This window comes from Mauremys reevesii, linkage group 8 (genome assembly GCF_016161935.1).
Source record: "Mauremys reevesii isolate NIE-2019 linkage group 8, ASM1616193v1, whole genome shotgun sequence".
Lineage (NCBI taxonomy): Eukaryota > Metazoa > Chordata > Testudines > Geoemydidae > Mauremys > Mauremys reevesii.
In genome coordinates this window covers 39,795,288-39,922,500 of record NC_052630.1, presented here as the reverse complement: position 1 = coordinate 39,922,500, position 127,213 = coordinate 39,795,288, and the positions used below count along the sequence as shown (strand labels likewise).

At 50.9% G+C, this 127,213-nt stretch overlaps 2 protein-coding genes across 10 annotated transcripts; one reads left to right on the top strand and one right to left on the bottom strand.

Moving 5' to 3' along the window:
• Nucleotides 1-22,120: 22,120 nt before the first annotated feature.
• Nucleotides 22,121-70,197, top strand: PCDH12 (protocadherin 12). 4 transcript variants are annotated; one of them, XM_039483114.1, is made up of 5 exons: nucleotides 22,121-25,173; nucleotides 25,760-25,854; nucleotides 41,925-42,076; nucleotides 44,679-44,766; nucleotides 68,237-68,307. In XM_039483114.1, the coding sequence occupies exons 1-4, from the start codon at nucleotides 22,330-22,332 to the stop codon at nucleotides 44,717-44,719; spliced, it is 3,132 nt and encodes a 1,043-aa protein (XP_039339048.1). In that variant the 5' UTR covers nucleotides 22,121-22,329; the 3' UTR covers nucleotides 44,720-44,766; nucleotides 68,237-68,307. The 4 variants fall into 4 exon arrangements, with proteins under 4 accessions (XP_039339048.1, XP_039339046.1, XP_039339049.1 ...); XM_039483112.1 differs by lacking the exon at nucleotides 44,679-44,766 and having other exon boundaries at nucleotides 68,237-70,197; XM_039483115.1 differs by lacking the exons at nucleotides 44,679-44,766; nucleotides 68,237-68,307 and adding an exon at nucleotides 66,879-67,299.
• Nucleotides 70,198-72,214: 2,017 nt separating this feature from the next.
• On the bottom strand, nucleotides 72,215-103,741 carry DELE1 (DAP3 binding cell death enhancer 1). Of its 6 annotated transcripts, none has more exons than XM_039483116.1 (13): nucleotides 103,410-103,734; nucleotides 101,555-101,681; nucleotides 91,923-92,043; nucleotides 90,571-90,706; nucleotides 89,984-90,127; nucleotides 86,397-86,458; nucleotides 84,240-84,357; nucleotides 83,548-83,690; nucleotides 82,096-82,254; nucleotides 77,712-77,848; nucleotides 77,523-77,643; nucleotides 73,968-74,124; nucleotides 72,215-73,668 (listed from the first exon to the last, which is right to left on the bottom strand). In XM_039483116.1, exons 1-13 carry the CDS (start codon nucleotides 103,672-103,674, stop codon nucleotides 73,493-73,495), a joined length of 1,866 nt encoding a protein of 621 aa, XP_039339050.1. In that variant the 5' UTR covers nucleotides 103,675-103,734; the 3' UTR covers nucleotides 72,215-73,492. The 6 variants fall into 6 exon arrangements, 5 of the variants coding, with proteins under 5 accessions (XP_039339050.1, XP_039339051.1, XP_039339052.1 ...); XM_039483117.1 differs by lacking the exon at nucleotides 77,712-77,848 and adding an exon at nucleotides 81,375-81,485 and having other exon boundaries at nucleotides 77,523-77,615; nucleotides 103,410-103,733; XM_039483118.1 differs by lacking the exon at nucleotides 77,712-77,848 and having other exon boundaries at nucleotides 77,523-77,615; nucleotides 103,410-103,730.
• Between the last annotated feature and the right edge of the window lie 23,472 nt (nucleotides 103,742-127,213).

Here is a 127,213-nt window from a genome sequence, read left to right as displayed (position 1 = left end):
TTACATTCTCGTGTGACAGCTTTCAAAGCCAAGTTAGTCTTGTTTTCAAAACAAATTAAGGACAAAGTGTTCGCTCACTTTCCAATACTGAAATACTCGGAAGCGTCACCAGAGCAGAGAGAAAAGTACAGCAAAATTTTGAGTGACTTGCACAGAGAATTTTCTCATTGATTCTCTGACTTTGAGAAGATAGAGAAGACACTGGAGCTGGTGTCATGCCCACTATCATTTGACTACAAGAAAGCCCCACAAGAACTACAACTGGAGCTCATTGATATCCAGTATGATTCCACCTTGAAGGAAAAGTACAATTCAGAAAAAAAGGATGACTTTTATGCCTCGAGTGAAACAAAGTTCCCAAATATCCGCAAAGTGGCACAGAAAATCTTTGTTTTGTTCAGCTACACCTGTGTGTGCAAACAAACATTTTCCTTGCTGAATTACAACAAATCTCACTACAGATCCCAGTTAACTGACCAGCATCTCAGCTCCATATAATGGATTTCCACAATGAGAATGACACCGGACTTTGATGCCATTGTAAAAAAGGGTGACCAGCTGCATTGTTCACATTAATCAGAGAGGGCGTGGAAAGGGGTTAAGTTTGGTTTAATTATTGTAATCCATTGTTATGATGGCATATTTATAATAATAAGTAAGGTTTTGTGTTTATTTCCACTAAAATGTGTCTTTATTAAATAGATTTTATTTGAGTATCTCTTAATTGTTAATTTCATGAGCTTTCATGGCCCACCATACAATTTCCATACCTAGATGCAGCCCTCAGGCCAAAAAGTTTGCCCATCCCTGGTCTAGGGGGTCCCAGACCTCTGAGAGGGTGGGGCATCAAACATTTAGAGGGCTCTGGCCTACAATCAGGGTAGGGCAGCAATGTCAATAAGCCCCAGCCCTCAGGCAGGGCAGGACAGCAAAGTCAGGAGGCTCTGGCTTGTATTCAGGACAGAGCAATACTGCATCTGTATGCCCAGACCTTCAAACAGGGTGGGGCAGCAAACAGATGGGGGGTCCACGGGTGGTATAGCAGGGGTAGTGGGATGTGAGGCCACCTGACTGCACCGCGTCCAAGCCTAGGGCCCTAACAGTGGTGGAATACTCAATGGGGAAATGCAGCCACAATATGCTGGCCGGCCATCAGTCAGCAACACACAGAAACTATATTCGGCTGCCCTGGGCTACTTCCTACTCTCACATTCGGGGGGGAGGGTGTATTACCTGGGTCCTGGGGTCATCATTCATCTTGCCGGGGTAAACAGCGAAGGGCAGCCCCAGCAACTCCTCAATGTCTCCGGCGACCAGCAGCCCCTCCAGGTCTCAGGCGCTGTCAGGTCCGAACTCCAGCAGTGGGTGGGAGACATCCTTCCCCTCCTCCAGCTCACCTCCAACTGAGCTAGAGGTGCTGCCTTTTATACTTCCGGTTCCTGTCCCACAGAACAAAAATGGGAAACTTTTGTGCCTACTCCCCAAAAAGCCCCAGAACTCTAGTGTCACCCCTATGGCACCAGCACAGGGAACCCAGTGAGATAGGATTATAGACTAGAAGAGGGGAGGGGCCAGGGGAGAGAGGTGACAGGGAGTCTCTCTTTTGCCTTCTCTCTTCACTTTCTGTTCTTCTCTTCCAGGAACTGCAGTCACAGCAGAGAGGGATTTGCCTCATTATTAGGGATTCCGTGACTTCCTGCGACCTCTGTGACTTCTGCAGTGGCCAGTGTGGCTCCCCCCAAGGCCTCCCAAGCTGCTGGCCCTGGGGACCACTGAAGCAGCGGTCCCAGGGGCAGCAGGAGCAGCCACAGCTTGGTGACTCCCAGCAGCGGTCCTGGGGTGGCCAGAGAAGCGGCTGGCCCCCTGGTGGCAAACAGAGTGCAAGTGGTTCTTACCCCCCATACACACACATACACCTGGTATAGCAAGATATTTTTGCTTTAGATGTTTGGAATTCTGAACCACTTAAAGGAGGGGAAAGTGATCAGGAACAGTCAGCATGGATTCACCAAGGGCAAGTCATGCCTGACTAACCTAATTGCCTTCTATGATGAGATAACCGGCTCTGTGGATGAGGGGAAAGCAGTGGATGTGCTATTTCTGGACTTTAGCAAAGCCTTTGATACAGTCTCCCACAGTATTCTTGCCAGCAAGTTAAAGAAGTATGGGCTGGATGAATGGACGGTAAAGTGGATAGAAAACTGGCTAGATGGTCGGGCTCAACGGGTAGTGGTCAATGGTTCCATGTCTAGTTGGCAGCCGGTATCAAGTGGAGTGCCCCAAGGGTCAGTGCTGAGGCCGGTTTTGTTCAATATCTTCATTAACGATCTGGAGGATGGTGTGGACTGCACCCTTAGCAAGTTTGCAGATGACACTAAATTGGGAGGAGTGGTTGATACGCTGGAGGGTACGGATAGGATACAGAGGGACCTAGACAAATTAGAGGATTGGACCAAAAGAAATATGATGAGGTTCAACAAGGACAAGTGCAGAGTCCTGCACTTAGGACGGAAGAATCCCATGCACTGATACAGACTAGGGACCGAATGGCTGGGCAGCAGTTCTGCAGAAAAGGACCTAGGGGTTACGATGGACGAAAAGCTGAATATGAGTCAACAGTGTGCCCTTGTTGCCAAGAAGGCTAATGGCATTTTGGGTTGTATAAGTAGGGGATGTGATCGAGCAGATCGAGGGATGTGATCATTCCCCTCTATTCAGCACTGGTGAAGCCTCATTTGGAGTACTGTGTCCAGTTTTGGGCCCCACACTACAAGAAGGATGTGGATAAATTGGAGAGAGGGGGGATTTGATAGCTGCTTTCAACTACCTGAAAGGGGGTTCCAAAGAGGATGGATCTAGACTGTTCTCAGTGGTAGAAGATGACAGAACAAGGAGTAATGGTCTCAAGTTGCAGAGGGGGAGGTTTAGGTTGGACATTAGGAAAAACTTTTTCACTAGTAGGGTGGTGAAGAACTGGAATGGGTTACCTAGGGAGGTGGTGGAATCTCCTTCCTTAGAGGTTTTTAAGGTCAGGCTTGACAAAGCCCTGGCTGGGATGATTTAGTTGGGTTTGGTCCTGCTTTGAGCAGGGGGTTGGACTAGATGACCTCCTGAGGTCCCTTCCAACCCTGAGATTCTATGATTCTACTTTGCAGCAACCAAATTGCAGGATTGCAGATAAACCTCCGGAAGGGGTTTAAATTAGCCAAAATTATAACTTGTTTAATTGAATATAAAAAGAGTGATGATAGTGTCAGGACCCTTTGGGATGCTTAGAGTAGTGATTAATTTTAAGAATAAAGCCCTTATTAAAGAAAAATTAATAATCGTTTAAATGAGAAAATCCAGTAATGGCAGCTATAGGGTGATGCAGTGAAAGATTCCATAGGAACACAGAGGCCCATAGGAATTTATAGGAATGATGCAATCAGGAGACGGTATTGCATCACTCCTGTGGGGAATGACTCAGCAAAACTCCATAGAAATACATTGTAGCCCAGAGGAATATATGAGACTTTCAAACAAGCAGTGGTTAGGGTTCATCCAAAGGTCAGAGCAAGTAGTTAGGGTTGATCCAAAGGTCAGCTAAGAAAAAACCCATAGGAATACATAGGAGCCCATAGGAATGTATAGAGATGATGCAATCAGGAGGTGGGATTGCATCATTTCTGGGTGATGCGCAATAGAGGCATGGGGTTGCATTAGCAAGGTCCCATAGAGATACATTGTAGCCCCATAGAAGTTTATGGAGGTGTAGGAGCTACCTATCAAGGGCAGAGCTAAGAAAAGTTGGAAGCTGATTGGCTGAGCTTGGGAAAGCAAATAGTATACAAGACCAACAGCTGACAAGCAAAACCCTGTAGTGGGATCGGGGACCTTGAAGAGAGAAGAACCTGGAAGACACCTGCAAGGAAGAAGACACTTGTGCAGAAGAAGCCATCTGAGAAGCATCACAGCAGAGGCTGCTTTGGGTGGAGGCTTGTTAGGCTTTGGGAGTGGGGGGAGGGAGCGCAGCTGTCCCTCCAAACATCTGGAAGAGAGGCCATGCCCCCTCGCCATACATGCCCACATTTTGAATACAGCATGCAGGTGTGGTCGCCTCATCTCAAAGAAGATATATTGGAGCTGGAAAAGGTACAGAAAAGAGCAACAAAATTGATGAGGCGTGTAGTGTGGCTTGGCCGCGGTTCATCCCTCAGCGGGGCTGTGGGGTATCCCACCGCCTCGCTACAAGGTGTAAGGAACAGCTTCCCTATGAGGCGAGATAAATAAGACTGGGACTTTTCAGCTTGGAAAAGAAACAACTAAAGGGGATATACTATAAAATGATGGCTGGTGTGGATACAGTAAATAAAGTGTTATTTACTCCTCATGACACAAGAACTAGGGGTTACCAAATGAAATTAATAGGCAACAGGTTTAAAAGAAACAAAAGGATGTATTTCTTCACGCAATGCACAGTCAACGTGCGGAACTCTTTGCCAGAAGATGTTGTGAAGGCCAAGACTATAACAGGGTTCAAAAAAGAACTAGATAAATTCATGGAGGGTAGGTCCATCAATGGCTATTAGCCAGGATGGGCAGGGATGCAAAACCATGCTCTGAAATGTCCCTAGCCCCTGTCTGTCAGATGCCGGGAATGGGCGACAGGGGATGTATGATCGCTTGATGATTATCAGTTCTGTTCATTTCCTGTGAACCATCTATCATTGGCCACTGTCAGAAGACAGGATAGTGGGCTAGATGGATCATTGATCTGACCCAATATGGCCTCTCTTATGTTCTTAGAAAGTGTATGAGGGGCATTGAGGGTACAGATGGGAAATGTAGAAAGGAGGAGTTGAGGGGGATGGTCTTGGGGAATTTGAACTGCAGCAGGAATCACAGAGGTGAAAGGTTTGGGGTGCATAGAACTGGGTGGAGCTGGATGGGGAGAGTGAGTCTGGGGTTCCAGCTCACAGTAATGTCGAGAGTACCCCAAGTCTCACTGACAGCTGAACTCTTCCACCCAGTTTCTCTCCTGGCTTCAATGGGCAGGTGGGTGAGCTTGTACCCCAAATAACTGACACAGTCAAGCAAGGAGCAAAGAAATGCAGGGCCGGCTTTAGACCCCAGCGGTCCAAGCGCGCGCTTGGGGCGGCATGCCGCCGGGTGGGCGGCAGGCGGCTGTGGTGGACCTCCCGCAGGCATGCCTGCGGAGGGTCCGCTGGTCCCCGCAGCTCGGATGGACCTCCCGCAGACGTGCCTGCCGATACTCCCCCGAAGCCGCAGGACCAGTGGACCCTCCACAGGCACGTCTGCAGGAGGTCCACCAGAACCGCGGGACCGGCGACTGCCAGAGCGCCTCCCGTGGCGTGCCACCCTGCTTGGGGCGGCCCAATTCCTAGAGCTGCCCCTGAAGAAATGTTTGTTTCAATCTCTCTTTTCCTCACTCTCTCTCTCCCCTTCACTGATAATCAGCAACGGTAAGAGAAGAGGTTAAAATATCTGCTAGGGGGTGGCTAGATTTGGATGACAAATTTAAAACAATCACAGTGCCCTCTAGTGAGGCACTGACATGATGAGATTCTGACCTTTTATTGACACTTCATTAATAATATTTCCCTTAATGATGTTGCTATGCGTATTTCAATGGCTCCTACCCTGATAACTGCTGCCCCTTCTGGCTGGTTCATTGTGCTATTTGGAACCTGCACCTAAAATTACCCCATTCCAGGGAGCAACATTCAAAACTGCCCAAGGAAACCCCATTGAATTTCAAGTGCAACACAGGCAGGCAGGCAGGCAAGGAGACGGCACAGGAGTCTCTGAGCTCTTCTTTTGTCATAGGGAATGGAGTCTAGTGGGCTAAAACAAGGGGAGGCTGAGTTAAGAGTCCTAGGTTCTAACCTATGATGGTGTCACTTGATGGCAGAGGGGCATTGCTGGAACATGATGGCATATATCACGATGGTAGAGCTATTCAATCTATTCAAGGGACACCATCATAGGACCTAATCACCTCAGCCATGCCATCAGGGGTCGTTCACCTGCACATCTACCAACGTGATTATATATATATATATATATATATATATATATATATATATATATATATATATATATATATATATATATTAGTGCCAGCAATGCCCCTCTGCCATATACATTGGCCAAATCGGACAATCTCTACGCAAAAGAATAAATGGATACAAATCTGTCATCAGGAATCATAACATTCAAAAACCAGTGGGAGAACACTTCAACCTCTCTAACCACTCAGTGACAGACTTGAAGATGGCAATTTTGCAACAAAAAAACCCTTCAAAAACAGACTCCAAAGAGAGACCGCTGAACTTGAATTAATATGCAAATTAGATACAATTAACGTAGGTTTAAACAGAGACTGGGAATGGTTGGGTCATTACACTAATTGAATCTATTTCCCCATGTTAAGGTCACCTCACACCTTCTATGGGTCATCTCAATTATCACTTCAAAGGTTTTTTTTTCTCCTGCTGATGATAGCTCATCTCAGTTGATTGGCCTCTTACACTTGGCATGGCTACTTCTAGCTTTTCATGTTCGCTGTATGTATCTTCTTTCTGTGTGTTCCATTCTGTGCATCCAAAGAAGTGGTCTGTAGCCCATGAAAGCTTACGCTCAAATAAATTTGTTAGTCTCTAAGGTGCCACAAGTACTCCTGTTCTTATTCCTGTTTGGGGCAGGAGAGTTAGGCTTAGTGAGTTAAAGTAGCGGGGGCTGGAGTCAAAGAGAAAATACATCTCTTTTCAGCACAACGCACATTGAAGAAGCATATGGCTTCTCATTTCTTAGGTTCTGGTGCCATTGTGTGGCCATTTCATTTCACTTCTTATTGTTAAATGTTTTGGGTACTCTGCGCAGAAACATTATTTCCTTGGGAGAGTCTGAGGAGTGGAAGCTGCATTGATTTAATCTTCAAATATATATTGTGACAAAGCTCCAAGTCTGTATTGGTGGCTCCCGCACTTCCTTTCCCAGTATGGTGGCAAAGGTTACAGCTTATTGAGCTATTTTCATCACAGGCCAGTATGGGAGGTGGAATACCCATAGTCTCTATTGCTCCTTAGAGCTCCATAGGTACCGTTTGGTCTCCTGCCTGGAGCAACATCTGTTTTCCCTCTCAAAGGGATCTCTGTAGATCATGTAGGGAGGAAGTGGGGAACCCGGGGCTGCCCTCTACTCTGGGTTCCAGCCCAGGGACCCTAATGATAGCAGCTATTAGTGGCTTCCCTCCTCCACTGATGCTGCTTTGATTCCCTGGGCCACTTCCCCATGCTCCCCTTTTTCAAGCTTCACCCTTATCTCAGGGCTCAGTAATGCTTCCTTTCCTCCAGCTCCTTTTACCTGGGCTCCTCTCGAGAGAGGACTGGCAGGGAGAGCTTTTAAAACAGTGTAAGTGAGACCTTAATTGGTTCCAGCTGTCTTCATTAGCCTAACAGCCTTAACTGACCCTTTGTCAGTTAATTGAGGTCAGGTGTCGGCATTAGCCTAACAACCTTAACTGGTTAAATTGGCCTCAGGTGTCTTGATTGGCCTGGAGTCAGGGGTGGCTCTAAGCATTTTGCCACTCCAAGCATGACAGGCAGGCTGCCTTCAGCAGTTTGCCTGTAGGACATCCACTGAAGTTATAGGACCAGCAGACCCAAGCCCCTTGTTTGGCTATCCAGGGAACAGGGCCCTGTTCCTTCTGAGGCTGATCTACCTGCATTCCACTCTATTGAGGCCGGTCTGCTGGCTGGTTGCCCCCCTGGCTGCTGTTTCTGCTGTGGGGAGGACCCTGCTGGTGTGACCCTCAGAGGGGAGTGCAGGGCCTCACTTTTTCCATTGTTTTTGGAGCCCCCCTGGCTGGGTTGCTGCTGCCTTTGCTGCTGCTGGGGAGCTGTTACTGCTGCTGGAGCTGAGGACGGAGTAGAGGAGGCTTTGCTTTGTGGAGGGGGGTTTGTTACATCCCTGCTTCTGTAGTGGTAGGTGCCCTTGCTGTGGGGAGCTGGGGGAGTGGCCTGGAGCCCTCCCCCTAGTCCGTCCGCTCCTCTACTGCCACCACAACTGCCCCCTCCACCTGTCCACCTGCCTTCTGTCTCTGTTCTCTGCTCTCCAGCCTAGCAGTTTGCTCTGACCCTCTAACCATCCAGAGAACATAGCGGCAGCAAACAGGCATTTGTTTTTCAGACACCCGTGGGTGCTCGTTTCCCTTCCCTTCCTTTGGTCTTGTCCTCCCTCCTCTGCTGCATTTGGCCGGTGGGCCCTCCTTTCCTCTGCCTCGCCCACTGCCCTGTTTTTGCAGCTGCTTGCCCCCTCTCCCCTTGCTGCCTGCCCTGCCTGTCCCCCTTTTAGCCGCCCTGTTTGCTCTGGTTTGCCCTCTCTGGCTTTTTGTTCCTTGCTTAGTTTGTTTGCCCCACCCTTGTCCTGTGGTGCAAGCCTGGTTGCCAGCCCCACTCCCACCACCCCTTTTTTTTTCTGGTTTGGTTGTTTTTGAACCCACCCTGTTCTTTGCTCCGTGCCTGAGGCGCACCTGCTCTAGCCCTCCCCTGCATTCCGCCCCCTTGTTTCTTGCCCTCCCTCTGGGTCAGCCCTTATTGCCTGTGTGCCCACGTTCCGCTGTTGGCGTTTGAGATTCCCCCCTTCTCCCCTTTTTTCATTGGTTCCTTCACTGACGCACTCTCCTCCACAATGCCTTAGTTTTCCCTTCTTTTCCTTAGTGCAGCCAGGGGAGCCGGTTTCTTTTTCATCTTGTGCTGGAGTTGTATTCCTTGTTCCCCTTTGTTCCTTTCTGTTGGTGCCCCCCACCCCCGCCGCCCTGCTTTCAGCCTAACGGGTGGGGTGTGATAGCCGCTCTTCCCCTCCCTCCCCTGCCCTTCCCTTTCCTCCCATTCCTCTCTCCCCTTCCTTCCATTCCCCTGACCTAGTGGCTGTCCCCTTCCCTCCCTTTCTGAGGTGGGTGATTCAGGGGGTGGGACTTCCCTGGACGCCCCTGCAGTTCCCTTTCGGTCCCCCACCCCGTTCCCTCCCTTGCGATGGCCGCCTCAACTGCCGCCTTGACTGCCGCTGCCAGGCTGCCTGCCACTGCTACCATTGAGGCACTGGCAGGCACAGATAGGGGCTCTCGAGACTCCGCTGTTGCTGCCGCGACCTCGGCTGCCTCCACTTCTGAGACCTCCCTTGGCCGGTGGGAAAGGCCGGGGGACGAAGAAGGGCAAGGGCCCTGCCCGGAAGGTGACACCCCCCTGTTGCAGTGGTTCCTTCTCCTGCTGCGGCCCCATCAATGGCTGCAGCTCCCCCTTCTCCCTTGCCCGTTGTTCCCTCCACCAGCTCTGGGGGTGCTGCAACCCCTCTGCTCGCTGCCTCGCCATTTGCTCCAGCCATCTCCTGGAATACCTTTCCTGGTGGCCGGGGCCCCTTTCCCACTCTCACCAGGGAGCACGGGGTGCGTTGCCTCCTGGTGCCGGCCTCGCCCCACGTGGAAACCTACGTGCGGGCGTTGGCGCGGGTGGTGGGGTCCACGGCCGTGGTGGCGGCCTCTAAGATGTTTGGGAAAGTGGTGCTCTTCCTGGCATTGGAGGCCGCTGCCCAGGAGGCAGTGGAGAGGGGCTTGGCGGTGGGGGGCGTTCACGTCCCCCTCGAGCCTTTGGAGGACCTGGGCGTATGGGTGGTTCTCTCTTCTGTTCCTCCCTTCCTCCCCAATGCCACCCTTTTACCGTTCCTCTCCACCCTGGGGAGGCCCCTGTCCATCCTCAGCCCCCTTTCGTTGGGCTGTGAGGACCCCGCCCTCCGCCACGTTTTGTCATTCCGCCGGCAGGTGCAGGTTCAAGTGACCTGGGTCACTTTTTTTCCCCTTCTTGAATATAGGAACTATATTAGCTAATCTCCAGTCAAACGGTACAACCCCCGAGTTTAGAGATTTATTAAAAATCATCGCTAACGGGCTTGCAATTTCACTCGCCAATTCCCTTAATATTCTAGGATTAAGATTATCCAGGCCCCCTGATTTACTTCCGTTAAGCTGTTCAAGTTTGGCTTCTACCTCAGATACCGTAATGTCTACCCCCATATCTTCATTCCTGTCAGTCCCTCTACCACTATTCCTTAGCCCTTCATTAGCCTCATTAAAGACCGAGGCAAAATATTCGTTTAGATATTGTGCCATGCCAAGATTATCCCTAATCTCCACTCCGTTTAAAGTTTTAAGTGGTCCCACTTCTTCCTTCTTGGTTTTCTTCCTATTTATATGGCTAAAAAACCTTTTGCTATTGGTTTTAATCCCCTTCGCTAGGTCCATCTCCACCCAGCTCTTTGCCTTTCTCACTGCTTCCCTACACCCTCTGACCTCAATAAGGTAGGTTTCTTTGCTGATCCCTCCCATTTTCCAGTCCTTGTACGCTTTCTGTTTTTTCTTAATCACCCCTCTGAGACGCTTGCTCATCCAGCTCGGTCTAAAACTGCTACCTACGAACTGTTTTCCCTTTCTCGGGATACAGGCCTCTGACAGCTCCTGCAACTTCAACCTGAAGTAACCCCAGGCATCTTCCGCCTTTAGATCCCTAAATATGTTAGTCCAATCCACTTCCCTAACTAGTCACCTTAATTTAGTAAAGTTAGCCCTTTTGAAATCGTAAACCTTAGTCTCAGATGCAATTTTGTTTATCCTTCCATTTATTTTTAAACGAATTAGCTCATGATCACTCGAGCCAAGGTTGTCCCCTACAACTATTTCCTCAACAAGGTCCTCGTTACTCACCAAAATCAGATCTAAAATGGCATCCCCCCTCGTCGGTTCAGCAACTTGATGAAGGAATTCATCAGCTATCACGTCTAGGAAAAGCTGAGCCCTATTATTATTACTAGCATTTGTTTCCCAATCTATATCCAGGAAGTTAAAGTCTCCCATGATCATACAGTTCCTATTAGTATTTACCCAGGTAACTACAGGCCTGTTAGTTTAACATCTGTAGTATGCAAAGTCATGGAAAAAATTTTAAAGGAGAGAGTGGTTACGGACCTTGAGGCCGATGGCAACTGGGACAAATGACAGCATGGTTTTACGAAAGTAACAGATTTTTTAGACAAGGGAAATGCGGTGGATCTAATATAGCTTGATTTCAGTAAGGCGTTTGATACAGTACCGCATGAGGAATTACTGGTTAAATTGGAAAAGATGGGAATCGAAATGAAAATCCAGAGGTGGATAAGGAGCTGGTTAAAGGGGAGACTGCAGAGGGTCGTATTGAAGGGTGATCTGTCGGGTTGGAGGGGGGTTACCAGTGGAGTTCCTCAAGGTTCGGTTTTGGGTCCGATTTTATTTAATCTATTTATCGCTGACCTCAGAACCAAAAGTAGGAGTGTGCTGATAAAGTTTGCGGATGACACCAAGTTGGGAGGTATTGCCAATTCGGAAAAGGATTGGGATATCCTCCAGGGAGATTTGGATGACCTTGTAAACTGGAGTATTAGTAACAGGATGAAATTCAATAATGAGAAGTGTAAGGTTATGCATTTAGGGATGACTAACAAGAATTTTAGTTATAAGCTGGGGACGCACCAGTTGGAAGTAACGGAGGAGGAGAAGGACCTAGGAGTCCTGGTTGATCGTAGGATGACTATGAGTAGGCAATGTGATGTGGCCATTAAAAAAGCTAATGCGGTCTTGGGATGCATTAGGCGAGGTATTTCTAGTAGAGATAAGGAGGTGCTAGTCCCGTTATATAAGGCGTTGGTGAGACCTCATTTGGAGTATTGTGTGCAGTTTTGGTCTCCCATGTTTAAGAAGGATGAATTCAAACTGGAACGGGTACAAAGAAGGGCCACTAGAATGATCCGAGGAATGGAAAGCCTGTCGTATGGAAGGAGACTTGAGGAGCTCAGTTTGTTTTCCTTAACCAAAAGAAGGATAAGAGGAGATATGATTGCACTCTTTAAATATATCAGAGGGATAAATACCAGGGAAGGAGAGGAATTATTTCAGCTCAGTGCTAATGTGGACACGAGGACAAACGGATATAAATTGTCAGTCAGGAAATTTAGGCTCGAAATTAGACGAAGGTTTCTAACCATCAGAGGAGTGCTATTCTGGAACAGCCTACCGAGGGAAACAGTGGGGGCGAAGGACCTCCATGACTTTAAGATTAAGCTGGATAAGTTTATGGAGGGGATGGTATGATAGGATAACGGGTTTAGTCAATAGGTCAATAACGTGCCACACTGGTAATTAGTACAAAAGGGTCAATGTTGGGCTATTGTTAGCCTTTTCCAGAGGGTCTGGCTGGAGAGTCTTGCCCACATGCTCGGGGTTCAGCTGATTGCCATATTTGGGGTCGGGAAGGAATTTTCCTCCAGGGTAGATTGGCAGTGGCCCTGGAGGTTTTTCGCCTTCCTCTGAAGCATGGGGCAGGGGTCGCTTGCTGGTGGATTATCTGCTACTTGAAGTCTTTAAATCATGATTGGAGCATTCAACAGCAGAGTCAAGGGAGAGAATTAGTTCAGGAGTGGGTGGATCGGCTTATGTGGCCTGCATCTTGCAGGAGGTTAGACTAGATGATCATAATGGTCCCTTCTGATCTTGAATTCTATGAAGTTCCGCCGGCGACACGTGACTGGGAGGCTTTGGAGGGGTCCTTTCTGGTGCCCCATCGAGGGGCCCAGTACCGGGTTTATTATTCATCGGGGGTGGCCTGGTGCTTTCTCTGCCGGGTGGCGGGGCACATCCGGAAGGACTGCCCCCTGGCCCGGCTTGGAGGGGCATCTGGGACCCCCGATACCTGGGAGGGTGCTGGCTCTATCATCGCCGGCGACCCTGATCGCCCGGTCCCTGGGGTCACCCCTCCTCCATCCATGACCGTTGTCAACTCCGCTCGGGTCTTAGGGGAGGCCCCCCTGACGTGCCCAGATGAGCGTGCGGGCCCCGCCGCTGAGGCGGGTAGTAGACCGGGGCCCTCGGAGGAGAGGGTGGCAGGGCCGGTAGCAGGACTCCAGCAGGGCTTGCCTCAGGGGGAGTTTGTTCCTTTGTCTTCCCTTGCCCTCCCATCATTGCCCTCGCTCCCTGGCCCTGACCCAGCTGGCCAGCCCCCCTCTTCGGGGAGCTGGGAGCTTGTGTGGGGGAGACACTGCAAGTGGGGAGCATGGGCCCAGCACCCCTCCCTCATTGGCGAACGGGAAGGGACTCCCTGTAAAACTATGAAGGGGGTCGCTGGTGCTGGGTGTTCTGTTGACTCCCCTGCTGACATTCGTTGTTTGGAGTCGGCCGAGGTCGCTGCAGCTGCGGAGGTGGGTAGTACCATCTCCCCTATGGACTCCCTCCCTGAGGGGGTTCCAGACAGTGCCCCCATTGCCATCTGTGCCCCCTGTCAGCGCCGCAATGGCTACTGCCCCGGCTGCTGCCGAGGGGGAATCTAGCGGCAGGTGGGGACTTTGCCTCTATTTTTGCTGAGATCGAGGCCCTGGGCTTGACCCCAACCACCGAGGGAGTGGATGCCCCCTTGTTGGAGGGCCTCGGTCCGGGTGATTGCTATCTGGCACCCCCACTCCTCCCTTTCCCTCCATCTCAGGTGGTTGCCCCTGATTTGGCCTCTGCAATGCCCCAGGCCCTGACCACTTGCCTGGCCGCGACTGGTAATCTGGCTGACACCGCCATGCCCATTGTGGCGGTGGCCAACGCTGAGCGGCCGGGCTCTGAGCCCACGGGTGCCCTGCCCCATGAGATGGGACTGCAGTTTTCGCCTCCCCTCAACGCTGTAACTGAGAGTGCCTCGTTTAGTGAGGCACCTGAGGCTAGCGCTGTGGAGGCACTCCATTCTCTTGCTGTCCCTTCAACTACCTGCTATGACTTGGCCCATATTCCATCGAGCCACCTTACCACTCATTCCACCAGGGCTCAGGCTTCTTCTGCTGCCTTCCTGGCTCATGTTCCCATCCAGGAGATATGTTGCGCAGCTACCTGGTCTTCAGTCCACACCTTTGCCTCCCATTATGCACTGGTCCAACAGTCCAGAGATGATGCAGCCTTTGGCTCAGCAGTTTTGCATTCTGCAACATCTCACTCCGACCCCACCACCTAGGTAAGGCTTGGGAATCACCTAACTGGAATGGATATGAGCAAGCACTCGAAGAAGAAAAGACAGTTACTCACCTTTGTAACTGTTGTTCTTCGAGATGTGTTGCTCATATCCATTCCAAACCCGCCCTCCTTCCCCACTGATGAAGAAGCCGGCAAGAAGGAACTGAGGGGCGGATGGGTCGGCAGGGGTATATATCCAGCGCCATAGCGGCACCATTCCAGGGGGCGCCCAGCCGACCCACTGAGTGTTGCTAGGGTAAAAATCTTCCGATGAACGTGCACGCGGTGCACGCACACCTAACTGGAATGGATATGAGCAACACATCTCGAAGAACAACAGTTACAAAGGTGAGTAACCGTCTTTTACATAAGGTGTAACTGTTTCTTTTGTTCTTACAGAGTTTTCATGTACCCTTATCAAAGTGACAGTCTGATTAAACAGAGCCATTTTAAGGCTCAGTATTTTTAACATTGCTTCTTTTTGTTTTGTGCACCTCACCCCTGCTGTTGCTTCAGAGGGGCACTGTTAATTTTTTTTTATTCTTTCATTACAGCTCTTATCTGCTATTTTTACAAAAAAAACAACCAAAAAAAAAGAGACTCCAGAATCTCTCCCTATTCTCCTGATTTTGACTGCCCTATTGCATCCATTACTTGGTTTTTATTTAAAAACATTTTAAATTTTATAAAGAATCAAGTTACTCCTTAAGGGTTAAATGCTAAATCCCAAAGCCAAACAGTAATTACCTGTGTCTTGCAAAAAGGTTTATCAGCTTTGAAACTTTGAATTAAAGAGTCAAAAGAATTTTTAGTGGCATTAAAAACAAAAACAAAACCAATTTATCTTACACCTACAAAACAGGAGTTTTACAAACCAGATGTGCTGGTTTAGATTCTTAGAACTTTACATATTTTCACAGACAGATAGATACATACACATTTTCTTTTCCTTAACATTCCTTTACACTGCTTTGTTTTTACATAGCTGTATATATATTTGGATTATTTACAGGCATTCTTCTGGAAAAGGGCCCATTTTCCCTTCAGAATGGCTGCAAAGAAACCAAGAATTCTCTCTCTTTAACATGGTCCTTTTTAACATTTTCACAAAATTTAACTGCTTAATTCTCTCCTGCCTCTGTAGAGTTAACTTTTCACTCTCCTTAAATCATTTGTTTATCTCCCAAAATGACACCTTTATCACCTCAGATTTCACCATTTTAAGTATTGTTCCAGGGGTTCATGCCTGTACTTTTCTTACTCCTGACACTATGCCCTTAGGGCTTCCAACCTGTTTTTCAGGCCTTGGCTACACTGGCACTTTACAGCGCCGCAACTTTCTTGCTCAGGAGTGTGAAAAAACACACCCCTGAGCGCAGCAAGTTACAGCACTGTAAAGCACCAGTGTAAACACTGCCCCAGCGCTGGGATCATGGCTCCCAGCACTGTAAGCTAATCCCCACGGGGAGATGGAGTACCTGCAGTGCTGGGAGAGCTCTCTCCCAGCGCTGGCGCGGTGACTACACTTGCACTTCAAAGCGCTGCCGCGGGAGCGCTCCCGCAGCAGCGCTGTTCGGCTGCAAGTGTAGCCATACCTTCAGTTTCTTTATCTGTTGCTTGCCTGCTTTTCTGGGCCCAATCCTGCATTTTTTCCAATGAACCGTTTGTGAGTGATATAGATGCTCCTCAAAAGTATGGGAGAACACTATGACATCATCAAGGTAAATCAGTACTGCTGAGAAGTTTAAATACCCCAAGACATGCATCATCAGACTCTGGAAGGTAGCCAGGGCATTCTGTAGACCGAAAGGCATTCAATTACATTCAAACAGTCCCATAGCATTTATCCTCCTCTGCCATTTCCACCTGCCAATACCCTGAAGTAAGATCCAGTGTGGAGTAATATCTGGCTCCTCCTAGGGCATCCAGAACTTCTTCGATATGGGGCAGAGGAAATGCATCTTGAGTGGTTCAATACACACTCGCATAGAACCATCTTTCTTCCTTGCCCCTACCATTGTTGAAACATACCTTCAACTACCTGAAGCGGGGTTCCAAAGATGATGGAGCTAGGCTGTTCTCAGTGGTGGCAGATGACAGAACAAGGAGCAATGGTCTCACATTGCAGTGTGGGAGGTCTAGGCTGGACATTAGGAAAAACTATTTCACTAGGAGGATGGTGAAGCACTGGAATGGGTTACCTCAGGAGGTGGTGGAATCTCCATCCTTAGAGGTTTCTAAGGCCCAGCTTGACAAAGCTCTGGCTGGGATGATTTAGTTGGTGTTGGTCCTGCTTTGAGCAGGGGGTTGGAGTAGATGACCTCCTGAGGTCTCTTCCAACTCTAATCTTGTATGATTCTATGATTCTAAGGGCTTTGACTCAGTCTGATTGCTCCCACCTCTGCCATCCCCCACAAGTGTTTATGGACCTCCTGGTATTGTGCCAGAGGTATTGTCCTATAGGGTTGTCTCACAGAAATAGTATCAATCAGGAGTATCTCATGCTTGACTGTGGAAGTGCAGCCCAAGTAGAGATCATTTTTAGAGAATATGCCTGCATTCCACCTCAGCAATTCTTCCAGTATCTTCAGTTGAGCTGGGGTCCTGCACATCTACCTGACTCAGGTCCACTTCTGGCACAGCCACTTTGGTCTGTGCCACTTCTCTCAGTGCTTGTCCTGGAGAATATTTTAAGTAGCTGCTCACGCTAGCCATGCTGTAGACTACTGAAGCTGTAGCTAGATGCTGATTCCTCTTTATTACAGCTGTTGTTTGTCCTACATTCTGCAGATAAATATAAACCTTCCTGTGTTCAACATCTGTTATGCCTTCCTCCACCCTCAGGTCTTCTGGAAGTGAGTCTTAATATCAGGTTCTACCAGAATAGTGTATGGTCCCCATCCTGTACCCCGGGGGCCTTCACAGGTACACTTTTTCCTTCTCCAGCTCTTAACAAGATGGGCCGCTTGCCAGTGTATCTCCAGGATGGCCTCTCTTGGCCAGAGAGCACTTGCTTGTTGGCTGCATACGAGACTGGTGATTTCCCTTTCAGGTAGGCTGGGTATTCATTCCCCCACTGGTTAGCTAAATCTTGCCAACTGGAACAGATTACAGATTAAATTAGTTGAAACAGTCATAAAGAATAAAATTGTCAGACACATAGAAGAACATAAATTGTTGGGAAAAATTCAACATGGTTTCTGTTAAGGGAAATCATGTCTGACTAATCTATTAGAGTTCTTTGAAGGGGTCAACAAACATGTGGACAAGGGGGATCCAGTAGATATAGTGTACTTAGATTTCCAGAAAGCCTTTGACAAAGTCCCTCACCAAAGGCCCTTATGTAAATTAAGTTGTCGTGGGATAAAAGGGAAGATCCTTTCATGGATTGAGAACTGGTTAAAAGACAGGGAACAGAGGGTAGGAATAAATGGTAAATTCTCAGAATGGAAAGGGGTAACTAGTGGTGTTCCCCAAGGGTCAGTCCTAGGACCAATCCCATTCAACTTATTCATAAATGATCTGGAGAAAGGGGTAAAAAGTGAGGTGGCAAAGTTTGCAGATGATACTAAACTGCTCAAGATAGTTAAGACCAAAGCAGACTGTGAAGAACTTAAAAAAGATCTCACAAAACTAAGTGATTGAGCAACTTTTGTTAGTAAATGAAATTTAATGTGGATAAATGTAAAGTAATGCACATTGGGAAAAATAACCCCAACTATACATACAATATGATGGGGGCTAATTTAGCTACAACTAATCAGAAAAAAGATCTTGGAGTCATCGTGGATAGTTCTCTGAAGACGTCCATGCAGTATGCAGCAGCAGTCAAAAAAGCAAACAGGATGTTAGGAATCATTAAAAAGGGGATAAAGAATAAGATGGAGAATACCTTATTGCCCTTAAATAAATCCATGGTATGCCCACATCTTGAATACTGCATACAGATGTGGTCTCCTCATCTCAATAAAGATATACTGGCATTAGTAAAGGTTCAGAGAAGAGCAACTAAAATGCTTAGGGGTTTGGAACAGGTCCCATATGAGGAGAGATTAAAGAGACTAGGACTTTTCAGCTTGGAAAAGAGGAGACTAAGGTGGGATATGATAGAGGTACATAAAATCATGAGTGATGTGGAAAAAGTGAATAAGGAAAAGTAATTTACTTGTTCCCATAATATAAGAACTAGGGGCCACCAAATGAAGTTAACAGACAACAGGTTTAAAACAAATAAAAGGAAGTTCTTCACACTGTGCACAGTTAACTTGTGGAACTCCTTACCTGAGGAGGTTGTGAAGGCTAGGACCATAACAAGGTTTAAAAGAGAACTGGATAAATTCATGGAGGTTAAGTCCATTAATGGCTATTAGCCAGGATGGGTAAGGAATTGTGTCCCTAGCCTCTGTTTGTCAGAGGGTGGAGATGGATGGCAGGAGAGAGATCACTTGATCATTACCTGTTAGGTTTACTCCCTCTGGGGCACCTGGCATTGGCCACTGTCAGTAGACAGGATACTGGGCTGGATGGACCTTTGGTCTGTCCCATTTCAGCCATTCTTATGGTCTTATGCCCCTACCAACATGGGGACTCCCTGGCAGTACTTCGTCCCAGGCACCACAAGGGCAGGGACTCCCATGTAGATTCAGCCAAGAAAAGATAATTCTAACTTGATTGTTCCTTGATGGGACACTCCTTGGCCACTGGCTCCCTCTATTAGGATATCTACAGGCATGGGATGCAACTTGCCCAGAGCAGGGTGGTTTCTCAAGAAATCCTTTGTCATGGTTGTGACCTGAGATCATGAATCAATTAGAGCCTTGCACAGGATACCATTCACTTCCATAATTTCCTCGTTCAAGGGCCCCACCAGGCCAGGATGCCAGGTTGCAACTGGTAGAGTACACTGGGAAGTTGTGCATATTGATGCTACTGGAGGACTTCTCACCAGCTCTACGCCCTTCACCTGCCCCTTGGTGTCAGGCTTTAGCAGTTTAAAGAAGAGGGAACCTCGACTTCCCTGGCCCCATGATGTGTAACTCCGGGCTATGTGGCCTTCTTGTCCACAATGGTGGCATATGAAATGGCCTCTGGTGCCACAGACACTAACATCATGGGTACCATGGGTACTTCTCCATCTACAATGTTGGGGTGTCATCCTCTCTACTGCACCCTGCTGCAGCACTTGTGCCTCCAGTTGTCCCATTCTTTCATGGCTCTGTCTCTGGAGGACAGTCAGTTCTTGGACTAGCCCAGTTAGGCCCTTCACTGCCACTAGCATCACATGATCTGGGGTTCTGCTGAGTTGAGGCACCTTGGGAACAGCCTGCACAGCGTCCTCTGACAGGGCAGGCTCCATGCTGTTTATTCTCTGGGCTGGCATATCCATTGTACCCTCTACGTTCCTCTCCCGGGCCAGCTGACGAAGTTCTCCTTGCAGCTGTCGGAATGTCATGTAGCGAGGCTGCATAGGTGCCAGCCTGTCCCACACTTCTTGCTCCTGGATGCCTCACATGAACCGCTGTGTCAACTTATAGTCCTGATCAGGGAAAGGATGGCCCTCTCGGAGCTTCTCCTCTACTACCCACAGTAGGGCCTCTAACTTGATGGCATAGGATGAGGTTGTCTCCCTAGGGCATTGGTGTCTCTCATAAAAGTCTGCCCTCTCATAAAAGTCTCTCATAAAAGTGATAAATGGCATTCACTGTCTCTGCACTAAGCTCTTCATTAGCTCGGGCTGGCTCCTGGGACGGCAGGTTAAGGACTAATTTATGCCCCTCCTCCCAGCTATCTGATGAGGGTGGGGAACTTCAAAGGCTCAGGAATGCCAATGGCTGCTAGCAGGTACTGTATATCTTTTATCCAGTCCTCTACGTTTACCCTGCAATCAGCCCCACCACTGAACACAGGAACCCCACAGATTTCATGCTCTGCAGGGAGGTATGGCATTACCGTGTTCCTTCCCAAGATTCCCCATCCCCACCCCCCGATACCTTCACCCTGAGTAGCAGGAGTATCCTGGCTACAACACCCATTGGAGGTCTCTATTCTCACTGGCACCAAATCAGGGTCAGGCCAACCCTCCTGGGCTCCAAACTGTGAATCCATACTGTACAGGTTCTCTTCTGTGGCAGCTTCCCTGCTGTATGCAAAAAATTAAACTTCTTCTATCTGAGTCATGGCACCAATAACTAAAAAATGTAGCCCCCTCTCTTGTTCACTGGCCCAGTATGAGGTTATCCAAGATAGGGGAAGCCTGCCTTGTGACTTTTTACACAACTTTGGGAAACCGGGCCTTTGTGTGCTCTGTGTTGTGTGTCAGTGTGTGTTCACCTCAGACCAGACCCACTCAGAAAAACCTCCAGGAACAAGACTTTATTCTGTAAAGAACATAGAACAGGATTACAGTCAAGCACCCTTCCCTCCGCTTTCCTGCTATGTGCTCCCAGCTCAGTCAGTGCTGAGACCTCCTGCTGTAGGGGGCAGAAGGTATATCCTGGCAGGAACCAGGAAGTTCTCCCAACATGCTGCAGTTTGTAGTCCACAACTTGTAGTTCCCAGGGCTGCTGTTGAAGCACACTGGACCTTGGGCTACAGAAGAAAGGATTAGAGTTAAAAATGACCTTGACAAATTAGAGAATTGCTCTAAAATCAACATGATGAAATTCAGTAAAGATAAGCAGACTTCACTTAGGAAGGAAAAATCAAATGCACAACTACAAAATGGGGCCTAGATGGTAGAACTGCTGAAAAGGACCTGGGGGCTAAAGTGGATCACAGATTGAATATGAGCCAACAATGTGATGCACTTGCAAAAAAGGCTAATATGACTCTGGGGTGTATTAACAGGAGTGTCATATGTAAGAAACAGGAGGTAACTGTCCTGCTCTACTTGGCACTGGTCAAAGTCACCCAGTGAGTTTGTGAAACAGTTAGCAATAGAACCCAACTGTCCTGGTGCCCAGGTAGCATTTGAGATTATGTGCCAGCAGCAAAGGTGAGGGAAAGCAGGTTAATTATTAGTAGTATTACGTACCTGGGATGCCCATGAAACACTTTTAAAAGTATTTAAAGCCAGAGTTCCTGCTCTGAAGAGTTTGCAGTCGAAGTTAACATGACAACAGGAAGAGATAACTCAGGGTTAGATAATGGGGCAGTACTAGGCTGAAGCTGAGGATAAGAGGAGCAAAATCAGCATTCAGAAGTGAGTCTCGTGGGGTGGGGAAACAGTGGGACAGATGTAGTGATGGGCCAAGCATGAGAGAGGGCAGCAGTGGCAATGATGCCTAGGAAGGCTATAAGGGCAGAAGCAGAGGAGGGACAGGAAAGAGTGGGCATTTCAGTGGTGCAGACAGAGGAGTCAACGAGATAGAAACACTTGGGTTGTGCTAGGGAAACTGCTTGGCAGGGTGGGTTTAAGGGGCCAGGGCGAATATGGCAGCAATGGGGCATGGTGAGATGCCTGTCTCAGACTTTGTACACCACCCAGATTTTTCCATGTGTTCATGCCAAAGCATAAATTTTTAACAGTGGTGGGAATTAACTATTGGAACAACTTATCTAGTGACACAGCAATTCTCCATCATTTCCAGTCTTTAAGTCAAGGATGGATGCCTTTTTAAAAGATCTGCTTGTAGTTCATACAGAACTTATGGGCTTGATGCAGGAATTACTGGCTGAGGTTCTCTGGCCTGTGTTCTGCAAGAGGTCAGACAAGATTATCATAATTGTTGCATCTGGCCTTAAACTCTATGAATATCCAAACTTTTCCCAGAGCCACATAGCAGCTAACCCCACAAAGCTCACCACTCCTGGGAAGGCATTGTACTGGCACTCTTGTTCCTCCCTTTTCCTGTAGGTGGGGTTTCCCTAGGAAACAGCAGCTGTTCTGCTTCCCAGAGCTGGCAGGCAGCCGACTGGAGTCTGCATTGCCAGAGTCAGCCTGTACTTGCAAAGACTCTTCTCTTTTCCCCCCACACTGAGGTTTTTCAGCCTGGACAACAGCTGGATCTCCTACCTGTTCTTCTAGGCACTGGTGGAGAAGGTGGGGATTTTCTCTCAGTGTAGCTGGACTTGCCTGGGATTTCTGTTCCTCCTTCAGCTGGTAACATACACTGATGGTATCTGGAAATGGGACTGTCCTTGGGTGAATACAGAAATGATTTGCAGGTTCTTTAAGCTTGGTCTGGGTGTGCAAAGTTTTGAGGAAAAAGCCATCTGTCTTGGGGCTGAGCAACAGTGTGGTTGGCTTTCTCAGAAGCATGCTTTTATTGTCACACTTTCTGCTTCAATTCTTGGTGTTGTGCTGGCACTTTTTCCTTTGTATCGATTGCCAGGAGGTGTCCCCCTTTGCTATGCAATACAAAGTGTTAGAAGAAGTGCCAAGTGGAACGGTGATAGGGAAATTATCTGAGGATTTTGGCTGGGAAGAGAGAAGTGAACCAGTAGAGACCTTCCAGCAGCTGCATTTCCCCAAGGAGCTCCCTGTCCGCGTTGGGTCTGGAGATGGTTTGCTTAGCACATCAGGGCGGTTGGACAGAGAGCGGTTATGCAGGCACAATGATCCATGCTTGTTCTCTTTTGATGTTCTGGCTGCCATACACTTGGCTTTAATCCACGTGGAGATTCAGGTCTTGGACATCAATGATCATGCACCCCAATTTCCTAAACCTGAGCTGGAACTAGAAATATCAGAGAGTGCATCTTTACGAACACGGATCCCACTGGACAGAGCTCTTGACCCAGATGCTGGCTCCAATGCCCTCTGCTCTTACTCATTATCACCCAGTGACCACTTTGCTTTGGATGTAATTTCTGGATCTGATGGGACTAAACATGCAGAACTTGTAGTTGTTAAAGAAGTGGACAGAGAGCTCCACTCTTGTTTTGATCTAGTATTGACTGCCTTTGATCATGGAGAATCACCAAAATCAGGCACAACCTTACTTAGGGTAATTGTTTTAGACTCCAATGATAACAGCCCTATGTTTGCAGAGAGTTCTTTGACAGTGGAAATCTGGGAAGATGCTTTGCCTGGGACAATTCTTATAAACCTTACAGCCACTGACCCTGATCAAGGTCCCAATGGGGAGATAGAATACTCACTCAGTAAACATGCTTCACTGGAGGTGTTGAACATGTTCAGCATTGAAGCCAAGACAGGCAGTGTAGTTCTGAGACGCCCACTGGACTATGAAGAAAACCATACCTATGAAGTAGATGTGCAAGCCAGGGATCTTGGAGCCAACCCTATCCCAGCACACTGCAAGATCCTCATCAAGGTCCTGGATGTCAACGACAATGCCCCAGATGTGCACATCACTTGGGCTGCCCAGGTGCCAGTGCTATCTGAAGCTCTTCCTAAGGACAGCTTTGTTGCTCTGGTGACAGTAAGTGATCCCGATTCTGGAAACAATGGTCAGGTGCATTGTTATCTTAGTCAAGGACTTGAGCATTTCAAATTGAAAAGAACCAACAGATACACTTATATGCTGTTGACCAATGCCATTTTGGACAGGGAGAGGTGGGCAGAATATAACCTGATGTTAATGGTCCAGGACAATGGGAATCGCTCCTTAGCTGTGAGGAAACACCTCACTATATGCATCAGCGATGTCAATGACAACCCACCATTGTTTGAAAGAATTACATATGATGTCACCATTGCTGAGAACAATGTGCCTCCATCCTACCTGATTACTGTCAAGGCTCACGATGCTGACTTAGATTTTAATGGAAAGGTCAGTTATAGCATCCAGGATTTCTTTGTTTCAGACTTGGTCTCTATTGATTCAAAAACTGGTGAAATCTTTGCGCTCAGAGCTTTTGATTATGAACAAATGACAAGTCTGGAATTCCTGGTGACAGCAGAAGATGGGGGTCACCCCAAACTTGTGTCAAATGTTTCTGTTAGGGTTAGTCTGCTTGATAGGAATGATAATTCCCCTGTGATTGTGCAGCCAGTGCTGGTGGGAGGCAAAGCAAGGATCATTGTTCTAGTCAATGCACAGACCGGATGCCTGTGGCTATCTTTAGGGAACGACAGCCCCCAAGGTACAGCAATAACCACCATGACACCAACACTGAGTTCAAACGTTTCCCTGCTATTCACCATAGCTGCCAGGGATGCAGATTCTGGCATGAATGGGGCCCTCCAGTATGATATTCTGAGTGGGAATGATACCAGTTTGTTTCTCATTGATTCACTGTCAGGGCAGGTGTTTATCAACAGCAGCAATGCCAGCAGCCTCATTGGCAGTGAATGGGAAATGGAGGTGTTGGTAAGGGATCAAGGGAACTCACCGCTGCATGCAAAAGCCCTTGTGCAGTTAAGTTTCAGAAATCATCTTGACCAGCTGACAAACTCAGCCCAGGAGGCTCAGATGCTGAACCCATCCATGGTGACTGTTATCTGCCTAGCTGTGCTATTAGGCACTTTTCTTCTTATTTTGGCTTTAATCGTGTCTATATGCAAAAGAGAGAAGAAAGATAACATGGCCTACAACTGCAGGGAAGCAGAACATGCCCACAGACATCAGCAGCTCAAGAAGCCCCACAAACACATTCAGAAAACAGACATATATTTAGTCCCTGTACTCAGAAACAGGCAAGCTGTGCAGAGTGAGACTGAGCAAGTTCTGTCCTGTGAAGAAGCTTTGCTGAAGGAAAGTGCCTGGGATGACCCACTGCAGACTTCATTTCATTTAACCCCAACACTGTACAGGACCCTTAGAAATCAGAAAGGTCCAGCTGAACAGAAAGATGCCTTCAATCTCCCTGCAATACAGTGCAGACCCTTCCACCCACACAGGCTAAGAAATGCATCAAAAGAGAGCTCAAGCCTTCAAGATGCACAAACCCATTCCAAAAGCTTAGAGAACCCACAGCTGGAGCTTTTGGGAGATCAGAATTGTGACCTCTCACTGCCAACTATTCATCCCTCAGACATGACTCTGAAGAGACAGAGAATTGCTGAGCCAGATGTGAGGCCCAGGGAAGCCCATCCCCACCAGCACCTCCTGAGAAGCCTAGTGAGGCTGTCCATGGTGGCACTTGCAGAACAGGACCCCATGGGAGAACTTGCTATGGAGTCACCTCCTGTTCAGGTAGGCGCTGCCTCTCAGCTGTATTAGATTGAAGGGCCACATTATCCCTCACAGTCTCCTGTGAATCTCTGGGCATGTAGAGGGCACACTGAGGGAAGAATTTAACCTGTCCTATCTGGGTAAATGTTCCCAAGTTTCAACCTGGAGCCAGTCTCTCCCCACCCTGCACAGAGGGCAGGCCAATTTGGGAGAGTGCTGGGACATGTCAGGGGCTCAGTGGAGCAGTCACAGCACCAAAATCCCCTCCCCCTGACTGAGTTCAGCACTGCAGGGACAGGCCAGGAGGGCTGGGTCAGAGGGCGAGACGACTGTCACACAGAGAGGGTGTGATGCCAGTTTGTTTTCCCCAAGTGTAAGAGTGGTCAAATATAGTCTGTGCTGCGAAGGGAGTGAGAGGCAGCAGGCATTGGGGCTTTAGGCTGGGGGGGCTGCTTGCTCGCTCTTTGGTTTCAGTCTCCAAGTGGGAATGCCAAACCATCTGCAAGAGAAGGAAACACTATAAAGCGCCAGCACAGTGAGAACATCCTGACAGGAAGCATCCTGAGTGGTGACTGCATGCAATCAACAGACTCTTCCTGTCTTACAGCAAATCTCTCAGCTGCTGTCTCTGCTGCACCAAGGCCAGTTCCAGCCCAAACCAAATCACAGGGGAAACAAATACACAGCCAAGAATGGCAGCAGGTAAGATTCATACACAGCTAGTCCCCCTGCCTGCTTCTCCCCAGCCCCTGCCAGGAGAAGTCAGCTCCAAATGTCTCCAAAGAGAAGATCTTCATGCTAAGAGGGCTCCTTGGAGCCTCAGGGTGCCTGCTTGGCCACAGGCCTGTGTGCTGCCTCCCTGCTCTGTGTACCTGAATTTGGAGATGAGAGGGATGAGGGCGACAGGGCTGGACTCACTCTGACTTTGCCAGGGACCCAGGCCACAGCCCCATGCATGCTGGCTCATCCCTCGGGCCCTCCTCTCATGTGGTCCTGCCTGTAGCCTTGATTTGGGCACTAACACTGCTGCACTTCTTCCTTCTCCCCACATGAGCTGCTGTGGGTCAGCACCCATTGGCATGGCTAGGACTAAGACAGTGGCTGGATGGAAGAGAGAGAACATGGTCATTGGGGATACAGGAGAGCCCACTGAGAGGGAAGGAGGACCCAAAGGGGAACTGGGAGGAGACAACCCAAAGCCTGCAGTAGCAGCATCCACATCCAGGGAAGGGGCCTTGGTGAGAAGAGCAGCTGGCAGAGAGAAGTGAAAGGGGGGGCAGAGCAGGAAACTCTGGGCTAGTGGGGGAGAAAGAGAAACCCCAAAGGAGGAGATGAGGAGAACAGAGACTGAGAGGGATGGGGGAAAAGGGAGAGAGACCCTGAGAAGTATTTGGGAGGGGAAAAGAGACTATCAGAGGTATGCAGGAGAGGAGAGAATGTGGGAGGGATTGGGGGAGGGAGAGAGACTGAGAGAGAGATTGGGAGAGGGAGACTGTGAGGTGCCAGAGGGGATGAAGGATGTGGTCTCTGGGAGGGAGTTGGAGTGTGGGGTGCAGGCTCTGGGCTGGGGCAGGGGGGTTGGGGTGTGGGAGGGGGTGAGAAGTGTGGGCTCCAGCCGGGCGGTGCTTACCTCGGGCAGCTCCCGAAAGCAACTGGCACATCCCTTTAGCAGTGGCTCCTAGGCAGAGGGGGCTGGGGATCTCCGCACACTGCCCCTGCCCACAGTCACCACCCCCACAGGTCCCATAGGCCACAGTTCCTGGCCAATGGGAACTGCAGAGTTGGTGCTCAGGGCAGGGGCAGCACATTGAGACCCCCTGCCCCCCACACTCCCCGCTTGAGCCACAGGGATGTACAGGCTGCTTCCGGGAGTGGTGCAGAGCTAGGGCAGGCAGGGAGCCTGCCTTAGCCCCACTGCGCCACCAGACTTTTAGGGCCTAAAATCTCCTGGTTTGGCTTCAGTAGCCTCTGGACATAGACCTTGATTCTGGGAGACTCCCAGTAAAACCAGGAGGGTTGGCAACCCTAATATTGAGAGGGATGGGGGAAGGAGTGTGAGAATATAATCAAGTCACCTCTCAATCATCTTTTAGACAAACTAAGCCGATAGAGCTCTGTCAGTCTCTCACTGTCTGGCATTTTCTGTAGCCCTCGAATAATTTTTGTGGCTCTTTTCTGTAACCTCTCCAATTTTTCAACATTGTTTTTACAATGTGGCCACCATAATGGCAGACAGTCCAGTGCTGGTCCACCAGTGCTATATGCAGGCATCAAATCTTTGAGGGGACTGGGCGGGAGGGAGTCCTCTCTGCCATGTCTTCTAGGTCATCTGCCTTCACTTCTGCAGCCTCTTGGCCCATGCCTGCACACTGCCATCCCCACTTGCCTTTCTTTAGCAAGTTCTTCACCTTAAACCCAAACCCAGCTCTGCCTCACCACATCCGCTCCCCTTCCCTTGCCCACTTCCCCAGTGAATCCAGCTGTCTCTCCCATGCTCTTCCCCACCCCTTGAGCCCCTAACCTCCTTTCTATCAAATCCCACCTCTCCCACGAAGTCTGAAATCAAACACCCTTGGGTTAATCTATACTAGGGATCAACACTGCATTAGAACATAAGTGAGGAGTTGGTAGCATTGCCAGCAATGTAGGCAAGGTCAAGTGAGGTCAGCACTGTCACTTGTACCTAGGTACAACATCAAGGTGTGCCATGGCCTGTTGACATGATGCTGCGCGCGATTGCCCATCCTATGCTGCCTGCAAGGCAGGGGCCTGCCATGTCCTAGCACAGGGTCGTGTTCTAGTTAATACAAACCCAGAAAACAGTCGTGTGTGTGTGTGCGAGACCTCCAGAGTCTCCTATGTGTTTGTGGTATTTGTATCCTTGACTGTGGGCTCCCTAAGGCAGGGTCTGGACTGTGCCCTGTTCTGTTCCCAGCTCACTGTTGGCACTTAATAAATAATAACAATATTCTGGGTTTGTGTGACTGTACACAGGAGGGCAATCTCTTCAATGATTTCTCATCAAGCCTGAGACATGTTGCCACCTGCCCTGCCTCTGCCCCTAGGGTTGCCAACTTTCTACTCACACAAAACTGAACACCCTTGCCCCACCCCTCCCCCGCCCCTCCTCCAAAGACTCGCCCCTTCTCTAAACCTTCTCCAAGGTCCTGCCCCCGCTCACTCCACTCACCCCCTCCCTCTGTTGCTTGCTCTCCCCACCCTCACTCACTCGCTCATTTTCACCAGACTGGCTCAGGGGGTTGGGGGTGCGGGAGGGGGTGAGAGCTCTGGCTGGAGGTGCGGACTCTGAGGTGGGGCCATAAATGAAGAGTTCAGGGTGTGAGAGGGGGCTCCAGGCTGAGGCAGTGGGTTGGGATGCGGGAGAGTGTGAGGGCTCCGACTTGGGGTGTGGACTCTGGGGTGGGGGCAGGGATGAGGGGTTTGAGGTGAAAGAAAGGGCTCCAGACTGGGGGTGGAGCTGAGGGGTTCAGAGTATTGGGGTGGGGGAGGGGGGGCTCAGGCAGGGGCTTGGAGTGTGGGAGGGAGTATGGGCTCTGGGCTGTAGGGTGTGGGTTCTGGACTGGGCCAGAAATGAGGGGTTCAGGGTGCATGAGGAGGCTGGGGAAGGGGGTTGAGGTGTGGGGTGTGTGAGGGCTATGGCTGGGGATGAGGCTTGGGGTGCAGGAGGGGGCTCTGCTGGGACCAAGGGGTTTGGAAGGTGGGAGGATCAGGGCTGGGGCAAGGGGTTGGGGCATGTGGGGTGTAGGCTCTGGACAGTGCTTACCTCAAGCAGCTCCCAGAAGCAGTGGGATGTTCCCCCTCCAGCTCCTACGCAGAGCAGCCAGGTGGCTCTGCTCGCTGCCCTGTCTGCAGGTGCCGCCCCTGCAGCTCCCATTGGCTGAAGTTCCAGTGCTTGGTCTGGGGGCAGCGTGCGGAGTTCCAGTGCTTGGTCTGGGGGCTGCTCCTATGCATAGGAGCCAGAGGAGGGACATTCCATTGCTTCCGAGAGCTGTGTGGAGCCAAGGCAGGCAGGGAGCCTACCTTAGCTCTGCTGCGCTGTCGACAAGACTTTTAACGGTCCAGTCAGCAGTGCTGACTGGAGCCACCAGGGTCCTTTTTCGACCGGGTGTTCTGGTCCAAAACTGGACACCTGGCAATCCTACCTGCCTTAGGGTTGTCAATTTTCTACTCACACAAAACCGAACACCCATGCCCTGCCCCCTGCCCCACCTCTCCTCTGAGGCCCCATCCATGCCCTGCCCCTTCTCCAAGGCCCTGTCCACGATCACTCCATCCCTCGTCCCTCTGTCACTTGCTCTCCCCACCCTCACTCACTCACTCATTTTCACTGGGCTGGTTCAGGGGGCTGGGGTGCGGGAGGGGGTGAGGGTCTGGCTGGGGATGCAGGCTCTGGGGTAAGGTCAGAAATGAGGATTTCAGAGTGCGGGAGGGGGCTTCAGGCTGAGGCAGTGGGTTGGGATGCGAGAGGGGATGAGGGCTCTGGCTGAGGGTGTGATCTATAGAGTGGGGCCAGGTATCAGGAATTTGGGGTGTAGGAGGGTCCTCTGATCTGGGGTCGAGGGGTTTGGAGGGTAGGAGGTGGATCAGAGCTGGGGCAGGAGCATGGGGGTGGCTGAGGGTTGCAGGCTACAGGTGGCGCTTAACTCAAGCAGGTCCTGAAGCAGCAGCATGTCCCCTCTCCGGCTCCTATGTGGACGCACAACCAGGCAGCTCTGCACGCTGCCCTGTCTGCAGGCACTGCCCCTGAAGCTCCCATTGGCCTGGGTGCCCAGACAATTGGAGCTGCGGGGGCGGCGCTTGGGGCAGGGGTAGCGTGCATAGCCCCCTGGTTCAACTTATGTGTAGGAGCCAGAGCGGGGACATGCCGGCTGCTTCCCAGGAGCCACACAGTCCAGAGACTAGCAGGGAGCTTGCCAGCCCTGCTGCATGGCGCTGGCAACCAGACAGTCAACAGCCTGGTCAGAAGTGCTGACCGGAGCTGCCAGGATCCCTTTTCAACTGGATGTTCCGGTTGATAACCGGACACCTGGTAAACCTAACCTGCCCACCAGTGCACAGGGGACCTAGAGTCAGCCCCTTACTGCATACAATCCAACATACTGTGGCTCCAGGGTGTGCTGCGAGTGGCCAGACCACCACGCTGGCCCTTCCAGGTCCCCAGTATGAGCAGAGGGTACAGAGACAAGGGAGCTTCAAAGGAACACAAAGGAGCTGGGTCTGCAGACAAGGCTGGGAAGTACATGAGCAAAGAGCAGTGAAGGGAAGCTAGATCCTCGTCTGCCAGGGACAAGGGTGGTGGGTAAGGTGGAGGAAGGAGGGTGCCTGGCTGAGGAGTAGACAGAGGGAAGAGTAGGCTAGGCATGCCAGAAAAGCCTGGGTGGCGGGCAAGGAGGGGCAAGCAATCATTTTTAAAACTGAGAGGGCTAAGCCTTAAGTGGTGGGAAGCAAGGGGTGGGTGGGCTAGGGAGTGGAGAGGAGCTAATGGCAGGGGTTTGTTACAGGAGTGGGTGGGTGAGATTCTGTGTCCTGCATTGTGCAGGAGGTCAGACTAGATGATCATAATGGTCCCTTCTGACCTTGAAGTCTATGAGTCTATGTCTGCTGTACTGCCCAGGTAGGTTGGAGACTGTGGGGATCAGCTAACACAGTATCCCCAGCCCAGGTGACGTGACAGCCAGTGGTGGATTTAGAGTTAGTGGGACCCCCTGGCCCTGTGCTCAGCTTCATTTTTGCGGCCCCTCCTTGGGACCCAGCCAAGAAAAAGAACATTCTCTCTTATCTCCCTCCACCCCTGTTTTTTCATTCTTTTTTCTTCATCCTCCTCCTATAAGTAATCGCAAGTAAATGAAAATAAAGTGAGATACCTTGATTGTTCTTGTAGTATAACTTATTTTTCCACAGACCACTTGAAAATCGCAGAGAGTCTCAACAGACCACTTAATAATTTTTCCAAATATTATAAAAAATGTTGGGGTGCGGGGTCTGGCCAGGAGCTAGGGTGAGGGAGGGGGCTCAGGGTTGGGGCAGGAGGGTGGGGTGTGGAGCGCTTACCTGGGGCAGCTCCTGTTTGGCACGAGGGGTGCAGGTAGGAATGCAGGGGGCGGCAGGAGCTCACTTTTGGTGCTCAGGATGGGGGTGGGGATGTGAGGGGGTTCAGGAGTCAGGGCATGGGGTGGGGGCACTGGGTATGTGTAGGGGTGCAGGAGTCAGGGCAGGGGGCTGGGGGTGCGTGAGGGGGTGCAGGGGTCAGGGTGGGCAGGGGCGGGAGGTGTGTGAGGGGGTTGCAGGGGTTGGAGCAGAGGGCTAAGTGTGTGTGAGGGGTGCAGAGGGCAGTGTGTGGGGAGTGCAGGGGCTGGACAGGGGCTGGGTGTGCGTGATGGGGTGCAGGGGTCAGGGCAGGGGCTGGGTGTGGGGATGCAGGAGTCAGGGCAGGGGGCTGGGGGTGTGTGAGGGGGTGCAGGGGTCAAGGCAGGGGGCTGGGGATGTGTGAGGGGGTGAAGGGGTCAGGGTGGGCAGGGGGCTGGGGATGTGTGAGGGGGTGCAGGGGTCAGGGTAGGAAAAGGGCTGCAGGTGTATGAGGGGGGTGCAGGGGTCAGGGTGGGCAGAGGGTGTGGGTGTGGGTGTGGTCTGGGGTCATGGGAGTGGTCACGGCAGGGGGCAGAAGGGGGCATGCCCTAGTTCCAGCCCCTTCCCCAAGGCTCCGCCCCTGCCTCTTCTCCTCCTCCTCCCTGGAGCAGCGAGCATGCTGAGGGTCCGCTCTCCTCCCTCCCTCCTGCTGGCAAGCAGCTGATCCAGCTGATCGGCGGCGGGGGCGGGGGAAACGAAAGAGGCGGGGGAGGAGCTTGGCTGCCAGCAGAGCCTGCCCTGCTGCAGCAGGAGCTGGCAGCACTAAGCTTCTGCCCCCATGGGGGGGGAGGTGGAAAAGAGTGGGCCAGGCCAGGGCCCCTTTGGACCGTGGGCCTGGTGCCATGGTAAATCCAGTACTGGTCTGGGTGAGGAGGCTATGAAACTTGGAGAGGAGGGCAGTTTGTTACACAGGGGCTGCAGAGTCAGTCTGTGCTCCTGCTGCCTTTCCTGCACCTCAACAATACGCTGGAGAATATCAGTTTGATCTTCTAGTAGCCTCCGCATTGCATCCTGCCTCCTCTCATCATGCTGATGCCACCTATTATCTTGATCCCACCACATGTCCTCGCATTCATTTTGTGCTTTCCTGCACTCTGACATTGTCTGCGGCCATGCATTTGGCTGGCTCTTTCAGTGAGGGAGGACTGCATGAGCTCAGAGAACATTTCATCGCGAGTGCGTTTTTTTTGCCTTCTAATCTTCGCTAGTCTCTGGGACGGAGATGATACGGAGAGCGTTGAAACATTTGCAGCTGCAGGAGGAAAAAAAAAGGAGAGATGTCTTTAAAAAGACATATTTTAGAGAACAATGGGTAGACTCTTTCACATTGAACCAAGCTGTTAACATTACATAGCACATGTGCTTTCTTTACAAGGTCGCATTTTGCCTCTTATATTGAGGGCCTGCCGGTTTGGTGTGAGAGATCACACACGCAGGGCCAGCGGGCAACAAAATTCGGCTTGCAGGCAGCCATGGTAAGCCACAGTCTTTTGGCTTCGTTAACCTTCATTGGTTCTTCTTCGAGTGATTGCTCCTATGCATTCCATGTAGGTGTGCGCGCCGCGCGTGCACGGCTCTCCGGAACATTTTTACCCTAGCAACTCCGGCGGGCCGGCTGGGTGCCCCCTGGAGTGGCGCCGCTATGGCACCTGTTATATACCCCAGCCGGTCCGTCCGCTCCTCAGTTCCTTCTTACCGCCCGTGACGGCCAGTTGGAACAGTGGAGTGCTTCGTTACCTCCACAGCCCTAGCGTTTCTCCATTATTTTGCATAGTTCGTTAACTTAGTTTAGTTTAGTTGCTGGTTTAATTGATTAAGTTTAGTTAGTTGTAGTATTAGTAGGGAATTAGAGGGATTAACCCCTCTTCTTCCTCAACCGGTGCGGGCTTATGCCCAGGGCACCGGGATTCAAGCCCTGTGCGGCTTGCCAGCGGCATATGCCCATGGGTGACCTGCACGACTCCTGTCTGCGCTGCCTCGGGGAGTCTCACAGAACTGATAAGTGCCCGATTTGTGCAGCCTTCAAGCCCCAAACGAGGAAGGAGCGGGACTCTCGATTAAAGCAGCTCCTCATGGAGGCTTCGCTCCAGCCTCCCGCGCCGACCCCACCGGCGCCGAAGTCATCCTCGGCATGCAGCGCACCGGCGGCACCGAGCCGCCCCGGTACCGAGGCCTCTCGACACCCGGCACCGCTCCCTCTCCCCAACGAGGAGGCTCAAGACACCGAAGACGGCCTCGAAACATCCTCCGAGGCCGTTAGCCCAGCCACCTCCGATACAGACGGTTCAGGCTGTGGCAGTGCACAAACCGCCGACTCCGGCACCCCAGAGGCCATCAACTCCGGCACCACCCTGCTCCCAGCCGAGGTTGAGCTGCAGCTCCCGTCCACGCCTGAGGCGTTTGAGACGGCGAGAGAGCTTATCGAGCTCGCAGAGGCTCCGAGCCTCCGGCCCCCGGCACCGCCGGTGCAGGCTGTCCAGTCGGTGGGCAAGCCGGCAATGATACGGCCCCCAAGCCCCGACAGACGGCACTCCAAATCTCGGACCCGGTCCCGATCTCGGAGACTGTCACCACCACGCCGATCCCGATCCCAGCGCCGATCACCGTTGCGGCGCCGCTTCCCGTCCCAGCGCCGGTCGCAGTCCCGGTACCGTTCAGCATCCCGGTACCGGTCGCAATCCCGGCACCGTTCCCGCTCTCGATCGTGGTCAACGAGTCGCCGGCACCGCTCTCGATCACGGTCACCGAGTCACCGGCACCGCAGGAGATCTGGCTCCAGGGCCCATTCTCGGCACCGAGACTCCCGGAGCCGCTCCTGACGCCATCGGTCACCATCGCGGTCGAGCGCCCGACGCCGTTCGAGCTCCCGGCACCGTCGGTCGAGTTCCGGGCACCAGTCGAGCTCCCGGCACCGGTCGAGCTCCCAGCACCGCAGCGCACGCCGGTCCCGCTCTCCGATCCGGTACCGCGATGACCGGCACCGAGCCTCGGCACCGCTCAGAGTCCTGCCACCGGCATCGGAGGCACACTCGGGTGTCGCCTCAGCTCCGCCCTGGCCCTCTCATCAACCCTCGATCGCTTCTCCCGAGGGCAGTGGTGCTGACTTTGGAGCCGAGTCCCAAGGCCGGGAACATGGTCCCCATCAGTGGGGATTTTGGGTCCCCTGGGACTACCATGACCCTCGAGCGCTTCCCTTTCCCCCGAGGCCGGTGGGAGCACAGCGTCGGGAGCCAGAGGCCACAGTCAGCAGGCCGCCCCCATCACCGACGGGAGAGACCACATTGCCACAGGATCCGACTCAAAATCCAGGCTCCGTGGCGGCTGAGCACCCGTTGGAGGAGCAGGCTCCTGACGAGGTACTCCCAGGTCAGTCCTCGTCATCTTCTCCGGACGAGGCAGTGGCGGGGGCATCCACGACCGACCCCCCGCCTATTGATTTACGGGCACACCAGGACCTTCTCCGCCAAGTGGCGAAGGCCATTAACCTGCCCGTCGAGGAGGTCCCGGAGGACGAGGACCCAGTGACTAATGCCATTGGAGCGGAGGCCCCGATGCGGGTGGCCCTGCCCTTTATCCAGACAATTCAGCGTAATAGCACTACCATCTGGCAGTCGCCATCGTCGGTCCCCCCCACGGCACGTGGGGTGGAGAGGAAGTACTTGGTCCCGCCCAAGGGGTACGAGTATTTGTACATGCACCCAACTCCGGACTCTCTGGTGGTCCAGTCGGTAAACGACCGGGAGCGGCATGGACAGCCTGCGGCAGCGCCGAAATCTAAGGAGGCACGGCGCATGGACCTGTTGGGGCGCAAGGTCTATTCAGCGGGTGGTCTTCAGCTCTGAATCGCCAACCAGATGGCGCTGCTTTCCCGGTACACCTTTGACATCTTGGTGTCCCTGGGGACGTTTTCGGAGCTGACCCCACCAGCCTCACGCCAAGAGTTCTCGACACTCTTGGAAGAGGGCAGGAAAGCCTCCCGGTCCTTAATTCAGGCCGCCCTGGACTCCGCTGACTCAGAAGCCAGAACCGTGGCCTCCGGGGTGATTATGAGGCGCATTTCGTGGCTGCAGTCCTCCACCTTGCCGCCTGAGGTGCAGTACACCCTCCAGGACCTCCCTTTTGACACCCAGGGTCTCTTCTCAGACAAGACTGACTCTAGAATCCAGACCCTGAAGGATGGCCGGATTGCCATTCAGACTCTGGGCATGCACACGCCAGCTACCCAGAGAAGGTCATTCCGTCAGCAGCCCTACCGGCCCTTTACCCAGGCCAGGTCAAGGCCTTTTAACAGTCGACATACGGCGTTACACCGCCGCAAGCCGTCGGGGAGCAGGCGTAACCAGGCCCAGGGCCCTTCCAAGGCCCCTCAAGGTCCCAAACAGGCCTTTTGATGGGACGCCCGGGGACGGCCCATCAGTCTCACTCCAGGATCCTACCCCGTTATTTTCCAACCGTCTTTCCCACTTCCTCCAGGCGTGGTGCTCCATAACATCGGACAGCTGGGTCCTCAGTACCATCCAGCACGGTTACCGCCTTCAGTTTATTTCGCCCCCTCCCTCCCACCCACCTTCCCTGTCCCTCTTCAGGGACCCCTCTCACGAGCAAGTCCTCTTACAAGAGGTCCAGACTCTGTTGAGCGTGGGTGCCATAGAGGAGGTTCCGCACAGCAGGCGGGGCAGGGGATTTTATTCCAGATATTTTCTCATCCCCAAGGCGAAAGGAGGTCTTCGTCCCATCTTAGACCTCCGGGAGCTCAACAGACACCTGTGCAAGCTCAAGTTCCGTATGGTCACCCTGGGGACCATCATTCCTTCCCTGGATCCAGGAGACTGGTTTGCCGCCCTCAGCATGAAGGATGCATACTTTCATGTGGCAATTTACCCTCCCCACAGACGCTACCTGCGTTTCGTGGTCAACGGCGAACACTACCAGTTTGCAGTACTGCCCTTTGGCCTATCCACCGCACCAAGGGTTTTCACCAAGTGCATGGCGGTGGTTGCCGCTACCCTCCGTCGGCGTCGAATACATGTCTTCCCATACCTCGATGACTGGCTGATACGCGGGCCATCCCAAGAGCGGGTAGCGGATCAAGTGGCCGAAATACTGTCTCTGTTCCGGTCACTAGGCCTCCTTATCAATGCCGAGAAGTCCTGCCTGACTCCAACGCAAAGAGTGGAGTTCATAGGAGTGGTCCTCGACTCCAACTTAGCCAGGGCCTGCCTTCCTCGTCCTCGGCACCAGACCATAGTCTCGATCATACGGGACCTGCATGCCTTCCCCACAACGACGGTGCGGTCCTGCCTACGCCTACTGGGTCACATGGCAGCGTGCACGTTTGTGACCGCGCACGCGAGGCTGCGCCTTCGCCCATTCCAGATTTGGTTGGCAGCGGTGTACCGCCCCCATCGCAACCCCATAGACATGGTGGTGACGGTCGCAAAGCCCACTCTCCAGACGCTCAACTGGTGGCTAGACCCAGAGGTCGTATGCGCAGGGGTCCCGTTCCGCCCTCCTCGCCCGTCGGTCACCCTGACCACAGACGCCTCAGCGCTAGGATGGGGTGCTCACATGGCCGACCTTCACACGCAAGGTCTATGGTCGGCTCAGGAGCTCTCCCTCCACATCAACGTCTGGGAGCTGAGAGCGATCCGCTTGGCATGTCTCGCCTTTCGGCCCCACCTGCAGGACCTCTGCGTAGCGGTGTTCACAGACAATACGACAGCGATGTTCTATGTGAACAAGCAGGGCGGAGCCCGGTCCTCCCTACTCTGCAAAGAAGCGATGTTCCTGTGGGACTTTTGCGTGACCCACTCAATTCGCCTAGAAGCGTTTTTTCTGTCGGGAGTACAGAACACGCTGGCCGACCACCTCAGCAGGTCGTTCACCTCCCACGAGTGGTCCCTACGCCCAGATGTGGCCCACACAATTTCCGGAGGTGGGGGTTTCCCCAGATAGACCTGTTCGCCTCCAGGGAGAACAGGAAGTGCCACAGGTTCTGCTCGTACCAGGGTCGAGCTCCGGGATCCCTGTCAGATGCATTCCTCTTCACATGGACAGATCACCTCCTCTATGCATTCCCTCCGTTCCCGCTCTTACACCGGGTGCTACTCAAGCTTCGGAGGGACAGGGCCCGCGTAATACTCGTCGCTCCGGCCTGGCCGAGACAACACTGGTACACCCTGTTGCTCGAGCTCTCGATTCGGGATCCCATTCCCCTCCCGCTATGGCCGGACCTCATCACTCAGGACCTCGGCAGGCTTTGTCACCCGAACCTGTAGTCCCTGCATCTTACAGCTTGGTTCCTGAGTGGTTGACTCGCGCAGAGAGGGACTGTTCGGCGACAGTGCAGCGAGTCCTGCTCGAAAGTAGAAAGCCGTCAACGCGCTCTACCTATCTCGCGAAGTGGAAACGTTTCGCGATCTGGTGTGACCAACGAGGCCTTAATCCATTCCTAGTCCCCATCCCGACCATCCTGGACTACCTCTGGTACCTTAAAGACCAAGGTCTAGCGATCTCCTTGAAGGTGCACCTGGCAGCCGTGTCGGCGTTTCGACCTTCTATGGGTGGTCGGTCCATCTTCTCCAACGACATGGTTTCCCGATTCCTTAAGGGCCTCGATCGTTTGTACCCGCCGATACGTCGTCCTACTCCAACGTGGGATCTAAATCTGGTTCTGGCCCAGCTTATGAGACCACCCTTTGAGCCCCTGGCCACGTGCTCTCTGCTTTATCTCTCTTGGAAGACAGCTTTCCTCATGGCGATTACATCGGCCAGACGAGTGTCTGAGCTCCGTGCCCTGATGGCCATTCCACCGTATACCGTCTTCCATGGTGACAAGGTGCAGCTTCGGCCACACCCAGCCTTCCTTCCTAAAGTGGTGTCGGCTTTCCATCTCAACCAGGAGATCTTCCTTCTGGTCTTCTTCCCGAAGCCGCACGCCTCATCCCATGAGCAGCAGCTCCACACCCTGGACGTTCGCCGGGCCCTCGCTTTTTATATCGATCGGACGAAGTCCTTCCGGCGTTCGACCCAACTGTTTGTGGTGGTTACCGATCGCATGAAAGGCGAGCCGGTCTCCTCGCAGCGAATTTCCTCCTGGGTGACGTCATGCATACGGACATGCTACGAGCTTGCTCGCGTGCCACCATGCCACCTCACCGCTCACTCAACCAGAGCTCACGCCTTGTCGGCAGCCTTCCTAGCCCATGTCCCTATCCAGGACATCTGTAGAGTGGCCACCTGGTCTTCCGTTCACACCTTCGCTTCCCACTACGCGTTGGTGCAACAATCTAGAGACGATGCAGCCTTCGGCTCCGCAGTCTTGCGCTCTGCCACGTCTCACTCCGACCCCACCGCCTAGGTAAGGCTTGGGAATCACCTACATGGAATGCATAGGAGCAATCACTCGAAGAAGAAAAGACAGTTACTCATCGTAGTAACTGTTGTTCTTCGAGATGTGTTGCTCCTATCCATTCCAGACCCGCCCTCCTTCCCCACTGTCAGAGTAGCCGGCAAGAAGGAACTGAGGAGCGGACGGGCTGGCTGGGGTATATAACAGGCGCCATAGCGGCGCCACTCCAGGGGGCGCCCAGCCGGCCCGCCGGAGTTGCTAGGGTAAAAATGTTCCGGAGAGTCGTGCACGCTCGGCGCGCACACCTACATGGAATGGATAGGAGCAACACATCTCGAAGAACAACAGTTACTACGGTGAGTAACCGTCTTTTCCAAACAGCAGTGCCCTCATTTCACATACCAAGCACCCGTTGGGTTGGCTATTTAAAATGGGTTGGCCATTTAAAAGGAGGGGCTGCAGTTTTCGGGTTAACGTGCAGCACAAACCCAACTAACCCCCCCTCCCTCCACACACACACTCTGGGATGATTGCTTCACCCCTCCCCGCACCGTGTGGCTAACAGGCTTTGGGAGTACATCCAGGAGAGCTTCATTGAGATGTCCCTGGAGGATTTCCGCTCCATCCCCATACACGTTAACAGACTTTTCCAGTAGCTGTACTGGCCGCAAATGCATCCCAAGTCTTCAGAGCAAATTAATCATTAAACACACTTGCTTTTAAACCATGTATTATATTTACAAAGGTACACTCACCAGAGGTCCCTTCTCCACCTTCTAGGTCTGGAAGCCCGCCTTCGGTGGGTTGGGAGGGTACTAGATCCAGGGTAAAAAACAATTCCTAGTAGTTGGGGAAAACGGTTTCTCTACTTGCTTGCTGTGCGCTATCTTCAACCTCTTTCTCCTCATCATTTTCCTTGTCCCCAAAATCCACATCCCTGTTGCATCCATTGACGGAGTCCATGCACAGGGCTGGGGTAGTTGTAGCACCCCCTAGAATGGCATGCAGCTCATCATAGAAGCGGCATGTCTGGGGCTCTGACCTGGAGTGGCCGTTTACCTCTCTGGCTCTTTGGTAGGCTTGCCTGAGCTCCTTACATTTTACACGTCACTGCTGCGGGTCCCTGTTATAGCCTCTGTCCTTCATGCCCATGGAGATTTTTTCATATGTTTTGGCATTTCGTCTTTTGGAATGGAGTTCTGATAGCAAGGATTCCTCTCCCCATACAGCGATCAGATCCAGTACCTCCTGTTTGGTCCATGCTGGAGCTCTTTTACGATTCGGGACTCCATGGTTACCTGTGCTGATGAGATCTGCATGGTCACCTCTGAGCTCGCCACGCTGGTCAAACAGGAAATGAAATTCAAAAGTTTGTGGGGCTTTTCCTATCTACCTGGCCAGTGCATCTGAGTTGAGAGTGCTGTCCAGAGCAGTCACAATGGAGCACTCTGGGATTGCTCCCGGAGGCCAATATTGTTGAATTGTGTCCACACTACCCCAAATTCGACCCAGCAAGGTCGATTTCAGCACTAATCCCCTTGTCGGGGAAGAGTACAGAAATCAATTTTAAGAGCCCTTTAAGTCGACAAAAATGGCTTCGTCGTGTGGACAGGTGCAGGGTTAAATCAATCTAACACTGTTAAATTTGACCTAAACTCGTAGTGTAGACCGGGGCTTAGAGTCTCCCAGATCCTCAGTGGTGTTTAGCACCTAACTCCCATTGATTTCAGTGGGAGTTAGGAGCTGAAATACCTGTGAAGGTCTGGGCCTTGGTCCCTTCTCCATAGGGATTTGGAGAAGAGGAAGCAGGAAAAACTGAGTACACTGGCACGGGGGAGCGACACTAGGGCAGAAAGGAGGGATGAAGAGTGACTGAGTGCTTGTCTACATGGGGAAATTTTCTGGCATAAGTATACTGTGATAATTCTACTGGTCTAAGTCACCATGTGGACATGTATTAGGGAAAGAGGACCTTCTATGGTTTAGCTCATACTGCTTCCAAAGCGACAAGAGCCTAACCAGAAAAAGGCTGTCCAATGGTGGTAATACCCCTAAGATCTGAGAGGGAAAGGGCACTGAGAGTGAACAAACTGAGGGAGTGAGGGTCAGAGGGGCCCCCTGTAATAAATACCAAGCTTTGCCTTCCTGCATGCAGCACCTGAATTGGGGAAACTCTACAGCACAGGCAGCTGACACTGGAGTAGTATTCCCTTTTGTAGATCTCTGGACAGAGGGTCAGGGACCTGTCCTGCACCACCCAGAAAGTGAGTGACAGAGCCCAGGGCCTCCTGGCTGCCCACCCTCCAGCCAACATTTTGAAGGGACTAGAAGGGGATTGGAGAGGCTGCTTTCAGTCACTCAGGTTTCTCTGAAATGGTCGGCTTTCAGGAGGACACTTCCCAGACTCAGTCTCTTTCTACAGTTTAAGCAAAACACCTCCAAGAGTTTTAAAAGAGCTGGTCAATTAATGTTGATTTTCAGTATGTCTTGAAACCTTGGGAAAGTTTCAGAAGACTGGAAGAAAGCTAATGCTGTGCCAATGTTTAAAAAGCATAAAAAAAAGGACCTGGTCAATATAGGCTTGCCAGTCTGACATTAATCCCAGGCAAGATAATGGAATGGCTAGTACAGGTCTTGATTAACAAAGAATTGAAGGAGAGTAATATAATTAATGCCAATCAATACAAGTTTATGGAAAATAGGTGCTGTCAAACAAATGATGAGATTACAAATTTGGTTGATAAAGGTAGTAGTGTGGATGCAATATACTTAGACTTTTGTAAGGCATTTGACTTGGTACCCCATGACTAGGGTCCTACCAAATTCATGGCCGTGAAATCTGGTCTTCCCACATGAAATATGGTCTTGTGCTTGTCCAGCTAGAAATATATTGTTAAGTTGGAAATCAATAGCAAAAAGCGCAAACTCTGTACTCCAATTCCGTACATGTCACAAGTATGCAGGGCTGCAGAAGTGTACAAAATTCTATTGTATTATTTAAGGAAAAGCCTGTGACCATGTAATTCCAGCTGATAGAGATGAGGGGGAAGATGTGTGCTGAGAGGAAGAGGGGTGAGAGAAACTAATGGAAACAGGAAGCACCAATAATGGGCTTCAAAACAATCAAGATGTGACAGTAGCACAGCAGCTCTGCTCCCCCAGGGCCTGTTTTTCTGGGAAGAGGCAAACCATAAAGAGATGAGGTGGGGGGGACATGGAGATTGGTCCCTGGAAAAGGGCAGCATCAATGCTCTGGATTTGGTTTCCTTTGCAGGAGTGCAGGGCTGGATGCTGATTGCTTCACTATAAAGGACAGTGGTCAAGGAGAGAGTGAGGCAGATGACGGGGATTCAGAAAATGGACTCAATCTTTCCATAGACCAGCTGGTGGGAGAAGAACTCGAGAGCCTTCTAGAGCCCCATGCAGGTGAGATCACTATGCTCTGTATGGCACCAGAAATAACCTGCTCCATCCTCACAGAAGACCTCCTTTGCACCAGTGTGGGGCTGCCTGGGAAGGGGACTCTGATTGTCTGAAACCACAATCTAATTAGCTGGTTGGGCTTTTTTGATGATGACACTGCTGAGATCAGGAAACTGAGAGCTCTGGCTGCCCAGGGAGTTGGGAAGCTCTGGCAGCTGAGGGAGCAGACTGAAAATTTCCATTTTGGTTTTCCCAGAATGGAATTTTTCACACTTTTTTTTTCTGTGAGAAATGGTGAATTTTTGACCTTTTGTTCCAGTGTGGGACAATTTCCCCCCTCCCTATTATTCCATTTTTTTCATAGGAGGGAAAGTCTTTTTCCTGCTTGTTCTAGTGGTGCTCTTCCAAGCTCCTCCCACAAAATAACCTTCACACACATGAATCACCACAGTGGGATATGTCTCATATTAAATTGTGCAGATATTCAGAATAGGATTGTCCTGCTCCCAGGCTCTGTTGGCTCTTCTTAGTGGGGCTTGAACATGGCCATATGCTTGACTGTGCTGGGCTCCTTGAGTGGAGGGAGAAACTGATGAGCAGTAAATTGTGCAGCTGCTGTGATTTTCCCTCTTCCTCCTTACATGGGAAAGGGTTAATATCTTGTAAATTATCATTATAGGACACCTTCCTTAACCTCTCATTGAGCCCCTCCCCTCCCAGAACTATTGTTCCAGGCTGTCTGCAGATTCAAGTGTACATCCTGTCTCCCATTTCTTTTTGCAATGCCCTTTCCCCTGCAGTCTCTGTCTAGCAGGGTCTGTATGAAACAGGCTTCTTCTTCTGCATTGTGGACCTTGCGCTGCCTTTCTCTCTCTTCCCTGTCCCCTTTGACTCTGACTGCCTCTCCAGGCTGCAGCTCAGGGTGGGGCCTTGCTGAACTGTGCTTGTCAGAACAATCTGCCTATTCCTCAGGCAGGTTCATCATCTTACAGAATCTGGTCAGAGTCTGTCCATGTAGGAACAAATCCCACTCCGTTCTGGGAGCTGCTGCTATTTGCCTACCAGCATCAGTGAGTCTGAGTTAAGTTGATGCACTCAGAGTTGCTCTGTAAGTGGATAAAGCTAAGAATGGATTTTCCTCAGCTGTCGGCACAGTCACTTGCTTGAGGATGGGATGACTGGAAACCATATCTTTGCATGGAAGCATGGCAGTCTGGTTGGATCAGGCATACGTTTGCCTGTTCCCTTTCCCACAGTAGGAATGTTGCCCCAAGCCTGGTCACCAGGCTTATAAGTATATCTGAGCACTGCGCCATCTCAATAGCATTCTGCTGTGGATCTCATCTTCTCAGATAAATCCTAAGTACAGTGCTCTCTGGAATGTTTTAAAAGAGCTCCTGGTTCCTGACCCCAAGTCACATCCCCCTCCTAACTTATATATGCTTCTAGCAAACAGATTGGCTGATACTGCAGGTGACTGAGCTAGTGACAATAAGTCCCCCAGGAGGATAGTAATAGGAAATAACCAGCTGGGGCCTCAGAAGGCTCCAAGAGAGTTTGGCACCCAACTGCCCAGGGCTCCTGTGGGATTGCCAGCCCACATTTCTCAAGGACAGTCTGTCTCACAGGCATTCACTCCTATTTGCTCCTCTCTCACTAAAGCTCTGCAAACATATCTAGCTTCCCTCCCCCTGGCATGCATACCAAGTGCACAACCATGGCCTAATCTTCCTCCCTCTGAGCTCAGTGCTGATGCTTTCACTCCACCCAGATTGTGGGCTGATAAAAGTTGAACCACTCAGAAGCAGCAAACAGGCTTGTAGTGAGGAGCTATCAATGTCTCCCAGAGTTCCTCTGACACTACGTCATGATAGATGGAGCCTTGGTCCATGCTACATAGGAAGGGTGTATGAAAGAAAATGACTATGATGACAGTCCTACAGAGGTTTTGCCACAGCACGAGTGGAACTTCATGCGGACAGACATATCTAGTGGTCAAATATACTGCAAGTAGCCATCATTCCATGGGGGAGGAGAAAGTCTAAATAATCCAAGGAACTATATGGAAAAGTCTTACAAAACTGATGGGGTTCTATAAAACTGGGAAAGGGACCAAGAGAAGTTACTGCATGGAGAATAGCATATTTTCTATAGGGATTTGGACCCAGTCTATAGAATTTTATAGCAAGAATTCTCCATTCAATCCCATAAGGTGTTTAAACATACTGTAGAAAGGCTACAATTTTTATTACATTCTACAGCACTTTTCCCAAAACGGGAGGCGGGGCTGAGGGAGAAAAAAAATTAAAACGAAATCTATTCCAAATCCTTGCACATCTCCCCCCCCCCCCTCCCCCAGCAACATGGGGAGCCATAAGGCAGTACCTAAGCCCCTGGCTAACACTCCTAGCATAGGCACTTCCCCAATGGTGTAGAACTGGAGCAGCTGTCTTGATGCCCTCCCCGCAGCAGAGGGGTTACCCCAGGGGCAGAAGGAGCATGGCAAAGCACCATTGCACAAAGGTTATTCTGCTGAAGCAGCCGCTAGGGTTTTTCCATTCATTATAAATGCCTGCAGCCCTGAGGTTGTTCTAATTCCCTCCAGGAGCTGGGCAGGGCTCTAGAAAATTCCAGGACATAGCATGACATCAAGGCACTTATTGCTCCTTACTCCAGTCCTATACTGAACGGAGGTGAGTAGGGTTGAGAATTATTTCTGCTAGTCTCTCTTCTCTGTTCATGGGAGCTGCTCCCCACAATGGCAGATGCTGTATAAATCTCCACAACATTGTTTCTTTAAAGAAGTTTTGAATAAATTGAATGAACTCAGAACAACAAGCCCCAACAAGGGAAACCTATAAGAACTATAGACTATCGGAACTGCATTAGGGCAAAAGGCAGAAAGGCACCAGAGAAGCACTAAATAGCTGGTTGTTCTCACCTTAGCAGGGCTTATTGTTACAAGAGCAAATTGACTTTATAGAGCACAGAGAAGGCTGCCATGGTGGGCAGGTGGCTTTACAAAGGCTGTTTGGAAAATAAGAAGGAAAGACAGTTTACACTGAATTGCTCTTACTCTATCCAGATAGAGACCCACAGGAAACACTTTTCACTGATCCAGAGTTTTTCAAGTCCCGAAGGGACCATTCTGCTCATCCAGTCTGAGCTCTTGCAGAGACAGGCCAGAGAATGTCACCCAATGACTCCTGCACTGAGACATCCAATCTTGATTTACAGACCCCAAGTCAGAGAGAATCCACCACAACCCTTGGTGAGTTGTTGAACATAAGAATGGCCATATTGGGTCAGACCAAAGGTCCATCTAGCCCAGTATCCTGTCTTCTGACAGTGGCCGATGCCCATTTCCAGAGGAAATGAACAGAAAGGTAATCATCAAGTGATCCATCCCCGGTCGCCAATTTCCAGCTTCTGGCAAACAGAGGCTAGGGACACCATCCCTGTCCATTCTGGCTAATAGCCATTGATGGACCTATTCTCCATGAACTTATCTAGTTCTTTTTTTGAACCCTGTTATAGTCTTGGCCTTCACAACATCCTCTGGCAAAGAGTTCCACAGGTTGATTGTGTGTTGTGTGAAGAAATACTTCCTTCTGTTTGTTTTAAACTGCTGCCTATTAATTTTATTTGGTGACCTCTAGTTCTTGTGTTATGAGGAGTAAATAACACTTCCTTATTTACTTTCTCCACACCAGTCATGATTTTATAGATGTATATCATATCCCCACTTTGTCGACTCTTTTCCAAGCTGAAAAGTCCCAGTCTTATTAATCTCTCCTCATATGGCAGCTGCTCCATACCCCTAAATAATTTTTGTTGCCCTTTTCTGAACCTTTTCCAATTCCAATATATCTTTTTTTCAGAGAGGGCGACCACATCTGCACGCAGTATTCAAGATGTGGACATACCATGGATTTATATAGAGGAAATATGATATTTTCTGTCTTATTATCTATCTCTATCCTAATGATTCCCAAGTTTCGGTTCGCTTTTTTGATTGCCGCTGCATATTGAGTGGATGTTTTCAGAGAACTATCCACAATGACTCCAAGAGCTCTTTCTTGAGTGGTAACAGCCAATTTAGACTCCATCATTTTATATGTATAGCTGGGATTATGTTTTCCAATGTGCATTACTTTGCATTTATCAACGTTGAATTTAATCTTTTGTTTTGTTGCCCAGTCACCCAGTTTTGAGAGATCCTTTTGTAGCACTTAGCAGTCTGCCTGGGACTTAACTATCTTGAGCAATTGTGTATCATCTGCAAATTTTGTCACCTCACTGTTTACCCCTTTTTCCAGATCATTTATAAATATATTGAATAGGACTGGTCCCAGTACAGACCCTGGGGGGACACCACTATTTACCTCTCTCCATTCGGAAAACTGACCATTTATTCCTAACTTTTGTTTCCTATCTTTTAACCAGTTACCAATCCATGAGAAGACTTTCCCTCTTATCCCATGACAGCTTAGGAGCCTTTGGTGAGGGACCTTGTCAAAGGCTTTCTGAAAATCTAAGTACATTATATCCACTGGATCCCTCTTGTCCACGTTTGTTGACCCCCTCCAAGAATTATAGTAGATTGAGGAGGCATGATTTCCCTTTACAAAAACCATGTTGACTATTCCCCAACAAATTATGTTCATCTATGTGTCAGACAATTTTGTTCTTTATTGTAGTTTCAACCAGTTTGCCTGGTACTTAAGTCAGGTTTACCAGCTTGTAATTGCTGGGATCACCTCTGGAGCACTTTTAAAAAAATTGGCATCACATTAGCTATCCTCTAGTCATTTGGTACAGAAGATGATTTAAACGATAGGTTACATACCACAGTTCTGCAATTTCACATTTGAGTTCCTTCAGCACTCTTGGGTGAATGCCATCTGGTCCTGGTGACTTATTACTGTTTAGTCTATCAATTTGTTCCAAAACCTCCTCTAATGACACCTCAATCTGGGACAATCCTTCAGATTTGTCACCTAAAAAGAATGGCTCAGGTTTGGGAATCTCCCTCACACCCTCAGCCATGAAGACCGATGCAAAGAATTCATTTAATTTCTCCGTCCTTATCATCCTTGAGTGCTCCCCTCACTGTGAAAAATGTGCACTTTATTTCCAGTCTCATTTTGTCTAGCTTAAATTCATAGCCACTGGATCTTGTTATACTGGTTTGCTGGATTAAAGAACCCTCTTCTAGCAGAAATCTCTCCATGTAGGTGCTTATGGGCCGTGATCAATTCACCTAACTTTCTCATCAATAAGCTATGTAGACTGAGCTTCTTTAATCTCTCACTGTGAGGCAAATTTTCCAGCCCCTGAATCATTCTTGCCGCTCCTCCTTGACCCTCCCTAATTTTTCAACATCTTTTTAAAAATATCAGATACGAGGCTCAAGAGTTGGCTGTTGGTTGTGGATGGTATCTTGGGGATGGCTCCTAGCCCATACTCTATCCATCTCTGAAATGGGCACACATGGTGTTTGTCACTGTGATCTTCGTGTGATTGTTTTGAGTTGCATGGCAAAATACACCAGCTTGGCTTAGGGTTGCCAACTTTCTAATCAAACAAAACTGAACACCCTTGCCATGCCCCCATCCCACTCTTTCCCGGGGCCCCATCCCTGCCCCACCCCTTCTATGAGTACCCACCCCTGCTCACTCCAACTCCCCTCCCTCCATTGCTCTCCCCCACACCCACTCACTTTCACCACTGGACTGGGGCAGGGTGTTGGGGTGTAGGAGGGGGGGTGAGGCCTCCGGCTGGGGGTGCAGGCTCTGGGGTGGGGCTGGAGATGAGGGGTTTGGGGTGTGTGAGAGGGCTCTGTGCTGAAGCGGGGGGTTGGGGTGCAAGGGGGTATGGGCTCTGGGCTGGGGGTGTGGGTGCCGGGTGGGGCTAGACATGAGTGGTTCAGGGTACAGGAGAAGGGTTGGATTGTATGGGGCAGTGTGGACTCTGGCTGGACATGCAGGCTCTGGGGTGGGGCCAGAGATGAGGGGTTTGGGGTGCAGGAAGGGGCTCTCGGCTGAGGCTGAGAGTTTCAGAGTGTGGGATGGGGTACAGGCTCTGGCTGGGGTGCAGGCTCTGGGGTGGGGCCATGGATGAGGGATTTGGGGTGCAGGAGGGGGCTCTGGGTTGAGGCAGGGTGTTGGGGGTGTTAGGGCTTTGGCTGGGGGTGTGGGCTGGGTGGGGCTGGGGATGAGCAGTTTGGGGTTCTGGAGTGGGTTTAGGCCTGGGGCAGGGTTGGGGTGTGTGTGAAGGGGTTGCAGGGTGCAGGATCCAGGATGGGGTTGGGGTGCATGAGGGAGTTTGGGGTGCGGGTTTCCCGGCAGCACTTACCGCGGCTCCCATGAAGCGGCCTCCAGATTCCTGCAGCCCCTAGATGCAGGGAGGCGCCACGCGCTGTCCTCACACCTGCAGGTGCCGCCCCCCGAGCTCCCATTGGTCACAGGTCCCAGCCAATGGGAGCTGCAGAGGCAGGGTCAGCGTGCGGAGCCCCCCTGGCCGCCGATGCATCTAGGGGCTGCAGGGACCGGGAGGCCACATCCGGGAGCCATGCAGTTCCTAGTGTAGACAGCACAGTGTGGTGAAGCTAACTCCACAACCAAGCAGCTATTTCTTTAGACTGTATAATTGCTGAGCACCTGGACTAGATCCCCAAAGGGGGGGATCCACATGTGGTGATGGTGTGTTAACTTTTTAGCACCCTGCAACCCAGTGGAATCCTGAAACCTGAGTGCAGTACCCAGGCTCCCCATACACTGCGTGAGGAGAGTTGGGTGCCTAACAATGGGATTCACAGAAGCCAGCACACTCACCTAAGCTAGCCAGTGGGAAATGTTGAGGAGAGGTATGGGGCTTATGCCTTGCCCCCCAAAGAGAGTTAGGGTCTGATCCATAAAGATATTTAGGTAGCTAAGTTTCCATTTTAGCCTCCACTGTGAGCCACAAAACCCCCACTCAGCTGCACCAAACCCAGAAGGTGCCTACATTTTAAAGGTAAAAGTCCCTTAGATGCCTAAGTTTTGGCATCTAGGGATGCACATGGCTGCATCACTCCAGGCCTCTAGACATCTGTCTCCTGCTTATGCACCAAGGTGATGCACGACCTGGGGGAAGATAAAGGCAGGAGTTTCTATGTCACCTATGGGGTCAAATCTAACAGGTGTGCTCAGAGGCCTACCAGATTGGGACCCATTCAAAATCCGATGGGGGAGAAAGGCAGGTCTCGCTTTATGAAGAATTCTTCCATCAACCTTGCTACTGCGTCTCAGGGAGGTGAATTAACTACATTGATGGGAGAACCCTTCCCATCACTGCAGTGAGTTTCTGCACTGAAACACTAAAATGTTGCATCTGCAGATCTGCTGCTATGCCACTGAAACATTTTAAGTGTAGACATACCCAGTGTCTCATAACTGTCTGCATAGCTGATTCCACCTTACTGTCACTCTGTGGGTATGCTCGGAAGGAATTGTGGTGGTCAAACTGTATTGCATGCAAATTCCTTACAGTGATGACTCAAGGAGTCCAATCTATTAACAAAGAGAAGGTGAAGGGGTGAGTTGATTACAGTCTATATGTACATACATGGGAAACAAATATTTAATAATTGGCTTCTCAATTTACCAATTAAACCTATAACACAATCCAACAGCTGGAAGTTGAAGCTAGACAAATTCATACTGGATATAAGGTGTAAATTTTTAACAGTGAGAGTAATTAACCACTGGAACAATTGACCAACAGTTGTGTTGGATTCTCCATCACTGACAATTTTTAAATCAAGGTTGGATGATTTTCTAAAAGATCTGCCCTAGGAATGATTTGGGGGCAGTTCTCTGGCCTGTATTATACAGGTCAAACTAGATGATCACAATGGTCTTTTCCTGGCCTTAGAATCTATGAATTCTTCTGAGGCAAACTGGGTGGATGGGGAATACAGAAAGTTGGCTCAGTTTGCCTAACACTGACTTGCTTCTTGAATGAGACACGACACTGACCTCCCAAAAATTTAAGTGTAAGTCCACTGTAATCAAGTATTGCTTTTCCTTGAAGGTAAATAAGTCTGCTCCCACCTTTTCCCATGGTTGGATGTGGTAAAAGACGGTTACTCACCATTGTAACTGTTGTTCTTCGAGATGTGTTGCTCCTATCCATTCCAGTTAGGTGTAAGCGCCGCGCGTGCACGGCTCTTCGGAACATTTTTACCCTAGCAACTCCGGCGGGCCAGCTGGGCGCCCCCTGGAGTGGCGCCGCTATAGCCCTGGATATATACCCCAACCGGCCCGTCCACTCCTCAGTTCCTTCTTGCCGGCTACTCCGACAGTGGGGAAGGAGGGCGGGTCTGGAATGGATAGGAGCAACACATCTCGAAGAACAACAGTTACAATGGTGAGTAACCGTCTTTTCTTCTTCGAGTGATTGCTCCTATGCATTCCAGTTAGGTGATTCCCAAGCCTTACCTAGGCGGTGGGGTCGGAGTGAGACGTGGCAGAGTGTAAGACTGCTGAGCCGAAGGCTGCATCGTCTCTGGATTGTTGCACCAACGCGTAGTGGGAAGCGAAGGTGTGGACAGAAGACCAGGTGGCCGCTCTACAGATGTCCTGGATGGGAACATGGGCCAGGAAGGCGGCAGACGAGGCTTGCGCTCTCGTAGAGTGAGCGGTGAGGCGGCCAGCTGGCACTCGAGCAAGCTCGTAACATGTCCGGATACAAGATGTTATCCAGGAGGAGATCCTCTAAGAGGAGACCGGCTTGCCTTTCATGCGATCAGCAACCGCTACGAATAGCTGGGGCGAACGCCGGAAGGGCTTCGTCCGCTCTATGTAAAATGCGAGGGCCCTGCGGACGTCCAGGGTGTGAAGCTCTTGTTCACGACTTGAGGCGTGCGGCTTCGGGAAGAAGACTGGAAGGAAAATGTCCTGGTTGAGGTGGAAGGCCGACACCACCTTAGGGAGGAAGGCCGGGTGTGGTCGAAGCTGCACCTTGTCTCCGTGGAAGACGGTATACGGTGGACCAACCGTTAGGGCACGGAGCTCAGAAACTCGTCTTGCTGACGTTATAGCGACGAGAAAAGCCGTTTTCCACGAGAGATAGAGCAGGGAGCACGTGGCCAGGGGCTCGAAGGGTGCTCCCATAAGCTTGGCCAGAACTAGGTTCAAATCCCAGGACGGGATAGGACGTCGTATCGGCGGGTACAAGTGGTCCAGGCCCTTAAGGAAGCGGGAAACCATCTGGTTGGAAACGATGGACCGATGGCTGCCAGGTGTACCTTCAAGGAGGAGACCGCGAGTCCTTGTTCCTTAAGGGACCAGAGGTAGTCCAGGATTGTAGGAATAGGGACCAGGAAGGGTTAAGGCGTCTCTGATCGCACCAGAGCGCGAAACGCTTCCATTTTGCGAGGTAGGTTGAGCAAGTGGAAGGCTTCCTGCTTTCCATCAGGACTTGCTGCACCGCCGCCGAACAGTCCCGCTCCGCGTGGGTCAACCACGCAGGTACCAAGCTGTAAGATGGAGGGACTGTAGGCGGAGTCTGCCGAAGTCCTGTGTGATGAGGTCCGGCCATAACGGAAGGGGAATGGGATCCCGAACGGAGAGCTCGAGCAGCAGAGTGTACCAGTGCTGCCGTGGCCAGGCCGGAGCGACGAGAATGAGGTGGGCCCTGTCCCTCCGAAGCTTGAGTAGCACCCGGTGTATGAGTGGGAACGGAGGGAAGGCGTAGAGGAGGTGATCCGTCCAGGAGCAGAGGAATGCGTCCGACAGAATCATAGAATCATAGAATCATAGAATCATAGAATTCAGGATCAGAAGGGACCATTATGATTATCTAGTCTGACCTCCTGCAAGATGCAGGCCACATAAGCCGATCCACCCACTCCTTAAGCAAGCGACCCCTGTCCCATGCTTCGGAGGAAGGCCACTGCCAATCTACCCTGGAGGAAAATTCCTTCCCGACCCCAAATATGGCGGTCAGCTGAACCCCGAGCATGCGGGCAAGACTCTCCAGCCATACCCTCTGGAAAAAGGCTAACAATATCCTATCATTGACCCATTGTACTAATTACCAGTGTGGCACTTAATTGACCTATTGACTAAGCCCGTTATCCTATCATACTATCTCCTCCATAAACTTATCTAGCTTAATCTTAAAGTCATGGAGGTCCTTCGCCCCCACTGTTTCCTTCGGAAGGCTGTTCCAGAATTGCACTCCTCTGATGGTTAGAAACCTTCGTCTAATTTCAAGCCTAAATTTCCTGACTGACAATTTATATCCGTTTGTCCTCGTGTCCACATTAGCACTGAGCTGAAATAATTCCTCTCCTTCCCTGGTATTTATCCCTCTGATATATTTAAAGAGTGCAATCATATCTCCTCTTATCCTTCTTTTGGTTAAGGAAAACAAACCGAGCTCAAGTCTCCTTTCATACGACAGGCTTTCCATTCCTCGGATCATTCTAGTGGTCCTTCTTTGTACCCGTTCCAGTTTGAATTCATCCTTCTTAAACATGGGAGACCAAAACTGCACACAATACTCCAAATGAGGTCTTACCAACGCCTTATATAACGGGACTAGCACCTCCTTATCCCTACTAGAAATACCTCGCCTAATGCATCCCAAGACCGCATTAGCTTTTTTAACGGCCACATCACATTGCCTACTCATAGTCATCCTATGATCAACCAGGACTCCTAGGTCCTTCTCCTCCTCCGTTACTTCCAACTGGTGCGTCCCCAGCTTATAACTAAAATTCTTGTTAGTCATCCCTAAATGCATAACCTTACACTTCTCACTATTGAATCTCATCCTGTTACTAATACTAATAGAGCCTCTGGAGCGACCCTGGTAAGAACAAAACCGGTGGCACTTCCTGTTCTCCTTGGAGGCAAACAGGTCTATCTGGGGAAACCCCCACCTTCGGAAAATTGTGAGCACCACATCCGGACGAAGGGACCACTCGTGGGCAAGGAACAACCTGCTGAGATGGTCGGCCAACGTGTTCTGCACTCCTGGAAGAAAGGACGCTGCCAGGTGAATCGAGTGGGTTACACAGAAGTCCCACAGGAGCATCGCTTCCGTGCAAAGCAGGGAGGAGCGGGCTCCACCCTGCTTGTTGACATAGAACATCGCCGTCGTGTTGTCCGTGAACACCGCCACACAGCGCCCTTGCAGATGGGCGCGGAAGGTGTGACACGCCAAACGGATCGCTCGCAGCTCCCTGACGTTGATATGGAGGGAGAGCTCTCGGGGCGACCAGAGACCCTGGGTGTGTAGGTCGCCAAGGTGAGCCCCCCATCCCAACGCCGAGGCAAACGTGGTCTGGGTGACGGATGGGCGAGGAGGGCAGAACGGGACTCCTGCACACACGACCTCTGGGTCCAGCCACCAGCTGAGCGAGCTGAGGATTGGCTTCATGACCGTGACTACCATGTCCAGAGGGTCGCGGTGCAGACGGTACACTGACGCCAGCCAAGTTTGAAATGGACGAAGGTGCAGCCTCGCGTACGTGGTCACGAACGTGCAGGACGCCATGTGGCCCAGGAGGCGTAGGCAGGACCGAACCGTTGTCGTGGGAAAAGCATGCAGGTCCCGGATAACGGAGACCATCGCCTGGTGCCGAGGTCGAGGGAGGCAGGCCCTGGCTAAACTGGAGTCCAGGACCGCTCCGATGAACTCCACCCTTTGTGATGGAGTTAAAGAGGACTTCTCGGCATTTATGAGAAGGCCCAGGTACCGAAACAGGGCTAGGATCTCGGCCATTTGACTTGCCACTAGCTGTCGGGATGGCCCGCGAACCAGCCAGTCATCGAGATACAGGTAGACATGCATGCGACGACGGCGGAGGGTGGCGGCAACCACTGCCATGCACTTGGTGAAGACCCTTGGCGCGGTGGAAAGGCCAAAGGGTAGTACCGCAAACTGGTAGTGCGCCTCGTTGACTATGAACCGCAGGTAGCGTCGATGGAGAGGGTAAATCGCGATATGGAAGTACGCGTCCTTCATATCGAGGGCGGCAAACCAGTCTCCCAGATCCAGGGAGGGAATGATGGTCCCCAGGGTGACCATGCGAAACTTGAGCTTGAGCAGGTACCTGTTGAGCTACCGGAGGTCTAGTATAGGTCGGAGACCTCCTTTCGCCTTGGGGATAAGAAAATATCGGGAATAAAATCCCCTGCCCCGCATGTCGTGCGGCACCTCCTCTATAGCACCCAAGCTCAACAGAGTCTCAACCTCTTGCAAGAGGAATTGCTCGTGAGAGGGGTCCCTGAAGAGGGACGGGGAAGGTGGGTGGGAGGGAGGGGGCGAAACAAACTGAAGGCAGTAACCATACTGGACCGTACGAAGTACCCAGCTGTCCGTTGTTATTTGGGACCACACCGGGAGGAAGTGGGAAAGGCGGTTGCAAAATAACGGGGAAGGATCCGGTAAAGAGTCTGATGGGCCGTCCTCGGGCGTCCCATCAAAATGCCTGCTTAGGCCCTTGAGGGGCCTTGGAAGGCGCCTGGGCCTGGTTGCGCCTGTTGCCCGACGGTCTACGGCAGTTTAGGCTGCCTCTGCGACTATTATAAGGCCGTGACCTGGCCTGAGTAAATGGTCGGTATGGCTGCTGCCGGAACGACCTCCGCTGGGTAGCCGGTGTGTGCATACCCAGGGTGCGAATGGCGATTCGACCATCTTTGAGGGTCTGAATCCTTGAGTCCATTTTCTCCGAAAAGAGACCCTGAGTGTCAAAGGGGAGGTCTTGCCGGGTGTACTGCACCTCGGGCGGCAAGGTGGAGGACTGCAACCAGGAGATGCGCCTCATGGTCACTCCCGAGGCCAGAGTTCTGGCTCCTGAGTCCACCGAGTCCAGAGCGGCCTGGATGGAGGACCGGGAGGCTTTCTTGCCCTCCTCAAGGAGGGCCGAGAACTCCTGTCAGGAGGCTGTTGGGATCAGCTCCGAGAACTTGGACAGGGACACCAAAATGTCATAGGTGTAGCGACCAAGGAGAGCCATCTGGTTGGCAATCCAGAGCTGGAGCCACCTGCCGAATAGACCTTCCGGCCCAACAGGTCCATGCGCCTTGCGTCTTTAGATTTTGGCACTGGAGCGGGTTGCCCATGTCTCTCCCGGTCATTGACGGACTGCACCACGAGGGAGTCCGGAGTCGGGTGTATATATAGGTACTCGTAGCCGCTGGGAGGAACCGAGTACCTGCGCTCCACTCCGCGAGCGGTGGGAGGGACGGACGCCGGTGACTGCCAGATGGTAGTGGCATTCTTTTGAATGGTGCAGATAAAGGGTAGGGCCACCCGCAGCGGGGCCTCAGCTCCAAGCACCCTGGTCACCGGGTCGTCATCCTCAGCGACCTCCGCCACGGGGAGGTCAATAGCCTGCGCCACCCTGCGAAGAAGGTCCTGGTGGGCCCGCAAGTCAATCGGAGGGTGGTCCGCTGTAGATGCCCCCTCCATCGCCTCGTCCGTCGAGGAAGACGAGGACAGACCATGGACCACGGCCGCTGGAGGTGGTTCTTCCAGGGGGTGGGAAGCCGACTCGGCCACAGGATGCTCTGCCGTAACAGGTGGCGGTGGGGCCTCACCCGGTGGAGATGGGGGAGGCCTGCTAATCAGGGCCTCCGGCACTTTGCGTTCAGAGCCTGCGGGTCGCGGGGGGAAGGGGAGCCCTTGAGCCTCATGGTAGGCCCAGGGGGCCCAAAATCCCCACTGCTGTGGTCCGTGGTCCTGGCCTTGGGGGTCGGCCCGGAGATCTGTACCGCTGCCCGCCTGAGAGGCGACCGAGGGCTGACGAGAAGGCCACGGGGGGGCAGAGGCGCTCAGGGACTGTGCCGTTGATGCCGCCAGTCTGTCCCTGGACGGTGCCGAGGATCGGTGCTGGTCGTCGCGGTGCCGGGAGCGAGAGCAGGACCATCGACCGTGCAAGTGCCAGGAGGTCGACCGCGATCTCGACCGATGGCGGTAGGAGCGGCTTCATGAGTCGCGGTGCCGGGAACGGTACCGGGAGCCGGACCTCCTGTGGTACCGACGGTCGGGTGACCGGGACCGGGTTTGTCTCCGGGAGTGCGACCGGTACCGCGATACGGAGCAGTACCGGGACTGCGACCGGCACCGAGAAGGGGAGCGGTACCGAGATGGTGATCGGTGCCAAGACCTGGATCGGCGGGATGGTGATCGGTGCCAAGACCTGGATCGGCGTGACGGCGACCGTCTCCGGGATCGGGATCAGGATCTATCCCGTCTGTCAGGGGAAGGGGACCGCATCATAGCAGGCTTGCCCGCTGACTGGACAGCCCGCACAGGCGGTGCCGGGGGCCGGAGGCATGGTGCCTCTGTGAGCTCGATGAGCTCTCTCGCCGACGAGAAGGTCTCGGGCGTTGACGAGAGAGGCAGCTCGACTGCGGTTGGCACCGGGGAGCAGGGAGGTACCGGACTCAACGGCTCTCCGGACGCCGGAGTCGAGGGAACCGTGCACGGCTTGTGCACTACCACAGTCGGTGCCGGAGGTGCCGGCGGTGGCTGGGTGAGCGGTCCCGGTGCAGGAGGCTTAGAGGCCGTCTGCACCATCTTCCGTTTCCTTATCGGAGAGAGGGAATGGTGCCGGGACGCCGGTGCCGGCTGCGGAGGCCTAACAGTCTCGGTACCGGACCGGCTCGGGACCACTGGTGCGCTGCGCGTCGAGGAGGACTTCGGCGCCGCTTGGGTCGACGCGGCCGGGCTAAGTGCCGACTCCATAAGGAGCTGCTTTAAGCGCGAGTCTCTCTCCTTTCTTGTCCGTGGCTTAAACGCCGTGCAAATTGGGCACTTATCTGGCCGATGGGATTCCCCGAGGCAGCGCAGGCAGGAATCGTGCAGGTCCCCAATCGGCATGTGCCACTGGCAAGCCGAACAGGGCTTAAACCCCGGTGCCTTGGGCATGAGCCCGCACCAGTTGTGGAAAAAGAGGGGCGAACCCCCCTAATTCCCCTTACTACACTAACTAACTAAACTATTTAACTAACTTAACTATACTTAACCAACTATGTACACTTATCCAATGGAGAAACACTAGGGTTGTGGAGGTAACGAAGCACTCCACTGTTCCAACTGGCCGTCACGGGCGGTAAGCAGGAACTGAGGAGCGGACGGGCCAGCTGGGGTATATATCCAGCGCTATAGCGGCGCCACTCCAGGGGGCGCCCAGCCGGCCCGCCGGAGTTGCTAGGGTAAAAATGTTCCGAAGAGCCGTGCACGCGCGGCGCGCACACCTAACTGGAATGGATAGGAGCAATCACTCGAAGAAGAACAGCCTCTTTCTGCTGGCAGTTATCACATGACTGACAGGTGCCACACCCTTCTGTCAAGGAGCAGAGTTGTGTATTTATTCTCAGCCAGTAAACATATTCTTGAGCCTATCTAAGACAGTTGTCGATGCCCAGGTGTGAGGCTCATATTTTGTGCATGAAATACTTTGTAATGAGGTGGAAACAAAAGGTGTCTGTCCCTGTGGCTCTGCTTCTACTAGTACTTGGCTTTTGCCTTCTGGCCACCCTACTGGGAGTGCCTGTAGTTGGATGTGCTTTCCATAGCCTCTTTGATTTCCATCAGCTTCACTTTTGAAACTTGGAGATAGGCAGCATGTTAATGGAGTCAGTGCCCTTATCTACCTCCCTCAACTTGCTGATTCTGGTTGTACATGCTCTGTTCAGGTCAGCCAACACCAGTTCATGCTGGACAGCAACTGATCTCTACCTGATAGTGCCAGAGATGCATAAACATGTGCTGCAATCTCTTTAGAGCACTAAGGGCTTGTCTGCACTTAAAAAGCTGCAGCTGCACCACTGCTTTGTGAGAGCTTTTCCCATCAATGTAGCTACTCCACCTTCCTGAGAGGTGGTAGCAATGTTGACGGAAGAAGCCCTCTCATTGACATAGTGCCATCTACACCGGGAGTTAGGTTGGTGTAACTGCATTGCTCGGGGGAGGGAGGATTTCCCACACCCTGAGTGATGTGCTTGTACCGACGTAAGTTGCTAATGTGGACCAGGCCTGAGAAGAGGCTTTACCAAAATTGTCACTAGGGGGCTGTGGTCAGATTGGATGTCCTGATAGAATTGCTTCACTCCAAATACTCCAGCCAGAAGCTATTTTTCTATTTAAATGTATCCCTGTTCTGCTTCTGACAGGGATTTGCTGGCATAAGCAACCAGCTGCTCCTGCAAAAGAGCTACACCCAGTCCTTTCTCTGATGCATGACACTGGAGTGCCAGTGGCTTTACTGACTGGTAGTACAGTACTTCATGACGGGTAGCCATTATCATGTATGACATCATGTCAAATACTTGCTGTTAGGGACTTGCCCAGTCCCAGTCAATCTCCTGCCTTATGAGCTGATGTATGGGTTCTGCTACTGCAGGTGTGAACAGAACTTGGAAAGAAAAGGTATCATTCCTGTGAAGCTCTGTACCCCTTTCACATGCACTGGAGCTGGTGTGTCTCTGCCTCAGTCTTGTTGAGATCTGATTTCAGTCTCTCTGCCTGAGAGCAAATGTGCAATGTATTTCACCTCATGTATTTTCTGGGTTGAGTTTTATGTTCTTGTTCCTGCATCAATGCTGAAAAGCTTGTTTTCTGTTATTCTTGTTCAGCTTCTGTATCCCCTCCCCTTCAGATTGGTCTTTAGTGAAAAACCTGTGTCACTCCACAGTTTCGTTCTGCTTTGGGGAGCAATAGACTCCTAGGCTCGAGGCAGTGGGGAGCTGTTCCCTATTAATAATAGTTTTACTTTCCTGCTGTTGTCATCCTCCTGGATGGCCAGGTCTGCATACATCTTGAACTCCTCCTTCCACCGGGTCCATTACTGGGCTAGGACTGCAAAACCTAGGACTCCAGAGGGACCCCAGACCAATCTCCATGACTCATACTGCCAGCTGCTGCACAGATTCCGTGACTTTCCTTGACTTCTGAAGTGGCTGGTGCTGGCAGAGCCAGACAGCCCCTGGACCAGCAGCAGCAGCAGTTTGGGTATGTGGGAGGGGGCTAAGCGATGGGGCAGGGAGTTGGGTTTGAGGTATGAGGTGGTGCTTAACTGTGGGGGAGGGAATTCCTGGCTCCCACCAGCATGTCCCTGCAGCTCCTAGACAGAGGGACCAGGGGGCTCCGCGTGCTGCCCGCACCCACAGGCATCGCCCCCGCAGCTCCCATTAGCTGTGGTTCCCAGCCAATGGGAGCTGTGCAGCCGGCACTTGTGGCAGGAGCAGGCGCAGAGCCCGTCTGACCGCCCCTCCCCTAGGAGCTGCAGGGACACACCAGTCAGAGCCAGGTAGAGATCCTGCCAGGCCTGCCAACCCCCCCCCTCCCAGCACCAGCTGGGGTCCCAGGCTATGCACTGCTGCCCACCCCCTCCCAGAGTTGCCAACTTTCTACTCGCACAAAACTGAACCCCCTTGCTCCTCCCCATGCCCCACCCCTTCTCCGAGGCCCAGGCCCCCATTTGCTCCACCCCCTCTTCCTCTGTCACTCGTTCTTTCCACCCTCACTCACTCGCTCATTTTCACCAGGCTGGCTCAGGGGACTGGGATGTGGGATGGGGTCAGAGCTGGGGGTGCGGGCTCCGGGGTGGGGCCAGAAATGAGGAGTTCAGAGTGTGGGTTGGGATGTGAGAGGAGGTCAGGGATGAGGGATTTGGGATGCAGGAGGAGGCTCTGGGGTGGAGTCGAGGGTTTTGGAGTATGAGAGGGGACTCTGGGCTCAGGCAGGGGGGTTGGGTGTGGGAGGTGGTATGGGCTCGAGGTGCGGGTTCCAGGGTGGGGCCAGAAATGAAGGGTTCAGGATGTGGGAAGGGCCTCTGGGGAGGACAGGGGGTTGGAGTCCAGGGGGGTGAGGGCTCTAGCTGGAGGTGCAGGCTCTGATGTGGGGCAGGGGATGAAGAATTTCGGGTGCAGGAGGGTGCTCTGGGCTGGGATTGAGGGGTTCAGAGGGTGGAAAGGGGATCAGGGCTGGGGTAGGGGGTTGGGGCCCAGGAGAGGGTATGAGGTGCAGGCTCTGGGTGGCACGTACCTCAAGTATTTCATGCTGGTGAAAATGAGCGAGTGAGTGAGCCCCCTCTGGCTCCTACATGGAGGCATAGCCAGGTGGCTCTGCGCACTGTCCCATCTGCAGGCGCCGCCCCCACAGCTCCCATTGGCCACGGTTCCCAGACAATGGGAGCTGAGGGGGCGGTGCTTGGGGCAAAGGCAGGGTGCGGAGCCCCATGCCTACCCCTACATGTAGGAGCTAGAGGGGGGATAGCTGGTTGCTTCCTGGGACCCGTGGAGGCTAGCAGGGAGCCTGCCAGCCCCACTGCATGGCACCGCCAACTGGACAGTCAACGGCCTGATCAGCAGTGCTGACCGGAGCCCCCAGGATCCATTTTAAACCGGGTGTTCCAATTGAAAACTGGACACCTGGTCATCCTACCCTTCCCCCCAGCACCAGGCCCGTGCCCCCCCACCACCACCCCCACACACAGAGCGGCACCCTGGCCCAGTTTTAGCTAAGGGCATATAGTAAAAGTCATGGACAGGTCATGGGCTGTAAATTTTTGTTTACTGCCGGGGACCTGTCCATGACTTTTACTAAAAATACCCGTGACTAAAACATAATCTTATTCATGATACATGCCTCACTTATTCTTGGAAAGAACAACGTAGGTGGGTAAGCTGTCTGACTCCAGGAGAAGATTCCACCTGCAGCCAGGATTCAGGCACATAATTCTGTGAGGGGGCAGGGCTTAAGCCAACCCCCCTTGGCACTTCACACTGGCTAGTTTAGGTGACTTCCCATTTAGCATGCTGACTATTGTGGATTGCATTGCATAGGGAGCCTGGACTCCTAACTCAGGCTGCGTGGATCCCACTGTTGTTCCAGTGATTTTCTAGGTGCCTGAAAGTTATTCATTGTGACACTCAGCACCACAGCACCCATGGGTGGCAGGTATGAAAGGCAGGGGAAGGCTAAGCCTACCCAAACTGCCAGTGTGGCCCTGCATGGCCCATCCCCCAGGCCTTGCCCATCCACTTTTTGCCTAGATGGAACCCTCCCTCGCGCCCCTCCTCTTCCCCCTTAGGCCCCACCATCAGCCAGGGTAGCATGGAGCTCAGGCAGCTGTGGGGAGCCGCCGCAGACCTTTCACTTGCCCGGGGGAGCTGACAGCAGCCCCTGGCCCATGTCCCCACCTCCCCCCCCCCGGCTCTCCGGTAGCCTGGGGCAGGAAGAGGATTCATGAATCCATGCCGACTTCCCACAGCTGCCTGCATGGCTCTCCCCAACTGTGCCCCAGCCAGCAGGGAGGAGCCTCAGTGCCACAGCCCGGCCATGGTAAGAGTCCCTCCTCTTGCCCCGGGTGGCTGGGGAGCCTGGGGTAAGGGAACACAGGCTGGGGGCTGCTCAGACCCCCCCACAGTGCAGGCAGGTAGAGGGTCCACCACAGCTTCCCGTCTGGCTCTTACCATGGCTGGGCTACAGCTCCTAGCCCCTCAACGCCAGCCAGAACCGGGTCGGGAACAGCTGCATGGGCAGCTGTGGGAAGCCTCAGTCCCTCCACCTGCCCTGGGCACGGAGGCTGAGACATGGAGAGTGGGCTGCTTTTGCTTTGGGCAGGAGCCCCCCCTCCCTCCCCACTTTTGGGCGGGCTCCAGCATGGAGCCCTTGCCCTGCAGCCAGGGACTCCCATCTGTCTGCCCGCCTGGCACTCCAGGGTTTGGGCTGGGGGCCACGCTGCCTGCCCTCCTGCCAGGTGCTCTGGGGCTGGGAAGCCAGGGGCTGGCAGCGGGCAGGCCCCGGGCCCCAGGCAGAAGAGGTGGTCTGGCCAGGGGCTAGCCTCCCCAAGCCCATCCGTCACCCGCCACCCATGACAACACCTAAGACCCTTTATGGACCTGGGTCTAGGTGCCTATCTCTGCCTGCAATTCACAACTGTGAACTGTCTCCTGGAGTTAGGCATCTAAGCCTGATCAGCTATTTTTCATAACAAAAACACAGATTCCCACCCACCTAGTCCATGATAACCAATAGCCCAGCAGTTATGACACTCACCACATCTAGATTAGATCTACAGAATTTCCTTTGTCTTAAAAAAAAAAGTTTCTTCTCAAAGAAAGAAATCTGCTTGGTGTTACAAAATCTCCTTTTGTAAAATCATGGTGTATTTTATCCCAATTATTGACTTTCTCTTTCAAAATTTGTTCCAAGACCTTGTATACAATTGAAGTCAAACTAAAAGACCTGTAGTTTCCTGGATCATTATTTTCCCCTCTCTTAAAAAATGGATACTATATTACCAATTCTCCAATCATAGGGTATGGCTCCCAAGTTTACAGAGGCATTACAAATACTTGCTACGGGCTTGCTATTTCATATGCCAGTTCCTTTAATATTCTTGGATGGAGATCACTTGATGATTACCTGTTCTGTTCATTCCCTCTGGGGCACCTGGCATTGGCCACTGTTGGAAGACAGGATACTGGGCTAGATGACCTTTCGTCTGACCCAGTATGTACGTTCTTATAAAATTAAGTATTTGTTTAGGTGTTGGGCCATGACTAGATTATTTTAATCTCCACCCCATCCTCAGTGTTTAGCAGTCCCCACTACTTCTTTCCTTGATTTATTTTTGTTTATATGGCTAAAGAACCTTTTACTATTGGTTTAAATTTCCTTTGCAAGGTCCAACTCTGCTTGGCTTTTGGCAGTTCTCACTTTCTCCATACACTTTCTGATCTCCAAGAGGTAGCTTTCCTTCTTGACTCAGCCCATCTTCCATTCCTTGTAGGTTTTCTACTTTCTCTCAATAATCTGTTAGAGATGCTTATTCATCCAACTTGGTTTGCAATCCTTTCCTAGAATTTTTTCCCCCTTGCTTGGGATGCAGGCTTTCAGATAGCTTCTGCAACTTTGACTTAAAGCAAATCCAAGCCTCCCCCACATTCAGATCCTTGAGTTGTTCAGTTCAGTCCATTTCCCTAACTGTTTTCCCTAACTGTCCATTCCCTTTGTGTTTTAAAATCTGCCCTTTTGAAATCAAGGACTCTAGTGGCAGACCCATTTCTATTTAGTTTAAACTGAATTAACTCCAGATCACCTGAACCAAGGCTGTCCTCTACAATCAGTTCTTCTATGAGGTCTTCACTAGGTATCAATTCTAAATCTAAACTGGTATCACCTCTTGCTATTCAGTGAGTATTTGGTGAAGAAATCTGCCAACAATCACATCCAGAAATATCTGGGCCCTACCATTATTAGTAGCACTTGTTTTACAATCTATATCTGGGAAATTAAAGTCTCACATAATCACACAATTCCATTCCATTCCTTCTAATTCCTTTACAGTCAACCTCATCACTAATATACAATGTGACGCCACCACTTTTGCCTTTATTTCTGTTTTTCCTGAACAGCCCACATTCTTCAAATACCCGTACTCCTGTCATAACTCGTATTCCACCATGTTTCTGTTATCCCTATAATAATGGGCTTCACTTTCTGCACAAATAGTTTTAGTTCTTCCATTTTGATTCCCAGGCTCCTTACAGACATCTTAGCTGTTTCTGCTTTGCTGTGCCCAAATTCCTCAGCTGATTGGGTAGTCATTTTACTACCAGTATCACCTGCCTGCCTGTTAATGCCAATACTAAGGATACTATCTTTCCTCTTGATGTCCATTCTTCTACCCAGTTGTTCCTCTTTCAAGTGCTATATCCTCTTTTACTTGATTTTCCACTCACTCAATATTAGAATCAGACATAGAGATTACATGAGCATCTCCCAACCAGCTTCCCCAAATTGTGACACACTGGGTCACAATTCAGACCGGTGGAGGATGAAGGGTGTGTCACTCCTGCTCTGCAACCTTGGCTGCCTTGCAATACCTTGCTATAGTAGCTTTCACCTGGGCCACTCACAAACAGCCTTCCAACAGGCAAGTCACACCCTGAGTGTCTGTGTGTAAATGCAGCTTGCCAGCCACATTCTGGATCTCACCAGTCTTGGGGTATGCAAGGGTCACCATGCAGTATAACCAAGTCCTGGATTCCTCCCCCCCAGAAATGCATGTCCTGTACTGCCCAGCCCTCTCCTGGATAGCATAAATATATTAAGTCCATTATTCTTTTAAGGCAGTGGTCTCCAACCTTTTAATGCCCAAGATCACTTTTTCAATCTAAGGACAACCCAGGATCTACCCCACACCTTCCCTGAGGCCCCAACCCACTCACTTTCACCAGGCTGGGGTAGGAGTTCAGGAGAGGGTGCGAGCTATGGGCTGGGGCAAGGGGGTCACAGTGTAGGAGGGGACTCTGGGCTGGAGCAGGGAGTTGGGGTGCAGAAGGGGGTACAGGCTCAGGGAAGAGGGGGTCAGGGCTGGAGCAGAGTGTGGAGGTGCAGGAAGGGGTACAGAGTGCTGGCTCTGGGGGGGCATCAAGGATGGGGCTTGGGGCGCAGGAGGGGGCTCAGAGTTGGGGTGTGGTCTCCCGCTGGGCAGCACTTATCTCCGGCAGCTCCCGGTTGGTGCAGCTTGACTAAGGCAGGCCCCCTGCTTACCCCAGCCCCACGCCACTGCCGGAAGAGGCCAACGCACCCCTGTAGGGAAAGTGGGGCAGGAGGCAAATGGCTCCGTGCGCTGCCCCTCTCTGCAAGTACCACTCCTGCAGCTCCCATTGGCCAGGAGAGCTGCAGGGGCAGTGCTTGCAGGCAGGAGCAGTGTGTGGCAGGAGACCTCTGTCCCCCCGCCCCCAGAGCCATGCTGGCCACTTCCAGGAGTCTGCCTTAGTGGCAGCCATGCTGCACTGATGGAGATCGGTATCAACCGGATGGGGACCATTGTTTTAAGGTAATACTATACCATCATATTACATTAAATAGTTGCCTAGACTCTAAAAAACCTCAATGGCTTAAATAAAACAGTAAAACAAGTTTATTAATTAAAGAGATGTAAGTGTCTATAAGCAATGAGGTATAAAAGCCAGAAATGGTTACAAGAAAAACAGAGACAAAACACTTATTAATATCTACTTAAGAAACTATCTTAGTTGCAAAGCACACTTTCTCAGCACATGCTCCAGCAGATTACTGGTCAAACTCTCAGGTCAGGACCCCTCCCCTCAGAGTCCAACAGCTGTTTCCCTTTTCTCTTCTCAGGTGCAGAGAATGTAATGGGCAGGAAGAGAGAGGGGGATGTATTGGATTGTCTCTCCTTTTCATAATATCAGTTGCCCTCTTGAAAAACATTTCTGGCCAAGACCAAGAGTCTATGTGGCAGGATATTCCCTGCTGTTTTTTTCCCCCACCTGTTGAAACTTCATTTGTTTCTCTCCCTGCTTGATGACTTTGTTTATTGTTTAAATTAAAATTAAGGCAAGCACACATTACTTCCTTTGTTTAGGACAGACCTCACTTCTGCCTGGGCAGGGCTGTGGGATTTGGAACGTGTTAGTAACATCATACAGGGGAATCTTATAACTTCACATACAGTGTTGCCACACATGTTTTACAAGCATAATGACTGACCAGCAAGTTATAAAAGTTTTCAAATGATACTCTACAGGGCATACTTTGTACAAACAGATTACTACAACAGTGTGCAGGGTGTGAAGGACAATCAGTGGATTCTTTCCTGCTCTCATTAGGATCCTCTGCAGCCTCAGGTCCACATCCCATATCTTAACTCCCAGCATACACCACACCCTTCTGTTCCCTAGATCATCTCTGGTGACAGGCCTGTCTTTCTTAGTAGGTAGTCCCTAATCACACAGACCTGCCTCTTCCTGGTGTTGGTGCAATTCTCTGGCCTTCCTCTTCCACTTTTTTCTGGCTGCAAGTCCTCTCATCCTTTGCTCTTACTTGCAGTCTTCTGTCAATCATCCTCTATCCTCCTGTGATTCCAAACTCTGGCTTTCTTATAGGACTAGCCACTCTTCTCTTTTTTGTTGCCCTCCCACCTTTTTTGTTGCCCTCCCACCTTCTGCCTGCTATGCCCATTCTTCATTTTGCAACTCAGCAAACCTGTTCTTCAGCTCTATTTCCCCCTCACTAGGTGGTCTTTTCCTCTGCCTGGTTCTTGCTGTCACATGGTTCCACTGGCCACTTTCCTCATCTAGCAGTTTTCCATTCAGCCTCCTCTCCATCAGCTGCTCAAATCTCCTTTGAAACTCAACCATAGTTTTTACCAGCAGCTCCAAACCTTGGCTCTTCTCTTCCATCAGTTGTCCCAGATAGCACTTCATACAAATGAAGCACCTTTCAGGTACTTGTTCTGGGATACATCCTGCAGCTCTACATCCAGTCATCTTCATTGTCTTTTCCATTCCTTGGCTCACTGATATTGCTGCCCCTGTAGCTGTCATAGCCTTCCCTCCTATAATCCTCTCAAGAAAAAACAGAACACCAAACATTCTCTCCCCCAAACACCCACTCATACTACACTATTTTCAGCTGTTTGCTAACTCCTATACCACTGGCTAGCTACTTGGCTGCCTTTATAGGCCCCCCAATAAGGGAAACCCCACCCCCTAACAGGGCTCTGCTGTGATCAAAGGCTCTGTCTCTCTCATGGCACACAGCCCCCTATCAGCTTCTGCAAACTGAAAACAAATCAGCAAGCAAGCAAAGGTCAACATCTGATCTACACTGGAGGGCAGGCATAAAGTTATAACCCCTCAGGAGAGCCTTGTAGCTGCAAAAGCAGCTATTAAAAGTGAGGGAATTCAGAGATAAAGGTGAAATTAAATATTTGAAAGCATGGAAATTCATGGCCACTGGGTTTGATTTCCTCCTCAAGGTAACCCGACTGAATAACTGGGACAGATTCCTCTCTCTCACCCACCCTAGTGATGTAAATCAGGAGCAACCCCACTGGAGACTGGAGTGACACTGGAGTAAAACCAGGGTAACTGAGAGGAGAATCAGACTGACAGTACCCAAACGACCCTAGTTCTGCCCCAGTATGGAACTAGCTTATCTGCCTCGTTTTTGCACTGGAACATCAAAAGATGAACACTTTTGTATTACCATTTTCTAAATCCATGGGCTCCCTGCCCCAGGATCCTGTGTATTGCACTAGGAATGCAACTGCAGAAAGGGTCTTGCAGAATTGGAGGGAGTAGGAGGAGGGCAATAAGAATGATTAGGAGCTTGGAGAGATTGCCATGGGGGAGAGTGAAAAGGTCAGAAAAGCTTAGTTTAGAGAGCAGATGAGGCGATATGACAGACAGAATAATGAATGATCTGAAGCAAGCACATTGGAAATTGGGAACTCCATTTACCCTCTTACAAGAGCAAAGGAACAGTCAAAATTCTGGCATTTCCTAATATGCAAATGCTTGATTTTGCAACCCTAATATAATTCACTTAACTGGGTTTCATAAGCCATTTGCTGGGTTTTAGGGGTTTTTATTTAAAAAAAAATTAAAATATCATTTTATGGGTCACTCTTCACCGTGCTGTGCCTTTAGCAGGGTTTGAACTCTAGATTTCCATGCTCCACCTTTAACAACTTTGCTGGCAGCAAGAGTAGGCTGCTATCCTGTGTGGACCAGCCACTGGCAGGGGGCACATCATACCGTGGATTACATGAGAACATAGCCAAACCAGAAATTTGGCTGTTTCTTTTTAACAGGCAACCTGGCTAAGTAGATGAATCTGAGCCACCATTTTAGAAAGAACTTTCCTAGGGAACTGCTGACTGTAAAAGGGCTGTGTGGGGCACACAATTATTACAGTGATGCCACCTCCTGCCATTTTAGAATGACTTTTATGCTATTTAGTGTTTTCCTTAAAGCTCCCAGATGCTGGAGCCATGTGATGACACCAGAATCTCACCTCTGATTGAATAAATGCTAAATATAGGCCCTTGTGGTTGTGAAATAAAGTCTGAAATGTGATCACTAAAAACTCCAAACTACCAAGGCAAAGAGGCCCCACATTTATTTTATTTTAAAATCTCATTACTTTTAAGCCACTTCCATTTTTGGGCTGGCTGACTCACAAGGTTTGAAAGCCTGGAGTCAGGAATGCTCCCCCTGCCCTTCTCCCAGCTGGTCCAGGGCACTTTCCTCAGTCTTTTCTTTCTTCTTCCATGGACTGCTCAGCCCCAGCTCTCACCATCCCTGTTTCTTTTTGGTGCATTGCTCCCTGCAGGGCTGGCCCTGGAGAGGTTGACGGCAGACCCTGCATGGATGGCTCGGCTCTCCCTGTCCCTCACCAGCAGCTACAAGGACAATGTTTTCTCCCCTGCTTCTCTGCACTCTTCTCAGGACCAGGAAGATGCAGGGCAGGATAAACCAAGAACCTTTGAGACATTTGGCAAAGTTACTGGATCTGACCCAAATGCAGCCAGGACGAGACTGGCCAGCACTTTCCTCTCCGAGATGAGCACCCTATTTGAAATGATCTTATCCCAGAAAGCACAGGCCCATTCAGCAACGGCCTCAGGATTCCTGCAGCAGCTCTCTGCGCATAGCAAGCCCTTTGGGATGGACGGCGATGCTCCTGCTGTGTAGGTCATATGGGAAGGCTGACGGCTGCAGCAGACACATGTGCAGAACTAATGCTCTTTGCAAATGGAAATAGCAACTGACGGTGGTGAACAGTTCCAGCGTGAACCACACCTCAGTAGAGATTGTCATAGATGCAGCTGCCCTCCTGCTTCCCTTATCTGATCCCACCTCCCCCAAATCCCCTTCCATCTCTTGGCTCCTTCCAAAGGAGTTCCTATTCTCCAACCCCATATCCCAGCTCTGCTTCCCTGCCCTTGGCCCGACACCAGGCCCATCTCTCTGCCCATGAACAGCCTAGCACTCAGCCTCTCCTTCCCACCCACAGCCTGGCACCAGCCCCACCTCTAAGCCCATAGCCCAACACCCAGCCACTCCTCCATACCCACAGTCCAGTCTCTCTGCACACACCTCCCCATCCACAGCCTGGTACCTGGTCCCTCTTCCCCATCCATGCCCAGCCCTGCATCTCTGCCCATAGCTCATCTCCCTGCCCCAACACCCCAGCCCAGTGTCTGGTCCCACCTCCCACCTGACAGTCTGGCATCTGGACCCACCTGCCCTGCCCATAGCCCATCTCTCCCTCTCCACCCATGGCCCAGCTCCTGGTCCTTCCTCTCCATCTATGGCCCAGCTACAGGTCCCATTTCCCATCCATCACGTCTCCTCCTTTCTGCCCATGGTCTATCCCCCAGCCCCATCTCTCCACCCATTACTTGAGCACCTCCTTCCTGCTCATGACCTGCCCCCACCTCCCATCCATTTGCCTCAGGCCCAGCAATTCCTCTTTCCTCCCTTGCTAACATGGGAGGGTAACTTAGGAGAGCATTTACCATACTGCAATCTGCCCTACATCCCAGCTGGACCTGGGCTTTCACTTCTGGTAGCAGGAGGACATGAAAATTGTGCAACAAACCCTATAGCAAGTGCAGTAGACACTGCAGTTACTGAAGCCACCTGGTGTCTGACAGGCAGTGACACTCTTGCAGGGGCCATAATTCAGCAAGGCCCTTTTCTCCGAGTCTGGGTAGGGCAGAGTGGATTGTGCTAGAGAAACAATGAACAGAACTCACTCAATCACATGCAAACTTCATTCTGAGACCCAAATTCAGCAATCCTGAGCTCACAGACAAGACCCCAGCTGCAGAATTCACATTGCCGCAGAATCAAACTCCAGGATCTTCAATTTTATTTAAAATTAAAATATTTTAAGCCTTTGTGGTTGTGACAAAAGCCTCATAAATGTGATCAAGTGTAACCGATACAGTAATGCCTGCCTGAGTCTTCAGAGAGACTGAAAGTACAGCTTGGAGAGGTGAGACCTGTCTTGTTCCTCTCTCTCAGACTTCACAGGCTCTATGATTCCACAGCTGTGGACTAACACATTTTGCCAAAATGCCTCAGAATTCAGTATTTTTCTCCCACATCCCCCATGGTGCTGCACCAGATGACTGACACTGTGGTTTCTGTATCCCTGCCTGGCTGGGGACTGCCCACAACTGCCTCATGTTCCCCAGCTTTCCCACAGAGGCAGGAGCCAGGCTGCAGTGTATCAGGGTCCAGCGTGTAGCCAGGGGGTGGGGGAGCAAGAAGCCCAGCTAGATAGAAGCCCAGCCTGGAGATCAGCTGACCAGTAACGAGGAAGGGAGCAGAGCAGAGGACCCTGGAAAGCACAATGGAAACCCAGCTGTAAAAATACTCACAAGCCTCACCCCAGTGACCATCTTCAATTTGGCACTAAGGGGGGGGGTGTATGTGGAGGGGGGTGAGCCACAGGGATGTCTCTGTGGAGGGGGTGAAGCCATGGGGGGTGACCCATAGGGGTATGGGAGGGCAGCTGAGCCATAGGGTGTAAGGAAGGGTGGATGGTGAGCTTTAGAATTGTGCATGTGCATTTGTGAGAACTAGAACATGGGGGGAAGAGAGGGAGCTAAGTCTTGGGGGCATGTATTTATGGTGTGGGGTGAGCCATATGCCATAGGGCTGTGGGGAGAGTGAATGAGCCCTGGGTAGGAGTGGCTTCCTTGCAGATCAAGTGCCACCAGAACTGATCTCTGGTCTGGCTGGATATTCACAGTTTGTCCATCACTGGCAGTCTTATCACACCACTGAAGCTTTTGGCACTCATGTGATCACCAGCCAGTTCATGGCATTCCTTGGTACATGTGCTTGAGAATTCATTGATCTTCCATCCTGACATGACCATGCCAAGATAACTGTCAAAACCAAACCCTTGCCCATTTCTGATCCTGTCCTGCCTTAAATAAGGAGCAGTTGATGATGATGACGACAAGAATTGAAAACGTCAGTCCATGCTCTTCAGCCTTCCTCAGCGCCCATGTTTCATTCCATACAATAAAATTGGTATAACCATAGTTCTATAGACCTACAGCTTTGTGGTAAACTTATGTCCCAACATCTCCACAAAGGTCACATGAAGGGCCCAAAACATGGCAGTAGCTTCTGCTGTATGAGTGTCCACGTCTTATGAGCATCCTCCAGCACTGACACTACCCAAATATTTGACAGTTGTCACCTGCTCAATGTTCCACCAGACAGGTTAATACTGAGGTGATTGTAATCTGGAGCTGGAGGCAGCTTGTTGGCAATAGCCACAGGCCTAGTTAAGGCTAAGCAGCACTTTCTGTTTAGATGTACTGATAGCTCCACTTTAGTGTCTCTCGTTACAAATTTTGAGGTGAGCTCTCCAAAACAACTGCATTTCTGGCTCCCCTTTATGTAATGGCATTTCCCCAGAGCTGGCAAAGATCTAGCAGTACTAGCACAGGGCCAAAATTGTCTAGTGAATGCCCACACCTGCCCTGCCCTCTCACTACCTTTCCCACCTGCACAGCAGTTACAAAACTTTGCTGTGTGTGTGTGTGCACAGCAACCCACAGCAGGAATAGACACTGTGGGGTGAAGGGTCCATTTAAAGGAGCAAAAATGAAAAGACATTATGGGGAGTGGAACTTGCTCCCAACTGCCCATTCCCTTGAGAGTGCCTTCTACATGGCTGGCACAGGTGATGGAGCAATGCATCCAAAAAGTCTCTAGCACTTGGAGTTCTCAAAAAAAACAGGAGTACTTGTGGCACCTTAAAGACTAACAAATGTATTTAAGCATGAGCTTTCGTGAGCTACAGCTCACTTCTTCGGATGCATTTATATGCTTAAATAAATTTGTTAGTCTTTAAGGTGCCACAAGAACTCCTGTTTTTTTTGCGGATACAGACTAACACGGCTGCTACTCTGAAACTTGGAGTTTTGTAATTTTTCAAAAATCAAATCCTAACACTGGACTCTCTAAAATACTTTAAGAAAAGTCCAAAGATCCTTGGAAGCAAAAAACTGACCTGAAGGATGGGGCTCATTATTTGCTGCTTGCATCATCTTATTATTAGTTACACCACTAATTCTTCACTACTTGCTGATTGCTGAAAACAAAATTATTTTTCCTCAGCAACCAAATGACTGTGAGGCAAATTCTGGCCCAGCCACAGGCCTGAACTCCTCTGCAAGCTACAGGGGACGTGCTTGTGGCTATGGGGGAGCTCAGCACTGGAGGGCTTGTTATCATCTCAGACTGTAGGCATCCCACAAACACAGCGAACAACCTCCTATTTGCATGTAGCCACTGGATTTATTTGTAGACGACAATAAACTAGTGAATTAAAGAGGGGATTAATTCCATTCCCCTAGCTTAGCCTTGCTATGCTTCATTCCTCCCCGCTGCACGGTGAGTTCTATAACAAAGGAAGGGGGTGGGTGCAGCTCCCGCTTCCTCCCCCCGCCCACAGCAGGGAGATGATGCTCAGGAGCAGCCCTGGTTATTATGAGAGTAGGGAAATCCGTTGGAGGGATTTCCTGCCAGTTGCATCCTGCCTCACAAAGGAAGAGCAAGTAAACTGAGTGGCCTTGAATGCAAGGCCACAGGCTCTGGGAACAGAGGGGGAGCCTATACCCTACAGTTGCAGAATGGAGGCTGGAATTGAGAACAGGTGCCAGGGGACAGCTGCTGTTGTGAGGCCAGGTCTACACGCACAGATGCACCAGTTTGACTACAGGGAGAATTTGCTACTGAATTAAAACAGTGCAATTTGTGTGTAGATACTCTTAACACAGATTAAACCCTGCTTGTATCGGTTTTAGCTTGTGCGGGTACATGTCCAGGTGCAGGCAGAGATAAGCATCTGTTTGACTTAATCAGCTTTTAACTGATTTAATTAAACTGCTGCAACTTGTGTGTGCAGAGCCACTATGTGACCTGCAGCCCTGGTGGCAAGTCATGACATGGTGCCAGACAGTACAGGTAGGGGATGGACCAAAGAGCCAAGTGCAGCTCCTACGTGGAGCAGAGCATTGGTGTTCAGAGGAAGAGCCTCCAGCAAGGCCTTCAGGCCAGCAGAGACAGTGAGGCGCTGGTCCAGTTCACAAAGCATGGGGGCTGAGCTGGGTTGGGCTGTGTGAATGCATATGGTTAGGCCCCTGGGCCAAGGCAGAGTGGAGGAGCTGGGGCCCGGGGTTGGCTGGGGCAGTGTGAAATTAGGCCAGGTAGTGCAGAGTAGTATCAATAGGGCACAGGGAGACTGCTCTGGAAGCACCTGTATCATTCCTGTTCCATTAGAGAACTTGCACTGCCCCCTCCTCTCCAAACACCATCGCCTACCCCCATACGCCATCACCCCGCCCCCTCCACACTGCTGCCTCTCCCCAAGGGCTGGTGGAGTTACGGGAGGACGATACTGCTCCTCTTGGGCATGATTTCCACAGGAAGGGATTGATTCCATTTGTACCTACTAGCCAAGTGCTATCCCCTGAGAATAGGGCACTGGCTGTGGCTCCAGGCAGGAAGAATCCGATAGACTTGCCGTGTGTTCTGGGGCTGGATTCCATCTCAGTCAGCTGACGTCAGCCCCCGCCAGACTGCCTGTGCTCCAGGCGTGGGGCAGGGGTAAAGCACGACATCCCATTGGAGGGGCCTGGCGCTGCTCTGCTAGTTGCTCCAGGACCCAGAGGCAGGGGCTGGAGGAGAACGCTCTCATTCCAGAAGGAGCTGGATGGCTGCTCTCTGCGACTATCAAGCCCACAAAGAGAAGACGTTACTGAAACTCTCGGGTTGCAGGTGACCAATCCCACCATTCAGCATCCTCAACAACCAACCAGTGAGCACAGGGCAGGGTGGAGAACAAGAGGAGAGACCCTTACTGCAGCAACATCAAAAGCTGCGGTGTCTCCCCTCATGGCCTCTGGTGACAGGGGCTTCCCCCCTAATGGGGTCCCAGCCTCTGGTGACAGGAGCTTCCCCCCCACACGGGAGTGCTGCCCAAGCCTTTGGCATGTCCCTTTTGCCCTGAACCTCTGATGCTGTAGTACCTGCCATCTCCTGCTCAACAACTTGCACTCTCTCCTGAGCATGTCTGTTTCCTGCAGCAGCCGAGTGCTGGTAATGCTCCATTGCTTCTGTGAAGTTCTGTTGTACTCCAAGGCCCTTCTCATAGCAAACACCAACATGATACCTGCTTTGGGAATCCTAGATGTAAATATACACACAGCAGTCAGGGAGGAGGGGGCGGGGGTCAGGCTATTCAATTCAATTGATATGACATACATCTTTGGCAAATACAAAAAGAAAAAAACATTCACAATCTAAAAACACCAATATCCATATAATACAATAACATGTCAATCAGAACTTAAAAAACCTCTCTTCTCCAAGACAATGCTAAAAGGGCAAAAATTGCCACCGATTTCATTACTACCAGGGATTGAGAAAATACTAAAAACATTATCTTCTGAGATGGTGATAAAAATTATTTATTATACAAAAGAGGTAAAATCCAGCATGCTTTCAAAAGCTGGAAAATTCTACAGTGCAAAAGATAATGAGGTAAATCTTCCAACACTCCAGATTTACATGGGCAAAAACACAGACAAAGGGACTTTTCTGTATTTACCTTTAAGGACAGCAGTTTCCATGGTGTGAGATCTTTACTGAATATATGCCTTACGTAAGTGAGGATTTGATAATTCATTCAAATATGGTTAAAAAGCATGGACTGTCTTCAAAATAGAAAACCAAAAGGCAAACTAAGACTCATGACTCATACTAGATCATCTTGTTGGGTAATATCTGTCACTCTCTTGTTGAGCATATACTCTCCCGCATCCATCCATCCATATATGATCATGTTGATTAAAAGATAGCAATAATAACTGAGTGTGACAGGGTGGACTAGGCCCAGAGGCCCCCCTGCTAGAGGCTTCAGGGTCCTGCCACATCCATCCCAGGAAAGGAGTAGTAGAGAGGCCCTCCAAACGGGCTAGAGGGACAGTGCAGGAAGCAGCCAATGAAAGAGGCTGCAGGGAGCAGCCAATCGGGGCCCAAGAGGGCCATATAAAAGGAGCTCCATAGCCAGCGACAGGCACTTCTTTGCTGGAGCTAGATGAGTGCAGATGGCACTCCTGGCTGGCTAAAGGGAACTGCAGCACCACAGACAGCTCAGTGCTGGCAGGGACCTGGGGAGCAAGGAAGAGCATTGGCTGGCTGCTGGGCCTGAATGTAAAAGAGCCCTGAGCTAAGGGTGAAGCTTTGGTAAAGGCTGGGGCCATGCGGAAGTGGCCCAGGGAATTGAAAGCAACATTGCCATGTCCGTTTAACTATGTGTGGCTGCTATTCTTAGGGTCCCTGGGCTGGGACCCAGAGTAATGGGTGGACCCAGGTCCCCCCGCCCCTGACAGGCCACTGGGAAATTGGCCTACAATCCTCAGAAGGGGAAAAGAACTACTTAGTGGCCTGGCTGGAGAGCTGGGGCCAGAATAGATCAAGAGAGTGAAACCATTGCCTCCAGGGATGAAGCCCTGGGGGTACAGCCCAATACCAGGGCTGGGACTGGTTTAAAGACTGCAGACACACCCAACCAGAAGGGGTGCTCATGAGAGGTGGGTGCCACGCTGTTACAGTGAGTAACAGAAAACCACAACCTAGCTATAATAAATTGGAAGGTCTTATACCATGGAAATATGGAGTATACAAATTATTCCTCAATTTCCTGGAGGAACAAAGATAGGGCAATCTATAATCTGGAAGAGTACAGACTTTTGCCCAAAATTTAAGAAAAGCAATATAAGATCTATTACAGGATCAGATTACATGAAAGGGGAACTGACAACCTTTAATAAACACAAGAGAGTACAAGTCTTGAGGCTTCTTTTTGTTCCTCTATCATTCACCCTGGCTCTCCTAGATTGCTACTTACTCCTCTGAGCATCTCTTGAGAAAGAATTTCTGTCAGACACCTCCAGTCTGTTCCTTTTATCATACCTTGCTAAACAATTTGATTGCGCCCCCCAACTTCTAGGCCTATGCTGAAGGAACAAACCAAACATCTGGCTCAAGCAAACATTCAGATTGCATAAGAAAGCACCCAGAAATTGGGATACCAGAGCTAAGGGGGCATGTGCAGCCCTATGTATGTCCCCTTGTCCATAAGCACAGCAATCATTAACGCATGGTCACACACAAAGGGTGCTTGTCCCACAGGACACCTTGCCTCCTGCACAGAGGACACACTGAATTGTGAAGATTTACAAAGTCCTGTAAAACTGTAGTGAGTGGCAACTCACAAGCAGCCCACAGCTCTGACTCAGCAGCCACAGCTCCCCATTGGCAACCTAAGCACTATAGCTTGTGTGCCTGTCACACAATGGACAACCATACTATTGCTCAGTCAAGCCTAAAAGAGGATTGTGAGGAACTTCAGGAGATCAAATAAAGCTAAGCAAATAAGTAACACATAGGGACAATCTGAATTACCCAGATCCCAGACTTACTGACTGGCTCTAAATAAACTGTAATCTCTTGAGTAAAAGACCTGGGGGTGTCACTGTGAACAGCTCATTAAAACCACACCTAAATCAGCACTATTCTGGATAGATATGCAGCTCTGGGCAGCCCATCCCAGAGATCTCGAAGGAAGAGAGGGGGCCTAGAGATGGGCCCTGCAGAGAGGGGTTGGAAAAAGTAGGGTTGCTTAGTACTGGGACAGTAAGAAGTAAGAATGGACAGGACAGAGAGACATACAGAAGAACCAGTGCGCTAGAGATGATCCCTAGGGCTCTATTTATCCTCTCCTAATGGAAGAACAAAGGGATATTTAATGGGTACGTCTATGCTGCAGCTGAACACCCACGGCTGGACTGGGTCAGCTGACTTGGGCTCTCAGGCTCAGACTATGGGGCTGTTTAATTGCAGTATAGATGTTCAGGCTCAGGCTGGAGCCTAGGCTTGGGACTCTGCGATGAGGAAGGGGCTGTCACTCCCAGTGTGAGATGGGTGGGGCTCCAGCTGTGTGTGCCCCATACTGCCCCACTTTAGTGGGTGGAAGTGCTCCAGGTGAGGACACACACCACTGACAGAAGGAGCACGTGTGGGCACGAACCACTGCTTTAATTACTGTGGTGGCTGTATTTTGACTTAATTTTGTAGTGTAGACATCCCAGAGACATTGTTTTTATGGTTCATTACAACAGTTGGTAACACACCCTTCTGCCGGCTAACCCTTAACTGCCCACTTAATTTTAAGTGGTCTCCTACAGCATGTATGAACCACTTACACTTAACAATCTGTCCCATCTTGTATTTAGCTTGGACACTCTGGTTACCTTCTCCTTATCTGAAGAAGAGCTCTGTGATGCTCAAAAGCTGGTCCCTTCTACCAACAGAAGGTAGTCCAATAAAAGATATTACCTCACCCATCTCGTCTTTCTAATATCCTGGGACCAACACAGCTACAAAAACACTGCAAACATTTAGAGAGAGAATCTCACTTCCAGCAATCCTGGCTCCTGGCCTTTGAGCTCAATTGAGAAGACCCAGCGAGCCCAGGACCTTAGCAATTATTGCCTTCTGCAGGCACAGAAAGCACTTACCCCATTCTTGGCCGCCAGCCACAGGTATTTCAGAGCCCTCTGCTTTGCAGACTGCAGCCCCTTCATGTAGAGCACCCCAAGGTAGGCCTGTGCCTGCAGCAAAACCACACAGCACAAATCACTAGGGATTATCTGTCTTTATTATAGATCATGCCCATCCCCATGGTATCTGTGTGCCTAGTGACTCACTCCCTGTGGGGTGTCAAACCATGGTCTCCAGTGCCACAGGCAAGATGTTCACCAGCAGACTGGAGGGAAGAACATCCTCCCTGCTGCACAGCCCATGGAAGGGGAAGAGGTTGTCCCGAGAGGATAAACCTGGGTCTCTGTCATGGAAAAAATGAGGAAGCCATAAGTGTATAAAAAAAAGGCAAAAGGCTCCGAAGCAGGATGCTTGGAGGTAAATACCCTATACTTTGCAATAAAACCACTGCACTAACACTAACACCCAGGTTATGCTCTCATACTCACTGCCCTAGGCAAACAGAGCCACATGTGTGCATGACAATGGAGATATCCTGACCACGAGCTGTTACCCCAAATCCTACAGACTGTCACTCATACAGTAGCTGTGCGTGTTTGAACACCGCCAGCATGGAGTGCTCCACACAACGCACAAGCTCTGAACTTTCTGGGAAGCAGTGTCCCTGGGGCTGGCATATACTGTTCCTATATACTGCCATGTCCTCTCCCATCTGAAGGAGAGTCCCAAATACAATTCGGTGCCTGCCATAGAATCACCACTTTGGTAAAACTCCAAACTAGTAGAAAAGGAGGGAAGGGAGCATAGATCCATGCAGGTGAGTCATGTCAGAGAACCACAATTACTGGGTAAGTGACTGTTCTTCCTTCAAGCATGAGGCGAGGCGAGGCGAGGTTTAGGAGTCTCAGTTGAGAGTTAAGATTGCAGGTTGGTTTAGGTCCTAGAGGCTAAATCTGGTGAACTTGGCCAGGGGCATGTGTGGCTGGAACTCCAGATAATAACCTTGCATGACTCAGAAGAGGACGCATTTCGAAAGCATGCTGTCTGGTGGCATGTGCTCTTTTTCTAGTACTGGGATCCTAGCTACTTCTTAGCAAGAGAGTGCACAATGTAATCACCCTGGAAGGAGTCTGTGTGGAACTTTACTGACCCCTTGTACTATTCCCAGGCGCTACAATAATCCAAGTTATTTATGAAACCCCTTCATCCTGTTCAGACTGTTGGTATGTCTGCACTAGCGACTGTACATGTGTACATGCACTTGGTTGTGCCATAACCCTATTGTCCACACCTAAACCTCACAATCACGTCTGAAGGCGAGTAAAAGGCAAGTATAAGGCTAGCACCATTGAGGGCCGTGGGCAAGCTCCATGACTGCCAGTTTGCAGTATGGACAAGGGTAAAAGTCCTCCACCTCCATTCCCACAATGAACTGAACTCTTTTCTTCTTGACCCTTACCCAATCTATAAAGGTCCCCGTTTTCACCAGTAGTAGTGAGCTGCACTAACCACATCAGAACAGCTTCCTGGTGCACTTTACAGATCAATCCAGGTGAAACTGGATCCTGCTCCAAGAGCAGCCACTTGGTCCAACAACCACACCTGGATGTCAACCAACATGTGGTTGGAGTACACCATCTTCCACAATGTCACCTGGAGTGGCAGGAACATGCACTGTACCAGGAAACGTCATGGAAGTAAGACCAGGCAGGCATTCAGCAGACTCCGGTCTAGTGCCTGGAACGTATCAAGCTTTTGAGTTCAAATGCAAGAGGGCTAAAGACTAGAACAATCATTCCAGGAGGGTTTGCTGTTCATGCCCCTTCTACAAGGAGCTTGTCCGGATGCTGTCATGGGCTCCTAGTACAGAGTTTGGAGTGGCTCACAATCCTCTCCTCAATCTCCCCAGCCTCCTTGTCTGTCAGGATGCTGATGAGGGCAAGTGCAAGGAAGCAGCAGGGACCATGGAGGATGTCCTGGAAGACCCAGCAGATGAGGAGCATGTTGTTTTGCGCCCTACCTGGATGAGCCAGTTAAGAAAGTCCCCCAATCAACCCGAAGATAACCCTGCATGGCAGCAGGAACCAGAACCCCATACAACAGCCTTCCACCCTCTTCATGAATCTCCCCTCTTACTCCACTGCTGCAATCCTGATTTTAAGATCAAAGGCATTTGCAGTATGTGCACTGACTTTTCCTCCATGGATACTATGCCATGCATTACTACATCTGCAAGTTTGAAACTGTCATGCTGAAATCATGGCACTGTCATGCCCTGGCCTCTCACAAAAAACTTCCAACTTTCTCTCCTCCATCCAGGCCACCCCACCCTGACAGTTATCAATCAATGATTTTACTCATTTCTGATAAATCACTATTATGCATTTGGCTACAAGTATTTCTTAAAAAGAGATTATTAAGGAAAAACACTGCTCCTGTGTCTGTGTGTTTCTCAGCCAGTGGTCAGGTTGCAATGGTCCCAGCGCTGAGAAGACTGGGAGATGGGAGTGGGTGGGTTACACAGCTCCTGACTGGGGAAGGGAAAGTTGTAGAAAACTTATAGTTGGTTGTCTAAAGTTAGACACAGCTGTCTTTTGTCCCCTGGGAGATTACACAGTTTCAGTGCTTCTCCCACCCCACTGATCTTACTGCCCCTTTACAAGTAGGAGACAAGCAGAACAGGGCCGGAGAGTTAGGTTCGAGAAAGAAGGGGACAGAACACAGTTGTAGAAAACTTTTGTTACCTAGGGAGGTGGTGGAATCTCCTTCCTTGGAGGTTTTTAAGGCCCGGTTTGACAAAGCCCTGACTGGGATGATTTAGTTGGTATTATAAGTGAGATTAATGCAGGCAGCAACTTAAAAGCATTTAATAAAGTCTGAAAACTAAACACATTCTTATAATTCTAATACCTATTTTAACAGTATCAAACACACAGGTGGAGCCAAACTGGTTCCAGCTATATATTGATCACTGTTCAGTTGAGACCTACAGGCCTTGGCACAGGCTGATGCCTGGTCCGCCAGCATCACAGTGCTGATTTGAAACACCAGGGAACCAAAGTGACTGGGGCTTTAGGAAAAATACAGGTAGGTTGATGGACTGATTGGTAGAAACTGGAGGACACCTTTGATGGATTTTAGGGTGTGGACATAGGTACCACCTTGTCCTTAGAGGGCACCGCATCGGTTGGGTGAACCAGTAGTGCCTGTATCTCAGACTTTCCAGGCCAATGTGATTTCCAGAAGGAATTCAGTCTTCCGTGAGAAATGATGATCACCCCAGTCATTGTCAGGGTGACTGTCACATTGATGTCCCAGTATGGAGGTGGTTCCTGAAGAAGTCAGAATGTTATAACTGTAGGTGAGAGGACATGGTAAAGTACTGTCTGGTGGGTGGAAGGCTGAAATCTCAGTGGGTCAAGCAGCATCTGGCTCAGACTCAGGGCAGGATGCAGAATCTGGCTTTACCCATGAGACAGCAGATCCAGGTTGGACCAAAGAATCCAGTGGCAGGTCCAGCAGGTTGGAAAAGTCCATATTGGAAAGAGACCAGCACCGTGGCCTGGTCCACTTGCCTGGCAACGAGGCCTGGGGGCTGCCTGGTTTCAGTCCAGGAGGAGTGGATCTGCTAGAGACCCAGGGCTGTTTCTGCCCCAGGAGCAGAGCTGGCTGCAGGTGGCATTCTGTGCTATTGCACCAGAGTGGCTCCCCATCCCAAGATCTGAGCACTGGTTAGTGAATGTCTGAGCACTCCCTACTGTAGCAACATCCCAAGCAGCTCTCTGCCCAGAAAAGGTGAGAAGTGGTGAGTCTGATGTGATGATGGACACACCATCATGTGAGCTGAGCCAGCTGAGACAGACACTGACCTCTGGCAGTGAGACCTGCCCTTTGCCTTCTGGTTGCCTTTGTGCAGATTGCTGTCGGGGGTCTCTGCTTGGCAGCTGAAAGGGGGATGTGTCCTTATTGGCAAGCTTCTTCTGGGCATGGAATATAAAAGGCTCCTGGTGTCAGAATCCACAGTTCGGGACCAAGACCTCGACACCGACTCCTGGATATTTGGAATTGGGGAGGAGCCCTCTTTGAGGGCCCGTTGACAGCTGGCTCCTCCAGCCTCTCTCCTTGTTTGAGCTTAGTAAAGGCCTAATCCAAGGGGAATCAATGATGACAGAAAAGGCACTGAGCGTGCATGTCCACCATAGGCCTAGCACCATAGTGGGAGCAGGGGGCTTGGACTTATCTGAACAAAGAGCTGCACACTGGAGTGGGGAAAGCTCACCACAACTCTGACACACAGGAGCCAGAACAACCTAGCATAGTGCCATACCCCAAGGCTTCTACACGCCTAAAAATACAAGGGCAGGAACAAACCTTGCTGAGGAGGTGATGCTAACGTGTCACTGCAGCTAGCTGATTCTGGCATGCCGGTATATTGGGGTGGGGGGGTAGCAAGGACACAAGCAGGGTTTCTCCAACCCCATGGACACTGCCCTACAGAAGACCCGGTGCTGTGCAGAGGGGGTTCCCTGGTGGCTCCATGCTACTCAAACACTCAGCCTTAGCAATAATTCATGTGCTACAGAAACTCACCTCCACTAGCCCTGCTGCTGCTGCCTGCTCTAGCAGAGTCACAGCCTTCTGCATGTCAGCCCTTTCAGCTTTGAGCCCATGGCGTAAAAGGAACCTGGCATAGCGGTACTGGGCCATGAGGTGCCCATTGCTGGCTGCACGATGGTAATAGAGAGCTGCCTGGAAACAGAGAAACACCATCACGAGTGCCCGGAGGTATGTGTGCCAGGCTGCGTTGTCCCAGGCATCTTTGTGAGGAGGCTGCCACTCTCCAATACTTACCCAGACTGGCAAGGACACCATAGCATGCATCTGCATCCAAACCCTCTTGCCGGTTCTCATCACAAGCTATGCATACTTCCCCAGGCAGCCATTAGCAGAAATACTCTCCCTACCTGTGCAGCCTCCTTTATACTCAGTGCCCTGCAGATCCCAGACATGCACCAGATTTAGTTGGGGATTGGCCCTGCTTTGAGCAGGGGGTTGGACCAGATGACCTCCTGAGGTCCCTTCCAACCCTGATATTCTATGATTCTATGAAACATAAGACTATTCGGGTGAGACCCTGCTTCTCAGGTATGATCATCAGGGACAGAATTGACTATGGGAGACACGCAGCCTCTCCCCAAGTGTGCACTATCCCTCAGGAACAACCCAACCCCAAGCACACACAGCACATGCCTGCACCACTGCCCTATACACAATCATACCCATCCTGCCATCCAAATGCCATCACATTACAGCCCTGTGCTAGCTGCAGCAACTGCTCATGTAGGAGAGTGAAAATAGGGAAGTGGGATGATTGGCAGCTGGGGACTGTACCCATTCCCTCTTTTCCTAGCCACAACTCCTATTCCATAGGGGGTGGCATAGGGCCAGCTACACCAAAGATTCTTCTATGCTTTGGGACTGGCACAATGCCCAACTAAGCTGGTTTTGCAGTTCCTTTGCACCAGCTGAGTGGCACAAAATAGCCACAGCAGGGGCACTCCTATGAACTTCCTAGGTTCAAGATGTGGATCTCAGTGCACGCACACAAAGCTGCTGGGAGGTGGTCCAGGCAGGACATGGTTCCTGCACATGTGGTGGTGTTTTACATCTGTACCATATGGTAACAGGATTCCCCAGTACTCTCCCAGCCACTACTAATGCTGCATACATAAGTGTATGGAACAGGGCCTGGGAAGGTATGTTTGAAAAGGACAGGGCTGCAAAGGAGCCCAGTCTTCTCCCATGAGGGGCAGTCTTCCCAAGGCACCCATGCCATTAAAGCCTACACTGGCACACATGCAGCCTTAGCTTTAGCATTTCCCGATGGGAAGGTGTTTGACTCTGCAGCCCTAACCTTCCCTCCTAGGAGTTTCCTGGCTGGAATAATTAACCTACTCATGATGTGTGGAACAGGGCTAATAGCGCTCCCCCAGCCTCCTGGTAGTGCAGGGGGTGGGTGGGTGCGCGCACGCCACTAGGTACCTTTGCCAGGTCTTTCTCCGTGCCTCTGCCATGCTCATAACACAGGCCCACGTTAAACTGGGCTTTGCTGTAGCCCCGATCTGCTGCCAGCCTGAAGCAGGAATAGGCTGCCCTGTAGTGGCCATCACTCACTTTCTCAATCCCTGGGGAGGGAACAGTGCATGTTCAGCAAAGCAGCACAAAGGCAGCAGGCAGGACAGGGTCATGGAGCTCATCGTGCCCCACCCATGGCAGCTAGCCTCACTGCACCCTGCCAAGTTTGCCAACTCTTGGCCCCACCCCACCTCAAGCCATAGTTTAGGAGGTGGGAGGGACCAATGACCCGACCCTATGTTGGGGGAGGGGTTCTCTGGCCTCATCACCAGCCTCTCCAATACTCCAGGCTCCCTGTCATTTCATTTCCCAGAGTTCATTGCAAAGCAGGGTGAATGCCAGTAAGAGGTGGTACAGAAGAATCTGAAAAGCCTGACAATGATTGCAGGAATGGGACAGGTAATGGGACCGTGACAACAGCCAACTCACCCAAACAACACTTGGGAACCATTACTAGTGATGCAGATTCCATAGACTAGAATAGCAAGAGGCTTCCCAACATATTTGAGGTCCTCCAAAAAGCAGAGGGTGTGTGGGTGTCCCTGTCTCTATTCCTGCTATCTGCAGTTTAGGACACAATGAAGCCTGATCCACGTTACCAAGGATATTGAGCGCAATGGAAACGCTGACCCGGAACACCTGCTGCAGCTGGGTAGCTGCTTCCTCCAGGCGTTCCTGCTGTGCTGGCTTCCCCTGTAGAGTGGAAAATGACAGCCCCTAGGAGAGAAGAGAATTAGAGGAGTGTTAGCAACCCCCCCCCCCCCCCAAGTCTCATGACAGCTCGTGTCATGGCTGCCAGAGCACCTCCCTCACATTAGGGCCACATTATACCAAACTAGGTTGTCATGGTGTTTGTGCTTTAAGAGGTGACAAAAACCTCCCCACCAGCCCCATCAGGCCAGAGAGCCGTCTCAACACTCCCCCAGTGCCACCCTTCTCAGCACCCTCAGGCCAGGGAGCTGCATCAAAGCACCCCGAACCCCAAACAGGCTCCTCAGGCCAGGTAAACCACCTCAACGCTCTCCTAGCCCATCCAAATAGCCCTTGCAAGCCAGAGGTTGCAGCTCAACATTCCCTGGGTTCCATGTGGGCTCCTCAGACCGGGGTAGCCGCATAGACGTTCCCCCAGCACAGTGTCATCTAGACCCTTCTCCAGTCCGGGGCAGACCCCTCAGGCCAGGGGAGCGCTGTGCCCCCTCTTACTCAGCAGCAACTCCATAGAATCCAGGAGAGCCCTGAAAAGGCAGTCAGTAACTCTCCCATACAAAAACACTACCCGCTCCTCCCCTTCCCAGGTCAGGTTCAGCAGCATAGGCAGCATCTCCCTACAGCAAACATGGAGCAGCCCATTTCCTGGCACTCTAAATCATTCAAACTTAAATAGCCTGTCAGCTAAATAAATCCTTCCCCATTGTCCTTGTTTTATGGCTTTTTCCTAACATCCCTGCTAATTAGCATTATCTCCTAATTTGCCTAGTCAGGAGTGGGAGGGAAATCAGGCTTGGAGTAATTGATTCCTAGTATCTATGATACAGTTTGGTGCCACCAAGTGGCAGCAGTGCACACTTCAGCTAATTTCAGATTAGCTCCATGCTACTATTTACAATGCAGTTCTAATCAGGAGAGGAAGGATGGAGAGGCCCCTTCTCACCCAGCAGGTTTGCTTCCCATCTGTCAATCAGAGCAACCCTCAGCAAACAGAAATATAGGGATCTTTTCACTCCTGCAAGCCCTGCAGAGCCAGCCCAACCATGGAACAGGGAGCTGGGTCCATCCCTGTGGGACCTGCAGAAGTAGCCCACCAACAGAACAGGGAGCTGGGTCCATCCCTCAGGGCCCTGCAAAGCCAGCTCAGCCACAGGGGAGGGAAAAAAATAGTGCAGAAGTATGTAATTAAAGACCATACAATAATACAGATACAGGAAGAGGTCTTGAACTAATGCAGTCTTGATTCTGATATTTCCTAATTTTTTGTGCTTGAGTTTGCAACCTTAATGTTATTTGAGTTGACTTTGTGTGATATGTACGTACAATGGGGTCCTGATCAATGTTCCCTCTAATTTTTTACATCCATGTGTGGAATGAATTTTGTTATGTGCACCAATATGGAGGTGATGTGTAGCAGAGGTGGGGCTGAGTGGTTCAGTGTGGGAGGGACTCAGGGCTGCGGCAAAGGGTTGGGGGTTTGAGGTGTGGGAGGGGGCTCAGGGCTGGATCAGAGGGTCCGGGTGCAGGGGGGCTCTGAGGTGGGGCCAGAGATGAGGGACTTGGGGGTGCAGGCTGCTGTGGGGGAGAGGTGCCTTTCCCCACTGTGACAGCTCTGGCGCTCCTCTCCCACGGCTCTGAGGGCCGTGGGAGAGGCACTTCTCCCTGCCGCATCCCTGCATGCCCCCGACCTCACTCTTCTCCAGTCCAGGCCCCTGTGGCTGAGCACCTGCATGGCCCTTGATAGTCTGCAGGGCAGCCGTGCGGCTTAGGTCCTGATCCTGACTGGGCACTATCGGTGGCACGTTCCCACAACACTAGTGGCATCCCTCCTAGGGCAGGATGCCACTACACACAATCTGCAGGATGCCACTACACACAATCTGTGGAAAGGGGGCAGAAGTGCCATAGCTATGACTCCTGCTCTGTGGCCATGACTCTCCAGGGATATGGTGCATCAGCCAGGCTGTACTGGAAAGAGCACTGACTATGTGATTTGGGACAAGCTCCTTCTAAAGCCAAAGACCCACAGAGAAACAAAGAGACTGTACCTGTACACTGCAGTGGGCTGGCCCCAGGCTGGTGCTGCAGCTCTCAGGGAATGAATGCTCCTCTGCAAGGAGAGATCAGGGTAAGGCATGGGCCTGAGACAGACCAGTAATCTTGCAACCCTTCTTCCTCCCTCCTTCCACTCCACTCTGGAGAACTGGGTCCTATCCCTGTTCTGCAACAGAGTTCTTATAGGATACCAGGCAAATCACTGCAACCAAACTGTCACACTCATTGTGTGGTCCTCATTTCCTGGGTGCCCAACCTGAGCCCTTGGGTCTGATTTGCAGAAGCTCTGAGTACCCACAGCTGTAACTGAACTCAACAGGAGCTGTGCTTTGAACACAAAGTGCTATGTAATGCTGTGTACTCTAAAAATCAGGCTTCCAAAATTAATGAACACTTTTGACTTTAATCTTCCTGTGCCTCATCTGTAAAACAGAGATAATAACCCCTGACCACCTTACAGGCATTGTGAATACAAACTGGACTGTAAAGTGCTCAAACATTGGAGTGACAAGTGCCACGAAGCAATGAATTCTGCTGTGTTCAGTGTGGGGTTTGGATGGAAGCAGCAAATAAGGCAGAGGCTGCAGTGAGAATATGTACTGAACAGGTAGCTAGCCATTCAGCGAACACCTTCCTGTAGCAGCATTCTGGATTATGTCACCAGCATCCCTCCTCGATGCACCGCTGCTCCAGGACACTCACAGACACAGCCTCACACTCATTGACATCAGGAACTGGAACATATGCTCTAGTTCCAACTGGAATTGTTTTGGGGAAGTCTCAGGCCTGTGTTATATAGGGGGTCAGACTAGATCAGTAGTGGGCAATTTGTGGCTCGTCAGAGTAATCCGCTGGTGGGCCATGAGACAGTTTGTTTACACTGACCGTCCACAGCCATGGCCGCCCGCAGATCCCAGTAGCCGCGGGTTGCTGTTCCTGGCCAATGGGAGCTGCAGAAAGCAGTGCGGATTGCAAGGACGTGCTGGCCGCTGCTTCCCGCAGCTCCATTGACCAGGAATGGTGAACTATGGACACTGGGAGCTGTGGGCAGCCGTGCCTGCAGATGGTCAATGTAAACAAACTGTCTTGTGGCCTGTCAGCGGATTGCCTGATGGGATGCGTGTGGCCTGCGGGCTGCAGGTTGCCCACCACTACACTAGATGATCGCAATGGTCCCTTCTGGCCTTGGAATCTATGAATCCTCCTCTTCTTAGTGACATCAGCTCTCCGCATGGAGAAACTGCCATGATGGGTCATCTGGATTTATGGCTTATTACAACAATTTGTAACCCATTAACACCCTCTTTTTGTCTTATGAGTACAGGGGGTTTAACAGGCCACTTCACCTTGAATGGTTTAATACAAAGTGTGTTAATGACTTATGCTAATCATAGAATATTAGGGTTGGAAGAGACCTCAGGAGGTCATCTAGTCCAATCCACTGCTCAAAGCAGGACCAATCCCAACTAAATCATCCCAGTCAGGGCTTTGTCAAACCAGGCCTTAAAAACCTCCAAGGAAGGAGATTCCACCACCTCCCTAGGTAACCCATTCCAGTGCTTCACCACTCTCCTAGTGAAATAGTGTTTCCTAATATCCAACCTAGACCTCCCTCACTGCAACTTGTTCTTGTTCTGTCATCTGCCACCACTGAGAACAATCTAGATCCATCCTCTTTGGAATCCCCCTTCAGGTAGTTGAAGGCTGCTATCAAATCCCCCTCACTCCTCTCTTCTGCGGACTAAATAAGCCCAGTTCCCTCAGCCTCTCCTTGTAAGTCATGTGCCCCAGCCCCCTAATCATTGCCTTCCACTGGACTCTCTCCAATTTGTCCACATCCCGTCTGTAGTGGGGGACCAAAACTGGACGCAATACTCCAGGTGTGGCCTCAACAGTGCCTAATAGAAGGGAATAATCACTTCCCTCGATCTGCTGGCAATGCTCCTACTAATACAGCCCAATATGCCGTTGGCCTTCTTGGCAACAAGGGCACACTGCTGACTCATATCCAGCTTCTCGTCCACTGTAATCCCCAGGTCCTTTTCTGCAGAACTGCTGCTTAGCCAGCTGGTCCCCAGCCTGTAGCGGTGCATGGGATTCTTCCTTCCTAAGTGCAGGATTCTGCACTTGTCCTTGTTGAACCGCATCAGATTGCTTTCTTTCTAAACAATCTGTTGATATACCATTTTGCTGTAACACTGGGAGTTCCTTTCAAAGACCCGAGGAAGAGCTCTGTGGCTCAAAAGCTTGTCTCTCTCACCAGCAGAAGTGGGTCCAGTAAAATATATTATCTCACCTATCTTGTCTCTCTAATATCCTGGGACTGACATGGCTACAACAATAAGACCCAGTGATGGCTCACTGGCAGGTAACCCTCCAACACACACCACTTTCACCACCCCCTACAGCAAACCGTCAGGAGAGGCAGCTCTTTTGCAGGCTCAACCCTCCCACAGCAAACTGACAGGGGCCTGCAGTTCTTCCTCTCCCACACACCCAGCCCCATAATGAACTGAGAGGGACCTGCAGCACTTCCTCACTCCCCACCACTGCTCAGCCTTGTTGGGAAAACATAGCTGTTTCCTTACAGCCCCTTGCCATGACCATCACAGAGGGAGGGGTTTGGCTGTGAGGATGAGGCAGTTCTACTGCTAGCGCCCTTCTTCCCAGACCCTTCTTGGTAGATGCCTTCCCCCTCCGCTGGCACCCTTACATCCTTTCCTGAACAGCAGAAGCTCTTGGGGATGGGCAGAAGGTGGCATGTGGAGGTTGCAATGATGATTTTATTGTGTACAGGATTACTAGGAATCATAGTGGCACTATAAAGCCGAGTGAGATCCCATGCCCCACAGCTGGCTCAGAGAATGCAAAATCCATCACAGCCTGAGAGCAATTTTCCCAACGGTCAATTCCCTCACTGTTAAAAACATGTGCTCTACTTCCACTATAGATTTGTCTGTTTTACACTCCCAGCCAGTGGATCCCGCTGCTTTTGACTGCTGCATAGGAATCCTCTGCTCTCCAAAAATCTCCTTGTGCACAACTAGCTGCTCATGATCAAAGTTACCTCCTAACCTGGGATAAGCTAAAGCAGTGGGTCTCAAACTTTTTTACTGGTGACCCCTTTCACGTAGCAAGCCTCTGAGTGCGACCCCTGTAGTAAATTAAACACGCTTTTTAATATATTTAACACCATTATAAATGCTGGAGGCAAGCGGGGTTTGGGGTGGAGGTTGACAGCTCGCGACCCCCCTTGTAATGACGTTGTGACCCCCTGAGGGGTCCCGACCCCCAGTTTGAGAACCCCTGAGCTAAAGAGATGGGACTCCCTACAATTCTGACTGTGAGGCAGGTTTCTAATTGCTCGAGGCTCTTTCCTGGACCCTTTCCAAGTCAACACCCCTTCTGAAGCAAGGACACTAAACTGGACGTAGAGTTCCAGGTGCCAAGGCCAATCAAGCCCATCCTCAGTTGCACCATAGGCTCCTTCCCCACCTCCAGGAGACACCTTGGGCTCCTTGAGACTCTCAAAAAATCCCTCTGCCTTGGGTACCCTGCCCCATACACCCTAGTCTGGTACCTGTTTCTGGGCAGAGCTGGTGCTTTCCTTGCCCTGAGGGGATGCCAGAGGATGGATTCTCTGGTGCAGCATCTGGAATCCCTTCCAGCAGGAAGCAGGGCACCTTCTGGTTACTGTGGCAACTGGATGAGCCTGCAGCTGGCACTGAAACACAGAAGACAGGCCCCAACACCTAAAAGTCATGCAGAATGTCACCTGTGAGACATGCCTGGGGTCGCCCCTCCAAGTTTGGCAGTGCCTGGGGGCCCTGAGCATTTGCTCAGAGCTCTCCCATCTCTGAGCATGGGGCCAAAGGGCAGAAGAAGAGAGAATTCCAGAGTCATGGGCAGGGAACATAAGGAACCTGCTGTGTGTGTCTCAACCCAGAAGGTGCCCAAGGCAGGGTGAAGGGATAGGATGTTTCCCAGCGACATGACCCCCAGGCTCACAGGACTTCACACCCCGCTGGCTCTCAATTTCAGACTGACAGGTGCCTTCTGCACAGGGGTAGCACAGCCCTCCCTGTACCCTCACAGCGCTTCCACAGCAGAGACCCTCAACCTACAGTCACCCTGGGCCCCCGTTCTCCTGCAGGAGGCAGAACTGACCTGAGTGCTGATGAGGCAGCAGAGAAGAGAGGAACCCGCCCACTCGGGGATGCCCGTCCTCTCTTCCTGCCCCTGGCACGGGGCTCAGCCATGGGATCTGCCTGGCCAACTGCAGAACAAGCACAGCTAGTGCACCCTAAAGGAAGGAAAAGACACATCAGAGAAAACAACCACCCCTTCCTCCAGCACACAGCAATCCCTTTCCATTGGGTGCCCAGATACAGCAGAGCATCCTGCCCACAGCTCCCTGTGATGAACTGGGACTGTTCTTAATGTTTCCTCTGAATACTGTGTGAGTGCCTCAGTTTCCCCTATACATTTCTTAAGTCTCCAGTGTGCATAAATGGCCAACACTCTGTATCCTGGCAACAAATGGCTGGGGCCCTTCCCCCTGCAAGGGAATAGCTAAAGGTGAACAAAGAGATCAGGTGACTTCCTGACCTGGGAAAGAGACAAAGGCCAGAAAGGAGCGGCTGGAGGGGTTTTTTTCAGTTGGGAGCTGGCTGTGGACGGGAAGTGAGGGCAGACGGGGTTGTCTGGCTTGCTGGGCCCTAGAATGGACTCGTCTGAGGGGTCCCGTTCTCTCTACCTACAAGCTCTGTTTTAGACTGTGTTCCTGTCATCTAATAAACCTCTGTTTTACTGGCTGGCTGAGAGTCACGTCTGACTGCGAAGTGCGGGTGCATGCAGGACCCTCTGGCTTCCCCAGGACCCTGCCTGGGCGGACTCGCTGTGGGAAGCGCACGGAAGGGCATATGATGAATGCTCCAAGGTCAGACCCAGGAAGGTGAAGCAGTGTAAGCTTCTTACCCTGAAGACAGTCTGCTCCAAGGGAGAGGAGGCTCCCCAAAGTCCTGACTGGCTTTGTGGGGAGCAGTTCCTAAGCATCGCCCGAGGACTCCGTGACACTTCCCACCTACACAGCATCCCAGCTGCAACTTCCCTCCACAGTGCCATATGCATCCCGTCCACAGCTCCCCAGACATCCCTGACTCCCCACCCCATTCCTGCAGGGCATCCCAGGCTCAGCTCCCCACCTCACTCCCGAAGAGCATTCCATCTGCTGCTCCCCATCCAACTCAGCTGGCCACACCATTCCCACAGGGTGTCCACCCCACACACCTCTGCAGGGCATCTGGGTCACAGTTCCACAGCATCCCATCTAGCCACAGCTTCTTCCCTCCAACTACCCACATCCCTGCAGGAGCTATCTTGATCACAGTTCCCTTCAACCCCCCCAAGCTGCAGCTCTGCCAACTCCCTCCTCACAGGTGCCTTGGCCACAGTCCTTTTATAGAGGCATGCATTGGTTGCAACTCCCTCCTCCACCACCAGAGGAAACTGTCCCTTACCCAGGTGAAGGCATCGAGGACTGTGTAGTGAGGCTGCAAGTTCAAGAAGGGTCTCTGCGCATTCCCTTGCTCCCAGCCATCTCGACCCCATCTGCTCTGCCAGCCGGGTGAGAGAAAATAACTGGAAAACAAACAAAAATGTAAAACTCCTTTCCCTGCAAAACTGGGTGAGATATGAGCTCTCTAGACCACAGTTAAGTCAACCAGAGTTTTCTATTTAGACCTGAATTTTCAAAGGGCTCTACAATGCAAGGCAGACAAAGTCTGATTTGAGACCTGAGGGTGGGTTTGCAGTGCAAATCTGAGGTCCATCGATGCAGGGGCTCGGGAAATACAGGAGCTCACCCTCCCTGACCTGCTTTTAAAATTTTCAGGTTATGAGGCTTTTGACAAAGACCTGGGGAAAAAACTATGGCCATGAGCCACATAAAACTAGTACTGTAGGACTTCCTGATCCAGACTAGTGTCCAGCACCAAGAACCAGTCTGGTAAACCAATATTTCAAGTTACTGGACTTTCATTCTGGTTCTCCCAGCACTAAACTGAGCTACTATAATTCCGAGACAGCTGACACAGGCCAGACCTGGGTGGTTTACTGCAGTGTAGAGATGCCCCCATTCTGGTTCTCCCAGTGGTGTACAATGCAACAATCCGGAGTGGAGACAGGAAGCCACTGCATATGTTCATTAGTGCTCTCAGTTTTACAGATCAGCCTGAAACTCACTTCAGACCAGGGGTTATGGCACAAACACAGGGTCATTAGGTCAGGTGGTTCCCAGGATAAGGCACTCCCATCCATACACACCCAACAATGACCTGGCTCTGTTTATCAGCCTGTTGTAAAATGTACATGCAGGGTTAGACTGACTTGAAAATGTGAACGTCAGGTAAGGACCAGGAATAGACCGAAGAGAACAAATCTGGGGGCATTTGCACAGGGGTTCCTGAGATGCAGCCCCCTCAAAATGACCTATCTGCAAGAGCAGCGTGGCATGAAAACTGACCTGCCAGTTGAATGCCTGTATAATGTGCTATGTGGGAAACTTGGCATCATTTAAGGGGACTCCCAAGCTGTGTCAGGAGAGCAGCTGCCAGCTCAGTTTCTCTAGAGGCTTGCTACTGCAGGTACAGGGACAGAGCTGGCAGCTGTGGGGTCTCGACACCCCTTAAGCCTGCTCCCAGGAAGCCAGCAGTAGGCCATGGGAATGAAACATAACCTCACTCCTTCCTAACCCTGCCATTTTCTCTGTACTTAGCACAGCTCCAACCCACCATTCTCATCCATGTCTCCTGATGCCCATGTCACAGGATGCATGAGGGAGCACCACCAGCAGCTGGTGCGCCACACCTGACACTGACATCTCAGGAGGCTCATGGCTACAGCTGTAGGGATCAGAGCTTTAAAAACTTTAATGCCACTATTCACCAATTCTCCTTCTGTATTCCCGCCAAGCTGGTAGAGGGAATTCAGTGCTGCTGCTTGGCTGCTCCTGCCTCCACAGCACTAACTACAGCTCTGTTATTCACTTCCCTCCCTTTAGGTGGTGCAGCTTGGTGCGCTCCATGAGAGGTATTGGGTGGGAAGCAGGGCAAGCAGCAGCAATGTGGGCAGTGGCAGAGGCCACAGCAACTAGGGGCAGTGAGGGGAGCCCAGTATGAGGGTGGGAAGGAATGCAGAGAAGATAGATCTGGGGATGGAGCCATGACTTGGACAGTCTCTGGTGCTGTGGATAAAGCTTAGCCGAGATGCTGGAAGGGCAAGGATTGAAGAGATGATCTCAGCCAGGGCCGGCTCTAAGTTTTTTGCTGCCCCAAGCAAAAAAATTCTCACGCCCCCTCGGCCCCGCCCCAACTCTGCTCCTTCCCCGCCCCATTCCAACCCCTTCCCCAAATCCCCGGCCCCGCCTCCTCCCCCGGCCATGCTGCATTTCCCCTCCTACCCCTCTCTCCCAGGCTTGCATGGGAGGAAGGGGGGAGAAGCGGAGTGGCGGTGTGCTTGAGGGAGGAGGCGGAGGTGAGCTGGGGGGGTAGCGGTTCCTTTGCTCCCCCCCAGGTTACTTCCTGCAGCCTTCCCCACGCCCCCCACCGCCGCAGCTCACCTCCGCTCTGCTTCTCCCCACTCCCTCCCAGGCTTGGCGCAAAGCAGCTGATTCGCGCAGCAAGCCTGGGAGGGAGGGGGGAGAAGCGGAGCGGCAGCGTGCTTGGGGGAGCAGGCAGCAGTGGAGCGGAGGTGAACTTGGGGGAGGGGAGTGGTTCCTCTTCCCACCCCCAGGTTACTTCCAGCGGCCCTCCCCACACCCCCTACCACCTCAGCTCACCGCTGCTTAGGGCCGGCTCCCGGTTTTTTGCGCCCCAAGCAAAAAAAAAGGAGACGAAGTGCCGCCCCTTGGAAAGTGCTGCCCCAAACACATGCTTGGAGCACTGGTGCCTAGAGCCGACCCTGAACTCAGCAGAGGCACTAGAGGGCATCTGGGCATTTTCCTGCTTTCTGTTACTCCATCTCTTCCTGGATTTCACAGTTGCAGCTGTTGCCAATAGCACTCTTTATTGCCTGGGCTTGGCTTGGCAAGAATGTTCCAGTCCAGCCTTCCCAGGGCTTCTAGGCCCCTGTGTTACTACTGTATTGCTCTCTGCAGGACTACGTGCCTGAAGAGCATTCACAAACTGTTGCAGATGCCTGCCTGCAAATTAAGCAGTGCCTCGTGCCAGGGGCCACACTGATTGCTGATTCCTTTCTAGGTGACATCTGAGGTCCTACTGGTGGACCTATAAATATGGCTTGAAAACGCCACTCAGACAGTGGCTTAGGACAATGAAAATGAGGATGAGTAACTGGGCTGAGTTCCCACACGGAAATGGCTTGAGTGCTGGGTTCCAGCATGAGGTGACCTGCTCCAGCAAACCTGCAACCTCTTCTCCATTCAGGACAATGCAGGGAGTAGGAAAGTGGAGCAGCTGAGAACCCAAAGGCAGAGCAGCAAACTGAGCAGACTGGGACGGGGGCAGATGAGAGGGCCAGATGCGGGAAGCAGAGGTACTGGTGAGGGTCTGTTACTGACCATCAAATAAAACCAGAGGACAGATGGTTACTCCTGTCTAATGTATGGACAGAAAAACTATGTTGTTTTGAGAGGCCTTTAGTTTAGGAGACATGTTGGAAGGTGTCCTGCAGCCAACAGTAAAACATCATTAATTTCTAAACATTACAATTTTCTAACCCAAAAGGACAACATTGGCTAACCCATCCTGGTTCAGTGGCAAAATCAAGGCAGCAATTAGATATAAAAAAGCAATAAATAACAAATGGGTAAAAGGGGAAATAGACAATCATTGTGAATCAAAAGTTATGATGTGCAGAAATATAAGGGAAGCTAAAGATGGAAAAAATCCAAGGTTGACAGGACTTCATATGGACAGTATGAAGGAATTGTTTAAAGTATATTAGGTACAAAAGTATCCAAGCAATGGTGTAGGCCTGTCACTATATGGAGATGGTAAAATTGTTAATGATGATGCAGATAAGGCAGAAGCGTTAAATAAATGTTTCTGTTCTGTGTTTGGAAAGAAGCAGAATGACACACTCACATAACATTAGGAGGAGAAAGTACTTTCCAGTACATTAGTAAATTAAAAGGATATTAAACTACATCTACTAAGGACAGATATTTTTAAATCATCTGGCCCAGATAACTTGCAACCAAGATTCCTGAAAGGTTTGGCTGAAGATATCTGTGGCCTGCTGATTTTATTTTTTAACAAATCTTAGAATACTGGGGAAACTCCAGAAGACTGGAAGAGTGCTAATGTTGTGCCAATATTGAAAATGGGCAAGGGGGAGGATCTGGGTAACTATAGGCCAGTTAGTCTGACATCAGTCCCATACAAAATAATGGAAATGCTGATCTGGGATTCAATGACTAAAGAATTAAAGGAGGGTAACACAATTAAGGCCAGTCAAAGTGGTTTATGGAGAATGGGTCTTCTCAAGCAAATCTGATTTCATTCTTTGATGAGATAACAAGTTTGGTTGATAGAGGTAACTGCACAGATGTAATGTACTGTTTTTTGTATGGAAAGAGTTTGACTTAGTACCACTATGATATAATACACCCAGGGCCGGCTCCAGCGTTTTTGCTACCTGTAACGGGGTGTGTCCGGGGCTCAACCCTCTGAGGGGAAGAGAGGAGCCACACCGGCCCGCTGGTCTCACGTAGGCTCTGCCCTGTCCCTTTAAGACTAGCCCACAGAGTTAGAGTCTACTGGGGCTCCGGCCTTTGGCTGCAAGGCGGAGCAGGAAACAGTACAAGGGGAAGCTCAGGCCTCTTGCAGCAGGGCTGAGCAGGAAACAGTACAAGGGGAAGCTCAGGCCTCTTGCAGCAGGGCTGAGCAGGAAACAGTACAAGGGGAAGCTCAGGCCTCTTGCAGCAGGGCTGAGCAGTGAGGTGAGGGGGATAACTGCCACCCGTGAGTGGGGTGGCAGGGGGGACACAGGCCCACCCACTCCACTGTGTCCCGGCCCGGGGCCCTAGGCAGCGGTCGTTACCACTGACGGTCAGTGGGGATCCTGACCGCAACACACTGACATGGGCACTGTCTGGTCAGCAGCCTGACTGAGGTCGGCTGCCCCCGAGCCACTTCCAATATCCCCCTCTGGTCCTACCTGGTCCACGGCGTCAGGTCCCAGGAAGTCCCACTTCATGGGTTCCTCACAACCCGGGCTGGGGGGTGGATCGGGTAGTTCCTCGGGGAAGTCCGGCCAACTCTGCTCCGGGGGTTCCTCAGGGTAACAGCACGGTAGCGGGGAAGTCCCTGGTGGCTCCTCTTTGTATGTGGTGTGGGGAAGCTCCGGCAGGTCTTCCCAGTAGCGAGCGAGGGGTATCTCCGGCCAGTCCGGGCAACTGCCCTGGACTCCAACAGCTACCCCATCAAGAGCTCCCTCAGGCAGATCTGCTCCCCGCAGTGGCTGGGCGCCGACTGAGTTGGGATGGCCGGCTTTTATCCTTCCGGGTCGCCGCCTGACCCTCTGAGGGGCGGGCTCACCGTTCTGTAGCCCCGCCCCTTCCTGTGTCCAGGGCTCAACCCTCCCTGGGGAGGAGGGGAGCCACACCAGCCCGCTACACTGCCCCATGCGGCAAAAAAAAAATTTTTTTTAAATCTGAGACGCAAATACTATGGCAATAGCGCTTCATTCTTCGGGGGCAGTTCAGCGGCAGGTCCTTCCCTCCGAAAGGGACTGAGGGACTTGCCGATGTCCCGCCTCTTTCCGTTGGCCGCCCCAAGCACCTGCTTGCTGCCCTGGTGCCGGGAGCTGGCCCTGAATACACCCCTATGTTCACATCCAATACACTATTGTAATAATCTTTGTACAAAGTATGCCCTGTAAGGTATCATTTGAAAACTCAATTTGCCGGTCAGTACTGTCCTGATAAAATGTGTGGCAACATTGTATATGAAGTTCTAAGATTCCCCCGTATAATGTTATTAAGGCTATGTCTGGTTGGGGTGTGACTGACAGATTTCACTGACAGAAGCGCTGATGTGGACAGCATTATGTCAGTGGGAGACGGTCTCCTGCTGACACAGCTACTGCCGCTCATTGGTGGTGGTTTAATTATGCCGATGACAGAACTCTCTCCCGTTGGCATAGAGTGGCTACATGGGAGACCTTACAGCGGCACAGCTGCAGCATTACAGCTGTGCTGCTGTAAGGTCTGTAGTGCAGACATATCCTAACACATGTTCCAAATCACACAGCTCTGCCCAGGCAGAAGTCAGGACTGTCCTAAATAAAAGAAGGAATGTCTGCTTGGCTTAATTTGGATTTAAGTAGTAAATCAAGCAAGGAGAGAAAACAAAGAAGTTCAAAGGTGGAAAAAAGCCCAGCAGGGAATATCCTTCCACACAGACTCTTTGTCTTCTGGGTCTCAGCTAGAAATGTTTTTCAAGAGGGGACTGAAACTATAAAAAGTTGAGACAAACATCCTAGGCACCCCTCTCTCTCTCTCCCTGCCTATTGCTTTCCCTGCACCTGAAGAGACAAAGGAGGCAGCTGTTGGATTCTGGGGGAGGGTCCCGACCCGCGAGTTTGGTCAGTAAGAGTGCTGAAAGCATGTGGTGAAAAAACAAACTATATCAGATTCAAAGCAAAGTTAAACTGGGCACCCAGATAGCATTCTACCTTTATTTTTTTTGTAAGCAACTCTGACTTTTACACTTCATTACTTATACTCACTTACAAGCTTTTTCTCTATAGTTAATAAACTTGTTTTAATGTGTTCGCTGAAACGTCCGGGAACACCATTTGGGGTAACAAGTTGTGTGCATATTATTTTTTCAAAAGAAGAACAGACTCAATATACTTGCACTGTACAGGAGATGGCTGGACAGCACAGACATATGTTTCTGGGGGAAGATCTGGGACTGGGAATGTGCTTGGCTCACCCTCTGGATTCTTTAAGGCAGGTAAGAGCCAAGGGGTGGCTGGCTGGCTGCAGCACACACAGACATAGCTGGGAGTGACTTACATACTGCAGGCTGTTTGTGAGCAGTCCAGGTTGGTGGCTCCAGCAGCAAAGCAGTGCAAAGGGCACCCCAGGTTACAGGGCAGGGGTGACAGATACTCATTGGTCTGAATTGTACCTTGGTATGTCACAACATTCTGGGTTTTAAATGAGCACTATACAATATCAAGTCATACTAAAAGGATTAAGAACTGGCTAACTGACAGATCATCCTGGAAGGGTTTTTTTCTAGTGAAGTTCTGCAGGGATAGGTATTAGGCCCAACACTATTCAATATCTTTATAAAGACCAGGAAGAAAATATAAAAAAAACCCACTGATCAGATTTGAAGATTACACAGAGATTGACAAAGTAGCATATAATGATGAGGACAAGGTAGCCATACAGAGCGACCTGGATCAGTTAGTAAGGTGGGACCATTCAAATAGAATGCTTTTTAATACAGCCAAATAGAAAATTATACATGTAGGAAGGAGGAACGCAGGTCAGACCTACAGACTAAGGGATTTGGAGCAATCACATTTTTTTTATTTCTCCGCTCCAGCACCAATAGTGACTGCTAATAGTGACTTCAGCTCCGGGCAAAAACCTGCAGCTCCACTGCTCCGAGCTCCAGCTCTGGGCTCCGCTCCAAGGCTCTGAAGGGAGCATACCCTGGAAAACAGGGACTCTGACAAGGGTTTAGGGGTCATAGTGGAACATGAGCTCCCAGTGTAATGCTGTGGCAAAAGGACCAATACAGTCCTTGGAGATATAAACGTGAGTGTAGAGTGCAGGAAGATGATTTTATCTCTGTATAGGACATTGGTGAGACTGATATGGAATACTACATCCATTTCCAGTGTATGCATTTTAAAAATGATGTTGAAAAATTGGAAAGGATGCAGAAGAGAGCCATAAAATGATGTAAGGGCTGAACAAAATGCCTTACAGTGCCAGACTTAAAGAGATCAGTCTGTTTAAAGTTATCAAAAAGAAGACTGAGACACGGGGTACTAAAGCACTCTTTAATCTAGCAGAGAAAGGCAAAACAAGAACCAATGGCTGGAAGATAAAGCCAGATGTTTAAAATAGAAATAAAGCACAAAATTTTAAGACAGTGAGGTTATAAACCATTGAAACAAACTAGCGAGGAAAAGAAATGGTGAATTCTTCATCTCTTGATGGTTTCAAATCCAGGCTGGCTCCCTTTCTGAAAGATGCTTTAGCTAAATACACGTTGCTGGGCTCAATACAGATGCAACTGGGTGGAATTCAAGGGCCTGTGTTATACAGGTCAGACTACATGCTCTAATGGCCTTAAAATTTTTACTCTATGAAACCCAGGACCATCAACGACAGAACTGTGGTGGAGAGGAGGTGGTGGCAGGGGAATACAGACAGAAACAAGCGTGTGCCAGGGGGAGAAACGCATAGAAACTCTTGCAACGTTTTAGCAACCCGAGCTTTGCTTGGACTGCATGGACCATTCTCACCCTGATTTCTCTAGGATCATTTCAGTTTCAAAATTCAACCTTAAGCACTATTGAATTTTGAACCCCTCATCCTCTGTTCCCCCTGGGTTGGAGGAGCAGCCACTCTATTCCTCCCCTAGCCCTGTCTTACTTCCCTGGGACACCTATTTCTTCCCCCCTCACAGGGACCACCTGACTGGGCCATAATCCTGCATCAAGGCCAGTGAGAAGGGTCCTGGCCCCACAGCACTGGATCCTTGCCCTCATCAGTTGAGAGCACCTGGGCACCCAATCGCCAGCAGCAAGCACAAGTTGTATGTAAATTCTAATCCTGCTGGTAATTTGCCAGACTACACTGGCTGGTGTATTGATGACATGCCCACAACCGAGCCACTAGGCTCAGTCTTCAGGCCAGCAGTGCTCGGTAATGTTTTCCAGGCATGTATAAAGCCTTAAATGGGTCAGACGTGGGAGGTTGAGTTGGTAGAGCCACTGTGAAACATTTACATTGTTTCCAGGCACTCAGACAGCAGCTTCACATCAGCAAATCACCATCCTCCTGAAGATGAGACAAAGGGCAACACAGGGCTGGAGGGGAGAGGAGTGGAGTGTGTGTGAGGCACAAAGCAGCTGCATTAGCCCTGGGTGCCATTCACTGCTGCTGGAGGGAGCAGCAGCAGGCAAGCACTACCCTGGTGTCTAGCTCTACTCTGAGTAGGAAAAGTTACATGATAAGATGGCAGAGCTCCAGCTTAACTGCAGCTTTGAAGCAGCACCCACTCACTGCAAATGGTGGTGAGGTTCCTGTGTAGACATGGCCAGGGTGCAGCACAGGGAGACAGGCTGTGCCACACTGTCAGACCCATGCTGCAGCACCAGTATGACTCACCAGTCGGAGTGCTGGGGAAGAGACCAGGAATGCACCCTGACCTTGGGCCTGCACAGGCTGGCCAAAGGGGTTCCAGAGCACCGTGGAGACCTCACTCAGTCACATGCATGCCACCCATACTGAACTCCAGAGGGTATGCAAAGGGTTTAGCTAGAACACTCTCCCTAGTGTGGACATCTGAGGCAGGAGGGGAAGAGATACAGGGAGGGGGACTATACTGGAGGTCTGTCTGGTGCAGGAGGGAGAAAGACATGGGGTAGGAGCCTGTGACCAGAGGTAAAGCTGAGTTAGGTTATGAGAAGGGCAAACAGAGAGAAAACCAGGACCTGGATTAAAATACGATGACTTCAGCAATTCCTTAGATCACCTTCAGGAAAAGGGATTTCATGTTGCAGTTCCTGAGAACAGGGTGATCTTTGGGGCATGTTTGCTGCTGTCTCCAACACTGGCTGAGGAGAAGGGATGGTATGACCAGACCAAACCCAAATGGGAACCATTCCCCAGGACTCCCGTTTACAGTTCTTGCCTTTGGCTAAGAAGTCCAGTCCACGCAGACCCCAAAAGCCACTTCCCTGCTGCCTACAGGCATAGTGGGCACTGAGGACTATGGGAGAACCCTCACTGTGGCTCTCCCCCAACACAGAATGGGACGTGTGGGCTATCCCTGGGTTCCCTGACCCTCATTCTGCATTCTAGCTGGATACTGCATTGTAGAGGCTGCCCAGGTCTCCTTCCTGCTTCCCCCACTGGAAGGCTACCCATCCTCACCTCTGTTCAGATGGAGTCTGTCCAACACTGATTGCTGAGGTGGCGTTCCGGAACTCCTCATTGGTGGGGAGGGTTGGGATCCCATGGATAGAGCTTGAAGCATTCAGCACATGGAGGCGATGAAGGGCTGCATGTGGAGTTAGAAGGAGAGGGGACCAATGCATTGGGATTCTGCTGGGAGGAGATTCCAGACACTCCAGCATGTAGCTCAAGGACAGCGCAGCCTCCCCAGCATTAGGACATGCTCTGTCCCCTCGGGAACACTGGGTCTGGCTACATAAGGGTGTCTGTGCTGCCTCACTGGCATGCACTCTGCTCCACAGGGAGCCAGAGACCTCATTCTCCATTCCCTTCAGGAGTGAACTAGTGCTAGCACAAGGAAAGTCAATCCCCCATCTCTAGTTATTTGGAGATCAAGCAGCCTGAAGTGGAAGCTGTCAGAGCATTTCCAGTCTAATCCTCACTTGGTGTGGAACTTCCAGGAACTCTCTTGTTTGGGGCAGAAGTTCCCAGCCTCACAGTCCATCCAAAGAGGAAGGATGGATTGCAACCAAAACTGGCTCAAGCAATGTGGGCAGCAGCGGCTGTTATGTTTCTGCCATGGGGGTCATAAAGTCCCCTAAAAATGAGGTATTTTGAATTTTAGGAGAGGGGTAGCCGTGTTAGTCTGGATCTGTAAAAAGCAACGAAGAGTCCTGTTGCACCTTAAAGAGTCCTGTGGCATGCATGCGTCTGACAACATGGGTATTCACCCACAAAAGCTTCAATACATCTGTTAGTTTTTAAGCTGCCACAGAACTCTTTGTTGAATTGTAGGGTTAATTGAAATGGAAATTGTAGTTTAGCAAGTACTTGAATTCACTAGAGGAAGGTAGTCACAGCTTAGTAAGCATGTAATAAATGAAAGGGGGGGAGGGAAGCTCCCTTCCAGGTAAAGAAAAAGGAGTAGGCACCTGACCAAAACAGCCAACAGGAGGCTAGAACTTTTTAAAATGGGGAAAAAAACTTCCCCTTTGTCTCTTGTTCTCCAGAGAAGGAGACACAGAGCAGCAATGCTACAAGCAGTAATGCGATGTGAGGTATAACAATTCATCTTCCATACCTAGAAGAAATCATTGGACAAGGTATGTTTAAGTAGACCCAATTAGGTTTATTTCTTTATTTTGGCTTGTGGATAAAGGGTTCTTTTTACCCCCATTTTAAAAAAGTTCTACCCTCCCATTGGCTCTTTTGGTCAGATGCCCATTCCTTTTCCTTTACTTGGGGAACTTTGTTAACCCTTTACAGGTAAAACAAGCAGAAAACAGCCACCAAGAGGGACTTCATAGCTAACTGGCTGGCTGGGTGTTCATGAAAGGGAGCTCTTATTCCCCTCCCCCCTTTCATTTATTAGACTAACCAACCTTCCCCAGGCTGCATGTGTGATTGAGCCACTGAGTCCTGGGCACGCTGTACTGAGCCAGCAACAGGCAGGGGAGGGAGCTAAGGCCCGGGCCGGGGAGGCTGATTGCTAGGACCGGCTTACAGGGCTGGACAGCCCGGCTGGGCTCTGGGAACGTTACGGGCTCAGGACAGGAGTTGAGGCAGCCAGCGCGGGGAGCCTATGGAGACTTGCTAAGAAGAAAATGCGACCTTGCGGTGGGAAGGGGAAGTGGGCCGGGCCAGCCCTTCTAGTCCTAGCCCCGGCAGGAGCTGCCCGGCCGGGCTGTCCCTGCGCCCAGGCAGCCCCCTCTGCGGGCGTCGGGACACCACCCAGCCCCGCCCTTGCAGCGCTGCCGAGTCCCGGCCCGGCCCGGCCCTGTCGCGACTCTCGCGATACGCAGCGGGTGTGTGAGCCCCGCTCCAGACCACTGACCTCGGCTCAGCAGCCCTGGCAGCCGCCACATCTCGCTCCCGCGTCCCGGCTCCCAGACGGCACCACGCGAGAGACCACAGAGAGGAAACGTCAGGGGTAGAGGGGCCCCGCAGAAACCATGGAGAAGGAAAGTGAGGCCTAGAGGGAGGCAAACGAGCCCATAGAGAGGCAGTGTGAAGGCTAGATGGGACACACCAGAGAGGGTGCATGACAGATAGAACACCCCCGAAACCATAAATAGTAGACTAGAGGGACCATATACCATAGTGAGGCTATGGAAAGGCTAGACGGTGCCAATCCGACCATAGAGAGGCAGTATCTAGGCTAGACTAAGCCGGAACCATAGAGGAGGCACATAGGCTAGAGGGGCAATATGCCATAGAGAGGAAATCCGGGATGCTGGAGAGACAGACTGCCGAGAGAACCTGAGGTTGGGGGTCGATGGGCCCCGCTCGCAGGGAGACTGGCAACATGTGGGCTGTCGGGCCCTGGAGGACCGGTGGGTGGCTGGGGCAGGAGCCCGTTCACCCCGGTGATGGTCGCTGATAGTGTTGCTAACTTTCTAATGGCACAAAACTAAACACCTTTGCCTCACCCCTTCTCCAAGGCCCTGCCCCAGTTTGTTATATTCCCTCTCCCTGGGGTGCAGAAGGGGGTGAGGCTCTGGGGTCAGGATAGGGGTTTGGGGTGCAGGAAGGGGCTCCAGACTTCAGGGTGGTGAGGGATTTGGAGGGGGTTGTGGCTTGAGGCAGGGGGTTGAGGTGTGGCAGAGGGTGTGGGTTCTGGGCTGGGGATGATGGGTTCAGATGCGTGAGGGGGCTCTTGGATGGAGCAAGGGGTTGGGGTGTGTGGGGGTGAGGGCTTTGGCTGAGGGTGCAGGCTCTGAGATTGGGCTGGGGAGTGAGGGATTTGGAGTGCAGGAGGAGGCTCTGGGTTTTGCGGGGGTGTCAAGTCTGGGCATGGGCTTAGGTCATGTGGCTCCTGGTCAGAGGAGCACCGGGGCTAAGGCAGGCTCTGTGCCTGTCGCAGCTCCACGCTGCGCTATAGCAACAGCCAGGCCGGCTCCTGGCGAGCCACACTTTACGTGGAGTCCCGCCTCCAGATGAGACACAGGCCCAGGGACGCAGCTGCCCAGTGCCCTCTGAGTGTGCATTGGCTCGTGCTGGGAGAAGGGCCATAGCCCTCAGTGGTAGTCTGCAAAGAGAGGCTATCCTCTCTCTGCACAAGGAGGTAGGTGCAACAGTGGAGGCCTCTTGATTCATACTGAGAAAGGGCAATTGGCTAGTTATTTTCGGTGCCTGTACACAAATGCAAGAAGCCTGGGAAACAAGCAGGAAGAGGTGGAAGTCCTGGCACAGTCAAGGAACTGTAATCTGAGTGGAGTAACAGAGACTTGGTGGGGTAACTCAGATGACTGGAGCACTGTCATGAATGGGTAAGAACAGTTCAGGAAGGGGGAGAAAAGGTGGAGAACTTGTACTATATGTAAGAGCGCAATATGATTGCTCAGAGCTCCAGTATGAAACTGGAGGAAAGCTTGTTGACAGTTTTGGGGTTAAGTTTAGAGGTGAGAGCAACATGGGTGATGTCCTGGTGGGATGAGGCTTTGGACACAAACAGAAGTTTCTAGAACACAGGTCCTGGCTCTCATAGAGGACTTCAGTCACCCCGATATCTGCTGGGAGAGCAATACAGCAGTGCACAGACAATCCAGGAAGTATAGGGGACAATTTCCTGGTGCAAATGCTGGAGGAACCAAATAGGGGCAGAGCTCTTCTTGACTTGCTGCTCACAAACAGGGAAGAATTAGTAGGGGAAGCAAAAGTGGGTGGGAAGCTGGGAGGCAGTGACCATGAGATGGTTGAGTTCAGGATCCTGACAAAAGGAAGAAAGGAGAGCAGTAGAATACAGACTCTGGACTTCAGAAAAGCAGACTTTGACTCCCTCAGGGAACTGATGGGCAGGATCCCCTGGGAGAATAACATGAAGGGGAAAGCAGTTCAGGAGAGCTGGCTGTATTTTAAAGAAGCCTTATTGAGGATGCAGGAGCCAAATCCTCCTGATGTGCAGAAAGAATAGTAAAATATGGCAAGCAACCAGCTTGGCTTAACAGAGAAATCTTCAGTGAGCCTAAATACAAAAAGGAAACTTACAAGAAGTGGAAACTTGGACAGATGACTAGGGAGGAGTATAAAAATATTGCTTGAGCAATCAGGAATGCCAAAGCACAATTGCAATTGCAGCTAGCTAGATATGTGTAGGGTAACGAGGGTTTCTACAGGTATGTTAGCAACAAGAAAGGGAAAGTGGGACCCTTACTGAATGGGGGAGGCAACCTAGTGACAAATGATGTGGAAAAAGCTAATGTACTCAATGGTTTTTTTGCCTTGGTTTTCACAGATAAGGTCAGCTCCCAGACTGCTGCACTGGGCAGTACAGTATGGGGAGGAGGTGAACAGCTCTCAGTGGTAAAAGAACAGGTTAAGGACTATTTAGAAAAGCTGGACATGCACAAGTCTATGGAGCCGGATGCAATGCATCTTAGGGTGTTGAAGGAGTTGGCTGATATGATTGCAGAACCATTGGCCAAGGGCAAGTCATGCCTGACCAACCTATTGCCTTCTGTGGTGAGATAAGTGGCTCTGTGGATATGGGTAAAGCGGTGGATGTGATATACCTTTACTTTAGCAAAACTTTTCATACAGTCTCCCACAGTATTCTTGCCAGCAAGTTAAAGATGTACGGATTGGACTATAACAAAGATCGGCAACCTTTGGCCCACGGCCCTGGCAGGTTTGTTTACCTGCTGTGTCTGCAGGTTCAGCCGATCGTGGCTCCCACTGGCCGCAGTTTGCCGTTGCAGGCCAATGGGGTGGCAGAAAGTCGTGGCCAGCACAATGCTCGGCCCGCGCCGCTTCCCGCAGCCCCGTTGACCCGGAGCGGCAAACTGCAGCCAGTGGGAGTTGCAATTGACTGAACCTGCAGAGGCGGCAGGTAAACAAACTGGCCCACCAGGGTGCTTACCTTGGCAGGCCACGGGCCAAAGGTTGCCAATCCCTGGACTAACAAATTTATTTAAGCATGAGCTTTCATGAGCTCACGAAAGCTCATGCTTAAATAAATTTGTTAGTCTTTAAGGTGCCACAAGTACTCCTGTTTTTTTTTTGTGGATACAGACTAACACGGCTGCTACTCTGAATCCCTGGACTGTAAGGTGGATAGAAAGCTAGCTAGATTGTTGTGCTCAATGGATAGTGATTAACGGCACGATGTCTAGTTGGCAGCCGATATCAAGCGGAGTTCCCCAGAGGTTAGTCCTGGGGCCAGTTTTGTTCAACATCTTCATTAATGATCTGGATGATGGGCTAGATTGCACCCTCAGCAAGTTTACGGATGACTGTAAGCTGGGGGGAGAGGTAGATATGCTGGAGGGATAGGGATAGGGTCCAGAGTGACCTAGACAAATTGGAGGATTGGGCCAAAAGAAATCTGATGTGGTTCAACAAGGACAAGTGCAGAGTCCTGCACTTAGGACGGAAGAATTCCAGGCACTGCTACAGGCTGGGGACCGACTGGCTAAGCAGCAGTTCTGCAGAAGAGTACCTGGGAATTACAGTGGATGAGAAGCTGGATATGAGTCAGTGTGCCCTTGTTGCCAAGGAGGCTAACAGCACATTGGGCTGTATTAGTAGGAACGTTGCCAGCAGATCGAGGGAAGTGATTATTCCCCTCTATTCGGCACTGATGAAGCCACATCTGGAGTTTTGCATCCAGTTTTGGGCTCCCCCACTACAGAAAGGATGTAGACAGTTTGGAGAGAGTCCAGCAGAGGGCAGTGATTAGGGGACTGTGGCACATGACTTATGAGGAGAGGTTGAGGAGGATTTGATAGCAGTCTTCAACTACCTGAAGGGAGGTTTCAGAGAGGATGGAGCTTGGCTGTTCTCTGTGATAACAGAACAAGGAACAATGGTCTCAAGTAGCAGTGGGGGAGGTCTAGGCTGGATATTAGGAAACACTTTCACTGCCAGCCATCTATCGGTCGGACGGCCATGTCTCCCTTGATTTATTTCCTGACACCACCTTGCACAGAGTAAAAGTTACCAAGAGCTTTGGGTTGAAAGAGCCGCGGGTAACAACCTGATTAGAATTCCAAGCACTGGAATTGGTTACCTAGGGAGGTGGTGGAATCTCCATCCTTAGAGGTTTTTAAGGCCCAGCTTGACAAAGCCCTAGCTGGGATGATTTAGTTGGTGTTGGTCCTGCTTTGAGCATGGGTTGGACTAGATGACCTCCTGAGGTCTCTTCCAACCCTAATCTTCTATGATTCTATGATTCAATTAATATTAACAACAAGAGAGAAGGAATGCAAGCCAAAATAGAGAAAGAACAGGTTAAAGAATATTTAGATAAGTTAGATGTATTCAAGTCAGCAGGGCCTGATTAAATTTTTCTTAGATTACTCAAGGAACTAGCTGAAGCAATTTTGGAACTGTTAGTTATTATCTTCAAGAATTCATGGAAGACAGATGAGGTCCCAGAGGACTGGAGAAGGCCAAATATTATACCTGTCTTTAAAGGGGGAACAAAGAAGACCCAGGGAATTATAAACCAGTCAGCCTAACTTTTATATTTGGAAAGATACTGAAACAAATTATTAAATAATCCATTTGTAACCACCTGGTTAGCTGATAGTTATAGTAAAGTTATAAGGAATAGCCAGCATGGATTTATCAAGAATAAATCATGCCAACCAACCTAATTTCCTCCTTTGACAGAGTTACTGGCCTAGTGGAGCGGGGAAATCTGTAGACATTGTATATCTTGATTTTTAGTAAGGCTTTTGCACAATCCCACATGAAATTCTCTTAAGCAAACTTGGGAAATGTGGTTTAGTTGAAATTACTGTAAGATGAGTGCACAACTGATTGAAAGGCCATACTCAAAAAGTAGCTATCAATGGTTCACTGCCCAACTGGGAGGACATATCTAGTAATGGCCCCAGAACTGACCCCTGAGGAACCTCACGAATCAATATGTTCATTAGTGACTTCGATATGGAAGGGAGAGTAGGCATATAACATTTGTGGAAGACACCAATTTGTGGGAGGGGTTACTAGAACTTTGGAGGACAACCAGTAAAGTGCCTGAAACCACTACAGCTTATTGTTAAAGCAACCTATTAAGCAGTCTCAGGTTGACCAAGGCAGGAGGGGAGGGGGTTTGAGGTGCCACAGAAAGGGCAGCTTGACCCCGTGCCCTTCCTGATAAGAACGGAGTTGAAGTTGCTGATATGTGCATTTTAAAAGAACAGGATGTGCCCAAGGAATGTCTATTGGGGTCTCAAGGCTGCAAACTCTGGAAAAACCCACACCCGAAGGAACCTCTTGCTTGACCCTTGAAACTGCTTACTTAACAAGTTTTCCTTAAGGGACATGTCATTCTATTACTAATGTATAAATAAGGGGGAAAAGTTTGAGATAGTTGGATTCGTTTGGGGACTCTTTTTGGACTCTCTCTGTGGATACATCTTGCGGTCCCCACCAGCAGACAGAAGATTTGGCCACCAGAAGCCTGCTGCTGTGTCACTCGAGAGCCACACTCAGCTTTGGTAATTATCAAAGGTTGGGGGTGTTTTACTAACTTGTTGCGGACGTGTGTGAGTGCTTGAGACTAAGTAAAGTTTAGCTTTAAGTGAAAGCACTCTTGTGTTGTCCTGTTTGTGCCAGCCATCTATCGGTCGGACGGCCATGTCTCTCTTGATTTATTTCCTGACACCACCTTGCACAGAGTAAAAGTTACCAAGAGCTTTGGGTTGAAAGAGCCCCAGGTAACAAGCCGATTAGAATTCCAAAGGATCTTGATAAATTAGAGAATTGGTCTGAAATCAACAAGATACAATTAATATAGACAAATGCAAAGTACTACACTGAGGAAGAAAAAAATCAAAAACACAACTTCAAAATGGGGAATAACTGGCTAGTCAGTAGTACTGCTGAAAAGGATCTGGGGTGGATAGTGCGGATCACAAATTGAGTACGAGTCAACAGTGTGATGCACTTGCAAAAAAGGCTAATATCACTCTGGGTTGTATTAATAGGAACGTTGTAGTTAAGATCTGGGAGGTAATTGTTCCACTCTATTCAGCACCAATGAGGCCTCAACTGGTATTGTGTCAAATTCTGGGTGCCACACTTTAGGAAAGATTTGACCAAATTCGAGAGTCCAGAGAAGAGAAACAAAAAATGATAAACGGTTTAGAAAACTTGACTTACGGGGAAAAGTTAAAAAACTGGGCATTTTTAGTCTTGGAAAAGACAACTGAGGGGAACCTGATAACAATCTTCAAATAGGTTAAGGACTGTTATGAACAGGATGGTAATCAGTTGTTCTCCTTGTCCAGGACAAGAAGAAAGGGGCTTAATCTGCAGCAATGAAATTTAGGCTAGCTGTTAGGAAAATCTTTCTAATTGTAAGGGTAGTTAAGCTTGGGAATTAGGTTTCCAAGAGAGCTTGTGGAATCCCTGTCTCTGGAGGTTTTTAAGAACAGGATGGACATACACCTGTCAAGGATGGTCTGCCTCGTTTACTTGGTTGTGCCTCATTGCAGAGGTCTGGACTTGATGACCTTTCAAGGTCCCTTCCAGGTCTATAATTCTATGATATCTAAAGAAGGCAAGTGAATTGTTGGCTGCAGATTGCGTATCAGTGTTTGCCTGCCCCCCATACAACTGGATTACATTTGTTGATGTTTCTTGTTTAGTTTTCTTCACTCAGAAGATGCTGCTACACCCAGCATTCCCTCTAATTTTTCCCATGCATGTGCAGAATGAATTTTATTATATGCACCAATATGGAAGTGATGTCACACAACAAAATTCATGTGGTGCGGGTGGGGCTAAGGGGTTTGGAGTGTGGGAGGGGGCAGAGAGTTGGGGGTGAGGGCTATGGGGTGGAGCTGGGGATGAGGGGTTTGTGGTGCCAGGCTTCCCCGGGTCTATAGTGGGGGAAGAAAACTCCCCCAAGCTCTCTTTCCCCACAGCAGCACCTGGGCTGGGGGGAGAGACGCCTCTCTTCTCTGGGGCTGTGGGAGAGGCATCTCTCCCCTCCGCAGCCTGAGCACTTGTGTGGCAGTTAATTGGCTGCTGCGCAACTGCGCAACTTAGAGGGAATTTAGGCTATACCCATTTCAGTAAGTTGGTGATCCAACTGAGCTCTCTCCTGCCATCTGTTGACAATCTGGAGGAAAAGATGTAATGAGCAGACATTATTTGCATAGACACACCTACTTTGCCAAAATGATCATTCTTGACTGTTATTCAAATATGAAATTTGCAGAACTACTAATGGTGCTATGTAACCTACCACTTAAGGGATAGCTAATGTGATGCCAGTTTTTTAAAAAGGCTCCAGAGACAATCCTGACCATTAGAAGCCGATAAGCCTAACTTCAGTACCAGGCAAATTGCTTGAAACTGTAGTAAAAAACAGAATTATCAAATACACAGATGAACATGTTTTATTGAGGAAGAGTCAACATGGCTTTTGTAAAGGGAAATCATTCCTCACCAATCTATTAGAATTCTTTGAGGCGGTCAACAAACATGTGGACAAGGGTGATATAGTGTACATGGGCTTTCAGAAAGCCTTTATAAGTTCTCTCATCAAAGTCTCTTGAGCAAAGTAAACAGTCAGGGGATAAGAGGGAAGGCCCTCTCCTGGATCAGTAACTGGTTAAAAGACAAGAAACAAAAGGTAGGAATAAATGGTCAGTTTTCAGAATGGAGAGAGGTAAATAGCAGAGTCCCCCAGGGATCTGTATTGGAACTAGTGCTTTTCAACATATGTGAGATGACAAACTTTGCAGATGATACAAAGTTACTCAAGATAGTTAAGTTCAAAGCAGACTGCAAAGAATTACAAAGGGATCTCACAAAACTGGGTCTCTGGGCAACAAAATGGCAGATGAAATTCAGTGTTGGTAAATGCAAAGTAATGCATATTGGTAAATATTATCCCAACTATACATACAAATGATGGGATCTAAATTAGCTGTTACTGCTCAGGAAAGAGATCTTGTAGTCATTGTGGATAGTTCTTTGAAAACATCCACTCAATGTGCAACAGCAGTCAGAAAAGCTAACAATGTTAGAAACCATTAGGAAAGGGATAGATAAGATGGTAAATATCATAATGCCACTGTATAAATCCATGGTACGCCCACATCTTGAATACTGTGTGCAGTTTTGGTTCCCTCATCTCAAAAAATGGAAAAGATGCAGAGAAGGGCAACAAAAATTACTAGGGGTATGGAACAGCTTCCATGTGAGCATAGATTAAAAAGGCTGGGGATCATTTAGTTCAAAAAAGTGATTAAGGGAAGATATGAGTCTATAAAATCATAAATGGTGTAGAGAAAGTGAATAAGGAAGTGGTATTTACCCCTTCATATAACAAGAACCAGAGGGTCACTCAATGAAATTATTAGGCAGCAGATTTAAAACAAACAAAAGTACTTTTTTCACAAAGTACCCTGACCAGAACTCATTGCCAGGGGATGTTGTGAAGGCCAAAACTATAATTGGATTAAAAAAATTAGATAAGTTCCTGGAGGACCTTATCAAAGGATCTAACATCAATGGCTGTTAGATGGTCAGGGATGCCACCCCATGCTCTAGGTGTCCCTAGGCCTCTGACTGTCCGATGCTAGGACTGGATGGCAGGGGATGAATCACTTGATGATTGCCCTGTTCTGTTTATTCCTTTTGAAGCACTGGGCATTGGCCACTGTCGGAAGACAGGATTCTGGGGAGATGGATCACTAGTCTGACCCAGTATGGCCGTTCTTATGTTACAGTGATCCAGTTTGACTGTTTGGGGATTAAAATCACTGAAGTCTTGGATGCAAGGGTAATGAGATGCTGGCATCCTTACTGTGTGACTAAAGGGCATCAGAACTGTAAATAACATGCCCTAATTGGAGGGGTCCACATAATGTGAACCTTACTCACTAAGCTTGGGATAGTGATGCCAAATGCAAGTGGAAGACGGAGAGGGTAAGAACAGGTGTTTCTCCCCGGTGGTGAGAATTCTGTTTAAAATGTCCTAGGTGTCATTTGACTCTTGTGTTTAAAGACAGAACTTACTAGACTTAATTGAGAGTCTTTGTTTCTTCCCAGTGATCACTAGAGCTGAAATCATTGATAGGCTGGTCTAGGAGTCTGATCCTTAGACCTGTGTGGGGACAGTGTTTCAGTAAAAGACAGCATAGAGGATGCAGTGGCAGTGAGGTTTCTCCATACCCAGTGAAGTCACTTGAGCTGAAATCACTGAAAAGTGGGCTAGGTGGTGGAACCTCAGAACACAGCATGGTGGATAAAGGCAGCGTAATGAGAGACACCACAGCACCAGCACCAAAGGTGTCACTACTAGCTGGGCTAGGTGGTTGTGGGCTGTAGGACCAAGGACACAAGAGTACAGAAGCAGTTGGAACAGCAGAGGCAGCAGCAACTATGGCAAGCAGCAGTAGCTGCCAGAGCAAAGAGCAGCAAGAAGTGGCAGCAGCAACAAAGAGGCAGTGGCAGAGGCATCACTCACATTCTTCTCAGAAGCTGGAGGTGAATCCCCTGAATTCACCCCTGATCTCCAGGACTTTGCTGACCTTGGACATCAGACTGTAAACAGTGTGCAGCAGGAGGAAAGAAGAAGTGGCATGTTAAAGGGACATTTGTCCACTGGACATTCAAAATTTCAAGGTGAGGCAAAGGACTACTGCCCGGGATACTTTGGTTGGAGTTTTTATTTAGTGTTTGCATGCTTTTGAGTCATTGTTCCTGTAAATGAATGCTTTGTTCCCTCTCCCCTTTGATAAAAGTTCTCTCTTTGTTATATAGACTCAGTGCTTGCGAATGGGGAAGTATTACCTTTTAGGATTTGTCTACACTGCAGTTAAACACCTGTGGCTGGCCCATGCCAGCTGACTCAGGCTTGGGCTAAGGGACTGTTAATTGTGGTGTAGATGGTCCAGCTCAGGCTGCAGCCTGAGCTCTGGAACCTTTACACCTCTGAGTCCTAGAGTGTGGGCTCCAGCCCAAGACTGACCATCTACACCATAATTCAACAGACCCTTAGCCTGAGCCCTGTGAGCCTGAGTCAACTGGCACGGGCTAGCTATGAGTTTTTAATTTCAGAGTAGACACATCCATAGAGGTAGTCAGGGGAGGTTTTTACTTTTTCCAGATTTTCGGGTGGGGGTTTGAGGTGGTTCGGTTTTGTAATGTTAAGAGAAACCCCTAGACATGGAGCCCATCCCTTGTTGCTGCCAAAACAACCTGGCAGAAGAGTTACAGAAGGATTTTGCTTTTATGTGGCATCAGCAAGAGAATGTTACAGAATGGCACTTTAGCTGCACCAACTGAGAAGCAGTTTCTGTTTAAAGCAGTCTTTTTTCCAAGTGCTGTAACATCCTCATGTGCAGTCATATTGTCCTGGACATTGGTGGGCTGGCAAAGAGCTTGTGGGGTCACCTGCTTAGGGTGTATGACACTACCCAGGATACAGTCTGGAATGTTGAACAACAGTGTCCCTTTAACTCTCTAGGCTGGGATGCCTTTTACACTGTTTTGTGATCAGAACATCAACGCCTGGCCTGCTTACACTGCCTTCAGCATGCAGATTCACTCCCAGCTAAATACATGAGCACTCTGAGTAGTCACTCATGAATTATATACAGTGCCACACCCATGAATTCCTAGTCCCAACCTTGTCCCCCTAGCAATGTGCATCTTGTACTGTCCAGCACACTGCTGAACAATGCAAGCTCATAGAAAGTCTCTCATTTCATCAAAGGAAAATGATAATGCACCAGCCTTGTTATCCCAGATGGAGTTTCCCTACACACTCTACTGCAAACACACTGGCTAATATAAAACAATTAGATAAAATCTATTTGTTGTAGTTAATAAACTTAAGTGATTACAAGTTATGATGCATAAAAGTCAGGATTGGTTACAAAAAGAAAATAAGAGCAAAATGCAAGCTAATGGCTAACTTAACAAACTAACAAAATTCAAAGTGAAGATTTGCCTCATCACACGCTGCAGTACATTTCACAGGCTGGGTTTCCTTTCAGTTCAGGACACACACACCCTTAGTTCAGTATCTTCAGGTATTCATTGATGGGAGGAGGAGAGGTGAGTTGGGGAGTTTTATTATTATAGCCCTTTCCCCTCTTTAAGGATTATCCCCAACTGGGTGCAGGCAACTGGAGCTGAGGTTTGAACCATCCCTGTGATGAAATGTAAATGTCTTCTTCACCTCTTCCCTCTGCTGGAGATTGGCTGCTTAAGCAGGTGGTAGTCGTTCACACTGGCCCCAGCCAGGTGTTATCTTTGTCTCTGAAAAGCTGATTTGTGGGTGTAACCCAGAATTACAGTATATTTCAGTAACAATCTTGTAACTTCATATACAGTGTTGTATACATTGTACAAAATTGATCAGTCTTGTAAAAGTGGTGAACATAATGGTATAGGCTGTCACAGAGGATCCCGGTTGTGACAGGTTGGACCCCCCTTCCAGGGCCCGCCTGCTCCACCAGCCTGAGTTCCCTTACACTGTTTTGCCGAGCCAGGATCTCCAGCCTCCTCCAGCACACATGCAGTTAGGGACACACCAAGCTTTGGAATCGCACAGAGTCTGCAATCAGCTTTGCATGGGAAGACTCAGCTAGGAAACTGCCCAGCAGTCAAGTCCACACTCCCTCTGGAGAGTAAACCCAAAATTGTATTGTCTTGTGCAGCACAGAAAACTGTACAGCATAAGCTCATGAAATTCGGTCCCTCCCTCAGTGTGGAGGAAGATATGCACAGCTTTTTGCCCAACCGCCCCCCCCCCAGCCAGTTATGAATTGAACAAACTGGGTTTTAGAAAACAAAACAAGTTTATTAATTACAAAGGATAAAATTTAAGTGAATATAAGGGATAAACAGATCAAAACAGATTACTGAGCAAATAAAACAAAACCCACACAAACTAAGCTTGATACACTAAATTAACTGGTTAATAGTAGCAAATTCTCACCCTAAATGTTGTTTTATGCAGGTTGTAGAGTTTCTTGAAGGTAAACTGCACTGCTCCCAGTTTAAATCTCTAGGTATTCCTTTCACAGGCTAGACCTTTCTCACCTGGGCTCAGCCCCTGCCCCAGCTTACTTCCTTTGTTTTTTCAGGTGTTTTCAGCAGTCTTCCTTCTTGGGTGGGGAGGCAGTGGAGAAGAGCCTAGATTAACTCACTCCCCAGCCTTAAATAGGATTTGCATATGGCAGGAATCCCTTGTTTCCCAGTTTGACACCCCCCCCCTTAATGGAAAAACACTAGAAGTCCAAGATGGTGTCCAGTACCAGGTGACATGATCATCTGAACCTGGAGTGTCAAAACAGCATCCCAGGAAACTTTTCAGGAAGGAGGGAGATTAGCACCTTCAGAGTTCTATTGTTCTCCTGAATGGCCCATCCAGGCTGACTGCATACTATCTGGTGGGCATTCCCCAAGTTGTAATTGTTACATAGTCAATATTCCTAACTTCAGATACAGAAATGATACATGCATACAAATAGGATAATTATATTTAGTAAATCATGACCTTTCCACTAATACCTCACATGACCCATCTTGTGTAACTTTAGCGACCTCGTGGCCAAGATGGAGTCTGCTCTACAGGCAGCTCTGGCCAAGAGAAGGCATGCGCAAGAATGCATCAGGAAAAATCCCTTCCACCCTAGGGGCACCTGTTCCAAACCCCCCAGAGTGAACACACGCCCCCACAGGAAAAGTACAATGGATATAAGTGTAACCCTTCTGCCCCTCTAAGTTGGCAGCAACAAGGGCCGGGTTCAGTATCCAGGGGTTCCGTTTCAATAACACAATGCAAAACCGGCTCGAGCCCCCACCCAGTGACCTGGGACAATTACCTACCACCCCCCCCCCCCGGGCACCTCTAGGAGGCACTACTTCCCCACTCGCAAGCACAGAGTCTGAGTGTAGCAAAATCCTTTTAATAAAGGAGGGAACCAATGCGGCATCACGTTGGAGAGACACCACAAACAGGACTATACACAAACCATAAGCAAAAAACCCACCTCCAAGTACATTTGGCAATGTCCTTTCCGCCTTAGGGTCTTAAGTCCAATCACCCCAAAGTCCAACAACCCAAAAGTCTCTGTCTCTGGTCAGTGCCACCCCAGAGTTCAAAAGTTTATCTGCAGAGTTTTACACCCCCCCCCCAGCCTGGGTGGAAATGGGGGGGGGGCGCACACAGGGTGTTAAGGGACACCTTACGTGGGCCAGGGCCGACTGCCCTGCTTCTCCATGGAGTTCTGCTGCAGCTGGCTCCACTCCACCAGCTGTGCTGTTCCTCCAGCAGACCCGTGAACCACGTCAGCCATCCCAACAAACCGCTCCACACTGCTCACTGTTCTATGGGCTGCTCCAACATGCTGCAGGGTGCTCCACTCTGCCAGCCGCTTAACAATCGATCTTCAGGCTCCCCCACTCAGTGATCTCAGCTCAGTAAGCTTAGCTCTTTTAGTGATTTCAGCTCTTAGTGGTTTCAGCTTGTAGTAGGGGAGCCCCAGTGCCACATTAACCCAACGTGAATTCAGGTCAGCAGCCTCTAGATGAACTCCTAAAGGATTAAAAATTAGCTCTGTTCTTTAACAGTGGAGAAAGGAGGATGTGCAATTGGTGTTCCAGGACCTCAAAAGGGGCCTATACCATCAGGTACACACACCAGTCCCCAACCTCTCTTCCTTTCACTGGTTTTGGAACCCATGTCCCTTGTCTAGCAAGTACTATTTAATGTAGGTTGAGTCATTTCTGTCATAAAGCAGTCTCATAGTTCCTCATTCACATAATTAAGGTGACAGCACTTTTTTTCCTTCCTGCCCCAATAACAAAGAAATTGGGGATCCCACAGCTATGAAAATAACCATCCCAGGCTGCTGTGTGTTATGCTAAGTGGAGTGGGTTTACCAATGCAAATGCACATTCTTGAAATTCCTTTGCCCACTCCTCATAATTTACCACTGGATGTCAGGGTAGAGTTCATCCTGACTCTGCTTACATAAGAAAGGGAAATATTTATTTACAGAGGGATGAGAGGAGAAAAACAACAAGGGGAAATATAAGGGGAGCAGTAAAACAGGGTTGCATCCAAGCCAAGGCCCCACTAGCCCAGTGGTAGCACAGTCTGGAAGGGCAGACACAAATGTGTCTGCACACAGAGTTCAGGGGTCCTGAGCAAAGTTCCAGTCCAGTGGTGAGTCTTGGGTGCTCCTGGTTGTCTTCAGCGCCAGTGAACTTTCCCCCAACAAACCCCTCCGGTGCCCTCTTCTACCACTCTCTGCAAAGGCACAGAGTGACCACCTCCCCATTTAACTATCTAGCAACCTTCCACCTTGTTCCCAATGCAGAGTCACAAGCCCCAGTACTCACAGCTCTGGGCAGCCGTGATAATGAGTCCAGATCCAGCCTGTCCTTCTCAAGCAATTCCTCCCTGGCACAGGGCTGCTTCTGTCCTGGGGTGTCCCCGATCGGCCGTCCTGTCCTTCCTAGACTTTAGGAAAGTTCTCTCTGCTACTTCCTTTGCAAGGGTCTGCGGGCTGCTGCCTCTCTCTCTCTCTCCCAGCTCCAGAGAGCCCCTTGGAGTTTCCCTCCTTTTTTCTCACTCTCCCCTCCCCCCCCAGGAAAAAGATTTAAAGGGGCCCTGCTCTCTAAATCCCACTGCATAAAACATATCTTAGTTATGCCATATTCATATCATAAGCATATCTCTATGAAGATTATGGGGCATAGGGTCACACTGGTGTCCATAGTAGATTTGCAGTGAGTTAGAGAATGTGAGCTAAGGTGTGAAGATGGAATTCCAGTATAAGGAAGAGAGACGGTTTCAAGCTATAAGTGCCTGGAAAATCTACAATCCTCCTTTGCCAGATGGCTGATGGCAGGATAGTGAATATTAGTGATCCTAACCATATTCTTGCTAAAGAGCATGGTATGCGTAATGTGATTTACTGTGGAGAGAAGACAGGCTGAATGAGGTTGGTGGGAGGGGGACCATGCTTATGAGTTGGATGCAGCAAAAGCAGGTGGTGGAGGGATGAGTGAGACAGGGTGGGATGAAGTAAAGTGATTGGGGGGGCCAGAGGGGTGAGATATGAACCTCAAGGCATGTGAGCAATCTGGAGAGCCAGGGCACCAGAACTGATGTTCACCACACACCAGCCCCAAAAGGGTTAAGGAACCTGAGACAGGATTAATTAGTGATATAGACCACACATGAGGGATTTAGTTGGGGAAGCAATCTCTGATTGGAAGATGGAGCTCAGCTGAGGAGGTGAGGGCTGGCCCAGTATAAAGCTAGGAAACTGGCACCAGAAATGGCCATAGTGAGAAAATCTTCAGCTACTTTCTGTGCATTAGAGAGGGAAGGAAGGAACCTAGAGAAAAAGTAGGAGCCTGGCCTTGAGTGAAGGGCAGAACTTGAAGAGAGATGATTGGAAAAGAAAGCCTGGATGGAGGATGATGGAGTAGGAAGTAGCCCAGGGAGACTGTAGCAAGGTTGGGGACCCAGAATATTGGGTGGGCCTGGGTTCCCCTACCAGCCATTGACAAAGTGATATTGCCTGGACAATGGGTCCAGTGAGATACTACATTCCCAAAGGGAAACCACATAGTGACCTGGCCAAGTCAACAAGAGGCAGTTGCAGCTCCTGGAGTGAGAGAGGGACCCCAGAGTGAGAGAGAGGAGAATGTGGGGGAGAGGCTGCAAGGGGAGATATTGGACCTGGAAGAGAGCTATTCCTCAGAGCAGCCAGGCAGAGGCACCACCCATGGTGAGTGAGTACTCTGTGATGAATGTCAAAGAGGCCATTCAGAGGGTGTGAGCAACTTCCATGTTTCCAAGTTTATGGGAAACCCTGGGTGCAAGAACTCATGTGACTTGGCATCAAGTCTTGACCTGTTCATCTAGTATCTCCTCCAGGCTACAGGATAGGAACATCAAGGCACAGCAGGCCAGCTCCACAGCACTAGGCAGAACAGGAAGCTCGTTAACACAGAGTTGAGGCCGTGCAGCAGGACCCAGCGGCTGCTTTATTTCTTCCCTTACATGTCCTGGCAAAAACAACAAGGAGTCCTTGTGGCACCTTAGAGACTAACACATTTATTTGGGCTTAAGCTTTCGTGGGCTAAAACCCACTTCATCAGATGCATGGAGTGAAAAATACAGTAAGCAGAATATATATTATAGCACTTGAAAAGATGGGAGTTGCCTTACCGTGTGGGGGTGGGGATGGGGGTTAGTGCTAACGAGCCAATTCAATTAAGGTTGAAGTGGCATATTCTCAACAGTTGACAAGAAGGGGTGAATACCAAGGGAGGGAAAATTACTTTTGTAGTGCTAATAGTGTGTCTAGACAGCAAGTTTGAAAAATCAGGACGGGGTGTGTGTGTGTGTGGGGGGGGTAATAGGAGCCTATATAAGAAAACGACCCAAAAATTGGGACTGTCCCTATAAAATTGGGACATCTGGTCACCCTAAGTTCTAACGAGGCCAATGTAATCAAGGTGGTCCATTTCAAACAGTTGACAAGAAGGTGTGAGTATCAGCAGAGGGAAAATTACTACTTCTTCGAGTGATTGCTCCTATGCATTCCAGTTAGGTGTGCGCGCTGCGCGTGCACGGCTCTTCGGAAGATTTTTACCCTAGCAACTCCGGCGGGCCGGCTGGGCGCCCCCTGGAGTGGCGCCGCTATAGCGCTAGATATATACCCCAGCCGGCCCGTCCGCTCCTCAGTTCCTTCTTCCCGCCCGTGACGGCCGTTGGAACAGTGGAGCGCTCCTTTGACCTCCACATCCCTAGCTTATCTCTGGTTCTCGTTGTATTTAGTGTATATAGTTAGTTAAAATAGTTAGTTAAGTTAGTTTGTTAAGTAGATTAAGGGGAATTAGGGGGGCTTAACCCCTCTTTTCCCGAGCCGGTGCAGGCTCATGCCCAAGGCACCGGGGTTTAAGCTCTGTGCGGCTTGCCAGCGGCACATGCCAATTGGGGACCCTCACGACTCCTGCCTGCGCTGCTTAGGAGAGGCCCATCGCACAGATAAGTGCCCAATTTGCAAATCGTTCAAACCAAGAACGAAGAAAGAACGGGACATTAGATTGAAGCAGCTCTTAATGGAGTCGGCGCTTACCCCTGCGGTGCTGACACCATCAGCTCCGCAGTCGTCTTCGGCGCAGAGCGCCCCAGTGGTTCCCGACCGGTCCGGTACCGAGACTCTTAAAAAGAAGCAGCCGGCACCGATGCCTCGGCACCGTTCCCTCTCGCCATCGGGGAAACGCAAGCCGCAGCAGAAGTCTATCAAGACACCTGCGTCGGGACCGCTCGTCCAGCCGCCACCGCCGGCCCCCTCGGCATAGACCATGCGCGGTACCGTCGACTCCGGCTCCGACAGAGCCATTGAGTCCGGTACCTCCGTGCTCCCCGGTGCAAACCGTGGTCGAGCTGCCTCTCCCATCGACGCCCGAGACTTTCTCGATGGCGAGAGAGCTCATAGAGCTCACAGAGGCACCGAGCCTCCGGCCCCCAGCACCGCCGGTGCGGGCTGTGCAGTCAGTGGGCAAACCGGCCATCATGAGGCCGCCTTCCCCTGACAGACGGGATAGAAGGCGTTCCAGGTCACGCTCCCGAAGACGATCGCCTTCACGCCGATCCAGATCCCGGCACCGGTCACCATCCCGGTACCGTTCTCCATCTCGGCGCCGGTCGCTCCACATCGCGGTACTGGTCGCACTCCCGGAGACGATCCCGGTCCCGGTCACCCAACCGTCGGTACCGAAGAAGGTCCGGATCCCGGTACCGCTCCCGGTACCTGTCATCACGCAGCCGCTCCCGCCGACGTCGGTTGAGATCGCGGTCGACCTCCCGGTACCCGCACGGTCGATGGTCCCGCTCTCGCTCCCGGCACCGCGACGACCGGCACCAATCCCCGGCACCGTCCAGGGACAGACCGGCAGCATCGATGGCGCAGTCCCTGAGCGCCTCTGCCCCCCCGTGGCCTTCCCGCCAACCTTCGGTCGCCTCTCAAGCGGGCAGCGGTGGTGATCTCCGGGCCGATCCCCACGGACAGGACCACGGTCCACAACAGTGGGGCTTCTGGACCCCCTGGGCCTATCACGAGGCTCAAGGGTCCCCTCCCTTCAGCGACCCAGGACCGCCGACCACAGGGTGCCGGAAGCCACGGTCAGCAGGCCTCCTCCATCACTGCTGGTTGAGGCTCCACCGCCACCTGTAGCGGCAGAGCATCCCGTAGACGCGGAGGCTTCCCACCCCATGGACGAACCACCTACGGAAGCTATGGTCCAGGGCCTATCCTCGTCTTCCTCGCCGGATGAGGCGGTGGCGGGGGCGTCAACATCGGACCCCCCACTGATTGACTTGCGGGCCCACCAGGACCTGCTTCAACGGGTGGCACAGGCCATTGACCTCCCGGTCGAAGAGGTCGCTGAAGACGAGGATCCGGTGACCAGGGTGCTTGGAGCTGAGGCCCCGCTGCAGGTGGCCCTGACCATCCAAAAGAATGCCACTACGATCTGGCAGTCGCCGGCGTCCATCCCTCCCACCGCTCGAGGGGTGGAAAGGAAATACTCGGTTCCCCCCAGCGGGTACGAGTATCTTTTCACGCACCCAACTCCGGACTCCCTCGTAGTACAGTCCGTGAATGACCGGGAAAGACATGGGCAACCCGCTCTGGCGCCAAAGTCCAAGGACACGCGGAGGATGGACCTGTTGGACCAGAAGGTCTATTCGGCCGGTGGCCTCTAGCTACAGATTGCCAATCAGCTGGCTCTCCTTGGTCGCTACACCTACGACGCCTTCGTGTCCCTTTCTAAATTTACGGAGCTGATACCAGCAGCCTCCAGACCGGAATTCTCAGCCCTTCTTGAAGAGGGCAAGAAAGCCACCCGGTCCTCCCTCCAGGCCTCACTGGACTCCGCAGATTCCGGAGCCAGAACTTTGGCATCGGGAGTGACCATGAGAAGAATCTCCTGGCTGCAGTCTTCCACCTTGCCGCCCGAGGTCCAGCACACTCTACAGGACCTGCCCTTCGATACCAAGGGCCTCTTCTCAGAGAAAACAGACTCCAGAATTCAGACTCTTAAAGATGGCCAAGTCGCCGTCTGCACCCTGGGCATGCACACGCCAGCTACCCAGCGGAGGTCCTTCCGGCAGCAGCCGTACCAGAGGTTTAATCAGACCAGGCCGCACCCTGACAATCCACGCAGAGGCAGGGTGAACTGCCGGAGACCGTCGGGCAACCGGGGAAATCAGTCCCAAGCGCCCTCCAAAGCCCCTCAGGGGCCTAAGTCTACCTTTTGATGGGACGCCCGAGGACGGCCCATCAGTCTCTTCACCGGATCCTTCCCCGTTATTTTTCAACCGTCTTTCCCACTTCCTCCCGGCGTGGTCCCAGATAACAACAGACAACTGGGTACTGCGCACGGTAGAGTCTGGTTACCGCCTTCAGTTTGCTTCGCCCCCTCCCTCGCACCCACCCTCCCCGTCCCTCTTCAGGGACCCCTCTCACGAGCAATTCCTCTCGCAAGAGGTCGAGACTCTGCTGAGTTTGGGTGCCATAAAGGAGGTGCCGAGCGACATGCGAGGCCAGGGATTCTATTCCCAATATTTCCTAATCCCCAAAGCGAAAGGAGGTCTACGACCTATACTAGACCTCCGAGAGTTCAACAGATACCTGCTCAAGCTCAAGTTTCGCATGGTAACCCTGGGGACCATCATTCCCTCCCTGGATCCGGGAGACTGGTTTGCCGCCCTCGACATGAAGGACGCATATTTCCATATCACAATTTACCATCCTCATCGACGCTACCTGCATTTCGTCGTCAACAGCATGCACTACCAGTTTGCGGTGCTACCCTTCGGCCTCTCCACTCCGCCGAGAGTCTTCACCAAGTGTATGGCAGTGGTTGCCACAGCCCTCCGCCGTCGTCGTATACATGTGTACCCGTATCTCGACGACTGGCTGGTCCGCGGACCATCCCGCCAACTGGTAGCAAGTCAAATGACCACGATCCTAGCCCTGTTTCAGCGCCTAGGACTTACGATAAACGCCGAGAAGTCCACTTTAGCTCCATCACAGAGAGTGGAATTTATCGGAGCGGTCCTGGATTCCAATTTGGCCAGGGCCTGCCTCCCTCGACCTCGGCACCAGGCGATGGTCTCCTTCGTCCGGGACCTACAGTCCTTTCCCACAACAACGGTGTGATCCTGCCTCCACCTCCTGGGCCACATGGTGTCGTGCACGTTTGTGACTACGTACGCGAGGCTGCGCCTTCGCCCGTTTCAAACTTGGCTTGCGTCGGTGTACCGGCCGCACCGCGACCCCATAGACATGGTAGTCACAGTCACGAAACCGACCCTCGCTTCACTCAACTGGTGGCTGGACCCAGAGGTCGGGTGTGCCGGAGTCCCATTCCGCCCTCCTCGCCCGTCCGTCACCCTGACCATGGATGCCTCGGAGTTGGGGTGGGGGGCACACCTCGGCGACCTACACACCCAGGGTCTCTGGTCGCCCCGAGAGCTCTCCCTACATATCAATGTCAGGGAGCTGCGGGCGATCCGCCTCGCGTGTCAAGCTTTCCACGCCCATCTTCAAGGGCGCTGTGTGGCGGTGTTTACGGACAACACGACGGTGATGTTTTATGTCAACAAGCAGGGCGGGGCCCGCTCCTCCCTGCTTTGCACGGAAGCAATGCTCCTGTGGGACTTCTGCATAACCCACTCGATTCACCTGGTAGCGTCCTTTCTTCCAGGAGTGCAGAACACGCTGGCCGACCGTCTCAGCAGGTCGTTCCTCTCCCACGAGTGGTCCCTTCGTCCAGATGTGGTGCACACAATTTTCCGAAGGTGGGGGTTTCCCCAGATAGACCTGTTTGCCTCCAAAGAGAACAGGAAGTGCCACCAGTTCTGTTCTTACCAGGGTCGTTCCCGAGGCTCCCTGTCGGACGCATTCCTCTGCTCCTGGACGGATCACCTCCTATATGCCTTCCCTCCATTCCCACTCGTACATCGGGTACTACTCAAGCTTCGGAGGGACAGGGCTCACCTCATACTCATCGCTCCGGCCTGGCCGAGACAGCACTGATACACTCTGCTGCTCGAGCTCTCTGTACGGGATCCCATTCCTCTCCTGTTATGGCCGGACCTGATAACGCAGGACTTCGGTAGGCTCCGCCACCCGGACCTACAGTCCCTCCATCTTACAGCTTGGTACCTGCGTGGTTGACCCACGCAGGTACCAAGCTGTAAGATGGAGGGACTGTAGGTCCGGGTGGCGGCGGTGCAGCAAGTCCTGATGGAAAGCAGGAAGCCTTCCATTCGCTCAACCTACCTCGCGAAATGGAAGCGTTTCGCACTCTGGTGCGATCAGAGAGACCTTAATCCATTCGTTGTCCCTATTCCAACGATCCTGGACTACCTCTGGTCCCTTAAGGAGCAAGGTCTCGTGGTCTCGTCTTTGAAAGTACACCTAGCGGCCATTTCTGCCTTTCAGCCGCCCGTAGGTCACCGGTCCATCTTTTTCCGATCCGATGGTTTCCCGCTTCCTTAAGGGCCTAGATCGCTTGTTCCCGCCAGTACGACGCCCGGCCCCGTCCTGGGACCTGAACCTAGTTCTAGCCAGGCTCATGGGAGCCCCCGTCGAGCCCGTGGCCACGTGTTCCCTGCTCTATCTATCATGGAAAACGGCTTTCCTCGTCGCTATAACTTCAGCGCGACGAGTTTCCGAGCTTCGTGCCCTAACGGCTGGTCCGCCGTATACCATCTTCCATGGAGACAAGGTGCAGCTTCGACCACACCCGGCCTTCCTCCCTAAGGTGGTGTCGGCCTTCCATTTAAACCAGGACATTTTCCTCCCGGTCTTTTTCCCGAAGCCGCACGCCTCAAGTCGTGCACAACAGCTTCACGCCCTGGACGTCCACAGGGCCCTCGCATTTTACATAGAGTGGACGCCCTTCCGGCGTTCGCCCTAGCTATTCGTAGCGGTTGCTGATCACATGAAAGGCAAGCCGGTCTCCTCTCAGAGGATTTCTTCCTGGGTAACATCGTGTATCCGGACATGTTACGAGCTTGCTCGAGTGCCAGCTCACTCTACGAGAGCACAAGCCTCGTCTGCCGCCTTCCTGGCCCATGTCCCCATCCAGGACATCTGTAGAGCGGCCACCTGGTCTTCCGTCCACACCTTCGCTTCCCACTACGCGTTGGTGCAACAATCTCGAGATGATGCAGCCTTCGGCTCAGCAGTCTTGCACTCTGCCATGTCTCACTCCGACCCCACCGCCTAGATAAGGCTTGGGAATCACCTAACTGGAATGCATAGGAGCAATCACTCGAAGAAGAAAAGATGGTTACTCACCATTGTAACTGTTGTTCTTCGAGATGTGTTGCTCCTATCCATTCCAGACCCGCCCTCCTTCCCCACTGTCAGAGTAGCCGGCAAGAAGGAACTGAGGAGCGGACGGGCCGGCTGGGGTATATATCTAGCGCTATAGCGGCGCCACTCCAGGGGGCGCCCAGCCGGCCCGCCGGAGTTGCTAGGGTAAAAATGTTCCGAAGAGCCATGCACACGCAGTGCGCACACCTACATGGAATGGATAGGAGCAACACATCTCAAAGAATAACAGTTACAACGGTGAGTAACCGTCTTTTTTTTGTAGTGACCCATCCACTCCCAGGCCTGGTCTACACTATGCGTTTATACCGAATTTAGCAGCTTTAAACCAATTTAACCCTGCACCCGTCCACACAACGAAGCCCTTTATATCGATATAAAGGGCTCTTAAAACCAATTTCTGTACTCCTCCCCGACGAGGGGAGTAGCGCTGAAATCGGTATTGCCATGTTGGATTAGGGTTAGTGTGGCCGCAATTTGACAGTATTGGCCTCCGGGCAGTATCCCACAGTGCACCATTGTGACCGCTCTGGAAAGCAATCTGAACTCAGATGCACTGGCCAGGTAGATAGGAAAAGCCCCGTGAACTTTTGAATTTCATTTCCTGTTTGCCCAGCGTGGAGTGCTGGTCAGCACGGGTGGCCATGCAGTCCCAAATCCAAAAAGAGCTCCAGCATGGACCGTACGGGAGATACTGGATCTGATCGCTGTATGGGGAGACAAATCTGTTCTATCAGAGCTCCATTCCAGAAGACGAAATGCCAAAGCATTTGAAAAAAATCTCCAGGCTATGATAGACAGAAGCCACAACAGGGACTCAACACAGTGCTGTGTGACAAGTGTAACGGAAAGCCAAAGAATCAAATGGACGCTCAGGGAGGGAGGGAGGGGGAACTGAGGACTCGAGCTATCCCACAGTTCCTGCAGTCTCCAAAAAACATTTGCATTCTTGGCTGAGCTCCCAATGCCTGAAGGGTCAAAAACATTGTCGCCAGTGGTTCAGGGAATATGTCATCAATTTACCCCCCCTCCCCTCCCTCTTTTCAATGTCACCGTATGTCTACTGGATGCTGCTGGTAGACGGGGTGCTGCAGCACTAAACAGCAGCATCCTCTCCTCTCCTCTCCCTGGTGGCAGACGGTACGGTACAATATGACTGATAGCTGTCCTCGTCATCATCCTGTGAGTGCTCCTGGCTGGCCTCAGTGAGGTCGGCCGGGGGCGCCTGGGCAAAAATGAGAATCACTCCTGGTCATTCCTTTCTTTAAACTTTGTGTCCTGGAGA

Excerpts from the sequence above, each read along its gene's own strand:
- PCDH12 (XM_039483112.1), top strand. The coding sequence starts at position 22,330 with ATGCTTTTATTGTCACACTTTCTGCTTCAATTCTTGGTGTTGTGCTGG. Across the intron at positions 25,855-41,924 it reads ACAGCCAAGAATGGCAGCAG|GAGTGCAGGGCTGGATGCTG; the intron begins GTAAGATTCATA and ends TTTCCTTTGCAG. Across the intron at positions 42,077-68,236 it reads CCTTCTAGAGCCCCATGCAG|GGCTGGCCCTGGAGAGGTTG; the intron begins GTGAGATCACTA and ends TGCTCCCTGCAG.
- DELE1 (XM_039483116.1), bottom strand. The coding sequence starts at position 103,674 with ATGGTATATGGTCCCTCTAGTCTACTATTTATGGTTTCGGGGGTGTTC. Across the intron at positions 90,128-90,570 it reads GCTGCCTCATCAGCACTCAG|TGCCAGCTGCAGGCTCATCC; the intron begins GTCAGTTCTGCC and ends TCTGTGTTTCAG. Across the intron at positions 84,358-86,396 it reads CAGCCCACTGCAGTGTACAG|GGGCTGTCATTTTCCACTCT; the intron begins GTACAGTCTCTT and ends CTTCTCTCCTAG.